General features: G+C 45.3%; 1 protein-coding gene across 1 annotated transcript; it reads left to right on the plus strand.

Annotated features, from left to right (window-relative positions):
- Positions 1 to 40977: 40977 nt before the first annotated feature.
- Swap70 (switching B cell complex subunit SWAP70) lies at positions 40978 to 121672 on the plus strand. The gene is made up of 12 exons (XM_004650873.3): positions 40978 to 41098; positions 66221 to 66361; positions 78081 to 78254; positions 93830 to 94057; positions 97129 to 97275; positions 98170 to 98278; positions 100779 to 100960; positions 109634 to 109741; positions 111195 to 111361; positions 117277 to 117475; positions 118376 to 118472; positions 119427 to 121672. Exons 1-12 carry the CDS (start codon positions 41000 to 41002, stop codon positions 119531 to 119533), a joined length of 1758 nt encoding a protein of 585 aa, XP_004650930.1. The 5' UTR covers positions 40978 to 40999; the 3' UTR covers positions 119534 to 121672.
- The last annotated feature ends 224 nt before the right edge of the window (positions 121673 to 121896 follow it).

Genomic DNA, 121896 nt, shown 5'->3' on the forward strand with positions numbered 1-121896 from the left:
TGGCTTAGTGGTTAAGCGTTTGCCTGTGTAGCCTAAGGACCCCATTTCGGGGCTCGATTCCCCAGGACCCACGTTAGCCAGATGCACAAGGGGGCGCATGTGTCTGGAGTTCGTTTGCAGTGGCTGGAAGCCCTGGTGGGCCCATTCTCTGTCTCTGTCACTCTCAAATAAATACATTAAAAAGAAAAAAAAAAAAAAAAACAGAGAGAGAGAGAGAAGAAAAAAGGAAAGAAAGAAAGGAGAAGGGCGGGGGGAGAGAACATGGCCGTCCCAGTGTCTCTTGCCACAGCCAAAGGACTCCAGAAACATGGGCCCCTCTGTGCATCTGGCTTTACATGGGTACTGGAGAATCGATCCCTGGCCACCCCCCTTTGTATGCAAGCACCTTTAACCACTGAGTCATTTCTCCAACCCTTGATGTGCAATTCTCTTAAGTGGCCTTGCCAGGTAGAGTTGGGCTCACCTGTCAAGGTCACTAGAGCCTGGGCTTCACCCTCCCTCCTTACAGATAGTCCTTTACCTCCACCACAGGGCTACAGTTGGTTTCCTTTTAAAGCCAAGTTAGATTCAAATAGACTTACTTCTGCATTTCTTTGAGCTTAAATAGAAATTAGCTCTGCGGTGGGTTTTTTTCCTGGGTTAGTCATGCAAACGCTCTATGCCTCACTTACCACTGGGTTTCGGGGCTCAGGGCAGGCCTCCTCAGAACCCTTCCCCACCTTGTGCAGGGAGTCCCTGGGGGAACTCGGAGCTGACTTCGCTGGGCTGGGATTTCCCTCAGTCAGCATGCACGGGGAGTTAAAACGTGTTCCTTTTATGGACAAAAAGAGTAAAGGTTGTTCTAATTGCAGAGGAAGAGAAAGGTTACAAAAATACTCAATCCCATTTATAGGTTCAACAAAATAACTGTGTTTGTAATATTGGCTGTTCTATGAATACTCATCCTGCTCTGCTGTGATTACAGCAGTACAGCCAATATATATTGCCAACACTTCTAATTTACAATTACTACTTTAAAAATTTGTTACTTTTATTTTTTTAAATCATTTTTAGCTGGGTGTGGTGGCACATACCTTTAATCCCAGCACTTGGGAGGCAGAGGTAGGAGGATGGTCATGAGTTTGAGGCCATCCTGAGACTACATAGTGAGGTTCAGGTTTCAGGTCAGCCTGGTATGGAGTGAAATTCTTTTTTTTTGATTTTTTGAGGTAGGAACTCATGGTGATGCTCCTACCTCTGACTCCTGAGTGCTGGGATTAAAGGCATGTTGCCACCACACCTGGCTGGGAAAAGCTTTCTGACAAGGTGATAGTTGAAGTCCAGGAATGAATCAGGAGGAATCGCTTTCTAGGCAGAGTGCAAAGGTCCTGAGGCAGGAGTGTGCTTGGCGTGAGGGAAGGGGCCAATGGGGCAGTAGTAGAGTGAGCCAAGAGAAAGAAGACATAGGGAAAGTGAATCGAGAGAGAACTTCTCTCTCATGGGTCCACATCCTGTGGGGCCGGCAGGTTTTACCGAGAAGAAGGCGTCACTAAGAGGTCTGGAAGTCAGGCGCGGTGCATGCCTTTAATCCCGGCACTCAGGGGGAGGCAGAGGTAGGTGGATTGCTGTGAGTTCGAGGCCAACCTGGGACTACAGACTACAGCGTGGGCTCAAGGTCAGCTTGGCCCAGAGTGAGACCCTACCTGGAAAAAAAGCGTGATTTGGAAGCCAGGTGTGGCGGCTAAGACCTGTAATCCTGGTATTTGGGAGGTGGAGTCAGGAGTCAAAGTGATCCTCTGATACATAGCGAGTTCAAAGCCAGTTTGGACTACATGAGCTATGCCAATAAAACAGCAAAGAGGTTTTGAGCAGAGGGTGAGAGAGTCTGACTCCACGTGCGTGTGTGCATGTGTGTGTGTGTGTGTGTGTGCATGCGCCAAGGTCTCTTGCCACTCAAAACAAATACCAGGTGCATGTGCCACTGTTTTTTTTTTTTTTTGGCCTCTCATATTAATAGTGACCCTCCTACCTCAGCTTCCTAAAAGCTGGCACCACGGGAACTACAGGTATAAACCACCACGCCCAGCTTTAGTTTTTTTGTCTATTTAAACCCTTTTTACAAACCAGAGGAAAATTTGAGAAGACTTCTGGTAGGGTTGTTAGTCAAAGGCGTTCTCAGTGTTAACATAGGGACAGCCTTTCTGTGTTTTCTTTCTTTGTAGTCTTTTCTTTTCCATCCAGCTACTGATGTCCAACTTCTAGGTTTAAAGAATTCAGCTCTGCCCTCTTGCTGAGTTTCTATTTCTGGCTCATGAGGATTTGTAAAAATCAGTTAGGTTTTTTTTTTTTTTAAAGTCATTTTTATATTTTAAATGTCACAGCTAGCAGTCTGCAGCGAAGGGTTTTTTGGAGTCATGAGTTCACTTCCTCATGTCGTCTTCAGCCTCCTCACACCTGCTTTCAGTCTCTGCCACCTGCTGCTGAGCTACCAAGTCAAGGTCTCTGGGGACCTCTGTGTTGATAAACCCCTTGGACATTTCTCTGTCTTTATTCTTTTCTAATGCATTTAATTAATTAATTCACAGGGCCTCGTGTTGCCCAGTCTGGACTCCATCTCCTCTCCCTGTGTAATCTGGCCTTAACCTCCTGGTCTTCGAGCCCCCACCTCTCAAATTCTGGAATTATAGGCATATACCACCACACCTGGTCATTTGTTTCATTGTGTATGCATATGTGTGTGCCATGGTGCATGTGTGGAGTTGAGAAGACAGCCTCGGAGTGTTTGTCCTTTCCTTATGGTCTTCTCTTGAGAAATAGTGTCTTTTTATTTTTATTTTTTCCAAGACAGGGTCTTGCTGTAGCCCAAGTTAACATGGAATTCACTATGTAGTTTCAGGGTGGTCTTGAACTCATGATGATCCTCCTACCTCAGCCTCCCAAGCATTGGAACTGAAGGCGTGTGCCACCACACCTGGCTAGATGATGTCTTTTTTTTTTTTTTTAATTTTTTTGTTCATTATTTATTTATTTATTTGAGAGCGACAGACATAGAGAGAAAGACAGATGGTGGGAGAGAGAATGGGCGCACCAGGGCCTCCAGCCACTGCAAACGAACTCCAGACGCTTGCGCCCCCTTGTGCATCTGGCTAACGTGGGTCCTGGGGAACCGAGCCTCGAACCGGGGTCCTTAGGCTTCACAGGCAAGCGCTTAACCGCTAAGCCATCTCTCCAGCCCATGATGTCTTGTTTTTGTCACTGTTGCATATGTTGGCAAGTGTCCAGGTTCTCCTGGCTATACCTCCCGTTGCAGGAACACTGGGATTATAGGAGGGTCACTATTAATATGAGAGGCCAAAAAAAAAAACATGTGTCACCTTGTGTCTGTTTATTTCTTTGCAAGCAGAGAAAGATAGAAGTTTATTATACTTCAGATCACTATCCAATTATCCAAAATTATTAATTAAATAATCAGTCATTAAATAATCAACTATTTTCAAATGCTACCATTAGCACATATCAAATTTTTGTTTGCATTTTATTTTTTTCCCCAAACTTTTAGTTTTGTTTTTTTTTTCAAGTTTAAGAAACGTCTTTATTTATGACTGATTGTTTACTTTCTTATTCCAGAGCTTCCATTCAGGTGCCTGAAACAAAAGAACACTTTCAGTCTTATGTCCAGATCTCAATTTAAATGGCACTTGGAAAACACAACAGAACTTTTAGTTTTTGGCTTGTGTTTTTGAGACCGAGTCTGATGTGGTTAGGCTGGCCTAAATAAAAGTGGCCATTTTGCAGGGCGTGGTGGCACATGCCATTAATCCCAACATTCGGGAGGCAGAGGGAGGAGGATCTGCAGTTTGAGGCCACCCTGAGACTACAGAGTGAATTCTAGGTCAACCTGGGCTAGAGTGAGACTCTACCTCAAAAAAACAGAAAAAAAAAGTGGCCATTTAGCTAAGGCTGGCCTTGAACTCCTCCTGTCTCGGCCTCCTGAGTGTTGGGATTTTAGATGTGTCCTACTACACCTGGCTGTGTCCTTAGCTCTGATTTACTGTTTATTACCACAGCAGGGCTGGAAGGATGGCTTAGTGGTTAAGGCTTTTGCCTGCAAAGCCAAAGGGCCCAGGTTCGCTTCCCCAGGACCCATGTTAGACAGATGCACAAGGGGGCGCACGTGTCTGGAGTTTGTTTACAGTGGCTGGAGGCCCTGGCATGCCCATTCTCTCTCTCTCTATATATATATGTATATATCTCCCTCTTTCTCTGTCAAATAAATAAATAAAAATAAAATATTTAACACAGCAGTGTCCTGGGCTTTAGTTGTTATACATTCATATTTGACTATTTGGTTCGGTTTATTCCTCCATTCTTTACTAGAGGTTGCCTTTTTAACTTTTTATTGACAATTCCGAAAATATAGACAATATACTGTGATCATAATCCTCTCTTCCCCCTCTTGAATTTCCTCTCCACTGAATCCCTTCTTCTTTCCACTAGACTCTCTTCTATTTTTATTTATTATTTGTTTTTGTTTGTTTTGAGGTAGTGTTTCACTCTACTTCAGTCCAGGCTGACCTGGAATTCATTATGTAGTCTCAGGGTGGCCTTGAACTCCTACCTCTGCCTCCCGAGTGCTGGGAGCCTGCTTCTGACATCTTTTGATGTCAGTTTTGGATACAGAGCAACTGAACTGCCCTGCTTGTGCTGCTCACGACAGAAGCCCTGATATTCTTTAAAAACTTATTTATTTGCAAAATCGAGGAAGAGGAGAGAGAGAAAAAGTATGGGCACAAAAGGACCTCTTCCCTACCTCGAAAAACCAAAAACAAACAAACAAACAAAAACCACAAAAAATAGCCACCTTGAGACTACATAGTGACTGGACTAGGCTGACCTGGAATTCACTCTGTACTCTAAGGGTGGCATCGAACTCATGGCTATTCTTCTACCTCTGCCTCCCAAATGCTGGGATTAAAGGCGTGCCCCACCATGCCTGGCTTTTTTTTTTTTTTTCGAGGTAGGGTCTCACTGTAGCCCAGGTTGACCTGGAAGTCACTATGTCGTCTCAGTGTGGTCTTGAACTCACAGCGATCCTCCTACCTCTGCCTCCCGAATCCTGGGATTAAAGGTGTGCCACCACACCCAGCTGGCTTTGTTTTTTTTTAAACATTTTATTTTTATTTATTTATTTGAAAGCCACAGAGAGAGAAAGAGATAGAATGGGCCCACCAGGGCTTCCAGCCACTGCAAACGAACTCCAGATGCGTGCGCCCCCTTGTGCATCTAGCTAATGTGGGTCCTGGGGAATCGAGCCTCAAACTGGGGTCCTTAGGCTTCACAGGCAAGCGCTTAACCGCTAAGCCATCTCTCCAGCCCTGGCTTTGTTTTTTAAAATTTTATTTATTTATTTTAAATACTTTATTATTTATTTATTTGATATTTATTCTCTCTCTCAAATAAAATAAAATAATTAAAAAAAGAAGATGTTGCGTATACAGTTTCATTTAACCATTTTTATTTATTTGCAAGAGAGAATGAGTGCCACACATGTGACACTTTGTGTATCTGGCTTTACTTAGGTACTGGGGAATCAGACTTGGGACAGCATGCTTTGCAAGTAAGCTCCTTTAAGCACTGAGCCATCTCCCCAACCTCTAGATCTGGTCTTTTTAAAAAAAAATTTTTATTTACTTACAAGCAGAGAGAGATAGAAGAAAAACAGAGATAGACAGAGGGAGAGAGAGAGAGAGAGAGAGAGAGAGAGAGAGAGAGAGAGGGAGAGAGAGAGAGAGAGGGAGGGAGAGGGAGAAAGAGAATGGGCACACCAAGGCCTCCAGCTGCTGCAAGCCAAGTCTACATGCATGCACCACTGTGCATCTGGCTTTATGTGGGTCCTGGGGAATCGAACCTGGGTCCTTTGACTTTGCAGGCAAGCGCCTTAACTGCTGAGCCAATTCTCCAGCCCTAGAACTGTCTTTTGTTGTTTTTGTGGTTATGTTTGTCTTAAAGCCAATTATTAAATTTGTTAGTATGACTACTTGCTTGCTATTGCCCTTTTTCCTCCTGCCTTGGGGCCCCCAGTGCTGGGATTACACCTATTAACCACTATGCCTGATGCCTTTAGGAGTTTTAGTTTTACATTTATACTCTGCAAACCTGCTGGCTAGCTATAGCTTTGTATCTTTCTCAGCATCTTGTGACCTGCCTCTAAGGTGTGATGGGAGTTCAGGTCCTACCTTCAGGTAGAAAATGATGTGGGGGGCTGGAAAGATGATTTAGTGGTTAAGGCGCTTGCCTGCAAAACCAAAAGATTCCAGTTTGATTCTCCAGGTCCCATGTAAGCCAGATGCATATGGGGGCACATGCATTTGGAGTTCGTTTGCAGTGGCTGGAGGCCCTGGTATGCCCATTCTCTCCCTTTCTCTGCCTCTCCCTCTCCCTATCTCAAATAAATAAATAAAAATCAAAAAATGTTGGGGCTGGAGAGATGGCTTAGTGGTTAAGGCATTTGCCTGGGAAGCCAAAGGACCCAGGCTTGAATCTGAAGGACCAAGGTAAGCCAGATGCACAAGGGGGCGCACACATCTGGAGTTCCTTTGCAGTGGCTAGAGGCCCTGGTGTGCCCATTCTCTGTCTGTTTCCTCTCTCTATCTCTCTCCGCTTGCAAACAAATAAATAAATAAAAACAAATAAAATAAAATAAAAAATCTTTGGAAAAAAGCTCTAAAAATAACAAAAAATATTTAAAAAGAAAATGACATGGGGCTCTCATTCCTCTAAGGGATTCTTTTGTCCCCATGGTTTGGGCTAATGGCAGGCTTTCTTGCTTCCTCCCTAAACTGTACACAGTTTTTCTTTCCTCCTGTGGGAGTAGATGGGACTTGGTTCCAACTCTAGGCCTTCATTCTCTGTTGCCAGTCAGCATTAAGTAAAATCCAGCCGTCACTGCCAAGGGCAATCCTGCTGCAGCTTTGCCTCCTGTTCACCATGGCAGCTTTGCTCCCCCTTGTTTCATGGCGTCTGGAAGTTTCCCTTTCCTCTCTCCATCCAGTCTTCCCTCCCTCCCTCCCTCTTTCCCTTTCTTTCCTACCTTCCTTCCTTCGCACTTTTTTCTCCTTTCTGTCTTTCTCCTCCTCCACCTCCTTCCTCTCTCTTTCTCTTTCTCTTTCTCTTTTTCAGCCTCTTACATGGCCCAGGCTGGCCTCAAGCTCATTATGTAGCTGAGGATGACCTTGAACTCTTGATCTTCCTGACTCTACCTCGCACATGCTGGATTTACCAACATATATCAACACACTCGCTCAGCTAATCTTTAACACAGTGGGTTAGAATTTCTGACTTGTGGAATGAGCTCAACTCGTTGCTCCCTCAAAGCCTTCTTGTTTTCATTCTAAGGTGTGTGTGTGTGTGTGTGTGTGTGTGTGTGTGTGTGTGTGCGTGTGTGTATGTATACATACATACATACATATGGTTTTTTAAAAAAATCTGAGACAGTGTCTAGCTTGGAACTGGAAATGTAGACCAGCCTGGCTATAAACTTGTGGGATTCTTCTGTCTCTGCCTCGTGAATGCTGTGATTACAGGTGTGCACCATTGCACAAGGCTTTGACCTTAAAGAACTTGCTGGGCGTGTTGGTGCACATCTTTAATCCCAGCACTTGGGAGGCAGAGGTAGGAGGATCATCATGAGTTCAAGGCCACCCTGAGACTACATAGTGAATTCCAGGTCAGCCTGGGCTAGAGTAAGATCCAACTTCAAAAAAAAAAACCAAAAAACGAAAAGCCCTCTAATCTTAGCATGTCTGTGTGAGTGATGAGGCCTGTTTGTCTGCATTCCAGACCCTGTTTTAGAATTCAGAGTCAAGAATTTCACTCTCTTCTGACTGGGATTGTTTCTTTGTCTTTGCTTTGTCTCTCTGTGTAGCCCAGGCTAGCCTTGAACTTCTGATCCGCCTGCCTCTACCTCCCAAGTGCTGGTACCACAAGAATGTAGTACCATACTGGCTCAGCCAATCTTTATTTGTTTTTTTTTTTTTTTGTTTTTTTCTGCGGTAGAGTCTCACTCTGGTCCAGGCTGACCTGGAATTCACCATTGAGTCTCAGGGTGGCCTTGAAATCATGGCGATCCTTCTACCTCTGCCTCCTGAGTGCTGGGATTAAAGGCATGTGCCACCACGCCCGGCTCAGCCAATCTTTAATACAGTGGGTTAGAATTTCTGACCTGCAAGATAAGTTCAACTGAGTTTGACTCCTAACTCCTTGGAAGATTTTTTTTCAAGGTAGGGTCATATTCTAGCTCAGGCTGACCTGGAATTCACTATGTAGTCTCATGGTGGTCTCAAACTCTCAGTTATCCTCCTACCTTTGCCTCTGAGTGCTGGGATTAAAGGTGTGTGCCACCATGTCTGGCTCCTTGGAATTTTTTTTTTTTTTTTGTTTTTTTTGTTTTTCGAGGTAGGGTCTCATTCTGGTCCAGGCTGACCTGGAATTAACTCTGTAGTCTCAGGGTGGCCTTGAACTCACGGCGATCCTCCTACCTCTGCCTCCCGAGTGCTGGGATTAAAGGCGTGCGCCACCACGCCCGGCTCCTTGGAATATTTTTACCTTCTTCTTCTTCTTCTTCTTTTTTTTCTTTTTGGTGGGGAAGACCAAGTCATTTGAGACTGGGTCTACCTCTATAGCACAAGTCGGTCTGGAACTTGCAACAATTCTCCTGCCTCAGCCTCCCAAGTGCTGGGACTACAGTCATAACCACCATACCTGACATACCTGGCTTTTCTGATCCCATTTCTAATTCTATTTAAGGCTTTCTTCTTCTTTTTTTTTGTTTGTTTGTTTATTTATTTATTTATTTATTTGTGAGTGACAGACAGAGAGAGGAGAGAGAGGGAGAGAGAGAATGGGTGCGCCAGGGCCTCCAGCCACGGCAAACTGCGTGTGCATCTGGCTAACGTGGGTCCTAGGGAATTGAGCCGGGGTCCTTAGGCTTCACAGGTAAGTGCTTAACGCTAAGCCATCTCTCTAGCCCCTCTTCTTTTTAAAAAAATATATTTATTTATTTATTTTATTTATTTGAGAGAGTGAGAAAGAGGCAGATAGAGAGAGGGAGAGATGGGCGCACCAGGGCCTTCAGCTGCTGTAAACAAACTCCAGACGTATATGCCACCTTGAGCATCTGGCTTACATGGGTCCTGGGGAATCAAACCTGGGTCCTTTGGCTTCATAGACAAACACCTTAACTGCTAAGCCATCTCTCCAGCCCAGGGTTTTTTAAAAATATATTTTATTTTTATTTATTTGAGGGGGGGAATAAATGAGCATGTCAGGGCCTCCAGCCACTGCAAACAAACTCCAGATACATGTACCACCTTGTATATATGGCTCACGTGGGACCTGGAGAATCAAACCTGGGTCCTTAGGCTTCATAGGCAAGTGCCTTAACTACTAAGCTATCTCTCTCTGTTTTTTGACAGTCTCTCATTATGTAGCCCAAGTTGGTCTTGTATTCCCAATCTTCCTGCCTCAGCCTCCTGAGTGTTGGAATTGCAGATAAGCACCACCACGTCCAGCTCTAGCTGATCATTTCTGTGCTTCTTCTAGACTTCTGTGACTGAGCAAGGCCGTCGTGATGCAGAACTGAATCCCCAAACTGAGCGCAGGACTTGAGGGCCTCAGAACAAGTAGCTACTCTTGGGTGTTTCAGAGCCCACACCTTTCTGCTTCCAGCCTGAGATACTATTTCCCAGAAGTCCCCGCTAAGCTCTGGCTCTCGCTGGTCATGGCCCATCACTTAGAGAGTCTCTGTGGCTGGGACGTGATGTTTGAAAGGCTGGGGACCAGCACACCTGGCCTCTCTCAGATCTAGAGTGAGTATAGGGGAACAAGCGTGGCTGGGGGGGAGTTTCCCAGTGGGAAGCCAGGTGCATCATAGACCCTATTGCGAGGATAACTGCTGACGTCCACCAAATGTGAACTAAGGGTCAGATGGAATAATCTGGGGAGACTGGCTTCAGAAAGTCCTATTCAAACATGGATGATGAGGCTGGAGAGATTGCTTGCCTGCAAAGCCAAAGGACCCAGGTTTGATTCCCCAGAACCTACATAAAGCCAGATGCACAAGGCAGTGCATGAGTCTGGAGTTCATTTGAGGTGGCTAGAGGCCCTGGCTCATCCATTCTCTTTCTCTCTCAAATAACAAATAAAAATATAATGCACAAAAGCAAAAACAAAAACAAAAACAAAACAAAAAAACAAAAAACAAACAGGGGCTGGAGAAATAGCTCAGCAGTTAAGGTGCTTGCTTACCAAGCCTGACTGCCTGGGTTCAATTCCCCAGAACCCATATCAAGCCAGATGCAAAAAAGTGGTGCATGCATCTGGAGTTTGTTTACAGGGACAAAAGGCCCTGACATGCCCATTCTCTCTCACCCCTTGCAAATAAAATAGTAAAAAACAAAACAAAACATGGATGATATTTGATTATATGACTCTGTAGCACTTAGCATTTTCTTTCTCTTTTAAAAATTTATTTAGCCAGGCATGGTGGTGTACGCACTTAATCCCAGCACTTGGGAGGCACAGGTAGGAGGATTGCCATGAATTCAAGGCCATTCAGACATGACATAGTGAATTCCAGGTCAATCTGGGCTAGAGTGAGACCCTACCTCAATAAACCAAACCAAACAAACAAAAATTGTTTATTTATTTATTTGGGGGGGGGTCGCACAGAGTCTCAGGTATCCCAGGCTTGGCTAAAACTCATTATTTAGCTAAGCATGACCATGAAGTTGTGATCCCCCTGCCTAGAGTGCTGGCATTACAGGCATGTGCCGCCGTGCGGAGTAATAACAGTACTGAGGACCAAAGCCAGGAGTTCCTGCATGCTAGTTGGCATTGTCCCAACATCTTTAGCCCTGGCACTTTCTTTTTCTTATCTAACATTGTATAGTTCATGTGCCATCTTCCCTACTTCACCCGGAGCAGCTAGAGAGCAGAGTCCATCAAGACATGGCTGGAGCATTCCACCACTAACTCAACACCTAAGACAGACAATGCTTATTGAGTTGGTATGGAGCTCCCGCCTGCAATGCCTGCACTCGACAGGCAGAAGCAGACAAGCTCTGTGACTTTGGGGCCAGCCTGTCTACATAGTTCTAGGTTAGCCAGGGCAATATAGTGAGACTCCTCAAAAAAGGGGGGGGCTAGCCAGGCATGGTGGCGCACGCCTTTAATCCCAGCACTCGGGAGGCAGAGGTAGGAGGATCGCCATGAGCTTGAGGCCACCCTGAGACTCCATAGTGAATTCCAGGTCAGCCTGAGCTAGAGTGAGACCCTACCTTGGAAAACCAAAAAAGTTAAAAAATAAAAATAAATTAAAAAAAAAAAAGGGTGGGCTGGCTCCCAGCTCCAAAGCCCCTTCTTGTCAGAGAAGTCTACTCTGATCGCCAAATAAACTTTACTTAACGCTTGCTTAAAACATTAAAGAAAGGGGAGCCAGGCATGGTGGCACGCACCTTTAATCTCAGCACTTGGGAGGCCGAGGACGGAGTATCCCTATGAGTTCGATGCCACCCTGAGACTACATAGTGAGTTCCAGGTTAGCCTGGGCTTGAGCAAGACCCTACCTCAAAAAACAAAACAAAACAAAAATAAATAAATAAAAATAAATAAATGAAGAAAAGAATAAAGAAAAGGGCTGGAGAGATGGCTTAGTGGTTAAGGTGCTTGCTTGCAAAGCCTAAAGACCCAGGTTTGATTCTCCAGTACCCGCATATTCCAGATGCACAGGGTGGAGCATGCATCTGGAGTTTGCACTGGCTGGAGGCCCTGGCACATCCATCCATCCTCTCTCTCTCTGCCTTTTTCTCTGAAATAAATAAATAAATAATATATATATATATAAGTAAAGAAAGGGGCTGGAGAAATGGATTAGTGGTTAAGGCACTTTACTGCAATGCCAAAGGACCCAGGTTCAGTTCTTCAGGACCCATGTAAGCCAGATACACAAAGTGGTGCATTTGTCTGGAGTTTGCAGTGGCTATAGGCCCTGGTGCACCCATTCTCTCTCTCTCTCTCTCTGCCTCTTTCTCTGTCTCTCCCTCTTTTTCTCTCAAATAAATAAATTAAATAAATAAAACTAAAATATTTAAAAATACCCCCCAAAAGTTCTCTTATGGCAGTTCATCTCTCTCTCTCTCTCTCTCTCTCTCTCTCTCTCTCTCTCTCTCTCTCTCTATATATATATATATATATATATATATATGCACATATACATATACATATATCTTTTTTGAGGTAGGGTCTCACTCTAGCCCAGGCTGACCTGGAATTCACTATGTTACTATGTTGTCTCAGGGCAGCCTTGAATTTATGACAATTCTCCTACTTCTGCCTCCCAAGCGCTGGGATTAAAGGTGTGTGCCACCACACCTGGCTTTTTTTTTTTTTTTTTTTTTTGAGGTAGGGTCTCACTTTAGCTCAGGCTGACCTGGGATTCACTATGCAGTCTCAGTGGCCTAGAAGTCCCGGCGATCCTCCTGCCTCTGCCTCCCGAGTGCTGGGATTAAAGGAGTGGACCACCACGCCCGGCACACCTGGCTTTTAAAAATATTTTTATTTATTTATTTGGGAGAGAGGGAGGTAAGACGGAGAGAGGAAGAGGTGGGAGGGAATGGGCACAGTAGGGGCTCCAACCACTATAAAAGCTCCAGCTGTGTGTGCCACCATGTGCATCTGGCTTACATGGGACCTGGAGAATTGAACCTGAGTCTTTAGGCTTTGCAGGCTAGTGTCTTAACCACTAAGGCACCTCTTCAGCCCTCTTTTTTAATTTTAATTTTATTTATTTATTATGAGCATGGGGGAGAATGGGCATGCCAGAGCCTCCAACCACTGCAAACGAACTCCAGATGCATGCGCCACCTTGTGCATCTGGCTTATGTGGGTCCTGGGGAATTGAACCCAGGTCCTTAGGTTTCGCAGGCAGTAAACCATCTCTTTATCCCCTGTTCATCTCTCTTGAACCTCCAAGTCCCTGCTCTGGTAAGCCCCGGCTGGGCTAAGATGGGGAGACCCCTACTCCCACATGGGGTTCTTTTTTTTTTTTTTTTTTTTTTTTTTTGGTTTTTCAAGGTACAGTCTCACTCTAGCTCTGGCTGACCTGGAATTCACTATGGAGTCTCAAGGTGGTCTTGAACTCACTGTGATACTCCTACCTCTGCCTCCTGAGTACTGAGATTAAAGGTGCGGCCACCACGCCCAGCTCCACATGGGTTCTTCTATCCACTCCTGCCTTCCACATGACAGGAGCTTTTTCTCTTTCCTTCTCTTAATCTAATAAAGTCTAAGTCTTAAAAAAAGAGCCAAAAAACAAAGTGCTCATGAAATGATTGCAGCTTAATTCAATGCATTTCAAATCCATTCCTCCTAGAGTTTGGTTAATCCTCAGGCCAAAATCGAAAAAGCTTTGCCTGGAGTTATAGATAAAAGTCAGCTCTGGCATTTTTTTCATAGTGGGTGGAGAGAGATTAACAATGCCAGGAAGATGTATGCTTGAGTTAAATTCTTGACCTGCGATGGCTAAAGCCATTCACAAATCAAAAAGTCCCCCTGGTTTGTTTACTTATTTGGTTTCTGGTTTATTTTGCACTTCCTGTCTGCCTTAAGCAGGATTGGCCTCAGGAAGGTTTGGACCCAAATGACATCATTTCCCAAAGCAGGGCTGGTCTGCGCAGACAGAACGACCAGGAAGGCTTTGGGTTGAGCCAGAGGCATCAGATTGCAGTTCTGATGAAACAATGGAAGCCAGCCGTGTTTCTCTTTAGCTGAGACCAACTCATGCTGGGCTCAAACTCAGGGTTGTCCCGCCTCAGCCTCGGGAGCTCTGGGATTATAGGCATGAGCCAACACACTGGGTCCGGGTCCGAGTTTGTCATCGCTAACTGAACACAGAGGCCCAAGCTACTGAGATAACTGGAGTTTAGGAAACCAAGCTCTGAAAAGGCAGTGAGGAACCCAGGTCACCTTTTGAGATAGTCTACCTGAGGCCCATTGGCTTGGGACTTCTTTGGCTGGTTTTGCAGTAGGGACACTCACACTTTCTAGCCTCAAATATTTAGAAAGGGCTTGGAGGGATGGCTTAGCATTTAAGACACTTGACTGTGAAACCTAAGGGCCCAGGTTCGATTCCCCAGGACCTACATAAGCCAGATGCACAAGGTGGCGCATGTGTCTAGAGTTTGTTTGCAGTGGCTAGAGGCTCTGGTACGACCATTCTCTCTCTCTCTCTCTATCTGCTTCTTTCTTTCTTTTTCTGTTTCTTTTTTTTCAAGGTTGGGTCTCCCTCTAGCCCATGCTGACCTGGAATTCACTATGTAGTCTCAGGATGGCCTTGAACTCACAACTCATAGCAATTCTTCTACTTCTGCCTCCCAAGTACGGGGATTAAAGGCATGTGCTACCACAACTGGCTATCTGCCTCTTTCTCTCATAAATATAAAAATAAAATTTATTTTAGAAAAGTATTAAGCCAGGCATGGTGGCACACGCCTTTATTCCCAGCACTCGGGAGGCAAAGGTAGGAAGGTAGAAGGATCACTGTGAGTTCGAGGACACCCTGAGACTACATAGTGAATTTTAGGTCAGCCTAGGCTAGAGGGAGACTCTACCTTGAAAAACCAAGAAAAAAAAAGTATTAGGTAGAACGGCCTTGAGCTGAGGGTGGGTAGCTCTGTGGCACAATGCTTGCCTGTGTTTCACCCCTAAATCAGAAAAAAAAATGAGAAAGAAACAGAAAAAGGCCATGTGACTCAATTTATATTACCAACCCACTAGCTTTCAACCTAGCCTTCCTTTTTATTTATTAAGGTTTTTGGAGGTAGGGTCTCACTCTAGTCCAGGCTGACCTGGAACTCACTATGTAGTCTCAGGTTGGCCTTGAACTCGTGATCCTCCTACCTCTGCCACCCCAGTGCTGGGATTAAAGGTATGTACCACCACGCCCAGCAATATATATATATATATATGTATGTATGTATGTATGTATGTATGTATGTATGTATGTATGTATGTATATGGTTATCTAGTGTTCTTTTTTTTTATTAACAACTTCCATGATTATAAGCAATATCCCACGGTAATGCCCTCCCTCCCCCCACTTTCCCCTTTGAAACTCCATTCTCCATCATATCCCCTCCTCCTCTCAATCAGTCTCTCTTTTATTTTGATGTCATGATCTTTTCCTCCTATTACGATGGTCTTGTGTAGGTAGTGTCAGGCACTGTGAGGTCATGGATTTCCAGGCCATCTTGTGTCTGGAGCATCACGTTGTAAGGAGTCCTGCCCTTCCTTTGGCTCTTACATTCTTTCTGCCACCTCTTCTGCAATGGATCCTGAGCCTTGGAGGGTGTGATAGAAATATTGCAGTGCTGAGCACTCCTGTCACTTCTTCCCAGCACCATGATGCCTTCTGAGTCATCCCAAGGTCACTGCCCTCTGAAAAGAAAAGATTCTCTACCAAAAGTGAGAGTAGTATTAATATAAGGGTATGAATATTAAGAGAAGTGCTTACTGGGCAGTTTGATAAGCATAGTATATACATTTAGCTAGACAGCAGCAGATGTTACACCCCTAGGGCTCATGACTACCTCTCTTTTGGGTTTTCAGTATCAGGGATGTATTCCCTCCCATGGAGTGAGCCTCCAGTCCAATTAGAGGTCAGTTGGTTTCCACCATGATAGACATGCCACTATTGAACCCATTGGCTCATTTGGCCTGGCTGGCCAAATATAAGGCTTGCAGTGTCCACTGTTGAGTATCTTCACTAGTGATTTCTCTCTGTCCCAATGAACTGTACGTAGAATGGCTTCTTCCAGCTTTCTTTCAGCTGGTATACATGGAGGAGGTTATTAGCTCAGTACCAGCAGGATTTTTCAGTGGCCTTGCTCTAGCTATATGTATGTATGTATGTATGTATATATATATGTATGTTTTTTTTATATTTTTATATAATATATATATATTATATAAATATATATATATTTTTATATTATATTATATATATAATATATATTTTATATTATATTATATTTATATATATATATATATATATATATTTTTTTTTTTGAGGTAGGCTCTCACTCTAGCCCAGGCTGACCTGGAACTCACCAAGGAAAATTCCATGATTCCAGGTATTCTGTATTCTGAAAAGGAACATAAGCATGTGACTAAACTGCAGATCATGTAGGAAACAATGTCTCAGGCTCTGCACACCAAAGACAGCTGCTGGTGAGCAGGGGAGCGGTGTGAAAACTGTCCAAGGGCATTGTGGGCAGGCCAGGGTCACCAGAGGAAAATTTGAGCTGGGTGCATCAGCGGCAGTACCCGCCTGGCACTTGGCAGACTCTGGGTATTGTTTCCTCTTGTGTGTTTGTTTCGAGGTAGCGTCTCACTCTAGCCCAGGCTGACCTGGAACTCACTCTGTCGTCCAAGGCTGACCTCACACTCACAATGATCCTCCTACCTCTGCCTCCTGGGACTAAAGGCTTGTGCCACCATGCCCAGTGGATATTGCTTTAAAGGAACTTCTGGTTCCCCTTTGTCCCAGCCTGGATGGGACAAATGACTCCAACTCATTTCTGGAAGGATATGCCTTGACTTCCAGGTTCTGACTGGCTCGCTTTTCCCTGGGGGCGGGGGCAGGTCACCTCATCCCGCGACACTGGCTTCTGCTTAGGCAGTCAGTAGCAGTGAGCTCACAGCCTCTCTTGTCCCCTGCCCCTGCTCCCTAGGCCCACATAGCTTTTTTTTTTTTTTTTTTTTTTTGAGGCAAGTCCAACTGACTGCCCCCTTTATTATTATTTATGTATTTTGTTTGTTCGAGGTAGGGTCTCACTCTAGCTCAGGCTGACCTGGAATTCACTATGTCATCTCCGGGTGGCCTTGAACTCATGGCGATCCTCCTACCTCTGCCTCCTGAGTGCTGGGATTAAAGGCGTGTGCCACCACACCTGGCCCCCTTTATTTTTATGTGAGGGAGTGAGAGCAATAGTGTGTGCTCAGGGAAAAGATAGATACGTAGATAGATAGATAGATAGATAGATAGATAGATAGATAGATAGATAGATAGATGGAGATATGATAGAATTGTCATGCCACGGCTTCTAGCCACTATAATAGAACTCCAGACACATGTGCCACATTGTGTGCACATGTGGCCTTGCACTCTTGCGTCCCCTTGGACATCTGGCTCATGTGGGACCCGGAGAGTCGAACATGGGTCCTCAGGCTTTACAGGCAATTGCCTCAACCGCTAAGCCATCTCTCCAGCCCCCACCTAGGCTTTTGAGTGTCTTCCCATGGGCAGTAACAGGTGCTCTGCCCTGCAACTAGTATGAGCAAGAGGGGTCTTGGAGTAAAAGCCTGAGTATTGAAGCCACACAGACATGGTTCTAATTCTACGCCTTGGGCTTGGAGAGATGGCTCAGTGGTTAAAGGTGCTGGCTTGCAAAGTCTGATAGCCAGGGTTTGATTCCCCAGCACCCACGTAAACCACACACACAAGGTGGCACATGCTTCTAGAGTTCATTTGCAGCTGGAGCCCTTTCTCTCTCTGTCTCCCCCTCACCCTGCCTTTTTCTCTCTCTCAACTATATAAAAATAAAATTAAATTAAAATTAAAAACACTATAATCTAGACTGTTGAAATCCTGAAAAATTGAAATTTCCAAAGTATGAAATCTCAAAAGATTAAAATCTTGCCAGGTGTGGTGGCACATGTCTTTAATCCCAGCACTCGTGAGGCAGAGGAAGGAGGATTGCTATGAGTTCCAGGCCACTCTGAGACTACAAAGTGAATTCCAGGTCAGCCTGAGATAGAGCAAGACTCTACCTAGAAAAAAAAAATGTTGAAAGATTAAAATATATAGAATGTTGAAATCCTACAAGTCAAAAACTACAGTCCCCATTTTTTTTCTTTCTGTCTTTGTTTCTTTCTTTCTTTCTTTTTTTCAACGTAGGGTCTCGCTCTAGCTCAGGCTGACCTGGAATTCACCATGTAGTCTCAGGGTGGCCTTGAACTCATGGTGATCTTTCTACCTCTGCCTCCCGAGTGCTGGGATTAAAGGTGTGTGTCACCATGCCTGGCTACAGTCCCCATTTAAAAAAATATTTTATTTATTTATTTATTTGAGAGGGAGAAAGGCATGAGTTTTTTGAGACCAAGACCTGTGCATCCACACACTCACCTTCTATCCCTTTTACATATTGATAACCTTTTTTGCATATGTGTGTGCATGTATTGCTGTAGTCAGTTTCCCATTGCTGAGATGAACGTCCAAGCCAGACACAGTCTATGGGAGGACGGGATTTACTTCAAGTTTATGGACCCAGGGTAACTTCCATCCAGTGGTGGACAAAGCTGGCTCCCATTCATAAACCCAAGCAGACAGACACCATCAAACAGCCAGCCCCACAAACAAGCACAAAACCAGCAACAAAACAGCACAGACCCAGGCAGAGGTCAGACTGCTCTGCCTACCTTTGGGCTGGGAATTCAGATCCACCATACACCTTAGGGCTGGACCCAGGCTCCACCCTCAGCACCACCTCTTCCAGCCAGGCAGCTGGAAACCAGGGTTATGAGCATTAATAAAACACCTGAGTCTATGGGGGGCATGCATTCAAACTACCACATGCATGCATGGTGGCTTGTGGAAAACCAGCAGTAGATATAGATGTCTATCTCTCCCATTTACTTATTTTTCTTTAATACTTGTGTATTCATTTAAGAGATACAGAAGCAAATAGAGACTGTGAGAATAGACATGCCAAGGCCTCCAGCCACTGCAAACAAACTCCAGACACATGCACCACCTTGTGCATCTGTTTTACACGGGTACTGGGGAATTGAACCTGGGTCCTTAGGTTTCGCAGACAAATGCCCTAACCAATGAGCCATCTCTCCAGCCCCAGCTTACTTTTTGAGACAGCATCCATACTGAACAGGGAGCTTCCCATTTTGGCTAGACTAGTTATCCAGCAAGTCCCAGGGAATCTCCTGTCTCTGCCTCCCCAGCACTGGGATTATTAACTTTGCATTGCTACACCCAGCTTTTCCATGGATGTTGGGGTTGCAAGTTTAGGCTTTCTCGCCTGTGTGGTAGGTATGTTACTGACTGAGCCACCACTGCCCCAGCCCTGACATAAGCTTTGTGTAAAATGGGGACTGTAGGGGGTGGAGAGACCGCTTAGCGATTAAAGTACTTTGCTGTGAAGCCTAAAAACCAAGGTTTGATTCCCCAGAAGCCACATAAAGCCAGATGCACAAGATGGTGCATGCGTCTGGAGTTTGTATATTTATTGGGCTGGGGAGATAGCTCAGCCACTAAAGGAGCTTGCTACCAACACCTGTTATTCTGGGTTTGATTCGCCAGGGCCTATGTAAAGCCAGATGCACAAAGTGGCATATGCATCTAGAGTTCCTTTGCAGTGCCAAGAAGCTCTGGCATACCCATACTCTTTCTTTCTCTGCTTGCAAATAAATAACTAAAGTATTATATATACACATATAATACCTTGTTATTTATTGTTATTATATGTATATTTATTTACTTATGAGAGATACAGCAGAGAGACAGAGCATGGGTGTGTCAGGGCCTCCTGCCTCTGCTAATCAATGAGGGTTGTATGTCCCATTTGTGCATCTGCTTTACATACATACTGGGGACTCAAACCCTAGCTGTAAGGCTTTGTAAGATGGCTGAACCATCTCTCCAGCCCAGCCTTAGTTCTTCTCCCTTTCTCTTCTTTTGAGTTGCTTTTTAAAAAAAAAAAAAAATTGAGAGAGACAAGGAAGCATTGAGGGTGGGGGCAGATAGAGAATGGGTATGCCAGGTTCTCCAGCCATTGCAAACGAACTCCAGATGCATGTACCATCTTGGGCATCTGGCTTACATGGGTCCTGGAAAATTAAACCTAAGTCCTTTGGCTTCACAGACAAATGCCTTAACACCTAAGCCATCTTTCCAGCTCTCTCTCTCTTTATTTTTTTTTCGAGATAGGGTCTCACTCTAGCCCAGGCTGACCTGGAATTCACTATGTAGTCTCAGGGTGGCCTCGAGCTCTTCGTGATCTTCCTACCCCTGCCTCCTGAGTGCTGGGATTAAAGGTGTGCACCACCACGCCCGGCCTCTCTTTTATTTTGTCTTGTTTTTTGAGGTAGGGTTTCACTCTGGTCCAGGCTGACCTGGAATTAACTCTGTACTCTCAGGGTGGCCTTGAACCCATGGCGATCCTCCTACCTCTGCCTCCCGAGTGCTGGGATTAAAGGCGTGTGCCACCACGCCCGGCTCATCTTTTATTTTGATGTCATGATCTTTTCCTCCTATTACAATGGTCTTGTGTAGGTAGTGTCAGGCACTGTGAGGTCATGGATATCCATGCCATTTTGTGTCTGGAGGATCACGTTGTAAGGAGTCCTACCCTTCCTTTGGCTCTTACATTCTTTCTGCCACCTCTTCCGCAACAGACCCTGAGCCTTGGAAGGTGTGATAGAGATATTGCAGTGCTGAGCACTCCTCTGTCACTTCTTTCCAACACCATGATGCCTTCTGAGTCATCCCAAGGTCACTGCCATCTGAAAGGAGAAGATTCTCTACCAAAAGTGAGAGTAGCATTAATATATGGGTATGAACATTAAGAGAAGTGTTTACTGGCCAGTTTGATAAACATAATACATACATTTAGCCAGACAGCAGCAGACGTTACACCCCTAGGGCACAGGACTACCCCTGTTTTGAGTTTTCAATATCAGGGATGTATTCCCTCCCGTGGAGCAGGCCTCCAGTCCAATTTAGAGGGCAGTTGGTTTCCACCATGACAGACATGCTCTTTTATTTTATTTTATTTATTTGCTTTTTCAAGGTAGGGTCTCACATATATGGAGAGAGAGAGAGAGAGAGAGAGAGAAAGGGCTCTCCAGGGCTTTTCAGCCGCTGTGATCGGACTCCCCATGAGTGCACACCCTTGTGGTGCATTTGCAACATTGTGTGCTTGCGTCACCGTGAGTCTGGCTACATGGAACCTGGAGATTTGAACATGCATTCTTAGACTTCACAGGCAAGCACCTTAACTGCTAAGCCATCTCTCCAGCCCCCTGTTTTCTTTTCTTTTCTTTCTTTCTTTTTTGGAATAGCGAAAAATAAAAAAATAAAATAAAAAAATTAAAAAAAAAGAATCCACACTCTTCTTTAAACAAACACAGAAGGCTGCTTCTATGCATCATGTGCTTGTTTTTTAAAAGAAAGTATTTAAATGTAGTTTGTCTCCAAGTTATTCAGTCTGCTTAAAACATCTAGCTCTAGTAAGTATATGATACAGAACAAAACAGAAAATAATGCTATGCATTTTCTGTGTTAAAATTTATTTTTTTTAATTTTTATTAACATTTTCCATGATTACAAAATATATCCCATGGTAATTCCCTCCCTCCCCACCCCCACACTTTCCCATTTGAAATTCCATTCTCCATCATATTACCTCCCCATTACAATCATTGTAATTACATATATACAATATCAGCCTATTAAGTATCCTCCTCCTTAAAATTTATTTTTAATTCCAGCATTCAGGAGGGAGAGGTAGGACTATCACTGTGAGTTTGAAGCCAGCCTAGGACTACAGAGTGAGTCCCAGGTCAGCCTAGGCTAAAGTAAGACCCTACCAAAAAAAAAAAAAAAAAAAAAAAAAAAAAATCCAGGCATGGTGGCACATGCCTTTAATTCCAGCACTAGGGAGGCAGAGGTAGAAGGATCTCTGTGAGTTCAAAGCCAGCCTGGAACTACAGAGTGAGTTCCAGGTCAGCTCGGGCTAAAGTGCGACTCTACCTTGAAAAAAAAAAACAAAACAAAACAAAAAAAATTTAACCAATCCAAGATTTAAAACAACGAAGGCAAAAATCAAACTCTGTACTTCAAGTCCAACAACTCTAGCCAGTGACAAATCTCCAAATCCTATAATTCTAACCAGCAACAAGTCTCTGGCATTCCAGTTCCACTCCTCCAGCTAGGCTACTCACAATCCTGGAAAACTTCATCAGGGCCGGAAGCTCTCCTTAGCAGCCATCTCATGGTCCTGGCATCTCCACTGGGTCTCCACTGCAACCCATGGTTCATCCTCGTGCAGGCAACCAGCAAACCTGCTTCACACTGCCCATGGCCATTTCCAAAACACAAGACCATGTTGCAAACTCAATGACCCTCTCTTTCCTGCATTTCTTATATTCCACAATACCAGGTAGGGTGCCAATTTGTTAATCCAGGGGGGAATTAAAGCAAACTTTGAAGAACTGGACACTCCTTGAACACTCAGGCCCCTTCAAAAGAGTCTACATTCTTCCTGATGTTCCAGTGCAGGTCAGCTGGCCCAATCTCAAAGGTTATAATCTCTCATACAATTGCAACTGAACAGGCAGCTGTTCACCCCAAATTTTTTTCTGTGCCATATCCCTCTGCTCACACCAGTTCATTTTTACACAAAGCAACCCTGCACAACTTCTCAAGACACAGGCATAACATCAAGCTTCCAACACAAACTGCTAGCCCAGTCCAAGCAAAGCTCTTTCTCATCCTCATAAGCCAAACCTCACAGTCCATAGTTCTTACTGCCTTCAGATCTTTCAACTCTGACCAGAGTAGTCCATCAGGCTGTACTTACAGCACTGCAAGACATCTCTTAGGCCAAGGTTTCAACTCCTTCCACATTCCTCTTGAAAATCAGCTCCAAAAGGCCGAAGCCACACAGTCAGATGTCTAGCAGCAATCCCACTCCTCGGTACCACTTTACTGTTGCAGTCAGGTTCACATTGCTGATAGAAATCACCCACCCAAGGGTAGCTTGTGGGAAAAGAGGTTTATTTTGGCTTATAGGCTCCAGGGGGAAGCTCCACAATGGCAGGGGAAAATGATGGCATGAGCAGAGGGTGGACATCATCCCCTGGTCAACATCAGGTGGACAATAGCAACAGGGGAGTGTGCATAGCCCTCTTTTTCTTTCTTTCTTTCTTTCTTTCTTTCTTTCTTTCTTTCTTTCTTTCTTTCTTTTTTCTTTCTTTCTTTCTTCCTTTTTTTTTAAATTATTTGTTTATTTTATTTGAGAGCGACAGACAGAGAAAGAGGCAGAGAGAGAGAGAGAGAATAGGAGTGGCAGGGCCTCCAGCCACTGCAAACCAACTCCAGACGCGTGCACCCCCTTGTGCATCTGGCTAATGTGGGTCCTGGGGAATCGAGCCTTGAACTGGGGTCCTTAGGCTTCACAGGCAAACGCTTAGCTGCTAAGCCATCTCTCCAGCCCTCTTTCTTCCTTTTTAAAAAAATATTTTTACTTATTTATTTGTAAGCAGACACAGAAGAAAGACACAGGGAATGGGTGCACCAGGGCCTCCAGTTGCTGCAAGTGAACTCCAGATGCATGCACCACTTTGTGTATTGAACCCTGGTCATTTTGCTTTGCAGGCAAGTCCCTTAACTACTGAGCCATCTCACCAGCCAGGTTTTTTTCTTCTTTTTTGATGATGATAATGATGACTTTTGGTTTTTTAAAGGTAGGGTCTCACTCTAGCCCAGGCTAACCTGGAATTCACTATCTAATCTCAGGTTGACCTAGAATTTACAGTGATCCTCCTCCCTCAGCTTCCTGAGTGCTGGGATTAAAGGCCCATGCCTGGCCCTCCCTTTCTTCTTTCCCTCCTTCCTTCCTTCTCTCTTTCTTTCTTTTAGAACTGATCATCATTCTTTACTTTTTTAAGTTTCTGACCAAAGTCATTCATTTTTAAAAATATTTATTTATTTATTAGAGAGAGAGAGAATGTGAATGGGTTTGCCAGGGCCTTTTGCTCCTGCCAATGAACCACTTTATGCATTTGGCTTTACCTGGGTACTGGGGAATTGAACTCAGACCAGCAAGTTTTGTAAGCCAGTGCCTTTAGCTACTGAGTTATCTCTCCAGCCCCTATTTTAAATTTATTGATTTGCGCATGTGGGCCCATGAGAGAATAAGAGTGCGGGTGCACCAGGGCTTTTTGATATTGCAAATGCACTCCAGACACAAGGCCTCTAGCCACTGCAAATGAACTCCAGATGCATGTGCCACCAGATGCAACTGGCTTATGTAGGTACTGGAGAATTGAACCTGGGTCCTTAGGCTTCACAGGCAAGTGCCTTAACTGCTAAGCCATCTCTCCAGCTCTCTCCCCCACTCTCAGTTTGGTTTTTCAAGGTAAGATCTTACTCTAGCTCAGGATGGAATTCACTATGTCATCTCAGGGTGGCCTCAAACTCATGGAGATCTTCCTATCTCTGCCTCCCAAGTGCTGGGATTAAAGGCATGCACCACCACACCCGGCTTTTTTTTTTAAGGTAGGCTGATCTGCAACTCACAATTCACTCTGTAGTCAGGCTGGCCTTGAACTCCTGGTGATTCTCTTTTCTTAGCCTCCCCAGTGCTAGGATTGGAGGCATGAGCCATCATGCCCAGTAGGGTACCAGATTTTCTTTGTTAACAAGCTCCATTTGGTTATAACACTAAAGTGTGAATTTATTTCATACTTATACAGATTCTTCAAAAAAAAGAAAAGAGGTGATTACAATCAAAGCAGAACCCAGGTCATTTATAAATAGCTGAGGAATACACACGTGCAGTTAACTGGAAAATCTTACAGTTGAGCATTAAATATAGTTTAGACCAAAAATGAATGCAAATAAATTTGCTTCAGTAAGGTAAGTTCTGAATGACGGCAGACGATTCAAATAAAGATAAAAAAGAGGAGGGTACAGAAATAGAAATAGAAGGTAAAAACTAATGAAGCATTTAGTAGAAATTAATGATTTTTTTTTGTTGTTGTTTTTTTTTTGAGGTAGTGTTTTGCTCTAGGTTGATGTGGAATTCACTATGTAGTCTCAGGGTGGTCTTGAACTCTTGGCGATCCTCCTACCTCTGCTTCCCAAGAACTGGGACTAACGGCGTGTGCTACCATGCCCAGTTTAATTTTCTTAAAATTCAAACCAAAATAATACAGAGTGGGACAAACAAAATTTTAATGAAACTGATGTTTTTTCAAACTTTTATTAACAACTTCCATGATTATAAAAAAAAATCCCATGGTAATACCCCCCCCCCACTTTCCCCTTGGAAACTACATTCTCTATCACATCCCCTCCCCATCTCAATCAGTGTCTCTTTTATTTTGATGTCAGATCTTTTCCTCCTATTACGATGGTCTTGTGTAGATAGTGTCAGGCACTGTGAGGTCATGGATATCCAGGCCATTTTGTGTCTGGAGGAGCACGTTGTAAGGAGTCCTACCCTTCCTTTGGCTCTTGCATTCTTTCCACCACCTCTTCTGCAATCGACCCTGAGCCTTGGAAGGTGTGATAGAGATATTGCAGTGCTGAGCACTCCTCTGCCACTTCTTTCCAGCACCATGATGCCTTCTGAGTCATCCCAAGGTCACTGCCATCTGAAAAGAGAAAGTTCTCTACCAAAAGTGAGAGTAGCATTAATATAAGGGTATGAACTTTAAGAGAAGTGCTTACTGGGCAGAAACTGATGTTTGTTTGTTTGTTTGTTTGTTTTTTTTGGTTTTTTTGAGGTAGGGTCTCACTCTGGTCCAGGCTGACCTGGAATTAACTCTGTAGTCTCAGGGTGGCCTTGAACTCATGGCGATCCTCCTACCTTTGCCTCCCGAGTGCTGGGATTAAAGGTGTTGCGCCACCACGCCTGGCTCTAGAAACTGATGTTTTTAAAAGTAAAAGTATTCCTTAGGTATGCCACCTGGATACGGTATCCTTCTACTCACTCTTTAATGGATTTCAACATCCAGCATCCAGATTTTGTACTTAAACAAGCAAACAGCTGGGCATGGTAGTGCAAGCCTTTAATCAAAGCACTTGGAAAGCTGAGGTAGGAACATCACTATGAGTTTGAGGCCAGCAGCCTGGAGCTACAGAGTGAGTTCCAGGTCAGCCTGGAGTGAGACCTTGCCTTGAAAAAGCAAAAAAATAAAAAGTAAAAAGTAAAAAAAAAATTATTGGCTTGCCTTGAGTGGGGATGTGTTCCCTTACTCAGTCCCTGGCATTTGTCCAGCAGCTCCACCCCCACCAATGTCTTCCATCCAGAGCTTCTGGCCAGGGCTGGACAGGCGACAAGAACGTCCTGCATTGGTGAAAGGCGAAGTCCAGCCCCTGCACTTTTCAGTTGTAACTGAATACCACAAGTTTGGTAATTTATAAAGAATCCTTATTTTAAAAAAAAAAAATAGAATATTTGGCTTATAGTTCAGGAGGCTGGGACGTTCAAGGCTGTGAGACAGCTAAGTCTAGTGAGGACTGTGCAGAGTCCCAAAGCAGGGCAGAGCATGACATGGTTCAACAGAACATCAACTCACCCTTCTCCTTATAAAGTCCTTTTGAGAGATGGCTTAGTGGTTAAGGAGCTTGCCTGCAAAGCCACAGGACCTTGGTTCAATTCCCCAGTACCCACGTAAACCAGGTGCACAAGGTGGCACATGCATCTGGAGTTCGCTTGCAGGGGCCGGAAGCCCTGGAGTGCCCATTCTCTCTCTCTCTCTCTCTCTCTCTGTCACTACCTCTTTCCCTCTCTCAAATAAAAACAATAAGTAAATAATAAAAAAGTCCCTTTGGATTAGCCCTTCCCTTATGTTCTCATTTAACTTTAATTACTCCCCAAAGATCCTACTTAGGAATGCCATAGTTGGATTGTTTCTGCCCTCAAACTAGCTGACAGTAGTAATTACATTTTTATATTTTTATTTATTACAGAAAGAAGAGGCAGACAGAAAGGGAGTGAGTATAGGCACACCAGGGCCTCCTTCCACAGCAAACCAACTCCAGATGCATGCACTACTTTGTGCATCTGGCCTTGTATGGGCACTGGAAATCGAACCTGGCCCATAAAGCTTTCATGTTTTGCAACCAAGAACCTTTAACTTCCAGGCCATCTTTCCAGCCCCAGTAATTAAATGTTAGCATGAGTTTTTAATCTTTTAATTTTTTTTCCTGGTTTTTCGAGGTAGGGTTTCCTTCTAGACCAGACTGACCTGGAATTCACTATATAGTCACTATGTAGTTCGAGGGTGGCCTCGAACTCACGGCGATCCTCCTATCTTTGCCTCTGGAGTGCTGGGATTAAAAGCATGCGTCACCACACCTAACTGTTTCAACATGATTAAAAAAATATTTTTTTTTCCGCCCCGAGGTAAGGTTTTACTCTAGTTTAGGCTGACCTGCAATTTACTATTCAATCTCAGGGTGGCCTTGAACTCAAGGTAATCCTCCTATGTCTACCTCTTGATTGCTGGGATTAAAGGCGTGTACCACTCACCCTCCACCCCCAGAAAAATATGTGTTTTAAAAAAATATTTATTTATAAGATAGAGAGAGAGGGAGAAAGTATGGTTGCTCCAGGGCCTCATACCACTGCAAACAAACTTCAGATACATGCAGCACATTGTGCAGCTGCCTTTATGTGGGTACTGGGGAATCAAATTCAGGCCTGCAGGCTTTGTAAGCAAGCTCCTTTAACTGCTGAGCCATCTCTCCAGCACCTCAACATGATTTTTGGGGTGAGTACTCAACTCCTAGCAAGAGAAGAGTATATATTGAAAACTGATTAAGCCAAAAAGTTGTGTACTAAGGTAAAAAACATAAAGTCATCCTGATGGTCACATAATAAACAGGTTAAAAAAAAAAAGGTAATGTGTTACACAATGAAATCTGACTTTATGGAGGCAGATTTCATACCAGGAAACCCTTTGTTGGGGTTATATGACGAGAGAGATGATGCTGGATCAGAAATCTGTGAGGGAGAGGGGAACTCTTCAGAGGGTGCGCTGGGCTACTTCTGAGCGGTAACTCACCAGTATCCATCCGGCAGGGCCAGCAGGAGGGACGGGGCCACCACCGAAGCTTAAGGGCTCAGATCCCTAGCAAGCCAGATGCACAAGGTGATGCATGCACAAGTCACACAGATGCACAAGTTTGGTGCACATGTCTCAAGTTCGATTACAGTGTCTGGAGGCCTTACAGTGCCAATTCCCCCTCTCTTATATTTATTTATTTACTTTTGGTTTTTCGAGGTAGGGTCTCACTCTGGTTCAGGCTGACCTGGAATTAGCTCTATCATCTCAGGGTGGCCTTGAACTCGTGGCAATCCTTCTACCTCTGCCTCCCGAGTGCTGGGATTAAAGACGTGCCCCACCACGCCTGGCTTCCACCCCTCTTATTAAAAAAAAGCCAGTCTGTTGGGCTTGCCTCAAAAAAAAATTGATAACATGGTAAATTTTGTTTTATTCTATGTTGTATGTTTTTTTGTTTGTTTGTTTGTTTTTGTTTTCGAGGTAGGCTCTCACTCTCACACCTGGAATTCACGTGTAGTCACAGGCTGGCCTTGAACTCACAGCGCTCTCATGATGATCCTCCTACCTCTGCCTCCCGAGTGCTGGGATTAAAGGCACGCGCCACCACGCCCGGTTTATGTTGTATGTTTTTAACCACAGTGAAAAATATTGAGGGGAGCCGGGCGTGGTGGCGCGTGCCTTTAATCCCGTACTCGGGAGGCAGAGGTAGGAGGATCATCATGAGTTCAAGCCCACCCTGAGACTACAGAGTGAATTCCAGCTCAGCCTGGGCTAGAGTGAACTCCTACCTCCAAAAGCAAAAAGTAAAAAGCAAAAAAAAAAAATAAAAAACAAAAAACCATTGAGGGGTGTGGGGGGAAGCCAAGCAGACCTTAAGTGAGTGGTGAACTCTGAAAGGGCAAGGAGCATATAGAGGAGGAGAATGTGGAATAAAAGCAGAAATCAGAGACCAGACCACACAATGGATCCTCACCAAGAGTAACAGGCAGAACCTGAGGAAATGTCTGTGGTTAGGGGCGAGAGTGTGGCCTGAGGGCTTATGGGTAATGTCCAGCTCAGTTGAGACTCGCATGTGTTTGAGGGATGAGATCAGCCACAGAGAGTGGAAAGTAAAACTATAGAATTGTCTAGAATTCCAGGAAGTGTCAACATTTAAGGAGTGGCTTAAAGAAAGCACAAAAGAGACTGAGGAAGTACAAAGTCAGAAGTCCAAAGTCTCCCCAAATGCTAGCAAGGGTGCAGAGCAACCCCACTCTTCCTGCACCTTTTGTGGATTTAGAGACAGGGTCTCATGTAGCCCTGGCTGGTCTCCAACTCTATATACTCCAGGATCAGTTTGAACTTGTGATCTTCCTGCCCCCACCTCTGAAGTTTAGGTTTACAGTATTACTTTTATTTTTTATTATTTATTTGGTTTTTCAAGGTAGAGTCTTGCTGGAGTCCAGGCTGACCTGGAATTCACTACGTAGTCTCAGGCTGGCCTCGAACTCATAGCAATCGTCCTACCTCTGCCTCCTGAGTGCTTGGATTAAAGGTGTGTGTCACCATGCCCGGCTTATTATTATTATTATATAATTTTTAAGAGTTATTTTTATTTATATATTAAAGACAGAGAAAAAGGGACAGAGAGACAGAGAGAGAGAGAGAGAGAGAGAGAGAGAGTGAGAATGGGTGCATCAAGGCCTCTAGCCACTGCAAACAAACTCCAGATGCATGTGCCACCATGTGCATCTGGCTTATGTGGGACCTGGAGAATCGAACCTGGGTCCTTAGGTTTCATAGGCATGTGCCTTAACCACTAAGCCATCTCTCCAGCCATTCTTTAAAATTATTTTTTAGAGAGAATGAGAGCAAGACAGAGAGAGGCAGAGAGAAGAATTGGCAGGCCAGGGCCTCAGGCACTGCAATCCAACTCCAGATGTTGCGTCACCTAGTGGGTATGTGTGACCCTGCGCTTGCCTCACCTCTGCATCTGGCTAATGTGGGATCTTGAGCCAGGCACACCTTTAACCCCAGCACTCAGGAGGCAAAGATAGGAGGATCATAGTGAGTTTAAGGCTCCCCTGAGACTACAGAGTGAATTCCAGTTCAGCCTGGGCTAGGATGAGACCTTGCCTGGAAAAACAAAAAGCAGAAAACAAACAACAACAAAAACAAAACAAACAACCCCCCCCCAAAACAAACAAACAAAAAACCCCAACTCTGTCTCAAACCAAACCAAAGCAAGCCTTCTATTGACTCATGTCTTTTCTGTCACTGTCTCACCCACTTGGATGGCTGCAGTCATGAGGTCTGCTTTCACACCTGCTGTTACCTGTTTGTTTTGAGATAGGGTCTCAATATGTTGGCTAGGCTGGCCTTGAACTCTCAGCCCTCTTGTCTCAGCCTCCTGAGTGCTGTGATCACAGGTGTGTACCCCCACCCCGTGGCACCCTGAAGGCATTGAGGGGCCTTGGTTTTGTCTGTTGAGTAGCCTGCAGTCTCATCTGGCTCTGAGACCACCGGGCAGGTCTGACTCTCCAAGGCTCTGCTAAACACTCAAAACTAGCTTCAGAACCATCCTGTGGAACCAGAAGTTTCCTCACTTCCTGGGGAAAGCTGTAGGTTAATGGCAGCAATGAAAATGTTATCAGTGGCTGATCCCAGAGCTAGGTGCCGGATGTCACCCCTATATCTGCCAGCTTCCATCTCAGACTCAGCATTTCTGTTTCCGCCTGCCAGATTGTGCCCACTGATTACAGGGGATTTTAAGCCTGTGGGGGGAGATAAGAACTCCACTTAGTTAGCTGACGGGCCTGGCGTGCCCAGTTTACTGAGCTGGGAGGCTAATCTCTTCACTTTCTTCTCTCTGGTTTGCCCTCCTCCAGCCACACTGGCCCTCTCTTGAGTTTCTTATTAGGCCATCTACTTTTCAGGTATTTTTTTTCTTTTTGAAAGGCCTGTCTCCCATCTTTATTTATTTATTTATATTTAAACAATGTCCAATTTATTTAATTTTTTTTTAAATTTTTATTTGAGACACATACACAGAGAGGGACAGAGAGAATGGGTGCACCCGGGCCATTAGCCACTGCATATGAACTCCAGACACATGTGCCACTTTGTGCATCTGGCTTACATGGGACCTGGAGAATCAAACCTAGGTCCTTAGGGTTCATAGGCAAGTGCCTTAACTGCTAACCCATCTCTCCAGCTCCCATCTTTATTTATTTATTTTTATTAAAAATTTTTTTTTTTTAGTTGCATGTGTGTGTGTGTGTGTGTGTGTGTGTGTCCACACAGGCATGTGTGTGGTGTGGTGGGGCATCCCATAGGCTTGCCTGTGGTGAGGGGCGCTTATCTGTGGTGGCCAGAGCAGGACATTAGCATTTCCAGTGTCCTACTGCATTGCTTTCCCACCTGCAAATGAACTTTCCCACTGCAAATGAACTCCAGACACATGTGCCACCTTGTGCATCTGGCTTATGTGGGTCCTGAGGAATTGAACCAGGGTCTTTTGGCTCTGCAGGCAAATGTCTTAACTACTACGCCATTCCTCCAGTCCTCTTCAGCACTAATTTTATTTGGTTTTTCGAGGTAGGGTCTCACTGTGGCTCAGGATGACCTGGAATTTACTATGTAGTCTCAGGGTGGCCTTGAACTCACTGTGATCCTTCTATTTCTGCTTCCCGAGTGCTGGGATTAAAGGCATGCACCACCACGCCCAGCTTTCAGCACTAATTTTTTTTTTCTTTTTTCTTTTGGTTTTTCGAGGTAGGGTCTCACTCTGCTCCAGGCTGACCTGGAATTCACTCTGTAGTCTCAGGGTGGCCTTGAACTCACGGCGATCCTCCTACCTCTGCCTCCCAAGTGCTGGGATTAAAGGCGTGCGCCACCATGCCCGGCTCAACACTAATTTTTATTTATTTACTTTTTGAGTTTTTCAAGTAGGGCTTCACTTAAAATTTTTTTTTTTTTTTTTTTTTAACCTGGGCATGGTGGCACATGCCTTTAGTACCAGCACTTAGGAGGCAGAGGCAAGAGGATCTCTATGAGTTCAAAGCCACCCTGAGACTAGATAGTGAATTCCAGGTTAGACTGGGCTAGAAAGTGACACCCTACTTTGAAAAACCAAAAAAATAACTTTTTTTTTAAAAAAAATATAGCATTTATTTATTTATTTGAGAGAGAAAGAGGTAGAGAGAGAGAGAGAGAGAGAAGGAGAGAGCGAATGGGCACGCCAGGGCCTCTATAGCCATTACAAACACTAACCCTAGCTCCAGACAAATGTGCTACCTTGTACATCTGGTTTTGCCCTTGTGCATCTGGTTTTACGTGAGTACTGAGAAAATGAACCCGAGTTTTTAGACTTTTCAGGCAAATGCCTTAGCTGCTGAACCGTCTCTGCAGCTCCCCCCTTCTATTTTTTAAGGTTTATTTTTATTTATTTATTTATTTACTTGAGACAGAGAGAAAGGGAGAGAGAGAGTGAGAATGGGCTTGCCAGAACCTCTGGCCACTGCAGACAAACTCTGGATGCATGTGCCACCATGTGCATCTGGCTTATGTGGGACCTGGAGAACTGAACCTGGGCCCTTAGGCTTCACAGACATGCGCCTTAACTGCTAAGCCATCTCTCCAATCCAGCTCCCCTTTTTTGAGGCAGAGTGGCACTCTAGCCCAGGCTGACCAAGAACCCACTCTGTAGCCCCGGGCTGGCCTCCAATTTACAGTGCTCCTTCTACCTCAGCTTCCCAGATGTTGGGATTAAAGGCATGGAGCACCATAACTGGCTTATTTTTTATTTTTTGGTTTTTTGAAGTAGGGTCTCACTCTGGCCCAGGCTGAGCTGGAATTCACTATGTACTTTCAGTGTGACCCCAAACTCATGATGATCCTTCTACTTCTGCCTCCTGAGTGCTGGAATTAAAAATGTGTGCCACCATGCCTGGCTTATTTATTTATTTATTTTTTAGAGAGAGCAAGACAGAAAGCGAAATTGGCACACCAGGGCCTCAGCCATTGCAACCAAACGCCAGACACTTGTGTCACCTAGCGGGCATGTGCAATCTTGCACTTGCCTCACCTTTGTGCATCTGACTTAGGTGGGATCTGGAGAGTTGAACATGAGTCCTTAGGCTTTGCAGGCAAGCGTCTTAGCTGCTAAGCTATTTCTCCAGCCCTGGTTTTTCGTTTTTAATCTTTTTTTTTTTTTTGCTTTTCTCTGATTTTTTAATTTTTTAAAAATTTTTATTAGCATTTTCCCTGATTATAAAAAAATATCCCATGGTAATTCCCTCCCGCCCCCCCCCCACTTTCCCCTTTGAAATTCCATTCTCCATCATATTACCTCCCCATTTCAATCATTGTAGTTACATATATACAATATCAACCTATTCAGTACTAGTTTTTAATCTTAATTTTATTTTTTCGAGGTAGGGTCTCACTCTGGTCCAGGCTGGCCTGGAATTAGCTATGTAGTCTCAGGGTGGCCTTGAACTCTCAGCGATCCTCCTGCCTCTGCCTCCCAAGTGCTGGGATTAAAGGTGTGTGCCACCATGCCTGGCTCTGCTTTTGTTTTTTGAGGTAGGGTCTTGCTCTAGCTCAGGCTGGCCTGGAATTCACTTTGTAGTCTCAGGGTGGCCTTGAACTCACAGCAATCCTCCTACCTCTGTCTCTTGAGTGCTGGGATGAAAGGCATGCACCACCATGCCTGGCTTTTAATCTTCATTTTTAAAAATTTATTTTGACTTATTTACTAATTTACTTATTTTAAAAATATTTATTTGTGTCGGGGGAAGAAACACCATTTATTTGTGACAATTAGAAAGCAATGAGTGGGGGCTGGCGGGATGGCTTAGTGGTTAAGGTGTTTGCCTGCAAAGCCAAAGGACCCAGGTTTGATTCCCCAGGACCCACATTAGCCAGATGCACAAGGTGGTGCATGCATCTAGAGTTCATTGCAGTGGCTGGAGGCCTTGGCATACCTGTTCTCTCTCTGTCCCTTTTTCTCTCTGTTAAATAAATATACATATACATATACATATACATATACATATACATATACATATACATATACATATACATACATACATACATACATACATACATATATATATATATATATATATATATATATATATATATATGAAAGCAATGAATGGGAGCTGGGTGTGGTGGCACACACCTTTAATCCAGCACTTGGGAGACAGAGGTAGGAAGATCTCTGTGAGTTTGAGGCCACCCTGAGACTATGTAGTGAATTCCAGGTCAGTATGGGCTACAGCAAGAGTCTACCAAAAACAAAACAAAAAACAAAAACGCCATGAGTGGGGACTGGGGATGGAGAGATGGCTCAGTGGTTAAAGCACTTGCCTGTGAAACCTAAGGATCCAGGTTCGATTCTCCAATACTCTTGTAAACCAGATGCACAAAGTGGCACGTGTATCTGGAGTTCGTTTGCGTGGCTAGAGGCCTGGGCATGCTCATTCTCTCTCTGCCTCTTCTCTCTCACCAATAAGTAAATAGATAAATAAAAATATATATACTTAAAAAGCCATGAGTAGGGCTGGAGAGATGGTTCAGCAATTAAGGCACTTGCCTTCCAAGCCTAAGGACCCAAATTCGATTCCCCAGTACCCATGTAAAAGCCAGATGCACAAGATGGTACGTGCGTCTGGAGTTTGCAGTGGCTAGAGGTCCTGGTGTGCTCATTCTCTCTAATTCTTTCTTTCTCTCCCTCTCTCTGTCCATAATAAATAAAAATAAGAACTTAAAAGAAGGACCTGGAGAGATAGTTTAGCAGTTAAGTGCTTACCTGTGAAGCCTAAGGACCCTGGTTCGAGGCTCAATTCCCCAGAACCCATGTTAGCCAGATGCACAAGGGGGTGTGCATGAATCTGGAGTTCGTTTGCAGTGGCTGGAGGCCCTGGCGTGCCCATTCTCTATCTGCCTTTCTCTGTCTATTGCTTTCAAATAAGTAAATAAAAATAAAATAAATAAATAAAAAACTTAAAAGAATATTAACAACAAAACTAACTCAGGGGCTGGAGAGATGGCTCAGAGGTTAAAGGCCATTTCTTACAAAGCCTGACCACCGAGTTTCAATTCCCCAGTACCCACATAAAGCCAGATGCACAACGTGGCATATGCATCTGAACTTCATTTGCAGTGGCAACAGGCCCTGGCATGCCTATTCCCTCTCTCTCTTTCAATCTCTGATTGAAAATAAATAAACTAACTTAGACAAGAACACACGCACACATACACGGTGAATTAGAAGTATTTAAAGCTGGGGGTGTAGATCAGTTGATCAAGAACTTGCCTGGCATGCATAAAGCCCTGGGTTTGTTTGATTCCCAGCACCACATAAACTGGGTGCGGTGGTGCACAGCTACAATCCCAGCACTGGGGAGATGGAGCATTAATAATGGTCATCCTTAACTGCATAGCAAGTTTGAGGCCAGAGTGGCTACATGAGGCCCTGTTTAAAAGAATAAGAAAAAAAAAGAAAGAAAGAAAGAAATACTTTAAGTTAGGCATGGCGGCGCACTTCTGTAATCCCAGCACTAGGGAGGATTAAGAGTTTGAGGGCAGGCTGGAGAAATGACTGAGAGGCTAAAGGTGCTTACTTGAAAAGCCTGATGGACTGAGTTCAGTTCCTTAGTTCCTCCATAAAACCAGATGCACAAAGTGGTGCGTGGATCTGGAGTTCATTTACAGTGGCAAGATGCCCTTGTGTACCCATTATCTCTCTCTCTCTTTCTCCTAGCAAATAAATAAATACATATTTTGGTTTTTTGAGGTAGGGTCTTGCTCTAGCACAGGCTGATCTGGTGTTTGCTATGTAGTCTCAGGGTGGCCTTGAATTCACAGTGATTCTCATACCTCTGTCTCCTGAGAGCTCGTATGAAAGGCATGCACCACCATGCCCATTTAATAACTACATTTTCTTAAAAAGAGTTTGAGGTCATTCTTAGCTATATGGTGAATTTGAGGCCAGCCTGGGCCATATGAAACCCTATCAATACCCTTTCCTTTGTCAGAATGCTTTTCAAAGCCAGGGGCAATGATGGCAGATGCCTGTAGTCTCAGCTACTTGGGAGGCTAAGGCAGGGTGTCTTGAAATGTGGAGTTTGAGGCAAGCCTGGGCAACATAGTGACATTTTGTCTCAAAAATAAAAATAGGGGTCTGGAGAGATGGCTTAGCGGTTAAGCGCTTGCCTGTGAAGCCTAAGGACCCTGGTTCAAGGCTCGATTCTCCAGGACCCACGTAAGCCAGATGCACAAGGTGGCGCATGCATCTGGAGTTCATTTGCAGTGGCTGGAGGCCCTGGTGCACCCATTCTCTCTCTCGCTCTCTGCCTCTTTCTCTGTCTCTTGCAAATAAATAGAATAAAAATAAGGCTGGAGAGATGGCTCAGTGGTTAAGGGCACTTGCTTGCAAAGCCTGCTGGCCTGGGTTTAATTTCCTAGCCCCTATGTAACCCCAGCATCTGGTGTTCATCTGCAGTGTCAAGAGATCCTGGCATGCCCATATATCAGAACATTTAAGGGCTGGAGAGAAGGTTTATTAGTTAAGGCACTTGCCTGTGAAGCTGAAGGACCTAGGTTTGACTCCCCAGAACCCATGTAAGCCAAGCACACATGGTGGTTCATGTGTCTGTAGTTGGTTTGCAGTGGCTAGAGTACCTGGTGCATCCATTCTCTCTCTCTCTCTTGCTCGCTAATAAGTAAAATTTTCTGAAATTTAAAAAATGTATAACAACAAGGGGCCGGGAGTGGTGGCACACACCTTTAATCCCAGCACTCAGGAGACAGAGGTAGGATGATTACCACGAGTTCGAGGCCACCCTGAGAATACATAGCGAATTCCAGGTCAGCCTGGGCTATAGTGAGACCCTACCTCAAAAAACCAAAAGAAAAAAAAAGTACAAATCTGAACACCTTGGAGACATTTTAGAACCCCACTTTGGAGATGCGATGAAAGGCTTACCGCACAAGCTTGAATGTCTGAGTTTGGATCATCAATGAGGTAGTCTCCCTGTGCCAATGGAAAGATGGAAGCCAGAGACAGGAGGATCACGGAAGCTTATGGGCCAGCTAGCCCGGTGTGTATAGAGGGGCACAGCAGGCTGGAAGGTGAGAGCCAAACCCAAGGCTGTCCTCCACACAAGCATTCACCCACATGAACGCGCACACACGAGCGAGTGCGCGCACACACTGCTATCCTATTTTCAATCCCTTCCAGCCACTGCTCTCACATGTGACGGCTGTTTCCCTTGCTATTTTTTTTTTCCTTCTATAATAACCCTCCCCTTCATAGTGGTGTGCTTTTCTGCCTCCTTTCTTTCTTTTTATTTATTGTTTTGTTTATTTTTATTTATTTATTTAAGAGCGACACTCATAGAAAGAGGCAGAGAGAGAGAGAGAGCTAGAGAGAGAGAATGAGTGCTCCAGGGCCTCCACCCACTGCAAACGAACTCCAGACGTGAGCCTTGAACCAGAGTCCTTAGGCTTCACAGGCAAGTACTAAGCCATCTTTCCAGCCCCCTCCTTTCTTTTTAATTCTTTCTGTTGGTCTGTGAAGGTAGGCCCATCCTTCCAGGTGATGGATCTGCGTGGGCTAGGACAGGCTCTTCTCTGGTGAGCAAGGGACAGAAGCATCATTTTGGAAACATCTTGCCATTATTGCTGTGTTACCTAATGCTACTTAATCATCCACCCTCAAAGTCAGTGACATAACGCAGCCACCATTTAATTGTACTCGTGACCCAGTGGGCCAGAAGATAGGGCAGGACACAGTGGGAATGTTCCATCTTTGTGTTTACCAATGGCCGAGGCTTCAGCAGGTTGGCTTGGAAGGCTTCACTTGTTCTCCAGGTTGTATCTGTTAGGACCAGAATGTCCTAGATGGCTCTTTCTCTCACATATCTGACATCAGCGCTGATATGACTTCAAAATCCGGGAGTTGGCCATTTCTGTCCTTTTTCCAAGTAGCCATTCCCTGTGACTAGCTTCTCTCAGGATAGCTGCACAGTTCTGGGAAGGAGCAGGCCAGAATGGAAATATCAAGAAATAGGGGTATATTAGTTACTTTTTTTTTTTTGTTGTTGTTACTGTGACAAAATACCTAACACACAGCAATTTCATTGAAGTATTTATTTATGTTTTATTTTTAAAAAATTATTTATTTGCAAGCAGAGAGAGATAGAAGAGAGAGGGACAGAGAGACTGGGTGCCCCAGGCCTCTAGCCTCTGCAAACAAACTTCAGATGCGTGCGCCACTTTGTGCATCTGGCTTTACGTGGGTCCTGAGGAACTGAACTTGAGCCAGGGTTGTTAGGCTTTGCAGGCAAGCACCTTAACCACCGAACCATCTCTCTCGACCCTGAATCAGAATTTATTTTGTCTCATGGGTGGGGGGACAGTCCATCGTGGTGGGGAAAGTACGGTAGCAGGAGGGAACTTGGTTGAGCTTTCTCACATCTTGGGGGAGCAGCAAGCAAAAAGGTGTAACCCTTAGGGCATGGTCCCCATGTCCACGATCCCGTGGGTGAGAGAGTTTATCCTGGAAGCATGAGAGTGTAAGAGGGCTCGGTTTGCCTTGAATTTGAGTCTGTAGCACCTACGTAAACAGCTGAGCATGGCCATGCTCTCCTGTAACCCCGGTCCTGTTGGGAGCAGAGACAGGAGAATCATCTATCAATACTCATGGCTTTTGTAGCTTTCCTCTTACATTAAATAGGAAGGATAGTCGGGCATGATGGCACGTGCCTTTAATCCCAGCACTCAGGAGGCAGAGGTAGGAGTTTCTGTGAGTTCGAGGCCAGTCTGAGATTACATAGTGAATTCCAGGTCAGCCTGTAACTAGAGCGAGACCCTACCTTGAAAAACAAAACAAACTAAAGGCTTTGAAATATATTTGGTGGCTTCCAGATACTGAGAGAGGAGGACTGTCATCAAGTTGTTAAACTGAACTTTCAGAATTAGGATTTCTTTTTTTTTCTTTTTCTTCTTCTTCTTCTTCTTTTTTTTTTGTGTTGCTATGTAGGCCTGTCTGCTCTGGAATTTGTTATGTAGATCATACTAGCCTCCAACTTTCAGTGATCCTCTTGTCTCCACCTCCAGAGTTCTGGGATTACAGGCATGGGCTGTCACACCTGATTTAGGATTTTTTTTCTGCCGCCATGTAGGGCAAGCTGAGTTGGCATGAAGAAATCAGAGGTTGAACCGTGTGTGCTTTTGCTGACTGGACTTGAGCTGCATTCAGGGAAGATAACAGGAGCTAGATTCTGTCAGGGCAAGAAAAATCCTGATCAATGGTGGTGACATGAGCTGGCACCCTAGGGCTGGCAAGGTGGTGGGAGGTGACTCTTTTGCTGGCTGCTGTCCTTTGGTTCTGCCCTTCCATTCAGCCCTGCAAGATTGCCTTTGACCTTTAACTCATTGAGGCAGCTCCTGTTTTTCCTCCTCCCAAATCCCTTTTCCTCCCTCTCTCCCTTTAATGTACATGTGCTTTTAGGGTCTTAAAGGTGAAAACAAGACCACACTTTTACTCAAGGATTACCTGTCTTTGAAGCTCTTGGTATTTATACTCCTCATATTGTTCATGTTCGGTGTAGTGCTGGACAGAGAAGCATTGTGTGCTAACTTACTCAGATCCAGGTCATCCAGGAGGAGGTGGTGTTTCAGGATGCTAGAACTTCTAGAACATCCTTAAAACATGCTCATTTTACACTCAGAGCACTGGAAACCTGAAGGGTTCAAGTGACCATTGTTGAACCATTACAGTGGGTGGGAGAAGGCACTTCTTCCCGAAAGACTTTGATAAGTTCTTTTTATTTTTTTTTGAATTTATTTATTTATTTATTTTGGTTTTTTGAGGTAGGATCTCGCTCTAGTCCAGGCTGACCTGAAATTCACTGTGGAGTCTCAGGGTGGCCTCGAACTCATGGTGATCCTCCTACCTCTGCCTTCCGAGTGCTGGGATTAAAGGCATGCGTCATCGCGCCTGGTTTATTTTTTTGAATTTTTAAGAGTGGGCATGCCAGGGCCTCCAGCCGCTGTAAACAAACTCCAGACTGCCACCTTGGCTTTCTGGTTTACCTGAAGCTTGGGGAATCGAATGTGGGTTCTTTGGCTTCACAGGCAAATGTCTTAACCACTAAGCCATTTCTCCAGCCCCGATAAATTCTTTTAAGTGGTTGCACCCATTGTGATTAGAACAAAGGAGTGATTTATTGGAGTCCTCCCAGATAGGCAACCATGCCAGACCAGAGCCCCCAGCAACAGCAGCCTCACCTTGGATAGCACCACACATCCTGAGATGTGAACTGATCTCCAGCAGTGGAGAGTTAGGAAGAAAAGGTTGACTGACCCGTCCACTTCCGAACTCACCTTAAATAAATACCCATCTCTGGGCTGGAGAGATGGTTTAGTGGTTAAGGTATTTGCCTGCAAAGCCTAAGGACCCAGGTTCAATTCCCTAGTACCCATGTAAGGTGGCGCATTTACTATTTACTTCTCTTCCATACATAAATAAATAAATAAAAAAATCCATTTCTGCTCCCAGACGCTATTACACCTGACGTTTGCAAAATGCACGAATCAACTTTCCTCCGAGGACTTCATCCTCCCACTTTGGCATTGAGGCAGCATTTAAGGCTCAGTCTGTCTGTCGGTCTGTCCTCTTCACCGTCCCAGGGCCCCCAGCCAGGTCTGCAAGACAGACTGCAGCTCCAGTCCCTCGCGCCTTTCCTCCTGAGGATGGGGGACATTTATTATCTGGGGTGTACACGAGCACCGAGTGGGTCTGGGAACCAACCGCAGGGCTCTTAGGTGGGGTTCAGACAGGACAGAGGCCGAAAAGTCCAAGCGCGCAGGCGAGCTGACCTGCGCGGTTCCGAGCGAGTGGGCGTGGCCATGCTGGAGGCGTGGCCTGACTGGAGGGCGTGGCTTGAAGGAGAGGGCGTGGCCTGGCGAGGGAGGGCGTGGCCTGCTGCGGTCAGGTGACGGCGCGGCGGGCGGAGTCGGCCCTGGAGAGGCAGCGGCGGCACCGAGGGGTCGGCGGGGCGCTCTGGCTGGGGTAGTTGGGGGCCGCGGGACCGTGGCCATGGGGGGCTTGAAGGACGAGCTGCTCAAGGCCATCTGGCACGCCTTCACCGCGCTCGACCTGGACCACAGCGGCAAGGTGTCCAAGTCCCAGCTCAAGGTGGGCGTCCCAGGCCGTCCTGCGCCCCTCGGGCCCGACGGGGTTGGGGTGGCGGCGGCCGCAGGGAGGGGCGGCGGGCGTGTGCGCGCCGCGGGGGAGGGGAGGGGAGGGGAGGGGCACCGACTGGCGGTCAGCTTCCCTCTGGCCTGGGGACGGGGCGCTCGGGCACACGTGGGTCCCCGGGGGTGGGGGGCGCGCCCGGATCGTCTGACGGGCGAGCGATCCGCTTCCCGGTGGGTGCCAGGAGCCCACCGAACTCCCCACTGGGACAGGCTGGAGGGTTGCTTCCTCGGACGACCTTCCCAGAGTTTCCCCTTTCCTCCGGGAGGGCTGGGGACTTGCCCAAGGTCCACCGGGCAAGCCCCTTCGGCAGCCCACCCCGGGGCGGCGATCCGAACCCCTGCGGCGTGCCCCTCCCCGGGGGTGCCTGGGGCGGTGAGTCCAGGCGACTTTTCTGCTTTGGGAAGAACTTCCCGCCCAGCGTCCTCAGGGCCGGGAAGTAGTCAACGGGGCTTGCTGAGGCTCGGGGTGCAGCCCGGATCTTTTTGGCACCCCGCAAAAGGCAATCGCTTTTGCAAAGTTGTTATCGTGGCTGCCAAAGCCCCCAGTCAGTAAGTCAGAGTGTAAGGTATGCATAAAGGGATACTTGTAACCTGAGTAAACCCCAGCAAGGAAAGGGGCACGCGGCCAGGCGAAATTGGCAGCCTCTTGAACGTCTAAAATATAGAAACAGACAAGAAGAGCCATTCACAGGCATTTAAAAAAAATACGCATTTTGTTTGGATCTGAATGACTGGTTTTCTTAGCCTCTTCTGAGGACGCATTTCTGAAGATTTGGTGTGCTTTATATGTATTGTACAGTAAAATGAGGAAGTTCTTTTAAGTTGTGATGGAGACTTTGGCAGCCTTGAACTTCTGATCCTACTGCTTCAACCTCCTTAGTAGCTGGGGCCCTTAAGAATTAACATCTCCAGACGGGCGGCGTGGTGGCGCACGCCTTAAATCCCAGCACTGGGGAGTCAGAGGTAGGAGGATTGCTGTGAGTTCAAGGCTACTCTGAGACTATAGAGTGAATTCCAGGTCAGCCTGGACTAGAGTGAAACTCTTCCTCGAAAAACAAAACAAAACAAAACAAAAGAATATCATGTAACTTGTTTAACAGCAGCAGACTAAAAATTAGATATCCAAAATGGATGGTTAAAATGTATCACTTTGGAAAGCTATGTGAGTATTTTACAATAGTTTTGACATTTTTTATTTTGAATTATCTTCTAACTTAAAAAATAATTTGTTTCCAAGGAGAGAGAAAGAGAAAGAAAGAAAGAAATGGTGCACCAGGGCTTCTACCCATGGCAAATGAACTCCAGATGAATGTGCCACTTTGTGCATCTGCTTTACATGGGTACTGGGGAATTGAACCCAAGTTGTTAGACTTTGTACTTAAACGCCCTAACCACTGAGCAATCTCTGCAGCCCTCCTCACGCCCTTCTAACTTTTGACACATAGAATGGTTACAGGTCAGCCTGAAATTTACTGTGTAGTCTCAGGGTGGTCTTAAACTCATGGCGATCCTCCAACCTCTGCCTCCCGTGTGCTGGGATTAAAGGCGTGTGGCACCACCATGCTCAGCTCCCCCCCATTTTAAAAGAATAAAGATAAAAAAGAACATGTAGTCTGAATAGTGAAACCCTATCTCAACTCCCCCCCCCCAAAAAAAAAGAAAAGATATAATTTTGGTACTGCAAATATAGTCTTTTACCAAACTTGTCAATAGCATAAAAGTAGCTTTGCACTGTCTTGGGATTCTTGATCTTCCTGCCTCCACCTTGCAAGCCCTAGGTTTCCAGATGTGTGCTACCACACCTGGCTAAGTTCAGACTTTCCTAATTGTAATCAGTAGACTAAGAGTGGGGAAAGAAACCTCCAGAAACACATTCTCTACTTGTGTTTAAAACTTGTGTTCATGAATATTCCTTTGTTAGAACAAACAACTGTTTGATTACATCATTCATCTTGGATGCAATTCTTTTATCTGGTAACTAATAGAACCTTGCCCACTATGGAGAGATCCTGAAGCTTTTCCAGAGGACTGGATGGGCTGGGGAGGTGGCTCAGTGGTTAAGGGCACTTGCTGATTAAACACAAGGTCCTCTCAGGCTGGAAACCATCAAGTTTGACTCCCCTGAAAGCTGGGCATGGCCTGGCATGTTTGGTACCTCAGTCTGTGGGGGGAGGGTAGCGAAGAGCAGAGGATCTTTGGAGCTCATTACTGACAGCAGTTCCCAGTTGCAGGAGGGACCCTGTCTCAAGGAAGTGTGTAGATCAGTGATAAGAACACCTGATCTTCTCCTCTGGCTTTTCCACAGAGGCATGCATATCTGCACGTGTGCATACACCCATCTCACACACGTGCACACACGCACACGTGGGGGGAGGGACTAGGTATTTATAGGTAGCTGAATAAATACTACTGAATGTTAGAAAAACATTGTTTCTGTTGTTTGTTTTTCAAGGTAGGGTCTTCCTGTAGCCCAGGCTGACCTGAGTCCCTCATCCCTCTGCTCTGGAGTGCCACCAGAGAGCTTAGAAAATCTTTTCATGAAGTTTTCCCCTGGCTCTTCTCTGGTGTTTTTTTATTGTTTTGTCTGATTCTTATGTTCCTTAAGTGAAAGCCATTTGTAGGTGGATTCCATTTTCCTTATTAATCTTTCGCTTGAAACAGTCGTTATTTTTGGGTCATGGCATAACTTTAGGTATGGAGTATATACTTGAAACAGAAGAAGTAATTCTTTAAAAAGCGTATTTATTTATTTGAGAGAGAGAGGGAGAGAAAGAGGTAGAGAGGTGGCGAGAAAGAAGCAGACAGAATGTAGATGACACACCAGGACATCATGCTGCTGCAAACGAACTATAGACACATGTGCCACCTTTTGCATCTGGCTTTATGTGGGCACTGGGGATTTGAACCCAGGCTGTCAGGTTTTGCAGTTAAGTAACTTTAACCACTGAGCCATCTCTCCAGCCTTCCCTGCCCTGCCCTCCCTCTCCCCACTTTTTTTTTTTTTTTTGAGACAGAGTCTCTCTGTAGCACAGGCTGACCTGGAATTCACTGTGAGTGTCAGGCTGGCCTCAAACTCACAGTGATCCAGTGATCCTTCTACCTATGCCTCCTAAGTGCTGGGATTAAAGGTGTGTACCACCACACCCAGGAGAGAAAGAGAGAGAGAGCGAGGGAATGAATGAATATGAATGGGTGTGCCAGGACCTCCAGCCACTACAGTTGAACTCCAGATGCATGTGCCACTTTGTTCATCTGGCTCTATGTCAATACTGAGGAATCAAACCCAGGCAGTTAGGCTTTGCAGGCAAGTACCTTAACTGCTGAGCCATCTCTCCAGCCCAGAAGAAATAATTTTTATTTATATTAAATTAACATGAAAATTATCATATTTGTTAGCATTTCATTGTTCTTGTTGAAAGATACTAAATTTCCAGTGTTGCTTAGTTACACGTAATTCCCAGGCCATATTACTTTCCTGCCCTTGTGTTCCTACCAGAGTTTTCAGTGTACCCTAAATTAATGCTCTTATTGTTATATGGTAAGTGTTTTCCTCTTAAACATAGCCAACTTTAGTGGTATTTTAGTGACTTCTATTATGAATTTTGCTTTGCAGTTGTGGTTGCAATGTGAATTCTATGTCAGTGCTGGAAATGTCTTAAAATAAGCTTATTGTTTCTGTTTATATCATGTTGTTTTTAGAAACAGCTTTTTGAAAAAAAAATTATAACTTTTAAAGTAAACGAGCTTATAATGCTAGTGAGGAGCATGAAACAACTTCTAGAGGGACAGTGTAATGGGTGGAGTCTTATTTTGATGACAGGTTTTTCCTTTTTTCTTGAGATGGGGCTCTTACTCTTGTCCAGGCTGGCTTCAGATTCACAGCAGCTGACTTGCTTCAGCCTACCAGGTGCTGAGAGCAGGAGTGAGCTGTCATGCCTGGCATATTTTTCAAATAAACGTATTTTTTTTTTAATTCTTGAATTTGTGATTGACATGTATATCTTGTGAGTACTATTCTATATTTTGTTCCCCTGTAGGCATCTAGCTTCAAAAGTCTTACTAAAGCCAGGTGTGGTGGTGTATGCCCTTAATCCCAGCATTTGGGAGGCAAAGACAAGATCACTGTGAGTTCAAGGCTACCCTGAGACTACATGGTGAATTTCAGGTCAGCCTGGGCTAGAGGGAGACCCTACCTCGAAAAACAAACAAAAAATACAAGCAAACAAACAAACAAAAAGTTTTAACTAGGACTGGAGAGATGGCTGAGTGGTTAAGGCATTTGCCTGCAAAGCCAAAGGACCTCGGTTTGATTCCCCAGGACCCTTGTAAGCCAGACACAGAGGGGGGCGTATGTATCCAGAGTTCATTTGCAGTGGTTGGAGGTCCTGGCATACCCATTCTCTCTCTCTCTCTCCTCCCTGCCTATTTCTTTCTTTCTCTCTCAAATAAATAAATAAATAAATAAAATATTTAAAGAAAATGTCTTAACCAGGGTAATTAAAAAAGCAATTGATCCAGGCCAGAGTAGTCAGCTGAAATTATAAAGGAGGTAAATTGCAGTAAGGGGCTTTTGTTGTTGAAACACAGTGTATAAAGATAAATTTAAATCTCATGAACTTTGCATTTATAGTATTATATTCCCAATTTCGTGTGTTATGTTGCTGTTAACCCCTATTGTAAGAGCTGTTTCTGTTGAGGAACAATAAAAAAAAAAAAAAACCCAATTAAAAAAGTGTAGGGAGCCGGGCATGGTGGTGCATTCCTGTAGTTCCAGCACTTAGTAGGCCGAGGTAGGAGGATTGCTCTGAGTTGAAACTGCATAGTGAATTCCAGGTCAGCCTGGGCTAAACTAAGTCCCTACCTTGAAAAACCAAACCAAACCAAAACTTAGGGGCTTAGAATCATGAGAGAGTCTACTAAATTTTTGTAAGCCAGGCATGATGTTGGCTCATGTCTATAATTCCAGCACTCAGGAGATGGAGATAGAAAAGATTGAGAATCAGAAACTAGCCTTGGTTACAATAGAAAGTCCTGTCTCGAAAAGAATGTCTTTGTAAGCTGGGTGTGGTGGCGCCCACCTTTAATCTCAGCACTCGGGAGTCAGAGGTAGGAGGATCGCTGTGAGTTCGAGGCCACCCTGAGAATACAGAGTGAATTCCAGGTCAACCTGGGCTAGAGTGAGACCCTACTTTGATAAACAAACAAACAAAAGAATGTCTTTGTAAATATTTTTCATATCTGTATGTGTGTATGTATACATGTATATTTTTATTAAATATTTTTATTTATTTGCAAGGGGGAGAGAGAGAGAGAAGGAAAGACAGAGAGAGAGAGTGGCCATGCTAGAGCTCCCCAGCCCCTGCAAATGAACTCCAGATGCAGGTGCCACTGTGCACCTGGCTTTATGTGGGTACTGGGGAATTGAACTCAGGTCATTAGGCTTTGCAGGTGAGAACCTTAACTGCCGAGCCATCTCTCCAGCCTTGTTTTGATGCCAAGTTTCACTCAAGCCCAGCCTGGCCTTGAACTCATGGTAATTCTCATTCCGCAGCGTCCTGAGAACTGGGATTAAAAGTGTGAGCTACCACCCATTCCCAGAACCCCCTTTCTGTTGTTTCTTGTGTGTGAGAGACATATGTACACTCATAGGTGTGGAGGCCAGAGGACAACCCTGGTTCTCTCCTTCCACCTTACTTAAGACAGGATCGAGCTGCATGTGGTGATTCTATATTTAAGGAAGAAAAAGGAGAGAGAGAGAGAGAGAGAGAGAGAGAGGAATTGGTATTGGTTGGAAGTGAAGAAGAGATTTCATAGTTTTGTTAAGGGAATGGTGGTACACAGGGTGGTGGCCTGTTTTGGATAGCAGGGAAAGCATGGCTCCAGCAGAGGCTGGGCATCACCTCCTCGCCATGGCAGGGAGAAAGCAGCCGCAGGAGAGTGAGCTGAGTTCTGGCAAAGAGGAGCTGGCTGTAACGCCCCTGAGCCCGCCCCCAATAATGCACCTCCTCCATCAAGGCTCCACCTACCAAATCGCCATCAGCCAGGGACCAAGCATTCAGTGGGGATATCTGATTGAAACCACCATATCCCACCCCTGACCCCTATAAACTCATGATAATCTGTGATGTAAAATGCAATGCGTTGAGTTCAACTTTAAAAGCCTCCATAGTTTTATCAATCCTGACACTGTTCAAACATCCCTATAGTCCAAAGAATCTTAACTGCGAGGCTGCAAAACCAAGACACAAGTTACATACACATAATGGCACAGAGTAAACATTCACACTACCAAAGATGGCATTGGGTAAAGCAAGAAAAGATTGAACTGATGCAAGATCTTAGAAAACAGAGGAGCTGGTGAGATGGCTCAGAAGTTAATGATGCCTGTTTGTAAAGCCTGATGGCTTGAGTTCAATTACTCAATACCCATGTAGTGCCAGACACATGAAGTGGCACATGTGTTTCTAGTTTGTTTGCAATGGCAGGAGGCCTTGGTGTGCCCATTCTCTTTTTCTCTCAAATAAATAAATAAATTTAAGGAAAAATAAACAAACAAACAAACAGGGCAAGCATAAAATCCTGGCACTCCAAGTCTGACATCTCTAACTAGTCACAAAGTCTCTGGGGTTCCAATTCTGCCTCTCCAGCTGGGCTGCCCATAGCCTGGGAAAATTCTATCCCAAGTCTGCAGCTCTCTTTAGTGTCTGGTAAAATCTGGGGTTCTCCACTGCAATCCATGGTTTATCCTCATGGCTCCATCAGGTCTCCATGCAGAGCCTCCCAACAATCTTGCCTCATCACCTGATGGTTATTTCCAAAAAACTCTGTTGCAAATTCAGTGACCCTCTCTGCAGTACACAGCTCTAGTTGCTGGGATGAACATCCAAACCAGACACGCTTTATGGAAGGAAGGGATTTATTTCAAGCTTACAGGTCTGGGGAAGTTCCATATATGGCAGAAGAAGCTGGCTCCCCATTTATAAATCCAGGCAGAGAGAGAAACCACCAGCCAGAAAATACCAGAAAGCAGCAAGTCCAGGCCTGCAGCAGGGACCCAGGCAGAGCTCAGACCTCTGCATCCTTTGGGATGGAAATCAGATCTTCTCCCAAACACACTTTAGTGCTGGACCCCAGGATTCACTCCCAGTGATGTCTCCTCCAGCCAGTTACAAACTTTAATGAAATGCCTCAGTCTATGGGGGACATGGGTTCAAATTACCACAGCCAGGGAAAGACAACATCCCACGTCTGCAGCTCTCTTTGGCAGCTAGTAAAATCCTGGGTTTTCCATTGCAATCCATGGTTCATCCTCATGGCTCTATTAGGTCTCCACGCAGAGACTCCCAACAACCCTGCCTCACATCAGCTAGTGGCCATTTCCAAAAAAAACTGATTTGCAAATTCAGTGACCCCTCTCTTTCTGCATTTGTTATGTTACCATAGTACCCAGTAGGCTACTAAATTTAGTAATCCAGGGGTAAATAAAGCCAACGTTGAGGAGCAGGAAAGCTCCGTTAGTATTCTTCTTACTTTCCCAATGTAGAACAACTTTTGAAGACTGTGGTTAGCTGACAGCCTCCAGCTACTTTTAGGGCCCAGGAATGACTGTGTAGCATTTCTACCCAGGGAGGGTTCCCCTACAGCTAATCTGCTTCAGAGCTCCTAATGGTACACGTTTTTTTTTTTTTTTAATTTTTATTAACATTTTCCATGATTATAAAATATATCCCATGGTAATTCCCTCCCTCCCCACCCCCACACTTTCCCATTTGAAATTCCATTCTCCATCATATTACCTCCCCATTACAATCATTGTAATTACATATATACAATATCAACCTATTAAGTATCCTCCTCCCTTCCTTTCTCTACCCTTTATGTCTCCTCTTTACTATGCTTTTTCCTTTTTTAAAAAATGTTATTTATTGCTGCTGTCACCGCCACTCTCTGATGCCAGCGCCGCCTCTAGCTCCCTGAGCTTGCAGCCGCAGGAGAAGAGGGGTAGGTGAGGAGGTCTCTGTACCATGGCTAGTGCAAAGCAGACTGCCCACAAATCCACTGTGGTGAAGCCCTGGGAAAGAGCAGCTCTTGAGAGTGCGCCCTCTGCTGGAGGGGTGGAGAAACCCCATCGTTACAGGCCTGGTACTGTGGCTCTCCAGGAAGTCCACTGAACTTCTGATTCACAAACTGCCCTTCCACCATCTGGTGTGAGAAATTGCTCAGGATTTCAAAACAGATCTGCCTTTCAAAGTGCAGCTATTGGTGCTCTGCAGGAGGCATGTGAGACCTATCTGGTTGGCCTTTTTGAAGATACCAACCTGTGTGCTATCCGTGCCAAACGTGTAACAGTTATGCCCAAAGATACCCAGCTAGCACGCGCGTGTGTGGGAGCATGCGCAAGAGTCCACTATGATGGGAAACATTTGATTCTCAAAAAAACTTTTTTGTCTTCCTGTTATTAGTAGTTCTGAATGCTAGATATTTTTTCCCATGGGGTCAGAAGGTACCTAAGTATATGATTGTGAGTGGAAAACTAGGGGACAGGAATCCTTATTTTCATATGTGTGTGGATTTTTAATATAAATATGGGGATGTAAAGCATTAAGGCAAGTCAAAATGTTTCAGTGAACAAGTTTCAACAGCTCAACTTTATAACAATTATAAATAAACCTGTTAAATTTTTCTAGACAATGCCAGCATTCGGATTTTTTAAAAAGTAAATTTCTTATTGACGGAAAAAAATTATTTCTTTACTTATTTATTTGAGAGGGACAGAAAGGGAGAGAGAGGCAGATAGAGAGAATGGGTACGCCAGGGTCTCCAGCCACCGCAGACTCCAGACACATTACCTTCTTGTGCATCTGGCTTACGAGGGCCCTGGGGAATCGAACCTGGGTCCTTATGCTTCATAGGCAAACGCCTTAACCACTAAGCCATCTCTCCAGCCCTCCTTTTGTGCTTTTTTTTTTTTTTTGCTTTTTCGAGGTAGGGTCTCAGTCTAGCCCAGGCTGACCTGGAATTCACTATGGTATCTCAGGGTGGCCTCGAACTCACAGTGATCCTCCCACCTCTGCCTCCCAAGTGCTGGGATTAAAGGCTTGCACCACCACGCCCGGCTGTGCTTTTTAATTTGGAAAAATAGCATGTACCCCCACAAACATATGAGACAGAAATGCTCACTTAAATGAATTTTTATCCACATTGCCAGTATCCCCAAGCCTACCATATGTGTGTCACCTCACTAATGTCTTGCCCCCTCCCAATCAGGTTATCTTGACTCATCTATCTCCCTTTCCAGCGGTAGTTGTAGGCAGCCATATAGTCCCTCATGACAAGGCAGCCACTCGGGCGTGGCATGGCGGTGGCTGAGCTGCAAGCCTCCAGATGTGCGCTGAGCCACAGAGCCCCGAGGTCTGCACCCATGGTGCTGCATGGGTGCTGAGCCTGACCGAGCCGGGGTGGGGGGAAGTACTTCCTGGGCTGGAGCATGTTTCAGAGTTCTTAGGACCAAGTACATGGTGTATAGTTTGGACAGCTCCTTTCCCCAGTCTGGCTTACCTCCCCATCCCAGTCTCCATCCCCATCCCCATCTCCGCGGCTGTTTCTCACCTGTGGCCTTTTTCACTCTGAACCCTGTCTCACCTTCTGCCTCCTGAGGTTTCCTTATAGCTGGGTCCCTCCCAAGTTTCTGGCCCTTGGCAATCTGGACCACCCATCCTTTTCACATTAAAAAAAAATTTTTTTTTTTTTATTTATTTGAGAGCGGCAGACACAGAGAGAAAGACAGATAGAGGGAGAGAGAGAGAATGGGCGCGCCAGGGTTTCCAGCCTCTGCAAACGAACTCCAGACGCGTGCGCCCCCTTGTGCATCTGGCTAACGTGGGACCTGGGGAACCGAGCCTCGAACCGGGGTCCTTAGGCTTCACAGGCAAGCGCTTAACCGCTAAGCCATCTCTCCAGCCCCCTTTTCACATTTTTGATTCCATGACATACCACTTGCTAAGTTCTTCAAAGGTGCCTGTGTGGGACCACATGTGTCACCTTGACCCTCTCAAGCTGGACATTGCCCAAAGCCCAGTTTTCAGCCATGAGCTCTCTTTATGCTCTTCCTATAAAGAGCCGTCATTCCAACAACCTTAGATCTCTCTCGCCTAACGCCTCCCACGTCTCTTTCTGACCCTGACCTCTGGAAGAGCAACTGGTTTCTGTCACTAACTAGTAATAGAATATACACTATGGCTTCACAATATTTACTTAAGAGAGAGAGAAGCAGAGAATGGGCATGCCAGGGCCTCTAGCAACTGCAAATGAACTCCAGACACATGCATCTGGTTTGCATGGGTTCTGGGGAATTGAACCTAGGTTCTTAGGCTTCACAGGCAAGTGCCTTTACTGTCAAGCCGTCTCTCCAGCCATCTGAAAAGGGAAGCGTCTATAATCAAAAGTGAGAGTAGCATTAATATGTAGTCATAAACATAAGTGCTTAAAGGTCAGTTTGGTGGCCAAAATATGTCCATTTAGCCAGGCAGCAGTAGTAGTTTCCCCCTTAGGGCTTGTGACCTCAGCCATTGGCTTTTGGCTGGGTCTTCAGTACCAGACATAATTTCCCTCCTATGGAGTGGCCTCACATCTATTCAGAGAGCAGTTGGTTTGCCTCCAGACAGACATGTTAACCATTGCAGCAGTTGGTACATTTGGCCTGGCTGGCCAGCTGTGAAGCTTGCAGTGTCCATTACTGGTGAAGATAGTTGATGACTTTTCTCCTCCCAAAGGCTCATGCTGCAGAGCTCTTTCCAACATCCTGACAGCTAGTTAATAGGGAGGAGGCTTCTGGCTCAACACTAGCTTGATTTCTCAGTGACCTGTATGCAGTGTTCAGCAGTAGGGTCTTACTTTCTAGTTCTGGTGGACAACCGAAAGCCTGAGTGGCCTGTAATATTTTTGGTAGCATTAGGGGCCTTCCTGGCCAACAACTTGTTGGAAGGTATCCCACCCCTATGTGGCACTTTTTTCATCTGGCTTATGTAGATGGTTTGGGACTTGAACCCGGTTAGCAGGCTTTGCAAACAAGTGCCTTTAACTGCTGAGCCACCTTCCCATCCCCCAGCCCCTCTCTTTAAAGAGCTTTGCACATTGGTGCCCATGGTAGGCAGAGAAGCGTACTGGAGTTGTAGTCTCCCAAAGATGTATCTTTTTCTTTCTTGTATTTACTTATTTTTCTCTCCCTCCCTTTATTGTGAGATAGGATCTCAGTCTGTAGTCCAGGCGGGCCTGGAACTCATTGTTTAATTCAGGCTGGCCTTGATGTCTTGGCAGTTCTTTTGCCTCAGCATCTCAAGTTTTAGGATTACAGGCACACACTACTGTGCCAAGCTTGAGTGGCTATCTTTCCTAATACTCCTTTCCCAACATGCAAGTGTGCACATACACATGCATGTGAAGATACCCAGATATATGTATCCTTTTTATTTTTATTTTTGGAGTCATATATATCTTTTTACTTAAGTTGTGTGTATGCTTTTGTGACTTACCGTCTTAAGCACTGTGTTAGAGGCATCCTTCTATATCAAAGCATATAAATCTGGGGGTGGTGGTTCACACTTTTTTTTTTTCTGAGGTAGGGTCTCACTCTAGCCCCAGCTGTCCTGGAATTCACTGTGTAGTCTCAGGGTGGCTTTGAACTCACGGAGATCTTCCTACCTCTGCCTCCTGAGTGCTGGGATTAAAGGGTGCCTGACGATCCACACTTTTTTTTTTTTTTGGTTTTTTCGAGGTAGGGTCTCACTCTAGCCCAGGCTGACCTGGAATTCACTATGGAGTCTCAGGGTGGCCTTGAACTCACGGCAATCCTCCTACCTCTGCCTCCCGAGTGCTGGGATTAAAGGCGTGGCCCGGCTTTTTTCACACTTTTAATACCAGCACTCAGAAGGCAGAGATTGGAGGATTGTCTTGAGTTCAAATCCTGTCTGGGCTACAGAGTGAGTCCAGGTCAGCTTGGGCTAGTGTGGGAACCTGCCTCAAACTAACAAGCACACAAACAGACCCAGAAGCCGTCTTCTGTAGTAGTTGTGAACAGTTTCACTCTGTTAACACATCATACTTTATGTTACTATTTTTTTAAATAATTGTTATTTATTTATTTTTATTTTTTCAAATTTTTATTAACAACTTCCATGGTTATAAAAAAATTCCATGGTAATACCCTCCCTCCCCCCACTTTCCCCTTTGAAACTCCATTCTCCATCATATCGCTCCCCTCTTTTCAATCAGTCTCTCTTTTATTTTGATGTCATGATCTTTTCCTCCTCTTGTGATGGTCTTGTGTAGATAGTGTCAGGCACTGTGAGGTCATGGATATCCGGGCGAACAATGTTACTATTTTCTTATCCTCAGGTTTTATTAAAAATATTTTTATTTATTTGTGAGGAGAGAGTGAGAGTGAGGATGGATGTACCATGGCCCTATGTCTCTGCAAGCGAGATCCAGATGAATGTGATACTTTGTCCACTTAGGTAGAAATGGAGTAGGGGTAGCGCCTTCCTCATGTGCCCTCAGGAGAAGGAGGTGCCATAGGGTTTGCCAGGAGTCCGGCGAGTAAGCTTGCTTGGCTGGATTTGGCCAGAGGGATTGGATAAAATAAGGCTGGAAAGGTAATGTGAGCCTGCCTGTGGACTGAGCACACACGGAGCTCAGATACTCACTTGGTTTCTGTTTCTTTAGGCTTTTGACGACTTTTAAGCCAGGGGATGACATAATGTAAGCAGTACTGAAGATGTATTTGGTGAAAGTATCTTGGATAGTGATTGACTGTGCTCGGATTAAGAGGCATGTGTGATGATGAGGTGTTACTGAGGCTGAATGGAGTCAAGATAATTTAAGAGAAAGGAAGCAAGGCTGGGCAGAAAGAAGGGATAGGGTCTGGAAGGGGAGCGTGACTCCATGTGGAAAGGGGCAGGATTTCTAGTAGACAATGCTCTCCAGGCAGGGCATAGCCATGGTAGGAAATTAGTCATTCAGCCTCATTGTTGGGAAGAATTTTCTGGTAATTTGCCCTGATCTTGAAATTCTATAAATCATACAGGAATGTTAATGGTTTTTTTAAGATTGCCCATTATGAATTATAATTCTATAACTGTGTTGGATCAGATAAGTGTGCTGGAATAGAGGTCCCCACCCTGCTTTTTTTTTTTTTTTTTTTTTCTTTTTAGTGTCGCACATCCTGTAAAGGGAAGTGCTTTGTGACTGGGGGCACAGTCACAGCACCTTTTAGAATCGCTGAATCTTTGGGAGAGAGGAGAGTGGGTGTTAAAACAGTCATGCATGGTAAAACATTTAGTCGCTCAACATCCTTCATTTAATTTTCATGATAACTGGGGCAAAGTGCTTAAATAGCACATTCCTGAACAGCAGCAGTCCAGAGAAGTAGGCTAATTAGTCACTTGATCAAGAGGTCCTACAGGGTGGCATCAGACTTTCATGAAGGACCCAGAGAGATATTTGCTGGCATGGTGCTGGGTCTTTGAGCGTGTTAACAATGGTTTATTCTTCAGATGGAGGGGAGGGCAAAGTTGCTTAGCGATCATGTGGGTGCTAAAGGAATGGCCTTGGAGGAGCAGGCATTTGAAAGTGGGATAAATACAAATTTTTCAAGAAACTTGCAAACACCCTGATTAGACTGATTCAGGGGCCTTCCTTTTACAAATTAAGAACTTGTAGTCCTTTTTCTTTCTGATTGTCTTTGTTTGATCTGTTTTTCAGCTTTCTCATCTAGTGAAAGAACTAGGGCTTCTTGGAACACTTTACCCCAGAGGCAGGTGCTAGGGCAAGAGTGTGTGTGTGTGTGTGTGTGTGTGTGTGTGTGTGTGTGTGTGTGTGTGTGGAGGGGGGGATGGTTCTAGATTTCTAGGTTTAGCTTGCATCTGCTAGGGGGTGCTGGATCCCGGGGAGCTGACTAGCAGTATTGAGGGAGTGCCCTGCCTTCTGGAAAGAGCATTTATGCATCTGCCGTTATCTTTACTATGTAGGCTGGGCTATCTGCCAGAAAGAGGGAAGGTCGCATCGTGTGGAAAAAAGACCAGAGTGGAAGGCCTGTCTTCTGATCCCAGTGTCATAACATGTTGAACTGATTCGGGGCACATCAAATCCCTGGTTTAACCTCTTCATTGGCCTCACTCAGTGTAGTGCCTAAAAGCAAACCAATGACTGCTGTCTGTACTTTAAAAAGCACAAGTTGCTGTAGATGGAGTCTTCTGAAAACTGCCCATCTTTTTATTAGTTTATATTCTGGCCATCAAAAATGTACTTATTGAAAAACTGGGCATGGTGGCACATGCCTTTAATTCCAGTTCTCAGAAGGCAGAGGTAGGAGGATTGTTATGAGTTTGAGACCACCTCGAGACTGAGACTACATAGTGAATTCCAGGTTAGCCTGTACTAAACAGAGACCCTAACTCGAAAAACAAAAAAAAAAAAAAAAAAAAATTACTTATTGTCATGTGTGGTGGTGCACAATTTTAATCCCAGCACTCAGGTGGCAGAAATAGGAGGATTGCTGTGATTTTAAGGCCAGCCTGGATCTATAGAGTGAGTTCTAGGTCAGCGTGGGATGGAATGAGCCTGTACCTTGAGGAAGAAAAATGCACTTACTTATTTATTTTGAACATTTTAATTTATTTTTAGATATTTATTTTAAATATTTTAATTTATTTATTAGAAAGACAGAGAAAGAGGAATATAGAAAGATAGTGAGTCTGAGGATTTCAGGACCTCCCACCACTGGAAATGAACTCCAGACACATGTGCCACTTTGTGCATGTAATTTTATGTGGGTGTTTGGGAATCAAACCTGGGGCCATCAGGCTTTGCAAGCAAGTGCCTTTAACTGTTGAGCCATTTCTCCAGCCCACATGTTTATTTTTAAATTTACATGTTTATTTGCATGCATGCATGTATGGTTGCACCAGGACTTCTTGCCTTTGCAAAAGTGCTGGCTGCACCATTTTTTGCATTTAGCAAACCACATAATGGTTGGCTTGGGAATTGAACCACAGACTGACAAGTTTTGCAAGTAAGTGCCTTTAACTGCTGAGCCATCTTCCCAGTCCTCAAAATTTTTATTTTTTATTTTTTAATTATTTATTTATATATTTATTTATTTATTTGAGAGAGTGAGAGATAAACAGGGATTTAGAGAGAGAGAGAGAGGGAATGGATGCACCAGGGCCTCCAGCCACTGCACATGAACTGCAGACACATGTACACCCCCTATGCATCTGGCTTACATGGGTCCTGGGGAATTGAACTGAGGTCCTTTGGCTTTGCAGGCAAACACCTTAACTGCTAAGACGTCTCTCCAGCCCTTCTTTCTTTCTTTTTTTTTTTTGACATTTGCATTTTTAAAATTTTTATTAACATTTTCCATGATTATAAAAAAAAAATCTCATGGTAATCCCTTCCCTCCCCCCCCCCCCACTTCCTTATTTCTTTTTTAAAAACCTGTTTTTTTGATTTTCGAGGTAAAGTCTTGCTCTGCCTCCCAAGTGCCATGCCTGGCACCTTGTAAAAATATCTTATTATTTTAAAGAGAGGTAATGAAAATGAGTGGGTGAGAACAGGCACACAAGGGCTTCTTGCCACTGCAAACAAATTCCAGAAGCATGCGTCGTACTGTGCATCCGGATTTACCTGGGCACTAGAGAATGGAACTCAGGCCTACAGGCTTTGTGAGCAAGTGTCCTTAGCCTTTGAGCCATCTCTCCAGCTCTTAAAAACTTTTATATTGGGCTGAAGAGATGGCTTAGTGGTTAAGCGCTTGCCTATGAAGCCTAAGGACCCCGGTTTGAGGCTCGATTCCCCAGGACCCACGTCAGTCAGATACACAAGGGGGCACACGCGTCTGGAGTTCGTTTGAAGTAGCTGGAAGCCCTGGTGCGCCCATTCTCTCTCTCTCCCTCTCCCTCTGCCTCTTTCTCTCTCTGTCTGTCACTCTCAAATAAATAAAAAATTTAAGAAAACCTTCATAGTGATATTTTCATACATACATATGGTGTATTTTGATTATAATCGTCCATTTCCTTGTCTCCCTACACACCTCTTTGCCCCACTCCTGTCCCCCTTCCAGTGAACTCCTTTCAAACAAGTCCCTCTTTTATGTTATATCTCTTTTTTGTTCGTGTGTGTGTGTGTGTGTGTGTGTGTGTACACATGTGCGCGTGCGTAGCGTGTGCTTGCCTGTGGTGGGATGTGCCTGTCCACAGTAGCCAGAACTGATTGTTGAAGGTCATGCTCCATTGCTCTTCTGCCGGTTCTTATTTGAGCTTGAGTCTGTTCCTGATCCTGGCGCCCCCCCCCCCATCCTGCCCCAAACTCCTGCTACCCTTGGATCTCAGGCCCAGCCATTTATGGATCAAACTTGAGCAGTCTCCCAGACCTCCTCAAGCTTGCAACTGATGTGTTCTAAAGCACTCAGCCATCTCTCCAGCCCTTGAGTTTTCACCTTCTTCTTCCATCACCCCAATGGAAAGTTGGGGGGACCGACATTATGCTGGGTAGTAACAGCTGCTGTGCAATTGTGAAGGCAGTGGCCACTTCCTGTCTGGAAGACAGTTTTCCAAAGCACTTTTAGCCATCCTCTGGCTCTTACCTTCTTTCTGTCCCCTCTTCCTCAGTGTTCCCCAAGCCTTGAAGGGCATTGTAGACATGTCTCATTTAGTGCTGAGCACTCAACAGTCACTTAGGGTTTCATGAGTTTTTAGTCTTCCCGGTCTTTCTTTTTCTTTCTTTTCAATTTTTTTTTTGTTATTAACAACTTTCATGATTATTAACACTATCCCATGATAATGCCCTCCTTCCCCTACTTTCCACTTTGAAACTCCATTCTCCATCATATCCCCTCCCTGTCTCAAACAGTCTTTTATTTTGATGTCATGATCTTTCCCTCCTCTTATGATGGTCTTGTGTAGGTAGTGTCAGGCATTATGAGGTCATGCATATCCAGGCTATTTTACGTCTGGAGAGAGCACATTGTAAGGAGTCCTACCCTTCCTTTGGCTCTTACATTCTTTCTGCCACCTCTTCCACATTAGACCCTGAGCCTTGGAAGGTGTGATCGAGATATTGCAGTGCTGAGCACTCCTGTCACTTCTTTCCAGCTCCATGATGCCTTCTGAGTCATCCCAAGGTCACTGCCATCTGAAGAGAGAAGATTCTTTACCAAAAGTGAGAGTAGCATTAATATAAGGGTATGAATATTAAGAGAAGTACTTACTGGGCAGTTTGATAAGCATAGATATACGTTTAGCCAGACAGCAGCAGACGTTACACCCCTAGGGCTCATGACTACCCCTGTTTTAAGGTTTCAGTATCAGGGATGTGTTCCCTCCCATGGAGCGGGCCTCCAGTCCAATTAGAGGGCAGTTGGTTTCCACCATGACAGATGTGCCACTATTGTACTGGTAGGCTCATTTGGCCTGGCTGGCCAAATATAAGGCTTGCAGTATCCACTGTTGAGTATCTTCACTGGTGATTTCTCTCTCTCTCATTGAACTGCATGCAGAATTCTTCCTGGCCTTGTATAGGTAGTGCCAGGCACTGTGAGGTCATGGATGTCCAGGCCATTTAGTGCCTGGAAGATTGTATTGTAAGCAGACCTACCCTTCCTTGGGCTCTTATATTACTTCCATCACCTCTTCTGCTATGGACCCTGAGCCTTGGAAGGTGTGATAGAGATGTCTGAATGCTGTATACCCCTCTTTCACTTTTTCTAAGCACTAGGGTGCCTTTTAAGTCATCCCTGTGGTCACCACCATCTGAAAAGAGAAGCTTCTCTAACCAAAAGTGAGAGTAGCATTAATATATGTATATGGGGTTGGAGAGATGGCTTAGGGGTTAAGGCACTTGCCTGCAAAGCCAAAGAACCCAGGTCCAATTCCCCAGTACCCATGTAACCCAGGTGCACAAGGGGGCACATGCGTCTGGAGTTCATTTGCAGTGGCTAGAGGCTGTGGCGTGCCCATTCTCTCTCTCTGCTTGCAAATAAATAAATAATGAACACACACACACACACACACACAAATATGTATGAACATTAAAAGAAGTACTTACTGGGCAGTTTGGTGAACATAATATATGCATTTAGCCAGACACCACCAGGCAATACTCCCCCGGGGCTCATGACTTCCCCTGCCATAGGGTTATGGCTAGGTTTTCAGTAGCAGACGTGTATTCCTTCCCATGGAGCTGGCCTCCAGTCCAAGTAGAGAGCAGCTGGTTTCCCCATAACAGATATGCCACTATTGCATCTGTTGGCTCATTTGGCACTGGATGTGACAACATGTTTGTGACCCCAGTCCACAGAGGGTAGAGACCAGGTGGTATTCACTGACAAACAGCAGCTCCAGGTTGAAGGAGAAACCCCATCTCACGAAATAGTAGATGAACGATGAAAGAAGGCCACCCCACATTCTCCTCTAGCCTCTCCATGCACATGCATAGGCCTTGGAGGTTCAGGCCTCTAATAGCATCACTTGGAGAAAGCTAAGGAGGAATGCCAAGCGTTGAAGGGCTAGACCAGCGTGAGCTACAGAGTAAGACCTTTTCTCAGGAGGAAAAAAAAAGGAAAGGAAGGAAGAAAAAAAGAAAAAAAATTGGATGTGGTGATCTATGTCTTTAATCTCAGCAGAGCTGTGGGAGGATCACTGTAAGTTCGAGGACAGCCTGGGACTACAGGGTCTGTTCCAGGTCGACCTAGGCTAGAGCAAGACCCTGCCTCGGCAAAACAAACAACCCAAAAGACAAATCAAAAAAAGCTATAACAAAGATGAACAATTTATCTATAGTTTTTTTTTAAATTTATTTATTTGAGAGCGACAGACACAGAGAGAAAGACAGATAGAAGGAGAGAGAGAGAATGGGCGCGCCAAGGCTTCCAGCCTCTGCAAACGAACTCCAGACGCGTGCACCCCGTTGTGCATGTGGCTAACGTGGGTCCTGGGGACTTGAGTCTCGAACCGGGGTTCTTAGGCTTCACAGGCAAGCGCTTAACCGCTAAGCCATCTCTCCAGCCCGACTTTCTAGTTTTAAATGTCAGGTTGGAGACCCTGCTTTAGAACTTGCCTGTGAAGCCTAAGGACCCTGGTTCGAGGCTCAACTCCCCAGGACCCACATTAGCCACATGCACAAGGGGGTGCATGCGTCTGGAATTCGTCTGCAGTGGCTGGAGGCCCTGGTGGGCCTATTCTCTCTCTATATGTATCTGTCTCTTTTTTTCTGTCTGTTGTTCTCAAATAAATAAAAAATAAACAAAAAAAAAAGATTTAAAAATCTAGTTTTTAAAACTTCACTTGTGTAAGTTTGCGAGCACACACATACGTGTGTGCGTGGGTGCACCAGGATTTATTGCTGCTGCAAATGAGCAACAGATGCTTGTACCAGTTTTTGCTTCTGACTTTATGTGGGTGTCTGGGGAGTTGATCCCAGGCAAGCAGGGTTTATAATCAGGTTCTTTAACCATTGAACCATTTCCACTATAGTTCTTTTTGGCTGAATTCATGAAATGGAGTATGAGTTAAGTGTTGGGCTTTTTCCTTCTAATGGTTAGACTCAAGCCCAGCTCCTCTAAAACCCAGATAGTCTGCCAGTCCTGGGGCTCAGGTCTTCTCCATGGTCCAACAAATTGTTGGTGTCATGTGTTCCTTCCCTCCCAGTGTGTTTTAAATAGGGAAAGGTGGGTAAGAAAATTACTACTGGGGGCTGGAGAGATGGCTTAGCGGTTAAGCGCTTGCCTGTGAAGCCTAAGGACCCTGGTTCGAGGCTCGGTTCCCCAGGTCCCACGTTAGCCAGATGCACAAGGGGGCGCACGCATCTGGAGTTCGTTTGCAGAGGCTGGAAGCCCTGGCGCGCCCATTCTCTCTCTCTCCCTCTATCTGTATTTCTCTCTGTGTCTGTCGCTCTCAAATAAATAAATAATTAAAAAATTATAAAAAAAAAAAAAAAGAAAATTACTACTGGAGGGCTGCGAAGATGGCTCAGGGGTCAGAAGTTCTTGGTGCAAAGTATGCTGGCCTCAGGTTCGGTTCCCAAGCACCCACGTAAAACCAGATGCAAGAAATGGCTCAAGTGTCTGTCTGCAGTGGCAAGAGACACTATTGCACACACGCTCATGTGCATGGAAATAAATAAACCTTTAAAGAAAAAAAGAAGAGGATTGGAGAGGTGGCTTAGCGGTTAAGCGCTTGCCTGTGAAGCCTAAGGACCCTGGTTTGAGGCTCAATTCCCCAGGACCCACGTAAACCAGAGGTCCTGATGTGCCCATTCTCTCTCTCTTTGCCTCTTTCTCTCTCTGTCACTCTCAAATAAGTAAATAAATATTAAAAAAAGAAAAAGAAAAAAGAGGGCCCAGGTTCAATTCCCTAGAACCCAACGGCTAGAGGCCCTGGAACACCCATTTTCTCACACTCTCTCTCAAATAAATAAAAACAAAATTAAAAAAGCAAAGAAAAAGAAAATTACCACTGGAGCTGGGGACGTGACTCAACAGGCAAGAGTGCTGCCAACGTGAGGGCCTGAGTCGCTCTGAGTTTGGTTTCTCACGTAAACACATAAACAACTGGGCATGGCCACGCATGTCTGTAACCCCAGTCCTGTGGGGAATGGAGGTTGGAAAACCACAGGGTTTACTGGTCAGGCAGGCTGACCAGAGAATGGCAGCTAAGGAAATATGCAGATGAGAGATAGAGGAGGTCACCTGATGTTCTGCTCTGACCTCCACATGCAGGCATACAACCAGACACGTCACATGATGTATACCACATATACCACATGCACACATATGTAAAAAAAAAAAAAAAGAAATTACCCTGATTTCAGTCATCACTGTATTTAATGAGTCTTGCCCAATGCTGAAGTTTAGTTCAAATTAAAATCTTCTTAAGGGCCAATGGGTCAAACTAATTACCTTCACATACAGAGAGCATTGGCTGTGACTTTGTTTTTTGTTTTTAAGTATTTTATTATTTATATGCATGGGGAGAGAGAGAGAAAGAAAAAGAGAAAACGAATGAATGCACCAGGCCCTTTTGCCACTGCAAATAAACTCCAGACATATCTACCACTTTGTGCTTTGGCTTTATGTGGGTACTGGGGAATCAAACCCAGATGGTCAGACTTTGCAAGCAAGAACCTTTAATGGCTGAGCCATCTCTCCAGCTGGCCTTTGATTTTTTTTGAGACCTGACATCATGTTGCATATTATTAGACTTTTGGGCAAGGGGCTATAGAACCTGAGTTCTTTTTTATTTTAGTTTTAGAGAGAGACAGAGAAAGAGAGAGAATTGGCACTCCAGGGCCTCAGCCACTGATAGCGAACTTCAGACGCTTGCGCCACCTAGTGGGTACGTGCGACCTTGTGCTTGCCTCACCTTTGTGCGTCTGGCTAACGTGGGACCTGGAGAGTCAAACCTAAGTCCTTAGGCTTTGCAGGCAAGTGCCTTAACCACTAAGCCATCTCTCCAGCTCCTTAGTTTTTTTGTTTTTTTTTTTTTTTTGAGGTAGGGTCTCATTCTAGTCCAGGCTGACCTGGAATTCACTATGGAGTCTCAGGGTGGCCTTGAACTCACAATGATCCTCCTACCTCTGCCTCCTGAATGCTGGCATTAAAGGTGTGTGCCACCACACCCGGCCTCCCTGAGTTCTTTTCAAAAAAAAAAATTTTATATATATATATATATATATATATATATATATGTATATATATATATATATATATATATATAAATATAATTTTTTTTGTGACCTGCTGAGTTTTCTTAGGGTTACTTGCATTAGTATGTGAGGGGGCGTTACTTACTGAGAATGGGTAACTTAACCAGTGGCTACTCCACCACTGAAGAGAATGTCTCTGCCTCCCCCAGGAACCATTAACTACCACAGCTCCTCAGGGAGGGGTTGTGCCTATGAGCCTCTCCCCAAACCACAGTGGAATGTTGATAGGCTCAATTTTGTGTTAAGTTTCATGCAGGTAACCACAGCTGCTCTGAGTCATGAGTGCAGTGGCTATGTCATGCTTGACATTTCCACAGCATCATTCTCTGGCTCTTATATTCTTTTGCTTTTTGAGGTAGGGTCTCACTCTAGCCCAGGCTGACCTGGAACTCACTCTGTAGTCTCAGGGTGGCCTCGAACTCATGGCAATCCTCCTACCTCTGCCTCCCGAGTGCTGGGATTAAAGGTGTGTGCTGGGATTAAAGCCTGGCTTCTTACATTCTTTTTAAAAAAATATTTTTATTTGTTCAGAGAGAGGGGGAGAGAGAGAGAGATTATGACAGAGAGAAGGAATGGGCATGGCAGGGCCTCCTGCCACTGAAAATGAACTTTAGCTGCATGTGTTACTTTGTGTATCTATTTGGCTTTAAAGTGGATACTGGGGAAGGGATCCTGGGCTGGCTGTTAGGCTTTGCAAGCAGGTGCCTTTAACTCCTGAACCATCTCTACAGCCCTGTCTCTTGTATTCTCTCTAGCTCCTCCTCTGCGGTGTTTCCTGAACCTTGGGGGGTGGGGACGGTGGGTGGGTGGGATTCTTTTATAATCATGGAAAATGCTAATAAAAATTAAAAATAAAATAAAATAAAACAAAACAAAAAAACTAGTAGCACATGAAGGATTTCCACATAGAGCTTTGAGAAACAAAGATAATTTAGCAAGAAGGTCTGGAAATGATCCCTTTATAGATGGCATAGAGAATCCTAACTGAATTATGTATCTGCAGGAAAAAAGAGGCTTCCTTAATGAAATTGAAGGTGTTTACTGAGATGAATATGACTCTTTAAGTAGTTTCATATTTAATGTTGAAGAGAACAGGTTGTATTTTAGCCTGGCACTTAACCCCAGGATTTGTCCTGTCCAGAATGCACAAGTAATATGTGAGGGTCTCAACTTTTACTTTTCACTTTTTTTGTTTCTTTGTAGTTTTAGGTTGAGTTTCACTCTAGTCCAGACTGGCCTGGAACTCATTTTATAGCCCCAGGCTGGTGATCCTCCTACCTCGGCTTCCCACGTGCTGGAATTATAGTCACTAGCCACCACACCTGGCTATTTTACATGCCTGCCCCCATCCCCACCCCAGGTAGGATTTCACTGTAGTCCCGGCTGACCTGGAATTCACTATGTCGTCTCAGGGTGGCTTTGAACTCATGGCGAGCCTCCTACCTCTGCCTCCTGAGTGCTGGGATTAAAGGCGTGCGCCACCACACCCAGTATTCTTTTCTACTTTTTATTAGAGTTGAGGCAGCCCAAATTGCTAATTCTCTGCCTGATATTGCCATGTGCACCTAGGTTCTTGCGAAACAGTAACAATCCTTTTGTTGGGTCCTAATTTAAGTACAGCCTGCTGGGTGGGGGCTGAGACAAGTATTCATAACCACTACTGAATTTACTTGAAAACCAGTAGAGCCTGTGTTTCTCAATTGCTTTCCACCTTATTTCACTTTGGAATGTAATAGCTCCCTCTACTGCCCCTTCCTCTCTCCTTTTTCTCTTCTCTTGGTGGGTGTGTGTGTGAATATACTTAGCCAGGGACTTGCACTGTAGCCCAGACTGGACTGAATCTTGCTGTGTAGCCCAGGCTGATCTCATGATCCATCTCAGCCTCCCAAGTGCTGAGGATTATAGGCACGTGTTACCATACCTGGCTGGCTGTGTTCTTTTATATTTATGTGGAAACAGCCAAATAATGTCATAGAAATTTAAAGGAACTTGGACACAGAGAATAATAGTTAATATTTGGTATATTATATCCTTTCTTTTTTTAGGGGGGGTTTCAAGGTAGGGTCTCACTATAGCTTGGGCTGACCTGGAATTCACTCTGTAGTCTCAGGATGGACTTGAACTCATGGCAATCCTCCTTCCTCTGCCTCCTGAGTGCTGGGATTAAAGGCAAGCACCACCACACCCAGCTCGAAAAGTTTAATCTTAAACACAATTTTCTTACTCTTGCTTTCTCTTAATATTTATTTATCTATTGAGAGAGGGAGGGGGGAGAGAGAGAGAAAGAGAGAGAAAACTGGCATACCAGAGCTTGTAGCCACTGCAAATAAACTCCGGACACATGTGCCACCTTGTGCATTTGGCTTATGTGGGTGCTGGGGAATCGAACCTGGGTCCTTTAGCTTTGCAGGTCAGTGCCTTAACCACTAAACCTTAATATTTTTTTCTGCATGTGAATGTGTGGGCAGCGTTTGAAGGTATGTGGGCTCATGTGGGGCGTGTGTGTGCGTGCAGGTGCACATACATGTGTTTGCAGGTGCAAATTGAGTTCAGGGATTGACACTGGGTGACTTCCTCCATCACTCTCCATTTTAGTTTCTGAGAAAGCGTCTCTCCTTGAACCTGGAGCTCACTGATTTGGCTAGACTAGCTAGCCAGCAATCTCTAGATACTTTTTAAAAACACTTTTAAAATTTATTTATTTGACAGAGAGAGAGAGAGAGAGAGAGAGAGAATGAATGGGCGCACCAGGGCCTCCAGCCACTGCAAACGAACTCCAGATACGTGCACCCCTGTGCTAATGTGGGTCCTGGGGAATTGAACCTGGGTCCTTTGGCTTTGCAGGCAAATGCCTTAACTGTACCCCTCCAGCTCCTCTGGGTACCTTTTATCTCCAGCTGCCTGCCTTGCTTTTACACGGGTGCTGGGGACCTAAACTCAGCTCTTCATGCTTGTGTGGCAAGCACTTTACCACCTGAGCCCTCTCTCCCATCCCTTCCCTCCCCCCCCTTTTTTTTTCATGTAGACTAGTTAATAACAAATAATTGGGGATATTTGTTCACAGACCTTACATGGAGCCTGGCTCTAATAGGCATGCAGCATTGACTTATTTGCAAGTAAAGGAAACTGGAGGGAAGGAGTGACCAGCAGGGGCTGGCAGCTGAGTCATGGCCCTTACTTGCTAGTTTGCGCTCCATCTTTCCCGACTCAGGGAAGAGAGCAGCGTGCTGCGTTGACACAGCCCAGGCGTCACGTGGTGGGCAGTGGGTGTCTTTAATGAGCTGCTCTTTTTGCTCCTTAGGTCCTGTCACATAACCTGTGCACGGTGCTGAAGGTTCCACACGACCCCGTCGCCCTTGAAGAGCACTTTCGGGATGATGACGAGGGGCCCGTCTCCAACCAGGGCTACATGCCGTACCTGAACAAGTTCATTCTGGAGAAGGTGTGGCGCTAACCTTCCCTTGACACCTTTGTTCTGAGTTGGTGCGCCGCGTGGGCCCCGGAAGTTCAACTGGCGAGCCGAGGAGCTGGGGGCGCGGCCTCAGGGGATAAGTGAGGGCAAGAAAGGCTGGGGTGATGATGCCGCCCATTCCTGCTCCCCCACACTTCTACACATTAATGTCACCTTGTTTGCAGTTGGCATCTTCTTTGAGATTAAGTTTTCATTTTGGGTTTTCAAGGTAGGGTCTCGCTCTAGCCCAGGCTGACCTGGAATTCACCGTGTCAGTCATCTCAGGGTGGCTTCGAACTCATGGTGATCCTCCTGCCTCTGCCTTCCAAGTGGTAGGATTAAAGGTGTGCGCCACCACTCCCGGTTCAAAAATGATTTTTTTTTTCGAGGTAGGGTCTCGCTCTAGCTCAGGCTGACCTGGAATTCACTATGTAGTCTCAGGGTGGCCTCGAACTCACGGTGATCCTCCCACCTCTGCCTCCCGAGTGCTAGAATTAAAGGCGTGCGCCACCACGCCCGGCTTCAAACATGTTTTTAAGAAGATTTAGTCATATTGTATGGAAATTGATGTGTGATACTCAACTTCACAGTATGATGTTGTAGGGTTATTTTTTTTTTAAATATTTGATTTTTATTTGAGACAGAGAGAGACAGACAGACAGACACACAGAGAGAATGGGCATACCAGGGCCTCCAGCTGCTGTAAACAACTCCAGATGCCTGTACCACTTTGTGCATCTGGCTTACATGGGTCTTGGGAGTTGAACCTGAGCTTCTCAGGCAAACGCCTTGACCACTAAGCAATCTCTCCAGCCCTCATGTGTTTTTTTTTTTTAAATTATTTATTTATTTATTTGAGAGCGACAGACACAGAGAGAAAGACAGGTAGAGGGAGAGAGAGAGAATGGGCGCGCCAGGGCTTCCAGCCTCTGCAAACGAACTCCAGACGCGTGCGCCCCCTTGTGCATCTGGCTAACGTGGGACCTGGGGAACCGAGCCTTGAACTGGGGTCCTTAGGCTTCACAGGCAAGCGCTTAACCGCTAAGCCATCTCTCCAGCCCCCTCATGTGTTTTTAATTTAATTTTTTCCCTGCTGCTGTTCTGCTCACTAATTAGTGAGCTAGCTTGTGTTATAGTTGTAAGATTATGTGTCTCAACCTGTAATCCTTTTGCCTCTGCCCCACTTCCTGTCCAATAGGTCTTCTATTTGGCAGATTTTGGATGATGTACTATGTTCATGTGTTGAGCGTTTAAAATTGGACGGTAGCAAGGTGTGATGGTGCACACCTGTGATCCCAATGCTTGGGATGTGGCGATAGGAGGGTCAGGAGTTCTGGGTAGCCCTCAGCAGTGTGAGTTCTGGGCAAGCCTGGTGTGGTGGTTTGATTCAGGTGTCCCTCATAAACTTAGGTGTTCTGAACGCTAGGTTCCCAGCTGAAGGAGATTGGGGAATTTATGTCTCCAGGAGACTATTGGGGGTGGTTTTATGGGTGTTATAGCCAGTGTACCCTTGCCAATGTTGGGCACACTCTCCTGTTGCTATTGTCCACCTGATGTTGGCCTGGGGGTGATGTCCACCCTCTGCTCATGCCACCATTTTCCCCTGCCATCATGGAGCTTCTCTTTGAGTCTGTAAGCCAAAATAACCTCCCTTCCTCCCCCCAAAAAACTGCTCTTGGTTGGGTGATTTCTGCCAGTAGTGCAAACCTGACTACAATACCTGGGCTGTGTCCCTGTCTCACAAAACAAAACAAGAGCAAAAATAATATAGGCAGTAAGCAGGATTATTATAGGATATCTGACAATTGCTTTGTTTTCCTGTGGCAGAGTCTGTGTGGGATGGGTGGGTGGAGAGAGACCACCTATGTACCTTGCTGCTGTAGTTTTGTTTTCTTTGATGTAATATTGTTTAAACTTGAATTTTAAGTTTTAAAATATTCTTTGAGTATATTGATATTTTAAAATTTTGTAACCAGGGAGGAAATCTAGCAGTATTTAAAAAGTTCCAGATGAGCCACAACATTTGGAGAATTTTCTCGTGGAGCCAGTGAGGATGTGATGGAACAGTGAGCCCTTGTTTATTATAGCTTCGCCACCTGGAGTGGAGTTTTGCCAGTCCTGCCATCCAAGTACAGCAGCCAAGGTTTCCATGGTGTGGGTTTAAACTGAGCATAGATTAGTGTCTTGTTTTGAAGTTTGGTTGGGGAAAAAAAATGCCAGTAAGTGACTAAATAATGTTAACAAGAGGTTTTGAGATTGTGTTAGTTACGCAGTGAGAATATGAACTGCTGATTACACATTCGCAGGGTTCCTGCACATCCTGCCCATCTGACCTCTGTGTTAATCCTGGAAGGCAGGCCTGGAATTGTCTCTGTTTAACTTGGGAGTCCTCAAGAGTCCTCACCAGTAAGGGGATATGTAGATTTTGAACCCAAGCCCACACTAGGGTTCCTTTAACTGTGCTCTCAAAAGGCTAATTACTCCCTTTCAGAGGATGGTGGTTTTTTTGGTTGAAGGCAGAGGTGGAGTTGCTTAACACATTCATTATCTCAGAGGACCTCCACTTCCACCCAGTTTTGTCTTTCCCCAGCCACATGTTGTAAGGTGAGTCTCTTCTCTTATTCAGTGTCTCAGTGAGCCTCCCGTCACTTTGGTCCAGGTTGCTGTTCTGTCTTTGCTGGGCTGCTATTCTGAGGGGTCTGGGACCCTGAGGTATATTCAAATGTGCTTTCCAAACAGTGATTTGTTTCTTAATTTGGCTCCTATATTTCCTTCCTAATAATCATCCTCAGTGTTCCTGACCCTGATAGAATTTGCTTGTGTCTTTCCTGAGACTTCAAATGACTAATTTGTCTGTTATTCTTTTACCAAATATTTTGCCTCCCAGGAATGTTACCTTTGAAAAAATTTGGAATTCTACAAATATCAGAGAATGGTTTGTGATCTTCTCTCTCCTTCCCCCCTCCCTGCAAAGAGACACTATACTTAAATTTTTTTTCTTTCTTTTAAAAATTTTATTTATTTATCTGAGAGCGACAGACAGAGAGAGAAAGAGGCAGAGAGAGAGAGAGAATGGGCACGCCAGGGCCTCTAGCCACTGCAAATAAACTCCAGATGTGTGCGCCCCATTGTACATCTGGATAATATGGGTCCTGGGGATTCGAGCCTCGAACTGAGGTCCTTAGGCTTCATAGGCAAGCACTTAACCATTAAGCCATCTCTCCACCCCTGTTTTTTCTTTCTTTTTAATTTTTTTTTAATTTATTTGAGAGAAGGAGGCAGAGAGAGGGAGAGAATGGGTGTACCAAGGCATCCAGCCACTGCAAATGAACTCCAAATGCATGCGCCACCTTGTGCAGCTTACATGGGTCCTGGGGAATCAAACCTAGGTCCTTTGGCTTTGCAGGCAAGAGCCTTAACTGCTAAGCCATCCCTCTAGCCCTATACTTAAGTTTTCTGATGGTAATAATTGAAGAGAGTAGCGGGGCATGGTGGTGCACGCCTTTAATCCCAGCACTTGGGAGGCAAAGGTAGGAGGATTGCCTTGAGTTCGAGGCCACCCTGAGATTACATTGTGAATTCTAGGTCAGCCAGGGCTTCAGTGAGACCCTACCTGAAAAAAAAAATAGAAAAAAATAATTGAAGAGAATAATATCATCTTCCTTTCTTCTCTTCCCTTTCCATTTTTCCTTCTCTTCCTCCCTCCCTTTCTTCCCTTCCCCCCCTTTTTGTTGTGGAATACTCAACTTTATTTATATATTTAACAATTCTAAAGTATTTACTTCTTGCTTTGACAAAAAATGAAAAATACAGGAGCACTGACAGACTATGGAGAGTTATAGTTCCTCCTTTACATTAAAGAAAATATTAATAAAAAAGTGGTCAGCCTGAGTTAGAGTGAGAGCCTACTTTGAAAAACCAAGGGAAAAAAAGAGTGCTTCATTGACCAAAAAGGGCTGAGAGCTGCAAATATTTTTTCATACTGTACAACAGACCCGAGAAACCTATATTGTAACCTCTTGGCACCTGTCATTAGGTGACAGACTTCAATTATGCCAACTTCTCCCTACCTGCACCTCCAGACCACAGCGAGCACATAGGTGAATTACTCTTCTCTGTCTGTCTCTCTGTTTTTCTCTCTCTCTCTTTCTTTCATTAATTTTTTTGTTTATTTATTTATTTTATTTGCGAGCGACAGACAGAGAGAGAAAGGGGCAGATAGAGAGAGAGAGAATGGGCGTGCCAGGGCCTCCAGCCACTGCAAATGAACTCCAGATGCATGCGCCCCTTTGTGCATCTGGCTAATTTGGGTCCTGGGGAATCAAGCCTCGAACTGGGGTCTTCAGGCTTCACAGGCAAGCGCTTAACTGCTAAGCCATCTCTGCAGCCCCAATTTTTAGTTTTTGAGGTAGGGTCTTGCTATAACCCAAGCTGACCTGGAATTCACTATGTTGTCTCAGGGTGCCTTGAACTCATGGTGATCCTCCTACCTTTGCCTCCCAAGTGCTGGGATTAAAGGCAGGTGCCACCAACCCGACATACTTATTTTTGATATAGGGTCTCTTGTAGCCCAGGCTGGCCTCTGACTAGCAGGCTGGGAAACCTCTTGCTTCTATTTCCTGAGGACAGATGAGGGCCTCATACTTGGTTGAAGGCGAGACATTTCTGAGTGATTAGGAATTTCTTGCTGAGAGCCACAGATAAGTTTCTGCTGCTGGACATTCTGGCCAGCTATCTAAATGTAAGAGTAATGTAGTTTAAAGAAGTACTGTGTTTTAAAAATAACTTCGTTGGCATGTAATTTACATGCCATGTAATTTACCTATTTAACCATACAATTTAGTGGTTTTTAGTAGAGACCAGCACCACAATCAATTTAAAATATTTTCCCTTCTCCCTTCCAAAATAATCCCATTAAGCAGTCACCTCTACCCCCTCCACAGCTCTTGGCAAGTGATGGTTGACTTTCTGTTTATGAATTTCTGTTTTTGACATTTACTTTTTAAAAAATGTTTTTTAAGTATTAAAGTATTTTAAATATTAAAATATTCCAGACTTACCTGGAACTCATAGCAATCCTCCATCCTCAGCCTCCTGAGTGCTGAGACTGAAGGCGTGTGTATATACCTGGTTTAAAAATATTTTTATATTTTTTATTTTCAAGCAGAGAGAGAGAGGAGAGAGAGAGAGAGAGAGAGAGAGAGAGACAGACAGACAGACAGACAGCACAGGAAGGGGTGGGGAGGAAGAGGGTGAGAATGGGTGCATTAGGGCCTCCAGCCACTGCAAACATAACTCTAGACACATGTGCCACTTTGTGCATTGGCTTTACATGGGTACTGGGGAATCGAACCTGGGTCATTAGGCTTTGCAGGAAGTGCCTTAACCGTGAAACCATCTCTCCAGCCCTTGACCTTTCATATTAACGGAATCATACTATCCACAGCCTCCTGCGCCTGGCTTCTTTCACCTGGTGTTTGTCCACGTTCATCCGTGCTGGGGCACAGTGGCTCATTCATTCATGGCCAAATCATACTGTGTCAGGGACGCACCATGTTCCATTGACATTCCCTAGCTAGTGAACACGTGGGGCGGGCGCTGTGGATGTCCGTGTGGCAGCGTTGGCCCTTTCTCTGTTCCTCAAATTACCAGGGCTCTTCCTGCCTCAGGTCTTCACGCTTCCTCTGCTGCCAGACCTCCTCCGCCCTAGAAAGCTCCCAGTTCTGTTCATCCTCAGGCCTCGGTGTGACTGTCACTTCCTCAGGGAGGCTTCCTCGGGGAGCTCTCCACCCTTGCCAGAGCTAGCCAGGTTCCTGTCAGCGTGTTCTCCCAGGATCCACACTCCTCCCTCATTTTCAGCATGTGCATGGCTGGGTTGTGGCCTCTGGACTGTAAGTTCTGTAATGGTAAGGGCCATTACTGCCGTCGAATTTTAGACCAATGACTGGCACCTGGCATGCATGTGTATGTACTGTGTGGCATGTGTGTATGTGGTTATAGCGTGTGTGTGTGCGTGCACGTGCGCATGTGGAGGTCAGAGGTTGACATTGAGTGTTGAACCTTAATTGCTGTCTGCATTGGTTTTTTTAAAATTTTTATTTATTTATTTATTTGAGAGTGACAGACGCAGAGAGAAAGACAGAGGGAGAGAGAGAGAATGGGCGCGCCAGGGCTTCCAGCCTCTGCAAACGAACTCCAGACGCGTGCGCCCCCTTGTGCATCTGGCTAACGTGGGACCTGGGGAACCGAGCCTCGAACTGGGGTCCTTAGGCTTGTTCACAGGCAAGCGCTTAACCGCTAAGCCATCTCTCCAGCCCTGCATTGGTTTTTGAAGTTGGCTCTTTGGCTGAACCCAGAGCTCAGTGATTTGACCAGAGCAGTTAGCCAGCAAGTCCCTGCTATCTTTCTGTCTCTGCCTCCCAAGCTCTGGGATTATAGGCACACAGCACCATACCAGGCTTTTATCTGGCTCCCTACGCTTGTGTGGTAAGCACTTCATCCACTAAGCCACCTCTTCCAGTCTCCACCACTTTTGTTGTTTAGTGTTTATTTCTTGTCTCCCTGTAGCTCAGGTAGGCTTCAATTCACAATGCTGGCATCACAGATGTGAGCTACCACATCCAGCTCTCTTATGCCTTTTTTTTTTTTTTTTCTTCCCCCAAGGTAAGGTCCTGCTCTAGCCCAGGCTGACCTGGAATTCACTATATAGTCTCAGGGTAGCCTCCAACTCACAGCAGTCCTCCTACCTCTGTCTCCCGAGTGCTGGGATTAAAGGTGTGCACCACCACCCAGCTTCCCTTACAACTCCCCCCCCCCCCCATTTTTTGAGATAGGGTTTCACTCTAGCACAGGCTGACCTGGAATTCACTATGTAGTCTCAGAGCGGCATTGAATTTGTAGCAATCCTCCTACCTCTGCCTCCTGAATACTGGGATTAAAGGCATGTACCACTATGCCCAGCACTTATAACTTTAAATGAATGAATAAGCTAATGAACTTGGCGTACTATGGAGAGTAGATGCAAATGTGAGCAAAATATGGTCTCATACTAGAGAGCATTCTTTTTTAAAATTATTTTTTGTTAACAACTTCCATGATTGTAAATAAATTCCCATGGTAATGCCCTCCCTCCCCCCACTTTCCCCTTTAAAACTCCATTCTCTATCAAATCCTCTCCCCATCTCAATCAGTCTCTCTTTTCTTTTGATGTCATGATCTTTTCCTCCTATTATGATGGTCTTGTGGAGGCAGTGTCAGGCACTGTGAGGTCATGGATATCCAGGCCATTTTATGTCTGGAGGAGCACGTTGTAAGGAGTCCTGCCCTTCCTTTGGCTCTTATATTCTTTCTGCCACCTTTTCTGCATTAAACCCTGAGCTTTGGAAGGTGTGATAGAGATATTGCAGTGCTGAGCACTCCTCTGTCATTTCTTCCCAGCACCATGATGCCTCCTGAGTCATTTTTAATTGGATTACAAAATAGTCAGCTTCCATATGGCTTTTTCATAATCCATAAAATTCAGTAACACTGTACCCCACTCCTTCCCCTCTCCCATTTCTCTGTCTCACTCGGTTTGAACCTGTCTCCCAACTATTCTTCCCTCTACCTTCATATCTCAGATCCTACCATTCCCCCCTAAAACCTCCCCTTGCCCCCTTCTAGCTTCTTTGCCTGTCGCGTTTTCTCCCCTGTCGTTTGGGATGCCTTTCTTTGTCACCATCAGTGTCCCCCCAGATACTGTCTTTTTTACAGACTATTAAGTGGGCGGTGTTTGACCTGCTCATTTTCTCTTCTGACCCCCTTCAGCTGGAGGGCATCCATAGGCTGTTTCTTAAAATTATTAAGTCCACTGTGGCTTGGTCTTTGTTTCCTTTCTAGTCATTTGTCTAGCCACTCTCCCTGTGTGATTCACCACACCAGTCTCCTAGAATACCTTCTTGTTCCTCAGAGCAAGAATACATCCTTTTGTGCACAGGTCATTTCCTGCAATGTGTATCTTCCACTTAGTGTTTCTTTGGGGTGTGGTAGAGCTGGTGGTGGTGGCCTTTGAAACTAGTTTTTTATAGGTAGTCTCTTGCCATATATGTGACCTTCAATTACTGAGTTGTACAAGCAGTTTGGCACAGTGGAAAGAGTTAGCATTTGAGCTTTTATTGAAACTTTAGTTTTGTTATGTATTAGTCATTTCTTTTTTTAAAAAAATATTTACTTATTTAAGAGAGAGAAAGAGGCAGATAGAGAGAATGGGTGTGGCAGGTCCTCCAGCCACTGCACATGAGAGGGGGGGGGGGAGGGAGGGAGGGAGAGAGAGAGAAAGAGGCAGATAGCAAGCCACTGTAGACAAACTCCAGGTGCATGTGCCACCTTGTGCATCTGGCTTATGTGGGTCCTGGGGAATCAAACCTGGATCCTTAGGTTTTGCAGGCAAGCACTTTAACTGCTAAGCCATCTTTCTATGGGTCCTGGGATTGGTCTCAAACAGTTTCTCAGTCTCCCCGTGCTTGCATAGGAAGTACTCTTCACCACTGAGTTGTCTCTCCGGCCCGAGGTCCCTGGCTTCTTACCGTGACGAGCCAGGCTCTTCATGTTTGGCCTCACATTTCCTTGCTTTGCTTGCAGTGGATATTTGCCATTTCTGGTGTGTCTGGTGTTCGAACTCACTCACTCACTCTTTCTTTCTTTCTTTCTTTCTTTCTTTCTTTCTTTCTTTCTTTCTTTCTTTCTTTTTTAAATTTATTTGAGAGTGACAGAGAGAAAAAGAGGCAGAGAGGGAGAGAGATAGAGATAGATAGAGAGAGAGAGAGAGGGAGAGAAAGGGCACGCCAGGGCCTCCAGCCACTGCAGATGAACTACAGATACATACACTATCTTGTGCATCGAGCCTCGAACTGGGGTCCTTAGGCTTCACAGGCAAGCGCTTAACCACCAAGCCATCTCCCCAGCCCTTGAACTCTTTTTCTGATGGTGAGAAATCCCACAGAGTTTTGGTTGAGGATGGGATCTGTCTCATATGGATAAGCAGGAAAGTTCAGGTCCTTATTTTCCTTGAAGTTGTCCTCCTACCTGATCTGCACATGTGCACAGTGGCATGTGCATGCCCCTCCCTCACAGACACATGGACACACGCAAATAAATAAAATTAAAAATACATGACAACCCTTGCCCTCCAGTGCCGGGCGAGTGCTCCACCACTGGGCTACACCCCCGGCCTTTATTTGACTTGGCCTTTTCCTTTTACTTCTACTCTCCTCCCCTCTCCTCCCTTCCAGTCTTTCCTTTCCTCTTCCAATAGGGCATCGTGTAGCCCAGGCTGGTCTCAAGCTCACTAGGATGACCTTGAACTTCTGATCCTCCTGCTTCCACCTGCCAAGTGCTGGATTACAGGTACGCACCACCATGCCCCATTTTATGGATTGCTGAGGATTGAACTCAGGGCTTCATGCATGCCTGACAAGCACTCTGACAACTGAGCTACATCCAGCAGGACTTTTGAAGGTCCTTTACGATTCGGCTCCGTGGTCATTTCATTAAGGTTGGATTAGCTCTTCCACAGAATCCTCTGCTTATCTCTCTTACAGTACTCATCACATTACAATTGTCTTTTTTTTTTAAATATATGTTTTTAAATTTTTATTTATTTATTTGAGAGCGACAGACACACAGAGAAAGACAGATAGAGGGAGAGAGAGAGAATGGGTGTGCCAGGGCTTCCAGCCTCTGCAAACGAACTCCAGACGCGTGCACCCCCTTGTGCATCTGGCTAACGTGGGACCTGGGGAACCGAGCCTCGAACCGGGGTCCTTAGGCTTCACAGGCAAGCACTTAACTGCTAAGCCATCTCTCCAGCCCCAATTGTCTTTTTTATAAAGATGTTTTGTTCATTTTTATTTATTTATTTGAGAGCGACAGGCAGAGAGAGAAAGAGGCAGAGAGAGAGAGAGAGAGAGAGAGAGAGAGAAAGGGGGGGGGAGAGAGAATGGGCACACCAGGGCCTTCAGTCACTGCAAATGAACTCCAGATGTGTGCGCCCCCTTGTGCATCTGGCTTGAGTGGGTCCTGGGGAATCGAGCCTCAAACCAGGATCCTTAGGCTTCACAGGCAAGTGCTTAGCCACTAAGCCATCTCTCCAACCCTGTAATTGTCTTCTATGTTCTCTGGAGACATTGGCTACTATTAGTTAGGTATCTTTGCATTATCTGTGGAAAATAACATTATGGAAATTTGAATTGATAATGAGTGAAAACTATTGAATTATGTGCTTATATGAAAATTTTGTCCATTTGCAGATGTTTCCTCTAAGAAACTCAACCTTCTAAGACCAAGTTCTTCATCCTTGCAAGCTTGATTTTATGGCATAATAAGTGACTCATAGTAGATGCTGGGAATGTTGAATTCCTGAATGATGGCAAGGCTGTCCTTTTTTTTTTTTTTTTTTTTTTGGTTTTTCAAGGTAGGGTCTCACTCCAGCTCAGGCTGACTTGGAATTCACTCTATTCTCAGGGTGTCCTCGAACTCACAGTGACCCTCCTACCTTTGCCTCCTGAGTGCTGGGATTAAAGGCATGCACCACCATGCCTGGCTGGAATCTCTTTTTTTTTTTTTTTTTTTTTTTTGGTTTTTCGAGGTAGGGTCTCACTCTGGTCCAGGCTGTCCTGGAATTAACTCTGTAGTCTCAGGGTGGTCTTGAACTCACGGTGATCCTCCTACCTCTGCCTCCCGAGTGCTGGGATTAAAGGCGTGCGCCACCACACCCGGCTTGGAATCTCTTGATCTCAGAGCTTGCCATTCTCAAACTCCAGTGATCTTCCAGTTGCTGCTCCCCACAGGACTGGAGTTACAAATATGTGTGGCCATGTCCATCTGTTTTTGTGGGTTCTGTAGATTTGAACTTGGGCAGTCTCAGGTTCCTATGCTTGCATGCAAGTTTATTTAACCATTGAGGTATCTTTCCAGCCCATTTAAATTGCTTTTGTGAAAAGATTTCTTCTTTGAGCATATAGGTAAAAATGGGGTTTCTGCATGTGGCTCATAGTAATTAGCACTATCGGATCTTTCTTTAATATTTATTTATTTATGGAGAGAGAGAGTGAGAGCAAGAGTGTAAGTGAGAGCACACCAGGGCCTCTTGCACTGTAAGTGAACTCCAGACACATGTGCTGCTTTGTATGGGGGTTTACGTGGGTATTGGGGCATTGAACCTGGCTGGCAGGCTTTGCAAGCCAGTACCTTTAACCACTGAACCATCTCCCCAGCCTCCATTCTTAGATCTGTGTGTAGGATCAGTAGTCTAGGAGGGTAATGTGTACATTCAAATAACTACGTGACAGGTCCAGTTCATGATAGGGACAGGCAGAGCTTCATGGTACAGCTCAAGTGTGAAGCTTGGTTGAGCCGTTGAAAGTGTTTCTGTCTAGAGTCAGTGCATGGGATGCAGCTATGGAAGTGTGCTGAAGCCTTCTCCTTCCACCAGCTTAACTTACATGCACCTCATTTTGATTTTTTATTTTATTTTGGTTTTTCGAGGTAGGGTCTCACTCTAGCCCAGGCTGACCTGGAATTCACTATGGAATCTCAGGCTGGCCTCGAACCCACAGCGATCCTCCTACCTCTGCCTCCCAAGTGCTGGGATTAAAGGCGTGCGCCACCACGCCCGGCTACATGCCCCTTATTTTGGACCGACTCATTGGAGTTTTCCCTCATTTCGTTTTAGGTCCAAGACAACTTTGACAAGATTGAATTCAATAGGATGTGTTGGACCCTCTGTGCCAAGAAGAACCTCACAAAGAGTCCGCTGCTCATCACAGAAGACGATGCCTTTAAAGTGTGGGTCATTTTCAACTTTCTGTCGGAGGACAAGTACCCATTAGTTATTGTGCCTGAAGAGGTAAGGTGTGGCTACTGTAGGAGTTTCAACACGGCCACTGTCTTTGTAGTCCATAGACCTGGCTTGCAAGCATTTGGGCTGATTCGGTGCAGATGCAGAAGGAACTTCCTGACCAGTGTTTTGGGCTCAGAGGCAAAACAGTCTGAGTCCAGAAAAGCCCAGGCTTGGGGGTCAGGAGGCGGGTCTTAGCCCTGGAGAGCTGCAGAGAGGGCGAAACTTTCCTGTGTAATTCTCATGTCCAAAGGCTTTGTTCAATTCAAGTATACTTTTCTACTCGCCCAAGACCTGGCTGAGTGGCACTGTTCGGGAACACCTTGGGTCCAGCGTGCTGTTCCCAAGGCTGTGTCATGTAAATACTATTCTTATCTGAGGCCCAGGATGAGGACTTCTTATTGTACTTCTCAGAGAAAATGAAAATGGACATCTGCTTGTTTTGTTCTGGTTTAATTCTCTAATGAGAACAAAGTTTTCATGCTATCTTACTGCTCTACAAAGCTATACCTGTAATTCATGTTATTACAATAGAAAACTTCGAAAAGACTAATGATAGAATTCAAATCAGCTGTGGGCCCCTTACTTGAAAAAACTCGCCTGTAATCCTTTAATCTTGGATGAATTATCTGACCTCTGTGTGTGAAGTAAGGCATCCCGGTTCTTGGGAGAACAAGGTAGGAGGAATGAGAGCTGTAAGCCGGTCTTGGCTGTGTATTCAGTTTGAGGCCAGTCTGGGCTTCATGGGACCCTGTCTCAAAAAAAGGCTAGAAAAGAAACACACACACACACACACACACACACACACACACACACACACACACACACACAGAAACCAAAACAAAAAACAATCCCTCCCCTCTCCCCCGACAGCACTACAATATTTCTACTAAGGGCTGTGGGTTCCGTTTCAAGGTCTTGCCTCACTGCCAGACACACACTATGCACTCAGTGAGGGTGTTTCCTCCTCTTGAGTACTGTTGCTGCATATGTGTTGTGTCTGTGTTTTGAAACAGTGTCTCACTATGTAGCCCTTGGCTACCTTGGAATTCACCATGTAGAATAGACTGGCCTCAAACTCATGGGAGATCTTCCTGCCTCTGCCTCCCAAGAGCCGGGATTATAGACATATAGCCACCATTCCCCGCCTGTTACTGTACCTATTTTTCACACTAGCCTCCTTATTTCCTTAAGATTAATTTCCAGCAGTGAAGTTCTGAATCTAAGAGATGGCTCAGTGAGTAAAGGTATTTTACTAGCCCAGGTTCAATTCCTTAGCTATCCATGTAAAGCCGGAAGGCCATTTGTACATAAATAAATAAATATTTTTTTAAAAAGACATGCACACTTTCAAGGAATTGGATGAGCGAAACAAAATTGCCTATTAGGAAGGCTGACCCACTTTATTTCTCTCACAGCAGGGGTCGAGGGTGGTCACTTTCACCCATCCTACCAACATTGATCCAGTTTGTGACATATGATTCATACTTATGTTAGGAAAATGGTTGAAATCTGTTTAAAAGTTCACATGGGGCCATGGAGTGATGGCTTAGCAGTTAAGGTGCTTGCCTGGAAAGCCTAAGAACCCAGGTTTGGCTCCCCAGAACCCACATAAGCCAGATGCACAAGGTGGCACATGCACAAAAGATGGTGCATATGTCTGGCGTTCGACTGCAGTGGCTAGAGGCCCGAGTACACTGATTCTCATTCTCTCTCTCTCTCTCTCTCTCTCTCTCTCTCAGAAGTAAAATAAAAAACATGTTTATATGGTGGTGCATGCGTGTAATCCCAGCACTACGTGGGCTCAGACAGGAAGATCAGGAGTTTGGGGCAAGCCTGGGTTACATAGCAAGACCCTGTCTCAAAACCAACAAAGTGGGGCTAGAGAGATGGTTCAGCAGTCAGGGCAGTTGCCTGCAAAGCCTAAGGACCCAGATTCAATTCCCCAGTACCCACAGAAGCCAGAAGCACAAGGTGGTGCATATGTCTGGAGTTCATTTGCAATGGGTAATTCCTCACCCATGCTCCTAATCCAGCCCTAATTCAATGCATTGGGTTATCATAAAACCAAAAATAAAAGCAAATAAAGCCATGAAAGTAGGTTGAGTACTTGGAAAAAGAAAGAGGGCTGGACGTGGTGGCGCACGCCTTTAATCCCAGCACTCGGGAGGCAGAGGTAGGAGGATTGCGTGAGCTCAAGGCCACCCTGGGACTGCATAGTGAATTCCAGGTCAGCCTGAGCTAGAGTGAGACCCTACCTCGAAAAACTAAAAAAAAAAAAAAAAAAAAAAAAGAAAGAAAGAAAGAAAGAGGATTAGCAGGATGGAGTTTTGGGAACAAGAGAGGGTAAAGAGGGTAAATACATTATATACTGTATAAAGTGTCATATGCCCAGTATTATGTATAATATATGCTAATGAAAACATAAGAAAAAAACAAAACCAGCAAACATTTGTTGATTGCCAACAATTGGTGAGGCACCAATGAGAACTGAGTGGAAAAGATCACTTCCTGTCTTCAAGGAATTTAGTCTACTGAGGTGAAAAGTCAAGTATAATGTTAAGCAAGACATCGGTAAGAAAGATGCAAATAAAGTACAAATATAGAGAAGGGAAGATTTGCTTCCACTGGGAAAGTAAGGAATGAGGGAGTCTTTTATTATTTAAAAAGATTTTTTGTTTTGTTTTGTGAGGTAGGGTCTCACTCTAGCTCAGGCTGACCTGGAACTCACTATGTAGTCTCAGGGTGGCCTTGAACTCCCAGCGATCCTCCTACCTCTGCCTCCCGAGTGCTGGGATTAAAGGTGTGTGCCAACACGCCCAGCAAGAAAATTGTTTTTGATATGGGGGTCTTAACATGTTGCCCAGGTAACTCTGGTCTTAACTCATCAACTGTAGCAGTCTTCTTTCCTCAGCCCCTCAAATGCCAGAGCCTCAGGGTACAGGCATCTACTACCGCCCCTGGCCAGGGAGGTCTTTTATGAGAGGCGGTGCACTGTAGTGGTGAAAACCAGTACCTCACACGTTTTCAGCCACAAACCAGACTCTAGCTGCTTGAGGCTTTGTGTGCTTCTAGGCTGTGAAACAGTGATAAAGAGATGCTAATGAGTCCTGCGGATGAACTGGTGACTCTGAGTCCCCTGCAGTGTACAGAAACTTCTCTGGCAGACCAAAGTTGGCTGCAATAGCAGGATATCAGAGTCTGAGCCTATAAAGGCTGTAACCATAACCAGCAAGTTGAATTGCTGTTCTATTATTGTTATTTTATTTTGTTTTGTTTTTGAGGTAAGGACTTGCTCTAACCCAGGTTGACCTGGAATTCACTCTGTAGTCTTAGGCTGGCCTTGAACTTACAGCTGTCCTCCTACCTCAGCCTTCCGAGTGTTGGGATTAAAGATGCGTGCCACAATGCCCAGTGTGTTATTTCATTATTTAAAAAAAAAAAAAATTTAGCCACGCATGGTGGCACACGCCTTTAATCCCAGCACTTAGCAGGCAGAGGTAGGAGGATCACTGTGAGTTTGAGGCCACCTGGCGACTACAGAGTAAATTCCAAAAGTGAGAATAGCATTGATATATGGGTATATGAACATTAAGAGAAGTGCTTACTGGGTAGTTTGGTGAACATAGTATATACATTTAGCCAGACAGCAGCAGACGTTACACCCCTAGGGCTCATGACTACCCCTGTCTTAAGTTTTCGGTATAGGGATGTATTCCGTCCCATGGAGCAGGCCTCCAGTCAAATTAGAGGGTGATTGGTTTCCTCCATAACAGACATGCCACTATTGCACCCGTTGGCTCATTTGGCCTGGCTGGCCAAATACAAGGCTTGCAGTGTCCACTGTTGAATATCTTCACTGGTGATTTCTCTCTTTTCCATTGAACTGCATGCAGTGTGGCATTTTCCAGCTTTCTGTCAGTTGGTCTACATGGAGTAGGTTTTCAGCTCAGCTCCAGCAGGATTTCTTAGTGACCTTGCAGCCCAAGTATGTGGAGTCTTCAGCAATAGGGTCTTACCATCTATTCCCCACTCAGCATTCTTGGTCTTGCAAATGCCTGCAAGCTGCTTACTGCATTCAAGGGCTTTCCTAGCCCGCAGTTCCAGAAGCATACAAACTGCATGGTCAAGTTCATTACATCAGTGGTCCCACTTCTTAGTACAACATTTTCTGCATTAGCCATTTTCCTTGTTGCTATGATCAAATAAATACCTGATAAGAAGCCACTTAAGAGAGGAAAGGTTTGTTTGGCTCATAGTTTGAGGGGATATAATCCTTCATGTTAGAGGAGACATGGTGGAAGGAGCAGGAGGCAGATTGTCATGTATTCAAGCTGACTTTGCCACTAATTCACGGTGTAATAAACTCAGCCCCACAGTTTGGGTCTCCCCATCTATAAAACAGAGATAGTAATTGTTTACAATTGACTCAGTAAGGACCGAGTAAAGTTGACCCATGTGAAGCATTTGACAATGTATGAATCCGTAAGTGCTCACTAAAGGGGTGGGGAGTGTTGTATGTTGTTAGTGGGAGAATGCAAGAATGAACGAGGATGATGAACAAAGTGAGTCCAGGATGCGTGGTGGCGGGTGTGGCACATTTCATATTTTAGGTAGAATATCCTTGGGGAACTTTCCTGTAATCATTTGGAAGTGCATCTCTAGAGCTTGCTCACAGATGGGGAAACCCTGGGAGGGAGAGATTATAGTGGGATTTGTGAGAGGCAAGGACAGAACCTTGGGGCTATTTCTATAGCAGGTGGGAGAAGTAGATTTGGTGCAGGAAGCTGAACTGAACATGCTGTGAGATACGCTTAAAAATATAAGCTCTGTTTACTTGCAGTGGCAGAAAGCTCTTGCATACCCATTCTCTATCTGCCTTTCTCCTTGCAAAATAAACAAACAAATAATTACATAATTTAAAAAATAGGTAAATTATATTTCTGGACTCTATTCAATTCTGTCCCTCTGGTATGTGGTACTGGTTTAATTAATGTAGATTTATTGTAAAAATTTGAATTAGGAAGTATGGTGCTGTAACTTTCCTCTTCCTATTTCAGATAGCTTTTGTTATTCTGAGGCTTTTGTGGTTCCTTGAGCATTTTACAGCCTTAGTAGTTTAGATGTTTTATCAATATAAAATCCCTTAATTCATATACAGGGTATGTCTTTCTATTGATTGTACCTTTATTTGTTTTTTTTCATCTGGGTAGTTTTCAGTGTGCATAGCTTTCATGTCTTGATTAAATTGATTGCTCAATAAAAAAAAATAGGTAAAAAAAATATATAAGCTCTGAACTTTAGAAAAATTAGATAGTGATAAGAAAGTGCCCGTGGATTTAACAATTAGTCATTAGTAATGAAAGAGAAGGCAATTTCACAGCCCTAGTGGGAACAGTTTCTGGGTGTAACTACTATTAATAAAGACATGTATCAATTGTTTGTGACTGCTAAAGGGGAAATAAGAGAACATCTTAGGGAATTTTTGTCTGAGGAAATTGTCTAGCTTAATATAGATACTTGGAAGAGAATGGCTTAATGGCTGATGTAGGAAAAGATAAATGGATGGTATTTTAAAAATGTGGCTGCCTCTCAGAAGAACTATGCCTGTAAGGTTTTTCACATAGTCTTTTAAAAAATAATTAATTAATTTATTTGACAGAGAAAGGGAGGGGGGAGAGAGAGAGAGGAAGAAAGAGAATGAGAATGGGCATGCCAGGGCCTCCAGCTACTGCAAACAAACTCCAGACATGTGCGCCCCCTTGTGCATCTGGCTGATGTGGGTCCTGGGGAATCGAACCTGGCTCCTTTGGCTTTGTAGGCAAATGCCTTAACTACCAAGTCATCCCTTCAGCCCCACATGGTCTTTTTAGTTATACTCAACACTCCAAATTTATTGGAACTGGAGGAGGGATGGGACTAATATCCTTGACATTTTGGCTAAAATGTCTGTGGGACTTGAGAGTGACTTTGCCCCATCTCCTAGTTAGTTAGGAGGCTCACTGCCTTGGTCCCTTGACGTGGCAGCACTTGAGCCTGTCCGCACTGAGCTGCTGCTGCTGTGAAGGGAGCCGTCAGCTTCTTGATGATTCTAAGGAATGCAGACGACTGCTTCTGATTTTTTCAGATTAATTAACTTATTTGCAAGGAGAGAGAGAGAGGAAGAGAATGGGCGCTCCAGGTCCGTTAGTTACTGTAAATGAACCCTAGATCCATGCTGCCCTTTGTGCATCTGGCTTACATGGGTACTGGGGAATTGAACCTGGGTTATTAGGCTTTGCATGCAAGCACCTTAACCGCTGAGCCGTCTCTCCAGCCCCTCCAATGACTTCTGACGTACAGGACCCACATGGCCTTGGTATGTGACATGATGCTGTCCTTCCTGCAGCCCGGAGCCAGGTCCAGAGGCTTCAGCATGCTCACCTTCACCCTTGCTGTCCAATGGGAATGTTCCATCCTCTTTCAAAACAAGTCAGTCTTGTTGGGCAAGAAAATGGCCTCTTTTTGATTGGTCAGAATAGCTACATAGTGTCATTTATTGTTTGGACTTACTCTGTGCTTTTTAAAAATTTATTTGAGAGAGAGAAAGAGGGGTGTGTGTGTGGGGGGAGGGAGAGAACAGGTGCACCAGGGCCTCCAACCACTGCAAACGAACTCCAGACACACGTGCCACATTGTGCATCTGGCTTACGTGGGTCCTGAGGAATTAAAGTGGGTCCTTAGGCTTCACAGGCAAATGCCTTAACTGCTAAGCCATCTCTCCAGCCCTTACTCCATGCCTTGATGGCCTAAGAGCCTCAGCATTTCTTCTTAGGAGTAGAATTAGCTGGGCATCGTGGCACATATGCCTGTAACTTCAGGACTGGGAAGGGTGAGACAGGAAGATTAGAAGAATGAGGACAGCGCTATTACATAATGGGCCCCGGATCAAACAACAGCAGAAGCAGAGTTAGAACTACAGCTTACTTTCTCTGCTGAGGGGCGGCGGCTGTGGGGAAGGAAGGGGTCATTGAGGACTGGAGAGGTGACTTAGCAGTTAAGGTGCTTGCGTGCAAATCCTAGGGACCTATGTAAGCCAGATGTACAGGGTGGCACATGTGTCTGGAGTTTGTTTGTAGTGGCTAGAGGTTCTGACACACCCATTCTCTATCTTTCTTTCTCTCTCTCTCTTAAATTAAAAAAAAAATTATATATATATAGGTTTTTCCAGGTAGTGTGTTGCTCTAGCCCAGGCAGACCTGGCCTTGAACATCCAGCATTCCACCTACCTCTACTTCCCAAGTGCTGGGAGTAAAGGTGTGCACCACCACACCTGGCTATCAAATAAATACTTTTTTTTTTTTTTTTTTTTTATCAAGGTAGGGTTTTACTCTAGTCCAGGCTGACCTGGAATTCACTATTTAGTCTCAGGGTAGCCTTGAACTCAGGTGATCCTCCTACTTCTGCCTCCCAATTGCTGGGGTTAAGGGCATGCGCTACCACACCCAGCTGTCAAATAAATAGAAATATTGTTTTAAAACTCTATTGGAGGGCTGGAGAGATGGCTTCGCGGTTAAGTCGCTTGCCTGCGATGCCCAAGGACCCAGGTTCGATTCCCGAGTACCTATGTAAGCCAGATGCACGAGGTGACACATGTGTCTGGAGTGTGTTTGCAGTGGCTGGAGGCCCTGATGTGCCCATTCTGTCTATCTGCCTCTTGCTGTCTTTCCTTCTCTTTCTCTCAAATAAATTATTTAAATTAAAAAAAAAAAAACAACAAACTGTATTGGAGCTAGTCTTTCTAATCTTGTCAACAGGTTTTCCCTCTACCCTTCCCCTGAGGTAGGGTCTTGCTGTAGCCCAGGCTGACCTGGAATTCAGTATGTAGTCTCAGGCTGGCCTTGAATTCACAGCAATACTCTTATCTCTACCTTCCAAGTGCTGGCATTAAAGGTATGCCCCATCATGCCTGGGCTGTGTTAATAGTTTTTTTTTTTTTTTTAACTTTTTTTTATTGACAACTTCCATAATTATAGACAATAAATCATGATAATTCCCTCCCCCCCCACTTTCTTTTTCACAAATCCACTCTCCCATCATATCCCATCGTTCTCTCAATTAGTCTCTCTTTTATTTTGATGTCATCATTTTTTCCTCCTATTATGAGGGTCCTGTGTAGGTAGTACCAGGCATTGTGAGGTCATGGATGTCCAGGCCATTTTGTGTCTGGAAGATTGCATTGTAAGCAGTCCTACCTTTCCTTTGGCTTTTACTGTTTTTTTCTGGCACCTCTTCCGTGACAGACCCTGAGCCTTGGAAGGTGTGGTAGAGATGTTTTAGTGCTGAGCACTCCTCTGTCACTTCTCAGCACTATGGTGCTTTCTGAGTCATCCCAGAGATCACCACCATCTGCAAAGAGAAGCTTCTCTAATCCAAAAGTGAGAGCAGCATTAATATTTGAGTATGAACATTAAGAGATGTGCTTACTGGGCAGTTTGATGAGCATAGTATATGTACTTAGCCAGACACCAGTGGGTGTTACACCCCTAGGGTTCATGACACCCCCTCTTCCCTATTGCAAGTTTTCAGGCATGTGTTCCCTCCTGTGGAGTGGGCCTCTAGTTCCAATTAGTGAGTGGTTAGCTTCCCCCATCACAGACATGCCACTATTGCACCTGTTTGCTATTTTGGCTTAGCTGACCAAATTTAAGGCTTACAGTGTCCACTGTTGTTTATCTCCACTGATGACTTCGCTCTCTCCCATAGGGCTGTGCATGTAGCATAGCTTTTTCCATCTTTCTGTCTGCTGGTCTACATAGAGGAGGTTTTCAGCTCAGTTCCAGCAGGATTTCTCTGTGACCTTGCAGCCCAAGCATGTGGAGCCATCAGCGATAGGGTCTTACCATCTATTCCTGGTGGGAAACCAAGGGCCTTGGCAATGGCCTGTAATGTTTTAGGGGTATTAGGGACCTCCCTGGCCAACAACTCACTGGAAGGTATCCCATCCCTGGCACTGAATTTTTCTAGTAACAATCTATGGCTTCTGGGTGGACTACTGTCCAAAAAAGTAGGTTTCCATATGGCTTATTCATACCCTCTTAGATTTTGATTAACTTTTCCTGCCACCCTTCCTTTACTCAGTCTTGTCTCCTGACTTCACTTAGACCATTCCACCCCCACTATGTCAACAGTTTTAAGGTCCATAAGTTCAAAGTTGTTTTTTTTTTTTTTTGAGGCTGGGTCTCCTTCTAGCCCAGATTAACTTGGAAATCATTCTGCTGCCCAGGCTGGCCTTGAAGTCATGGCAATCTTCTTATCTCTGCCTCCCAAGTACTGGGATTGAAGGCATGCACTACTATACCTAGCTAAAAGTAATTTTTTTTCCCTCGAGGTAGGGTTTCACTCTAGCCCAGGCTGACCTGGAATTCACTATGGAGTCTCAGGGTGGCCTCGAACTCACAGCGATCTTCCTACCTCTGCCTCCCGAGTGCCTGGATTAAAGGTGTGTGCCACCACGCCCGTCTTGTTTTGATTTTTGTGAGGTAGGGTCTCACTCTAGCTGAGGCTGGATTCGAATTCACTGTTTAGCTCCATGCTGGCCTTGAACTCACAGTGATCCTCCTACGTCTGCCTTCCAAATCCTGGGATTAAAGGCATGAGCCACTGTTAGTGGACAGTGTTTTTTGCTTTTTAAATTAATTATTTCATTTTTTAATATTTTACTTATTTACTTGAGAGAGAGAGAGAATGGGCATTCTAGGGCCTTTAGCCACTGCAAACGAACTCCAGATGCATATGCTACCTGTGCATCTGACTTACATGAATTGTGGGGAATCCAGCCTGGGTTCTTAGGCTTCACAGGCAAGTGCCTTCAAACTACTAAGTCATCTCTCCAGCCCTAAATTAATTTTTTTATTAGCATACAAAAAAGAAATTTCATTTTAGTGTTTTCAAACAAAGTGATTTATGTTGGGGGACACAGAGGAGGAGGGGAGGGGGACATTTTATTATTATTATTATTTGTGTGTGTGTGTGTGTGTGTGTGTGTGTGTGGTGTATGCACATGTTGTGCCTGTGGGACACCTGGTGTGCTTGCCTGCATGGGGCGTGCTTCCTGTGGCGACCAGAGTGGAACGTCAAATACCATGCTCCATTGCTCTTCTGCCTCACTGTTCTTACCTGAGCTGGAGTCTCTTGCTGATTTCTTTTTCTTTTGTAAGCTTGGGTCTCTGCTGCCCATCGGACTGGAGTCAGTAGCCCGCCCAGTGGCGTTTCTCTCAGAGTTCCCCCGGGATAGCTTTTAACCATCGAGCCATCTCTTCAGCCTCAGAGCTGTTTTTTGAGAAACATTTTTTTACTCCACTTTAGTTAATAGATGACATAGCAGTGGCAGTTGTATGAATAATGTAAACGGTACGCTTAATAAATTTGCATTTGATTCCATTTTCCATCACTCAGAATGTCAAGAATGCTGGACTGGAGAGATGGCTTAGTGATTAAAGTGCTTGTCTGTGAAGCCCAAGTAAGGACCAGGCTCAATTCCCCAGGACCCAAGTAAGCCAGACACACAAGGTAACACATGTGTCTGGAGTTTGTTTGCAGTGGCTGAAGGCCCTGGCGTGCCCATTCTTTCTCTCTCTCTTAAATAAATTATATATATAATATCAGGAATGCTAAATAAATATTTAAATTGCATGGTGAAGTCAAGATGTTTCTGTCGCACAGATGTCAAGAAGTTGTGTATCTGTTCCAGTTTGTTCTTCAGGTTTCTTCTGATGATATTCCTGGAATGTCTGTAAAGTACAGTTTTCACTTAGCATTCATTTCCCACAGAACCAAGAACAAAACAGGATGTGCCTGTTGCAGACTTATTTGAAGAATTACCTTGGTGCAGTGAAAAATCATATTTGAGGTAATTCCAAGAGACCCAGGTGAAAGAAAACCTGGATGGTTAAGCCCACAAATACCCCTCTTCTTAATGACAGAGAGATCTTTTGAGAGAACAAATTTTTGAGCTCAAGGCCTAGAAAATCACATTTTTTTAAAATTCTTATTAACATTTTCCATGATTATAAAATATATCCCATGGTAATTCCCTCCCTCGAAAATCACATTTATCTTGAAAGTTTATTCTCTGTTATTCTTGGTGCGGCTCGCTTGGAAGGAGGAAGTAAGCTGCTTCCTGAAACTGAGTGAGCTCTTAGAGTGACGCAGGACCCTGGAGACTAACACAGCCGCCCGTGGCTTGTTTAGTGGCGCTGGGTAGTGGATCGTGGGCCTGTGCCTTCTTGGCCCTGCGTAACCCAGTCGAAAGGTCCTTAAGCGACTTGGTTATTAGGATGAATCTGTGGTTGGGTTGGAAGTCACTAGGAAATGACTCGGATGCTGGCAGTGTGGAGCAGGTGGGGGCTGGGGTCTGATGACAGCCTTGGGGGCTGGGGATACACCTTCAGGAAGGCTCAGGAAGAACCTGGGACACTGCTTTGAGGGCTGGGTTGGTTGCCAATGGGCACTTTCTGAGTTGCAAACATAATGATCCCCTGGCACTGAAGGGGGGGCTGAAGCTGGAGTGGGAAGGGCTGAGCCTCGTTCACAGAGTGGCACATGCCTTTAATCCCAGCACTCAGGAGGCAGAGGTAGGATTGTTGTGAGAGTTCGAGGCCAGCCTGGAACTACATAGTGAATTCCAGGTCAACCTAGGCTTGAGTGAGACCTACCTTGAAAAACAACAACAAACAAATAAGGACTAGCCTGGGTTATGTAATGAGTTCTAGGCCAGCATGGGCATTGAGGCAAGGGTGTATGAGTCCAAAGCCAGGCAGATAGAGGTGGAGGGACATGTTTGAGAATTGTCTGGAAGAGTATTTTTTGAGGCAAGCCCAATAAGCTGACTTTATTTTTTCTCTTTAATGTGTGCGAGAGAAATTGGCGCAGTAGGGCCTCCAGCCATTGCACTCATGGTTTACTTTTTATCACATTGCTCTGGCATGCTTTTTTTTTTTTTTTGAGGTAGAGTTTCCCTCTAGCTCAGGCTGACCTGGAATAGTCTCAGGGTGGCCTGGAATTCAAGGTGATCCTCCTACAGCTGCTTCCCGAGTGCTGGGATTAAAGGCATGTGCCACCACGCCTGGCTCTGGCATGCTTTTAATAATGTTAGAATCATCTGGATATCAATGATAGACAATGTGCAACTCTGTAGTATTTACTGCATGCTGTGGCCAGTTCAATATTATTGTCACTGTAGCGGTGGACACCAGTTTTGGCCAACATGGCAATATTCCATCTCAGATTTCCTCAAAGCTGGGCAGTTGTGGGCTAGGGTGACCCTCCTGTGCTCTGTCTGATCGTCTTCACAGTCTGCTGTACCCCAGCACGCACTTGTCACTCTCTGTAACAAGTTGGAGCCAGGAGTTGATCAACTCCAGGGGCTTTTTTGTCTTCTTTGTGACTACCGTCTTCCTGCCTTATGTGCAGGACAGGCCCCAACCAAGAGCACACAGAGGGCAAGACAAGAGGCTTAGGATCTGGAGTTCGAATGCCACCCCAGGGTTCCCCACTCCTCCACTCAGGGGAGCTGTCACCCTACTTTAAATTATTTTTGTTCATTTTTATTATTTGAGAGTGACAGAGACAGAAAGAGGCAGATAGAGACAGAGAGAGAGAGAATGGGCGCGCCAGGGCCTCCAGCCACTGCAAACAAACTCCAGACGCATGCATCCCCTTGTGCATCTGGCTAATGTGGGTCCTGGAGAATCGAGTCTTGAACCAGGGTCCTTAGGCTTCACAGGAAAGCATTTTAACTGCTAAGCCATCTCCCCAGCCCCTCACCCTAGTTTTTTAAATTTTTATTTTGAGTTTAACCTTTTGGAAGATAAACATTTTATGTCATAACCTAGCATACGCACACATGCACGTGCACACACATAAGTTGTCACAAACCAGTGTTTGTCTTTATTATAGTTGAATTTGAATATTGAAAAGATTGAGGGAGGGTGCTGGAGAGGTGGCTCACTGGCTGACGTGTTTGCTTGCCAAACCTAACAACCAGAGTTTGATTCCCCAGGACCCATGTAAGCCAGATGCACAGTGGTGCATGGACTTTGTTTGCAGTGGCTAGAGGCCTTGGCACATTCATACACACACGCACACACGCATGCGACTGTTTCTCTATCTCTCTCAAGTAAATAAAAATATTTAAAAATAAATAAATGGGCTGGAGAGAAGACTTAGTTGTTAAGGCACTTGCCTGCAAGGCCAAAGGACCCAGGTTCAAGTCCCCAGAACCCACGTAAGCCATATGCACAAAGGGGCGCATGTGTCTGGAATTCCTTTGCAGTGGCTGAAGGCCCTGGCATGCCCATTCTCTTTCTCTTTCCTCCCTCTTCCTCTGTGTCTTTCTTAAATAAATAAATAATAGAAAAAAAGGGCTGGAGAGATTGCTTAGTGGTTAAGCGCTTGCCTGTGAAGCCTAAGAACCCCGGGGTTTGAGGTTCAATTCCCCAGGACCCACATTAGCCAGATGCACAAGGGGACACACGCGTCTGGAGTTCGTCTGCAGTAGCTGGAGGCCCTGGTGCGCCCATTCTCTCTCTATCTGCCTTTTACTCTCTCTGTCACTTTTACATAAATAAACAAAAAATTAAAAAAAATTTAAAAAAATGATAATTTTGGGGGTGTGTGTGGTATGTGGTTTGTATGTGCATATGGTATATGCAAGTGTTTCCTGTGCACGTAGAGGCTGAGGAAGAGATCAGGTGTCCTTCTGCCGCTCTTCCGCCTTACTCCCTGAGGCGGTCTCTCACTCAACGTGGAGCTCCTTGCTTTGTAGCTGGACTGGCTGACAAGGGAGCCGCAGTGACCCTTCCATCCCTGCCCACTCAGTGCTGTGGTTCCTGGGTGCACGGCCATGCCTAGCTTTTCATGTCGGTGCCGGGCCTTAGACTCAGGTTCTCATGCTTGCAGAGCAAGTGCTCTGTTACCTGCTGAGCCGTCTCTTAGCCCCTGGAATATATTTTTGTTCTATTCCAAAAATTAATAGTTGCTGCTCACTAGGTTGATTTCATAGGGGCCATAACTACCAGTTTGGAAAACATGACTTAGGGGGAGTAATGTCAGCAGGATTTCATCCCTGGTTGATGTAAATGGCAGGGAGCAAGACCCCTGGCATGAGATTTCACTGCTCCAATGGAGTCAGTGACAGAGGGGAGCCGGGCGTAGTGGTGCGCGCCTTTAATCCCAGCACTCGGGAGGCAGAGGTAGGAGGATCCTGTGTGTTCCAGGCCAGGCTGGGGCTGCATAGTGAGTTCTAGGTCAGCCTGGCTACAATGAGACCCTACCTCAAAAACAAATAAGAAGAAAAAGGGAAAGAAAAGAAAAAAACAGTTAGAAGGGAGAGGACAGGGGAGGGTAATGGGATGAATATACGCAGAATCCACAGCATACATGTGTAAAAATTAATAAAGCCCATTATCTTTATGTTAACAAAATGAGAAAGTAGAGGAGAACCACTTTGAGGTAGAGACGATTCATACATCTTCGGGCTTTCCAAAAAGATAGGAGGAAATACCAACTTCTCATTCAGCATTACTAGCTCGTTGTTTGTTTTTTTTTCTTAAAGAAACTGCCTTCATTTTTTTAAAATTTTTTTTGTTCATTTTTATTTATTTATTTGAGAGTGACAGAGACAGAGAGAGAAAGAGGCAGATAGAGAGAAAGAGGCAGATAGAGAGAGAGAGAATGGGCGCGCCAGGGCCTCCATCTACTGCAAACGAACTCTAGACCCGTGTGCCCCCTTGTGCGTCTGGCTAATGTGGGTTCTGGGAAATCGAGCCTCAAACTGGGGTCCTTAGGCTTCACAAGCAAGAGCTTAACCGCCAAGCCATCTCTCCAGCCCCCTCGTTGTTTTTGCTTATTGTCTATTATTTCAGTAACAGTTTTTACCCTTTTTCTACAAAAGGTTTGATGTTTCAGGAATTAGCGAGCTTTCCTGGCTGGGGGTGGGAATTCAACCATTGTCTACAACACCGTTGATGTTCTAGCCTACAGAAGCAGCCTGAAGCAAGTCGTTGGCTTACGTCGAGGGTCTGTAAATGGGGGAATATCCTGTACCTCTATGTGGAGATGCTCATTTCATTTTGCATTTGCATGTTAGTTTCATAAGGTGGACGTTCAGAGTGGGCTGCAGCGAGTAGACCTGTCATAATCCTAGCACTTTGGGAGGTGAAGGCAGGAAGATCAGGGATCCAGAGTCATCCCCAGAGAGTTGGAGACTAGCCTGGGCTACGTCAGACTTGTCTTGAACAAAGTTCTGATATATTAAATTATTTATTCAAAAGAGCCTAATGAGGTCACAGTAAACAGTGGTGTACAGTGCACCTGCTTCAGCTCTGTATGCAAATGTATTTCTTTATAAGAGGCTCATCAGGTTTTCATTCATCTACTTATTTTAGGCTAACAGAGAACCACTGAGATTATATGTATAACCGTCTCCCCCACCAACAGTTTCTGTCAAGAAATGCTCTTTTCAACGTGTAAAGAATATCAAGGTAGATAACACAGATCCATACAAATGTTGAAAACAGGAAAAAAACTTTTTTTCTTCACAGATTGAATACCTGCTTAAGAAACTTACAGAGGCTATGGGAGGAGGATGGCAGCAAGAACAATTTGAACATTATAAAATCAACTTTGATGACAGCAGAGATGGCCTTTCTGCATGGGAACTTATTGAGCTAATCGGAAATGGGCAGTTTAGCAAAGGCACGGATCGCCAGACTGTGTCCATGGCCATCAGCGAAGTCTTCAATGAGCTCATATTAGACGTGTTGAAGCAGGTAAGGCTGCCGTGGCTCTGTTTGCCCTTCTCTTCAGAAGCGGGCATGTTTGGAATCAACATGTCATATGTCACTTGCACTCCTTAACTGATTCAGAACACAAAGTTCCTTATTTTCCTAGTCTGTTTTATTAGACTTTCAGATTTCACCTCCTTCCCTGCTGGGATATTGGGAAAAGAACCAAGGTCTCCGCATGCTGGGCGAGTGCTCTGTCATTGAGTTGGCTGGAAGCTTTCATTTTAAGGAATTCCTGGGACAATCTTGCAGTATATTTAAGAATTAAGACCTGAGGCTGAGAAAATGGCTCAGCAGTTAAAGGAGCTTGTTTGCAAAACCTGCCAGCCTGGCTTCAGTTCCCCAGTAGCCACATAAAGCCAGGTGCACAATGTGGCACATGTGCCTGGGGTGCATTTGCAGTGGTAAGTGGCCCCAAAACACCATACCCTGTCTTTCTCCCAAACAAACAAACATATTAAACCATGTATGGTGACTCACACCTTTAATCCCAGCACTCTGGAGGCAGAGGTAGGAGGATTGCCGAGAATTCGAGGCTGTCTTGAGACCACATAGTGAATTCCAGGTCAGCCTGGGCTAGAGTGAGACCCTACCTCAAAAATAAATAAATAAATAAATAAATAAATAAATAAATAAATGTAGGGCTGGAGAGATGGCTTAGCGGTTTAGTGCTTGCCTGTGAAGCCTAAGGATTCTGGTTCGAGGCTCGATTCCTCAGGACCCATGTTAGCCAGATACACAAAGGGGCACACGCATCTGGAGTTCGTCTGCAGTGGCTGGAGGCCTTGGTGTGCCCATTCTCTCTCTCTCTCTGCCTCTTTCTGTCTTTGTTGCTCTCAAATAAATAAATAAAAATAAAGAAAAATTTTAAATAAATAAAGAACTAAGACTCTTTCTCAGGAGTTATTGGCTGGGACTGGGAGACATTTTCTGCAGTGGTGCAGCCACTGATACGTGCATGGCTTTGGTAAATAATTCCTCACCCATACTCATGTAGGCAACCCTAAATAAACTCAGTGGACCACAAGACACTTGGGAGGCAGAGGTAGGAGGATCGCTGGGAGTTTGAGGCCAGTCTGGGACTCCAGAGAGAGTTCTAAGACAGCCTGGGCTAGAGTGGGACCCTATCTCAAAACAAAATAGAGCAAATGGCATCAAAGTAGATGAGGAATTAGTTAGGAAATTAAAGGTGGGATTCAGTGGGAGGGAGTGGAGAGAGAGGACAAAAGATAATGGGAGGGGATTGTGATCAACGTACATTATACAACTATAAAAATTGTCAAAATAGGGCTGGAGAGCTGGCTTAGTGGTTTAGCGCTTGCCTGTGAAGCCTAAGGATTCCAGTTCAAGGCTCGATTCCCCAGGACCCACGTTAGCCAGATGCACAAGCGGACGCACGCGTCTGGAGTTCGTTTGCAGTGGCTGGAAGCCCTGGCATACTCATTCTCTCTCTATCTGTCTCTTTCTCTCCCTCTCTCTCTGTCACTCTCAAATAAATAAATAAAAATGAACAAAAAATTTAAAAAATTGTCAAAATAAAAACAAAGTCAAACTAATAAAAACAAAAATTGAAGCTGGGCGTGGTGGCGCACGCCTTTAATCCCAGCACTCGGGAGACGGAGGTAGGAGGATTGCCATGAGTTCAAAGCCACCCTGAGATGACAGAGTTAATTCCAGGTCAGCCTGGACCAGAGTGAGACCCTACCTTGAAAAAACAAAAAACAAAACAAAACAAAAAAAATAAGAATTGAAAAATTACTATTTTGAAGGGACTATTTAATAACACTTTCAGTCTATTAAAAAAAAAAAAAAAAAGCCCTGCCATGTGGGCATCCACATCCGTTGATGTGGAGGGATACCCATAGTCTATTGTCAAGAAAACAAACAGCAGTCTGCAGAGCGGTGGGCGTCTCGTAACCCTGATGCGGGATAACGTAGGTGGCTAGCGCTGTCTGGAAGTGTGCTCACCCTCGTTCTCAGTGGCTGCTTCTGGAGTGTGCAGTTCTGGTCAATTTTATTTTCTTCTTTATCCTTTTGCTATATTGTTATGGTTCCTGCCTGTTTTTTTCTTCCTGTCTGGTTTTATACTATTTTTATAAGATTAGAAAAAATATCATTACTTTTAGAAAAAAGATGCTTCCATATAGCAAGGTTGCTTTGTCTAATCATCTTTGCTTTCTCAGCATTTAACAAATGAGCTTACTGTTGTTTAAATAGGATATATACATATACATATGTATGTGTGTGTATATATATGTATGTATATATATGTGTATATATATATATATATATTTGTGTGTGTGTGGTTTTTTAATACCTTATATTATTATATTGAATAATAGCTCTGTCTTGGCTTTCTTTACTTTGTTCCTTTTTTGTTTGGTAGGTGTTTATTGGTCCCTTTGCTTAATAAGCATTAGTTAAGGCTTAACTTGTGTAAGGTTTGTTTTGATAAAGAAATGTGACATAGTCTCTCTGAAGAAGACATTTAGGCCCCTTTACATACAGACCCCAGATGGATTGCACGTGAGACCTTGTTTGTTTAAATGTTCAAGGGTTAGGAAAGCAAACAAGTGAATGAGTGACATGATTGTTGCTTAGCATAGTCATCAAGTGAAACTTAAAAGTTAATTGGATAATTATCCATTTATTTTGAGACAGGGTCTTACTACGTATCCCAGGCTTCCCTCAAACTATTGATTTCCTGCCTCAGGCTCCCGAGTGGTGGGTTTTGTTGTGTGCCACCATTCCCAGCCTAAGTGCACACGTGTAAGGCTGATCTGTGGGAGTGAGGTGTAGGGCTTAGAGTGTGAATTTAGAATCCAGTTTCCCAACTTCTGACCTTCACTGGCTGAGGTTTTAATTTACTGAGATTTAAAGTTAGGAATTTTTTTTTCAAATGAATAGGTTAGTATAATGAGCATCTATATACCCATCATGGACATTTGTGTATTCAGGATCATATATCAGATACTGTAGGAGACATGACTATGGAGAAAAACTCCTGCTCTTACAAATAAAAATAGGAGCATTTACACGAGGTTAATCTTTCATAGGGTTACATGATGAAAAAAGGCCACCGGCGGAAAAACTGGACGGAGCGCTGGTTTGTATTAAAACCTAGCATAATATCGTATTACGTGAGTGAGGACCTGAGAGACAAGAAAGGAGACATCCTCTTGGATGCAAACTGCTGTGTGGAGGTAAGCTGGCTGCTCTTCCTGTGCCCGCTTGCCCGATGCTGCCCCCTGCTGCTCACGAGGCCCTCCTCATCCTCACTTCTCCAGACTTCTGCAGCCTTAAGGCAATCCCCAAACTGACCTTTCCACAATACTGCACACCTACCATGGTTTCTCAAGCAAAAACTAAAGATAGCTTGACCAAATTTATTTCTAATATGAATTTATTTTGTCTTATACTTGTGAATAAAGCACAAGGATTCAACCATACACTTGTACATTTAAGGAACGCACACTGAGTAAAATACCAAGTAAAAAATGCTCAATGAGGAAGGGACATTGAGTAAAATGGAGTCATCCAAAAGATGGTACAGCACAAATGTTCAGTATGATAATGGGTGAAGTTACTCATATACTGGAAGATCTGGGACTATTGCTTTATTTTTGAGGTAGGATCTTACTGTAGCACAGGATCACAAACACACACACACACACACACACACACACACACACACACACACACACACGATCCCATGTAGCCCAGGGTGACATTGAACTTGCCTTGTAACCAAAACTGGCCTTGAACTTGATCCTCCTACTTCTACCTAATGATGGAATTGCAGGTGTATGTTACTACACCTACTTGAGTAATTTACTTGTAGCCAGTAACTTTGTGAAAAACTGTGATGTCCTCAAGAACATAAATTTAATTAATTATTATTATTTTTTTTTTTTGAGGTAGGGTCTTATTCTAGCCTAGGCTGACCTGGAATTCACTCTGTAGTCTCAGGGTGGCTTCAAACTCACAGCGGTCCTTCTACCTCTGCCTCCTGTGTGGGTGCTGGGATTAAAGGCGTACGCCACCATGCCCTGCAAGAATGTAAAATTAAAATAACTAATTATGTTTTTCTGTTTTAGTCTCTGCCTGACAAAGATGGAAAGAAATGTCTTTTTCTAATAAAATGCTGTGATAAGACCTTTGAAATCAGTGCTTCGGACAAGAAGAAGAAACAAGAGTGGATTCAAGGTAGGTGGTCATTGTTAATTGCTGCGAGAGTGGCCTTTCTGTGTCCAGATCCTGTGAAAGATGCTACCGTAATACCGTGTCCTTGCTGCCTGTAGCTGTTTCTCCTGACATAGTTGGTGAAAAAAAGCCAAGGTGAGTTCTCAGTTGCTTTGCCAATTTATTTCATATGAACTTGCTGGAACATTATAACTAGATTTTAGGTTTCACTGCTTTTGCCATTTAAAGAGTGTGGAATTTCCCCTTTTAAGGCCTTGAAATATATTAGAATGATCTTGAGTTTCTGTTCATATGTAAAACAGAAGAGTTTTGTTGTTGTTGTTGTTGTTGCTTTTTTAGTTTTCAAGGCAGGGCTCACTCTAGCCTAGGCTGACCTGGGAATCATATGGAGTCTCAGGGTAGCCTTGAACTCTTGGTGATCCTCTTACCTCTGCCTCCCGAGTACTGGGATTAAAGGCGTGCACCACCATGCCCAGCTTCAGAAGGGTAATTTTTGCATATTCAAAAGCTTTTCAAGTTTCATTGCTTCCACAAGAAATCAATAACTTTAGTAATAATCCTAAGAAAATAAACTTGAATCAGTAAACTTTTAAAACTTATTTTTACTTATGAGAGAGAGAGAGAATGGGTACGCCAGGGCCTCTAGCCACTGTAACGAACTCCAGACACATGCACCACCATGCCCATCTGCCTTCTGTGGGTTCTAAGGAATTAAACCTGGGTCCTCAGGCTTTGAAGGCAAGTACCTTAACTGCTAAGCCATCTCTCCAGCCTGAGTCAGTAGCTTGAAAACTAAAATATTACAACATTCCAAAATTAGTAAGAGAAACTCACGAGATTTAATTTTCATACTGATACTGAATTCTGAATATTATATTTTTTTAAAAATATTTTTATTATTTATTTATTTACAAGCAGAGAGAGGCAAAATGAGAGAGAGAAGTGGTGATGTATCTGGAGTTCAATTGCAATGGATGGAGGCCCTGTTGTACCAATTCTCTCTCTCTCATTAAAAAAGGAAGAAAAAACAAAGTGGAAGGTATATAAACATATTCATGTGCTTGAAATACCTCAGGGTTCTCTCTCTCTCTCTATCTGTCTTTCTCCCTGTGTCTGTCGCTCTCAAATAAATAAATAAAAAAATGAACAAAAAAAATTTAAAAAAAAAAGGGCTGGAGAGATGGCTTAGCGGTTAAGTGCTTGCCTATGAAGCCTCTGGACCCCGGTTCGAGGCTCGGTTCCCCAGGTCCCACGTTAGCCAGATGCACAAGGGGGCGCACGCGTCTGGAGTTCGTTTGCAGAGGCTGGAAGCCCTGGCGTGCCCATTCTCTCTCTCTCTCTATCTGTCTTTCTCCCTGTGTCTGTCGCTCTCAAATAAATAAATAAAAAATGAACAAAAAAAATTAAAAAAAAAAAAAAGAAATACCTCAGGGAACATGCAGAAGAAAGTGTTGGTTGTTATTGGGGCAGGAAATTCTGTCCATGGAGGTAGGAGCAGCAGAAAATGTTCTCTGAATTTCCTTCCATGCTTTTTGGATATAAACAATGTATAAGTCTTAGTCAAAAAATTAAATTTGAGCAGTTTGGAAAGACCAGGCGCTGGGTGTGATGATGCACGCCTTTAATCCCAGCACTCAGGGGGCTGAGGTAGGAGGATCACTGTGAGCCCAAGGCCAACATGAGCTACAGAGTAAGTTCCAGGTCAGCCTGGGCTAGAGTAAGACTCTGCCTCAAAAACAAACAAATGAATACCAAAAAAAAAAAAAAAAAAAAAAATCCAACAAAATCTGGGAAAGAAATCAGATTTTATATGAGAATTTATATGAGATAATACATGCATAGATGTAGGTCTTATATCCTTTATAAACACCAAGCATATTTTCAATAAATAGAAACTACTGTGATGTTATTTCAGGAAGGGAGCATAGAGAGAGATGATGTCATGGGCCCTTGCTGAGAGACAGACTCAATGTAGTCAGCTCCAGATCAGATTCCAGAAACTCTGACCCTCTGTCTTTGGTGTGTCCTATGTAGCATTTTGAGACATGTAGAGAAGAGAGAGGTGTACTGGCATATGCCTGTAGTCTTAACACTTGGGAGGCTGAGACCACTTTGTGCACCTGGGTTTTCGTAGGTTCTGGGGAATCGAACCCCAGCTTTCAGGCTTTGCAAGCAAGAACCTCTAACTGCTGAGCTATCTCTCCAGCCTCCATATGTTCTTAAAATGTGTGCAGTGCAGCCAGTGTTCCTGCTGAAGTGGCTTTGTAAGTGCAGCGTACAGTTGTGGAAGTGGAGGGGAAGGGGTTTGAGCCCTCGTATTCCGCATGTTGGAGAGGCAGCAACTGTTGCTGCAGAGGCCGGATGCTTGCTGGGGCCACCCCGCTCGCTGGCGCTATCACAGACTGCACTGGCGCTTGGAATCTCTCGCATGTTTTCCCTACTGTGCTGTTTATGTTATAGACATTTGAAGTGTATTTCCTGTCGTTGTCTCCTCCTTTCACAGCCATCCACTCTACCATCCATCTGCTGAAGCTGGGCAGCCCTCCACCACACAAGGAAGCCCGCCAGCGTCGCAAAGAACTCCGCAAGAAGCTGCTGGCGGAGCAGGAGGAGCTGGAGCGGCAGATGAAGGAGCTCCAGGCTGCCAATGAGAACAAGCAGCAGGAGCTGGAGACCGTGAGGAAGGTGGGTGTACGGGGGGTGTGCAAGGGGAAGGTGGGTGTGCAGGGGGAGCGTGGTTGTCTAGCTTTATGTAGGTACTGGGAATCCAAGCCGGGCAGACAAGCTATGCAAGTGCCTTTAACCACTAAGTCATCTCTAGCCCTCATTCTGTATTTTTAAATTTTTCTTTGGGTCTCACTCTAGCCCTGGCTGACCTGGAATTCACTATGTAGTCTCAGGGTGGCTTCGAACTCATGGCGATCCTTCCACTTCTGCCTCCCGAGTGCTGGGATTAAAGGTGTGCACCACCATGCCCAGCTCATTCTGTATTTTTTGAATGATTTTTTTAGGTGTGCTTAAATTCTTATTTCAGTCAGGGACAGAATACAGAGCAATTGCAGTGTCCCTAAAGAAGTCCCTTGTAAGCCAGGCATGGTGATGCACACCTTTAAGCCCAGCACACAGGAGGCAGAGGTAGGAGGATTGCTGTGAGTTCAAGGCCACCCTGAGGCTACATAGAGTGAGACCTTACCTCAAAAACAAACAAACAAAAAAAAAAGAAGCCCGTTGTGCTCTTCCTTGCTGTTCAGACTGTCCGCTCACCTGTAAGCCCTGGGAATGTGGGTCTCTTCTTAGTTCCTGAAAAGTATGCACTGACCTTACGGCTCTGCATCTAGTTTCAGGGCATCTATTTGGGGGATCTTTGCATATCTGTATAGAGGCAGTCTCCTTATGTTTTATAGCTGCATAATCTGTTGTATAGCTGTGCCATTACTTATTTAACCAGTCCCTTATTGATGGACATCTAGATTTTAAAAAATTTATTTATTTGCAAGCACAGACAGAGAATTGTCACACCAGGGCCTCTTGCACTGCAGATGAATACTAGATGCATGTGCCTCTTTGTGCATCTGGCTTTGTGTGGGCACTGGGGAATTGAACCCAGGTCGTTAGGATTTGCAGGCTAGTGCCTTAACCATTGGGCCATCTCTCCAACCCTAGATTGTTTTAATCATTTATTTTGAGGCAAGTCCAATAGACTGGCCTTTTTTTTTTTTTTTAAATGAGAGAGAGCAAGAGAGACAGAGAGTTAGTGTGCTAGGGCCTCCAGCCATTGCAGTCAAACTCCAGACATTTGAGTCACCTTCTGCTTGTGTGCAACCTTGCACATGTCACCTTGTGCGTCTGGCTTACATGGGATCTGGGGAGTGGAACGTGGGTCCTTAGGCTTCACAAGCAAGTGTCTTAACTGCTAAGCCATCTCTCAAGCCCTAATCATTTAAAAAAAATTTAATTATTTATTTGTGAGAGAGAGAAAGAGAATGGGCGCACTAGGGACTCTAACCACTGCATACAAACTCCAGATACATATACCACCTGTGCATCTGGCTTACGTGGGTACTGGGAATTGAACCAGAGTCCTGAGGTTTCACAGGCAAGCACCTTAACTGCTAAGTTATCTCTCTAGCCCTAATCATTTTTTTTCTTTTTTTTCCTTTCTATTTTTTTTATTGACAACTTCCATAATTGTAAACAATATCCCATGGTAATTCTCTCCCTCGCTCCACTTTCCCCTTTGAAACTCCACTCTCTATCGTGTTTATTTTAATAATCATGATCTTTTCCTCCTTTTGTGATGGTCTTGTGTAGGTAGTGTCAAGCACTGTAAGGTTATGGATATCCAGGTCATTTTGTGTCTGGGGGAGCACGTTGTAAGGGGTCCTACCCTTCCTTTGGCTCTTACATTCTTTCCACCACCTCTTCCACAATGGACCCTGAGCCTTGGAAGGTGTGATAGAGATATTTCAGTGCTGAGCACTCCTCTGTCACTTCTTCTCAGTACCATGGTGTCTTCTGAGTCATCCCAAGGTCACTGCCATCTGAAAAGAAAAGGTTCTCTACCAAAAGTGAGAGTAGCATTAATATATGAGTATGAACATTAAGAGAAGTGCTTACTGAGCTGTTTGGTGAGCATAGTATATACATTTAGCCAGACAGCAGCGACGTTACACCCTTAGGGCTTATGACTACCCATGTTGTAGGTTTTCAGTATCAGGGATGTATTCCCTCCATGGAGTGGACCTCTAGTCAAATTAGAGGGTGGTTGGTTTCCCCCATAACAGATATGCCACTGTTGTACCCATTGGCTCATTTGGCCTGGCTGGCCAAATTTAAGGCTTGCAATGTCCACTGTTGAGTATCTTCACTGGTGAGTTCTCTCTCTCCCATTGAACTGCATGTAGTGTGGCATTTTCCAGCTTTCTTTCAGCTAGTCTACATGGAGGAGGTTTTCAACTCAGCTCCAGCAGGATTTCTCAGTGGCCTTGCAGCTCAAGTATGTGGAGTTCTCAGCATTAGGGTCTTACCATCTATTCCTTCTGGGAAACCAAGGGCCTTGGAAATGGCCTGTATTGTTTTGGGGGCATTAGGGACCTCTCTGGCCAACAACTCACTGGAAGGTTTCCCATCCCTGGCACTGAAAATTTTCTAATTACAATCTATGGTTTCTGAGTGTTCCATTGTCCAAAAAAGTAGGTTTTCATGTGGCTTATTTATATCCTCTTAGATTTTGCCTAATCACTTATTTTTTTTCTTTTCACAATTTTTATTAACATTTTCCATGATTATAAAAAATACCCCATGGTAATACCCTCCCCCCGACACTTTCCCCTTTGAAATTCCATTCTCCATCATATTACCTCCCCATCTCAATCATTGTACTTACGTATATATAATACCAACCTAAGTACCCTCCTCCCTTCCTTTCTCTTCCCTTTTTAACTTACTGGCCTCTGCTACTAAGTATTTTCCTTCTCACGCAGAAGCCCAATCATCTGTAGCTAGGATCCACATATGAGGGAGAACATGTGGCGCTTGGCTTTCTGGGCCTGGGTTACCTCACTCCAGATCCATCCATTTTTCTGCAAATTTCATTACTTCATTTTTCTTTACCGCTGAGTAGAACTCCATTGTATAAATGTGCCACATCTTCATTATCCACTCATCAGTTGAGGGACATCTAGGCTGGTTCCATTTCCCGCAATAAACATGGTTGAGCACATACTTCTAAGGAAATGAGATGAGTCCTTAGGATATATGCCTAGGAGTGCTATAGCTGGGTCATATGGCAGATCAATCTTTAGCTGTTTTAGGAACCTCCACACTGATTTCCACAATGGCTGGGCCACATTGCATTCCCACCAGCAGTGTAGAAGGGTTCCTCTTTTTCCACTTCCCCACCAGCATTTATGATCATTTGTTTTCATGATGGCAGCCAATCTGACAGGAGTGAGATAGAATCTCAATGTAGTTTTAATCTGCATTTCCCTGATGACTAGTGACGTGGAACATTTTTTTAGATGCTTATATGCCATTCGTATTTCTTCCTTTGAGAATGCTCTATTTAGCTCCATAGCCCATCTTTATTTTTTGTTTTTGTTTTTTCGAGATAGGGTCTCACTCTAGCCCAGGCTGATCTAGAGTTCACTATGGAGTCTCAAGGTGACCTTGAACTCACGGCGATCCTCCTACCTCTGCCTCCCGATCCTCCTACCTCTGCCTCCCGAGTGCTGGGATTAAAGGCGTGCACCACCACACCCGGCCCATAGCCTATTTTTTGATTGGCTTGTTTGATTCCTTATTATTTAACTTTTTGAGCTCTTTGTATATCCTGGATATTAATCCTCTATCAGATATATAGCTAGTGAAGATTTTTTCCCATTCTGTAGGTTGCCTCTTTGCTTTTTTTCACTGTGTCCTTTGCAGTGCAAAATCTTTGTAATTTCATGAGGTCCCAGTGCTTATTTTTAATAGTGCTCTAGGAGTTACAAACTTGTACCACTTATTATTATTATTATTATTTTTTGATCTTGTGTGTGCATCCATGTGGCACCCATGTGCTCTCCTGTGGCAGCCAGAGCAGAATGTTGGGTATCTTACTCCATCACTGTTCCTCCTGTTCTTATTTGAGCCAGACTCTCTCACTGATTCTGGAGCTGTTTTTCTGCAGGCTCCCACAGTTCTTGTGTCTCTGCTGCCCTGCAGAATCGGGGTTACAGATGCACATGGCCACATTGAACTTCGCAGGCCTCATACTTGCACAGGAAGCGCTCCTAACCATTGAGCCGCCTCTCCGGGCAACACTCGTACCATCTTATACGTCCACACACACGCTCTGTAGTTCTGTGGAATAAACACACAGAAACAGGATTGCTTTGTCAGAGTGTGTGTACATCCTTAATCACGAGAGCCAGGCTGATGGCATAGCCACCATCTTGAATGGTGCGGCACTGGAGAAGAAAAGTGGCCTGGGGCTCGTCAGTGAAGTGCTCCCGACCCGAAATGTCATACCGCAGCCTCATGTGTAGTGTTTTGCAGGACCAGTCCCGGGCTTCTGGTGAGGTACCAGCTCTCTGGTTGGCTTGTGTTCCCCTGTGGTCAATCAACTTCTTTTACCACGTCATGACTTCTCTTCAGGACTGGCGAGGCGGGTCAGTGATTAAAGACACGAGCTTGCAAACCCTATTGGCCCAGGTGCAGTTCTGTAGCTATCCACATAAAGCTGGGCAGACATTTGCTTGCAGTAGCAAGAGATTCTGGGTACTCACACACACGCACACATGCACATGCACGCATGCACACACGCACACACACATACACACACACACACGCATGCACACAAAGAAGGGAATTTGTTTTCATTTTACCTTTCAACAGTTTTACTATGATATTTGTGGGTACCACTGTCTTCATTTTTTTTTAAATATTTTATTTATTTATTTGAGAGCGACAGAGACAGAGAGAAAGCTAGATAGAGGGAGAGAGAGAGAGAGAATGGGCGCGCCAGGGCTTCCAGCCTCTGCAAACGAACTCAAGACGCGTGCGCCCCCTTGTGCATCTGGCTAACGTGGGACCTGGGGAACCGAGCCTCGAACCGGGGTCCTTAGGCTTCACAGGCGAGCGCTTAACCGCTAAGCCATCTCTCCAGCCCCACTGTCTTCATTTTTAACCATTCAGAGTTCATTAACTTTTAAATATGTAGACTAATGTTTTCCATGAAGTTGGACACATTTTTAGTCTATTTATATAATAGTTTTCTGCCTTATTTTCTTTCCTTTCCCTGTATTTCCATTGTGGGGATGCTGATGTGCATAATGGTGCCTATATTTCTTTGAGGCTCTGTTCATTTTTCTTTTCTTTTTCTATTCTGACTACATAGTTTCTTTGTATCTCTTTTCAGTGGAGACTTCTTGTAGCTCAAATACACTGTTGAGTCTCTCTAATGAATTAAAAAATAATTTTTTGTGTGTGGTTTTTTGAGGTAGGGTCTCGCTGTAGCCCAGGCTGACCTGGAATTCACTATGTAGTCTCAGGGTGGCCTCTAACTCATGGCAAGCCTCCTACCTCTGCCTCCCGAGTTCTGGGATTAAAGGTGTGCTCCACCACACCCAGCTAAGACTGGACTATTTTTGTTTGTTTGTTTATTTTTGTTTTTCAAGGTAGGGTCTCACTCTAACGCAGGCTGACCTGGAATTCACTCTGTATTCTCAGGGTGGCCTCGAACTCAAGGCGATTCTCCTACCTCTGCCTCCCGAGTGCTGGGATTAAAGGCGTGTGCCACCACGCCCAGCTCTCTTGCTCGTGCAGACATTACTCCACTTTTTCCATCTGGATTTGCATGGGTACTGGGGAGTCAAACCCAGGCTGTCAGGCTTTGCAAGCAGGTGACTTTGACCAGGGAACAATCTCCCCAGCCCCTGTAATCAAGTTTTCATTTTATTTACTGGATATCTTCAAAATCTCCATTTTTTAAAAAAACCATTTCTGTCTTTTATTTACTTATTTATGAGTAAAAAAGAGGCACATAGAGAATGGGCACACCAGGGCCTCCAGCCACTGCAAACAAACTCCAGACGCATGCGCCACAATGTGTATCTCACTTATGTGGGTACTGGGCAATCGAACCTGGGTCCTTAGGCTTTGCAGGCAAGGGCCTGCACCACTAAGCCATCTCCGCAGCCTTCTTTGTCTCTTTATTAATACTCCTTTGATGGGATCTTCTTATTCCTTCCCTCACTTCTGAAGGCGTGGTTTCCTTTCATTCTCTTTTGATGTATGCTTGCATGCTTTGAAGCCTGGTAAATGCACCATCCGGCCGTCTTCAAAGCGTCTTCAAAGTGGGAAAAGCCTGCTTTTCCCACGAAGGGGTTACACTTCCTGTTTTCTTTGCCCATCTCAGGGTTTTCTCCTGAAAACTGGGTGCTTTGGAAGATAACATTTTGGAGCTGCTCTGGATCCTCATCCTGACACCTCTGCTTGTCTTGTCGTGACCTGGCTGAACCGTTCGCTGGACTCGTTCCAGGCTCCTCAGAGGCACAGCCATGGGTGCACACATGACCCTCTCTCTGGATGTATCTTCCTCTGCTTTTTGTTAAGCTGTCTGCCTTTGTTGGTGTTACCCCCAGCGGCTGGGGTTCACTAACTCCTGGCTGTTGCTCTGTGTTTCCTGCAAACCCTGGGGGCTAAATTGACCCACAGTCCGCTGTCATTTACTTTGAGGCCTGTGTGCATTCAGGGCCCCTCTCTGATCCTGCCACTGGAGGCCTCTGCTCAGCTGTGTCTTCCCTGGTTCTTTGTCAGACTTAGGCTAGTTGGATGGAGCCCCCAGCCTCCTCTTCATTCCTTACCCCCAAACTCTCCATTGTTTTCACTGTATCCTTAGGCTCTGGTGCAGTCCGGTTCGCATTGCTGGTGGAAATCACCCAACCAAGAGCAGCCTGTGGGAAAAAGAGGTTTATTTTGGCTTACAGGCTCGAGGGGAAGCTCCACGATGGCAGAGGAAAACGATAACATGAGCAAAGGGTGGACATCACCCCCTGGCCTACGTAAAGGTGGACCATAGCAACAGGAGAGTGTGCCAAACACCAGCAAGGGGAAACTGGCTATATAACACCTACAAGCCCGCCCCGAACAATACACTCCCTCCAGGAGATGTTAATTCCCAAATCTCCATCATCTGGGAAGCTAGCATTCAGAACACCTAAGTTTGTGGAGGACACCTGACTCAAACCACCACAGGCTTGTACATTCTCACACTTTCAAATAAAGTCAGAGGAGTGCTCAGCACTCAAACGTTTCTATCACACCTTCTAAGGCTCAGGGTCCTGTTGTGGAAGAGGTGACAAAGAATGTAAGAGCCAAAGGAAGGGTAGGACAGCTTACAATGTGCTCTCCCAGACACAAAATGGCCTGGATATCCATGGCCACGCAGTGCCAGACACTACCTACACAAGACCATCATAATAGGAGGACAAGATGATGACATCAAAATAAAAGAGACTGATTGAGAGGGAGAGGGGATATGATGGAGAGTGGAGTTGTGAAGGGGAATGCAGGTGGGAGGGAATTACCATGGTTTGTTGTATATAATTATGGAAGTCAATAAAAAGAGAGAGAGAAAAAAAGAAAAGCAATACTATGTCACTTCTTTGGGGAGAGCAGCAGTATCTGCCTTTATCTCTAGGCAAGGCCAGGCTTGGTGGTGCCCATCAATAATCCCAGCAATAAGGAGGCAGAAGCAGGAGGATTGCAAGTTCTAGTTCAGTCTGAGCTGCATAGTAAGACCTTGTCTCAGAAAACCAAAATGCGTCGAAGCAGCATTCTACCGCTCACTGTGGGGTTTCTGCCCCACAAGGTAGTTGGGATGGACACCTGCCTGCACTGTGAGGGGCTAGTGAAGAAAGGGAACCCCAGCCTTCCTGGCCTGGAAGAGATTCTGCCAAAAAGGCAGGGCAGGGTGAGAAATGGATGGCCCACCCTGCTGGGGTGCGAGTGTAGCCTGAGGCTGTTCTTGGTCTTGTCTGCCAGGAACAGAGCTTCCTTCTCATCGTGGCGAGGTGGGATGGCTTTGTGCCTTAATTGCTGTAGACTTTGAGGGTTCTACCTCAGATCTAGTAGATTTTGTTATTTTTAGGGTGGGCACTACTCACTTTGGGGTTGTGGCATGCTAGGCAAGCACTCCCACGCGGAGCTGCAGCCCAGCACGTTTTCTTAGATGAATGAATGCTGGCCTTGCTGCATGCCAGGCCCTTGGAGTGGCTTCCAGGGACTTTAAGTGTTTTTGTTTTTTTATAGAAAAATGACAGTTGTCAGTTAACGATTATTCAGCTAGGGGAAAAGGTCCATGGAGAGCCTTCCATTTTTCTGGAACATGAACTCTGTTAACAGATGGCTTGGTGGTTAAGGTGTTTGCCTGCAAAGCCAAAGGACCTCAGTTTGATACCCAAGGACCCATGTAAGCCAGATGCACAAGGGGCGCATGTGTCTAGAGTTCGTTTGCAGTGGCTGGAGGCCCTGGCACGCCCATTCTCTCTCTCCCTCTTTCTCTCTCTCTCTCAAAATAAATCAATAAAAATAAAGTTTTTAAAAAAATACTTGGCAGCCAGGCGTGGTGGCACATGCCTTTAATCCCAGCACTGTGGAGGCAGCGGTAGGTGGATCGCCATGAGTTCAAGGCCACCCTAAGATTACATAGTGAATTCCAGGTCAACCTGGGCTAGAGTGAGACCCTACCCCAAGAAAAAACAAAGAAAAACAAAACAGACAAAAGAATGCTTGGCTTCTCTGGTGTGTGTAGGTGGGTCTCTTCTCGTGCTGTAACGATCTCGCTTTCCTGGGGGTGGGTTTTGATTCGAGTAGAAACTGGAGGAAGCAGCCACGCGGGCAGCGGAAGAGGAGCAGAAGCGCCTGCAGACTCAAGTGGAGCTGCAGGCCAGGTTCAGCGTGGAGCTGGAGCGGGAGAAGCTGGTGAGGACTGCGGCCTGCGCCCCTGGAGCCAGCCTGGCCAGCAGAGGGGGCACCTGGGGGCTGCAGGGGCGCATCTTCTCACCTGCCTTTGCTGCCACTTGTCTGCTGGGAAAGTTCCGTGCTTGCTCATCCTCCCTCTGTCAAGCTCCTTCTGTTTACTAGGCACTGTGCCAGAGATGTCGAGATCCAGGACAGGAACCTTGTTTGTAAGACCTCCTAAGCAGAAACGAATGCAGCGGCGTGATAAAGCCTGCTAGCATGATGATCTGTCCCGCTTAGCTTTGCAGAGTCCTGCCATCCTAGGAGAACTGTTAATAATATCTCTTTCATTCTCCGAAGGCTTCTGGCTTGGAAAATAAAGGGTTTGCAAGGAAGTGAATATAGGTGTGATGACATTTCTCCTCTGTCATGTCCGAGCGAAGTCCTGGGAACATCTGATCTGCTTTGCTGTTCTGGGTAGCTCTGAGGCATCTCAGTGGCTCCCAAGATCCAGGTCACCGTGTGCTTAGCTGGTTATTGGGACGCAGTGAGTGGAGTGCCGAGTTTTGTCTCGACGTACCCACGACATCACCTTTTATCACCTGGCCGCTTAACTTCAGCTCCGAGCTCGCGTTGCAGATGGTGGGCGTGATGTAAGGAACAGCAACACCCTCAGAGCTGGAGACCTGGCCATTCTTCCTCCCTGCCCTCCCTGAGCACGGGCGTGCACTCCTGGAACAGGCATTATCCTGTGATCTCAGGATGCTCGTGAGGACAAAGCGAGCTAATGGTAGTGAAAATCGCTTATAAACTGCGGAGACACATGTTACAGTATTATATTTGAGATTTTCCTTCCTTCCTCCCTCCTTCCTTCCTTCCTTCCTTCCTTCTTTCCTTCCTTCTTTTCTTCCTTCCTTCCTTTCTTTTTTTATTCTTTCTTTTGGTATGTGGGACTGAACCCTGGACTTTCACATGCATGGCAAGTGTCAGTAAGCTTTATCCCCAACTCTTTCTTTTTATTTTTAAGACAAGGATAAAAAAAAATGGTTTGATCTGGAAAAGAAACCCCTAATGCTTATTGATACTGCTTGAACTCCCCTGGGGCTCAGGTGACTGGGGACAAGGGAGGAGGCAGGTGGGAGGAGGGAGAGCCCTGGGCAGTCTGCAGGCCGGGCCACCCTTCCCCTTTCTCTGACCAGTGAGCGAGGGGTCATTCCTTCCTCTTAGAGCAGGCTTGGCTTTGAGACAGGAAAGAATTTGAAGAGACATTCTGCTTTCTTGACTTGAATAACAATACAGAGCAGAAAGGACAGAAAATAACCCAGAGCAGGAAACTGTTTTTTCTTGGGCACTGGGCACACACGCTCACTTCCTCCACCTTTATTTAGTTTGGGGTTGGAGGTGGAGTGGGAGCCTTGCCCTAAGGGAGAACAACCTGCATTTAAGCGGCACCATGACCCTTTTGCACCTCCAGATCAGACAGCAGATGGAGGAGCAGGTGGCCCAGAAGTCCTCCGAGCTGGAGCAGTATCTGCAGCGAGTGCGTGAGCTGGAAGACATGTACCTCAAGCTGCAGGAGGCGCTGGAGGACGAGAGGCAGGCTCGGCAAGACGAAGAGATGGTGCGGAAGCTTCAGGCCAGGTGCCCGCCCAGCTCGCAGCACCCTTCACCTTGGCGCGGTCTGCTGGGGCACGATGGGCAGCGGTGGGGAGGGAGGGCTGTCAGCCCTGGCGCCGACTGTGTTGACATGTGCCAGCCCAGGGAACCCTTAGAGATTTGGCCACTCGGGTATTTCTTCTTATCTTGGGGCCCTCAACACCTTTGCCTGGGGAGCTGTTTGAGAGTCGTCTGGTAGGTGTGTGATGGGGGTGCCCTTACTTATGGTGTGGACTGTCCACCAGCGTGGAGGTGGTCATTCTCCACCCTAGAGAGGGCCAATCATGCAGACGCAGGGCTGCCTCCGGCCGCAGTACCATTCCTTCAGTAATCACTGCTTGAGATCCCAGTCTCAAAATAGGAATATGGCCGGGCGTGGCCTTTAATCGCAACGCCTGGGAGGCAGAGGTAGGAGGATCGCTGTGAGTTCAAGTCCACCCTGAGACTACATAGTGAATTCCAGGTGGGGAGAGAAAGAAGTCCCAGTTTTAACTGTTTTTGAAAGTAGTTTTATTTTATTTTATTTTATTTTATTTTATTTTATTTTATTTTATTTTATTTTATTTTATTTTATTTTATTTTATTTATATATTTGGGGGCCGGGGAGAAAGAGGCAGAGAGAGAATGGGTGCACCAGGGCCTCTAGTCACTATAAACATACTTCAGACACATGTGTCACCTTGTGCATCTGGCTTACATGGGTACTGGGGAGTTGAACCTGGGTCCTCAGGCTTCTCAGGCAAATGCCTTAACCGCCAAGGCATTTCTCCAGCCCTGAAAGAAGTTCCCTCTCTCATCTCACGGCCTTTAAAATCAGGTTTACAGTTTATGATAGTCATGTTCTCGGGGAAGAATTGTGCTTGAGCCTTCAGAGTAGCAAGGGGGGCAAAGGGCAGACCCCAGAGAGCAGATGTGAGCTTCCCTCTTCCCACTTTACCCGCTGTCGCCTTTGATTTCTCTAGATGCTGCATCCGAGGCAGTGCTGGTCAGCGCTGGGCGCCTGGGCCTTGAGCTGTAAGGCACGTTCGAAGGGAACTGGGAGGGTATTTTTGTTGCCGTTCCCCGTGTGGAGAGAGAAGAAGCAGGGTATACTTTTCCAAAAGTAACTTCAAAAGTAAATTGATTTTGCTTCGAAACCTTGATTCTGTTAAGAGAAAATTGTCTTCTGAATAAAAAAATACATGCTTGGCATATTTACTGGCATTTATAGTTGCCATGGGCATGTGTTCCTTGTGCCATGGTGTTAGCCGGGTACCTGGAGCCACGGCAGTGCTGTGGCAGTATCGTTAAGCAGAAGATGTATTGCAGGGAATGTGGGAGTCCCGTGTCACTCCCACAGACTGGCATTCTGTTTTTTTTAAATACATTTTTATTTCTATATATTTATTTGACCGGAGGGGTGGGAGGAGGAGCGGGAGAGGGAGAGAATGGGTGCTCCAGGGCCTCTAGGTGCTGCAAATGAACTCCTGATGCATGTGTCCCCTTGTGCATCTGGCTTACGTGGATCATGGGAAATCGAACCTGGGTCCCTTGGCTTTGCAGGCAAGTGCCTTAACCACTAAGCCATCCCCAGAGTGTGGCATTGTAACTGACATCAGGCATTTTTGAGCCACTTGATAATTTGTTTTGTGCTGAGCGTTCATAGATGACTCATGTACAGAACTCAGAGGTCAGACATCACGCATCTCTACTTTTTTTTTTTTTTTTGAGGTAGGGTCTCGTTCTAGCCTAGGCTGACCTGGAATTAGTCTCGAGCTGGCCTCAAACTCATAGCAGTCCTCCTACCCCGGCCTCCTCATTGCTAGGATTAAAGGAGTACAACACCGTGCCTGGTGCATCTCTGCAGTTTTGAGGGTCACATTGATGTTAACACAGCAGAGAGACTGGGTCACAGAAAGCCAGATAACTCCAGAAAGTACCAGGCGTTTAGTGTTTATGGAAGGGAGTAAAACTGATTTTTTTTTTCATGGTATTGAGGACTTACATGATACATTGAAATGGGAAAATTTTTGGATAATTGAAGCCAGTAGTTTTATTTTTATTTATTTGAGAGAGAGACTGAGAGAGAAAGTGTGTGGTGTGGAGAGAGAGAGAGAGAGAGAGAGAGAGAGAGAGAGAGAGAGAGAGAGAGAGAAAGTGTGCACCAGGGCCTCCAGCTGCTGCAAACAAACTCCAGGTGCATGCACCGCCTTGTTCATCAGGCTTAAGTGGGTTCTGGGGAATTGAACCTGGGTCCTTTGGTTTTGCAGGCAAGCGCCTTAGCCTCTAAGGCTTCTCTCTATCCCTGAAGCCAGTAGTTTTTACCTATAGTATATGTGTGTATTAGAGTTGCTTTCAGAGGTTTTTAAAAATATACCTGTGAGTCTCGCCCTAGATTTACTGAGTCAAGCTATCTGTGAATACAAGCCAGGCACAGGTATTATTATTTTAAAAGCTTGGGCTATTTTGTATATAAATAGTAAAAGTGTTTTCAGACTTTTTTTGTTTCTGAGGCAAGTCGCCATGCCTGGCTCAAACTCTGAATACAAATGCAGCGACTATATGTTGCTCTGGTCCAGTAAGCTGAAAGTACTGAGCAACAACTTCTACTTTTTCTCAGTTGTACAAAGGCTGTTTTATGAATGTAATTATTTTAGTCTACATTTTCTTCTTAGTTTTCAGACCTCCAGTAGACAAATTTGTGCCATCTAGTGGTCATTTTTAAGTGAGGCAAGTCCCTGAAGGCTGGGTCTAATGTCATATTGTCAAAGGAGGCTTGCTCCTCACTCTTTGGATGGGCTTGGGCACAAAAAACAAGGACGTTGCTATGGAGCTGACCGCAGAGTTGGACTAGAAACACTGACACCTTAAAGGAAACAACCTTAGACCCAGGGTACATGTAAAAAGCTTAAGGAAAAAAAAGACCCTTTACTTTATTTATTGACAATTATATATACTGTATTTTATCACATTCACCCCCATTTCCCTGTCTCACCCCCTCCCACTCCTGCTGAACCTTTTCTTCTTCCAGCTAGTCCTCCGGTACTTGCAGGGTCTCACTCTGTAGCCCAGACCAGCCTCAAACTTGTGATCTTCCTGTGTTGTCCTTCCCTAAAACAATGGCAAGTTGTTCTTGGCAGTTTATAGTCTCAGAAATGGTTTATGTGGGACTGGGGACTGAACCCAGGCCTTCATACATGCTAGGCCGCCGGAGCTGGATCGCCAGTGCCCTGACCAAGGAACTTTTTCTTTCACCTGCAATTCACTATGTAGTCCAAGGCTGGCCTTAACTCATAGTGATCCCCTTACCTCTGCCTCCAAAGTGCTGGGATTACGGCGTGGCTGGTGCGCTGGTTTTTGAATGGATGAATGGATGGATCCAAGTTGTATCTACAAGGCCACACGACACTAGTCTCTTCTACCTGATATAATACCTTGCTTGTGTTTGAAGGGATTGCATTCAGGAGTGAGGTGCTGCTTTAACTCCTGTCTGTGGAACTTTCTGGCTTTAACTTTTGGGAAGTACCTCACTGTGTTGCACCTTTAGTTCCTTATGTCTGTACAGTCAGGGCGATCGCCAGCTCTAGGCCTGTGAAGATGAGTGAGATATTATTGTGGACATAGTGTTTAGCATCATGTCTGTCCCTTGGTAGTCACTCCATCTGTATTTTTCTAACCTCGTTTGCAGATGGGGAAGATATATATAGAATGTCAAGTAAGCATTAAAAAAAAGATGTTGCCAGGCAGAAGTGACAGTTTTAGAGGAAGCAGAGCCTTTACAATATCAAAAGAGTAAGTTTGGGCTCCAGGAGACTTGGCTTAATAGCAGCTCATTTGAAAGGAGCCAGAGTTTCACTTCCCTCCTAGGCAGCTACCGAGTGTGGTGCGCTCGTGTGCGGAGTCAGACCCGCGCTCTCATAATACGAGCTGTCGTTGACTCGGTACTTGCCATGCGGTAGGCAGAGGTACCTTGCCCACATCACTTCCTTCAACAGCTGAGGGAAGGCATAGTTTTTGTGGGGTCTTTCCCCGTCTTGTAGATGGGACTCTGCTGTGTTGCCCAGGCTGGCCTTGAACACCTCTTGCGTCAGCGTCTTGAGTGCTGGGACTACGGGCTTGCCCGTGCACTTGGCATATTTCTCCCCCCACAGACGAGGAAGCCGAGACACAAAGAGACTGAGGCACTGAGGTCTGTAGTCAGGGGTTTGTTTGCAAACCACAGAAACTGACTTGGATCGGCTAAGGCAATGACATGGTTTATGGGAGTGTTCGTAAATAGCTCTCTAATTCAGAGGAGAGGCAAGCGGCCAGGCCATGAGCAGTGTCTGCAGCCAGGAGGGGATGAGCCCTGGGGACATGCCACTGCAGCTGCATTGTCCTGCTGCCACCAGCAAGATGATTACCTGAGTTAGAATTCGAGGAGGGACCCCTGCTCAGCCAAGCTCAGCTCTTTTTTCTTTCTTTCTTTTCTTTTCTTTTTTTTTTTTTAAAAATATTTACTTATTTGTTTACTTGAGAGAGAGAGAGAGAGGGGGAGGGAGGGAAAGAGGCAGATTAGATAGAGAATGGGTATGCCAGGGTCTCTAGCCACTGCAAATGAACTCCAGATACCTGTGCCACCTTTTATATCTGGTTTTACGTGGGTATTGGGGGAATCGAACCTGAGTCCTTTGCCAGTAAGCACCTTAACTGCTAGAGCATCTCTGCAGCGGAGGCAGGTGTCTGCTTGGTGGCACTATACTTGAAGACGGGCTTCACCTCCCATGACTCCTACTGTGCATGCGGATTGTCTGACCATGTGAAGGGGGTTCAGGCGCTGGGCAGCCTGGCCACAACTCACGTCCTCTCCCCCTCCATAGTGCCAGAGTGAATGACAGGTCCTTCCGGTCTCCAGTTGCCAAGTCACCTCAAGGGTGCATAGAACATGTTGGGAGCGGGGGAATAAACGGCATTGCAGCTGTGGGTCTGAGCTCCGTGGTGGGCGTGGTATCCAGGGGACTCGGAGGAGCCAGAGCAGGTTTCTGGACTCTGAGTCTGGCTGGTGGACTGTTGTAAAAGGGCGGGTGCTGGAGGGCATCGCGGTTATCTGACATGTGACTCCTTCGTGTGGCTCCTTACTGGACCTGTACCTGGGCCAGGCTTGGCATCTGGCCACACCGTCTGCACCTCCAGGGCAGGTTTGGGCTGTGCGCTGGTTTATTTATCTAAAGAGCCAGATAATGTCAACGAGGCAGTCTGTTAACACTTGGCGGTCCCACACAGCTGAGGGGAAATCCACTGTGAGCTGTGTGGCGCCCTTGCGATCACTATACTTTCCACATGCTTCAGTGGGGGGGCTGAGACCTCCCAGGGTTGTTGGGGCCCAGCCAAGGAGATAAAGGGCCTGGCATATAGTCATTGTTCAGTGAACAGCATCTGCTAGTCTCCCCGTGATAGCTCTTTCTCCCTTCATCTTCATTACTTTAATTATCAGCTTTTCCCTGGTAATAGGTTTTTGTTAGATGACGAGATGTCTTCATGTTGTAGCGACCAGACAGATTTTGACCTGGCCCCACCACCTGGCAGGTGGATGGCTAAGTTTTTGCCTCACTTTCCTCATCCCCCATGTGAATATAGTCAGAGCACTTAAGTACATGCCGGGGACTCATGGAGCGAACACCTGACTGTCAGCCGGTGCCCAGCCCACAGTCAGGCTTGCCTAAATGTTATATTTCTTTCCTTTTCTCTTTACGGACAGAGCTTAGAGCAGGATACGTGGGCTGCTTGCCAGCTTTCCGGATAGGTGCTTCTCTGGCTCCCACTGCCCTCCCTGTAAAATGAGAGGTGCATTTGAAGACAGAATTCCCCTCTCTGACATGCATACCCGTCAGAGCCTGCTGTGGTGTGAGGCAGGACATGACCGAGTCTCCTCCCCGTTGCAGGTTGTTGGAGGAGGAGTCTTCCAAGAGGGCGGAGCTGGAAAAGTGGCACTTGGAGCAGCAGCAGGCCATTCAGACCACCGAGGCAGAGAAGCAGGAGCTGGAGCAGCAGCGCGTCGTGAAGGAGCGGGCCCTGCAGGAGGCCATGGCGCAGCTGGCGCAGCTGGAGCGCGAGCGGAGGCAGGCCCTGGAGCAGTATGAGGTGTCCCGACTCGGCCCTGCGCTCGCCTGCGTGGCTGCTTATCGACAGCGTTCTGTAGGGCCAGGGCCGCCGTTCAGTAGCTCCGTGGTAGAGGGCATGCTAAGCACACACGAGGCCTTGGCTTCCGTCCCCAGCCTTGCAAAAACCAAACCAAAGACAAAAAAAACCCAAAAACCCCAAACCTCACGTTGTTGAGTAACAGAATATTTGCTTAGCTGTCAGCGTGTTCTACAGGAAGGATGTTATTTAGTGTAGGGAAGAAAGAGGAAGATTTTAAAGAGCATGAGGTCTGTCTGTCTGTCCACCAGTCAGGAGACAGGAAGCGCACGGGAATGTGAACAGACGGTTCTCTGCCAAGCTGCAGAATGAATTCCAAGGACGCAGGGGAGGCTCACACCTGTAGGAGGTCGCTTGCTCCCGACCCCTCCCCCCTCAGTGTGGTGACTCAGACCTCCTTGGAAGGGCGCATGGTGGCAGAGAGGCGGCTGAGGTGTGAGGCTGGCACAAGTCTCTGGGTGCTGACAGACACAGTCTCCTTGGGCACCATGGTGTCCCCCGGAGAGAGCACGTACGTGTGCTCAGTGTCTGCTCCTGACAAGGTTGGCGATGCCAGCTGGTTAGAGAGAGATTCATCCAGTAGCGTAGGTGGGTCAGTGAAGGGTGGGTTTGGGGAGGCTAGGCCCCAAGGATCATAGCCCCCCATGAACACGGTGAGAGTCGCTTTGGGATCAAAGGGCCCGGCTTCCAGCCCAGCACTGCCGCGTCGTCCCTAGCACACCGCTCAACCCTGTGAGCCTGGGCTTCGGTGACGTCGTGGTGACAGGGCTCCGGCTTGTTGAGGGGCGTCCAGTACGGGGCTCGTCCTTGCTGTTTTGTTCTGAAACTGTCCCTTTGTCCTAGGGAGTTAAAAAGAAGCTGGAGATGGCAGCTAATACGACCAAGAGCTGGAAGGACAAAGTGGCCCACCATGAGGGGCTGATACGGTTGATAGAGCCAGGTAATATGAACCAAGCATGTCTTTATCTTCTGTTGTATTGTGTATTTGAATTGTACTCAGGCAGAGCCATGGAGGGTCACTTTCTCTATTATGTAAGAGCACCAGGTGTGCATCTTGCAGTCCCTTTAGTTTGTGTGCTTCCCACCCTCCCCCCACCCCCCGCCAAGGTAAGGTCTCTCTGTAGCCTAGGCTGACCTGGAATTCACTGTGTAGTCTCAAGAAGGCCTTGAACTCACAGAGATCCTCCCGCCTCTGCCTCCCGAGTGCTGGGATTAAAGACGTGCGCCACCACGCCCGGCTTTGTTTTGTGTTTTTGAGGTAGGATTTCACTCTAGCTCAGGCTGACCTGGAATTCATTTTGTAGTCTCAGGGTGGCCTTGAACTCTTGAAGATCCTCCTACCTCTACCTCCGAAGTGCTGGGATTAAAGGCGTGCGCCACCATGCCCAACTTTTTTGGGTGTTTTTAAAAAAATTAATTTATTTGAGAGAAGAAAGAGAAAGAGGCAGACAGAAAGAGAGTGAATATGGGTGTGCCAGGGCTTCCACGAACTCCAATTGCATGCCCCTTAGTGCATCTGGCTTTATGTGGGTACTGGGGAATCAAATTCTGATCCTTGGGCTTTGCAGGTAAGTGCCTTAACCTCTGAACCATCTCTACAGCCTAGGGTATTATGATGATGATGATGATGATGATGATGATGATGATTATTGAGGTAGGGTCTCACTCTAGCCCAGGCTGACCTGGAATTCACTATGTAGTCTCAGGGTTGCCTCGAACTCATGGCAATCCTCCTACCTCTGCCTCCCGAGTGCTGGGATTAAAGGTGTGCGCCACCATGCCTGGCTGCCCAGGGTATTCTAGGAGTAGAAAGGTTTATGTGTTCATCATGGAGAGATGATGGGTGGTTGGAGGGTGTAAGGCTTTCCTCACTGAACGCATGCCTGTCGCGTAGGTTCAAAGAACCCTCACCTGATCACTAACTGGGGGCCTGCAGCGTTCACCCAGGCAGAGCTGGAGGAGAGAGAGAAGAACTGGAAAGAAAAAAAGACCACGGAGTGACTGCGCATGCGCGCAGAAGTCCTCTAAATCACCTTGTCGCTACCGCCGAGAGCTTTGTGCCCAGGACAAAAGAAACTAGCTTTGCTGTTCTAGCTCTTCGTCTCTCACGTGCCGGTGGGGTCCGTGTGTTGCTTCCTGCAAATCAGGACCATTCCTGAAGAGAGAGACGTCCGCCTTTCCTGCTGAACGCCACATCCTGCTCAGCACTTGCAGACCGGATCTATGCGGATCCCTGGGTCCTCTCTGCAGGGCCGGTCAGCTTGCCCACCAGTGCCAGGTGACTTGGCAGGCCTTCACTGTTGGTGCTCTGATGGCGAGTCATGAAGTCTCTGTCATCTCCTGGATGCCCTTCTAGAGTAATCTGGTGGGTGAGGTTTCCCAGCTTGCTTTCTCTGACCATCATTCACACCTTCCTGTTTCCTTCACCCTCGCCTCAAAGCAAAGCATCCCCCTGGCCCATGCCCTCAACCTCATTCTGCCCTGGCTGCCTGGCAAAGCCGTGTGCTTCCCCTCATGCACCATCTGGTGAAAGGTAGGGAGGCTCAGTGGAAGTAACCATCGACTGGGTGCTTCATGACCAGATCGCACGCACACCGACGACAGAGGCTGACCGTATGTGGCTGGTTGGATGTGAAGTGTCCCGAGGATGTTGGCATTCGCCAGGGTGCTGTGGTCACTGTCATCAGGAGGACAGCTTTTCTGTTTCCCTTCCTCCATGGGTGAAGTGGAGGAGGCGTCCAGGAAAGGAACTGTAATAGGGAAGCTGGGATCTGTGCATCTCATTCGAGCCAAGTATTGAGGAAGGGTTTCGTATATAATCTGATTTTGATTGGAGATAGTATTTATGAAGTTAAGCCTTCCCTCACTGCAAGTAATTTATAAGCAGCTGAACTCCATCGGCAGCCATGATATTTAATATTGTACAGAAGTGTAAGGGTAATTTAGGTGTTACAGAAAAGGCAGAACTGAGTAGAGTGGTTAGAGTCTCATGTGTTTTCACTGTACTGCTGGCCTCAGAGCAGTGAGGAAGCCCATTCAAAAAGACCCATCTAGAGTGTGCGATTTTAGAGATTTCAGAGTATTTATTTACATGATGGGAAACTGGAATATAACTCCATGAATCTTGATCTTTTATGACTGGAAAACATTTGCCAACGAAATAGCCTTTGGAAATTAAAGTGTTGGACTGTTTAATAATACAGGTGTAACTTTATTTAATGATCTCTTAGAGTTGCCTTTATAAAGCATTGGTTTTTATCTACAATATCCTTGTAGTGAGTCTTTTAAATCTCAGAGCTCATGTTAGTGTTGGTTTCTGTCTGGCCACTTACCAGTGCTTTTGGCAGTGGACAGGTGTGTTAGACCAGTGAGGAACAGGACCTTTGCCGTGGTTGAATTGTGTCACAGGGGATTCCTTAACAGAGAACAGAGAACGAGACTGTAGAAAGAAGCATGAGGTGGGAGAAGTAAGGTCCATTAGCCCATGGTGGGGTGGGGTGGCGGTGGACTGTGCCATTTTCTGCCATGTGGATCCTCCCTCCTTAAATCTAGCCTTTCCACTACTCACTGGAAACATGGCCTGGGGCTTCTGTGTACCGTACTGTCTGGCCCGGGTCATCAGCCTGAAGACCATCTGCCCCCACGTCACATGGTAATGTGTCTAGGCAGAAGGTGTGCATGTCATGTGCAGTGCTGTTCACTTACACATTGGCTTCAGTGGTACTGTGCCCCAAAAGCAAGCATCTTAAAACCATGGCTGTAGAAGACAGCATAGAGGTGAACCCCATCTGGGGTGATGCTAGTTGAATCCCCCCTAATAGTTAAAGCGGTTTCAGCTGTCCAAGTGCCTTCAGACCCTTTGGTTTTCCATTTGTAATTACTGTACAGAAATTTTCAGGAATGTTTGAATGTTTGTCATAATCAGCCCTTTTCCATACTAAGAATAGGATTACCTATGGGAATTATGCATGAAAAGTGTTTTAAAAATCTGGCTTTTTGTGATTTGCTATATTGAGAGGGAACAAAATATTTATAATTTTCAGGCGTTCTTACCTTTGCATTGTACAATGTAATATGCTCAAATTTCTTAATTTTTTGCTAAATTTTCTAAGATACATTAAAGTGTTTTATATGTTTTTTGTCCTTTTTTTTTTTTTTTTTTTAGTAAAATGGACTCAATAAGAAAATTAAATGTACCAGAACCTCCTGCATTATAGACCGTCTGGTTTAATAAAACAGTGGAGCAGAGTTTGTGTGTGTGTGTGTGTGTGTGTGTGCGCGCGTGTGTGCATGCTTACACATGATGACGTGCACATTGGCTTAGGGGCACTTCCCGACAACACTGGGTTTGGAGTCGAGACCCC

This window comes from Jaculus jaculus, chromosome 3 (genome assembly GCF_020740685.1).
Source record: "Jaculus jaculus isolate mJacJac1 chromosome 3, mJacJac1.mat.Y.cur, whole genome shotgun sequence".
NCBI classification, from domain to species: Eukaryota; Metazoa; Chordata; class Mammalia; order Rodentia; family Dipodidae; genus Jaculus; species Jaculus jaculus.

What these genes read in the sequence shown, in the direction of transcription:
- Swap70 (XM_004650873.3), top strand. Translation starts at nt 41,000, where the DNA reads ATGGGGGGCTTGAAGGACGAGCTGCTCAAGGCCATCTGGCACGCCTTC. An exon ending in ACAAGTTCATTCTGGAGAAG is followed by an intron (nt 66,362 to 78,080) that starts GTGTGGCGCTAA and finishes ATTTCGTTTTAG; the next exon opens with GTCCAAGACAACTTTGACAA. An exon ending in GATACGGTTGATAGAGCCAG is followed by an intron (nt 118,473 to 119,426) that starts GTAATATGAACC and finishes CCTGTCGCGTAG; the next exon opens with GTTCAAAGAACCCTCACCTG.